This window comes from Rattus norvegicus, chromosome 10 (genome assembly GCF_021556685.1).
Source record: "Rattus norvegicus strain SHRSP/BbbUtx chromosome 10, alternate assembly SHRSP_T2T, whole genome shotgun sequence".
Taxonomy (NCBI): Eukaryota; Metazoa; Chordata; class Mammalia; order Rodentia; family Muridae; genus Rattus; species Rattus norvegicus.
In genome coordinates, this window is record NC_141543.1 from 61759043 (window position 1) to 61903221 (window position 144179).

The following is a 144179-nucleotide window of genomic DNA, read 5'->3' on the forward strand; positions in this document are numbered from 1 at the left end:
AGATGCAGATATGTGCACCCAACCAATGGACAGAAGCTGCTGACCCCGTGGTTAAGTTAGGGAAAAGCTGAAGGAAGATGAGGAGGAGGGCGACCCCAGGGGAGTGAGTGCCTTTGTAAAAGGTGGTGTGCCAATGAGGGCAAGCTTTGGGGTTTCAGAAGCCCAGCCAACCCCAGTGCCCTTGTCTCTATTTCTGCTTTGAGCTTGTGGATCAGGATGTGAGCTCTCAGCACCATGCTTGCCTGTCTGCTGCCATGCTCCTAGCCATGATGATCATGGACTCCAACCGTGAGCCCCAAACTATAGCCTTTGGATTCCATATGGTCCTTTTTGTCAGTTTACCTCATTTCCCCGATGACTAGAGTCCTCTTCAGAAAGGCCTCCCCTGTGCTGCTCCATGAAGTGTTCCCCACTTCCCCTCAGGCGCTTTCAGGGTTTAGGTCTGTGTTTTCTTTGGTGAATCTGGAGCTGCCTGCTCTGTAGGGTGAGAGGTCAGTCGTCCACATGTGGGGTTTGTGCAGCACCACTTGGTAACAAGGTTTCTCTTGGTGATTGAATACTTTTCTAGCCAATGTCTTTTTACTTGTCATTCTACTTCAGATCGAACCTCTTAGTTTATCCTGTAAAACATTTTCAGCCAAAAACATTCTTAACCAATAAAATGTTTTAAGCTAGCTATATTTGATAAGTTTTTCAAGAAAACACTGAAGTAATTTAAATTTTGTTAGTATAGTGGAAAAACACTGCCACGAATGGCGATTAATTTATTATAAAACATTATGATTTGATTTACAGTCTTAGTCTGTTTTGAGATTTGGTTCCCTGAGTACACATTCTCCATGCACTTTGCAGAATGACTTCTAACTTCTTTTGGGCTGTTTAGACTTGAGACCAAAGCAGAATCAATAAATAATTTTAAAGATCCTGAGTTTAAATAATCTGATAATGTGTTTTAGGTAACTCTTAATAATGTACATTTTTATATTTACCCTGTATCTGCATGTAGTGTGTAGTATCATTTGCAAGTGCTCAAACATTTGTTGATCAACTGTTGTGTGACTTTTCTGGGGAGACGTAAAATTAGCATCTGCCCCTAAATTCTGATCTTTCCACAGAACAAAGAATGACTCATTAAGCTCATGTAAAAGAATAGAAATGAATTTGTTAGAGATCACTCGTGGAACAATGGAAAACCACAGACATTTGCAGGAACCCCTTTCTTGAACTGGATCCACCTGCTCTCGCACCAAACTCTTCATCCTGTGCCTCTGTGTGTCCCAGAATTGATGTAAACCTCGGTTCATAGCGCCACCTCGTGTGAGAACAGCAGAAGTGACTCCAGGCTCACTGTGTTAGTTAATGTTTTTATGTACAATCCTTTTGCTCACCAGGGGTTCTGTTGGTTTGACCACTGCCCATCTTGAGAAGCTTAGTTTGTTTCGCTGCAGTCTGGCATGTGGGGCAGCTGAATGCAGGCTGCAAGAGGGAGCTGAGGAGGATTCATAGGTCTGGTCTTTTTCACCAGTTTATACATTGCCCAAAGCAATCATGAGGGTCACACCTTGAAGGAAGCACTGCTCACTGGTTAAAGACTAGACTTCCGGGGTGATCATGTTAGCTAACGCCACCACGAATCCCCTGCAACTCCTACCACTTGACCTTATGGACAAGTGTATAGGATCGAGAACTGACACAATGATGAAGAGGGATAAAGACATTGTTTGGCTGGATGGTGTTGGCACATGGCTTTATTCCCAGCACTCAGGTAGCCGAGGCAAATGGATCTCTTCACTGAGAGTTCAAGTGCACCCTGGTGTACAGAGTGCATTTCAGGACAGCAAGGACTGCACAGCAAAACATTGTCTCAAAAAGGCTGGAAAAAAGAAAAAGAAAACAGGAAAAAGAAAAAAAATAAATTAATGGCAGTTTTCTAGACTTTGCTGTCAGTCCGATTTTGGAAGAAGTTACAGCTTTTTACACAGAAATTACAACAGAGTCAGGATACAAAATTAGATCAGATTTTTTCTTTTATTGGATATTTTTTAAATTTACATTTTAAATGTTACCCGTTTCTCCTTCATCACCCCTCCCCCTGCATCTATGAGCATGTTCCCTCACCCACACACCCACTCCCTCCCACCTTTCCACTCTGACATTCCCCTACACTGGGCCCCCACATGGGAGATCCATTCCATATACAGACACCAAATTGCCCAGACAATATTGCTGACAGGACACTGATAGAACTGTCTCCTGAGAGGCTCTGTCAGAGCATGACAAATACAGAGGTGAACGCTCTCAGCAAACCACTGAACTGAGAATGGTATTCCCCATTGGAGGAGTTTAAAGAAAGGATTGAAGGAATTGAAGGGGTTTGCAACCCCATAAGAACAATACCAACCAACCAGAGCTCCCAGGGACTAAACCACTAACCGAGGAGACAGACCCACGGCTCCAGCTGCATATGTAGCAGAGGTTGGCCTTGTTGGGAACCAATGGGAGGAGTAGCCCTTGGTCCTGACAAGACTGGACCCCCCAGTGTAGGGGGATGTCAGGGAAGGGAGGTAGGAAGAGGTGGGTGGATGGGTGGGGGAGCACCCTCATAGAATAAGGAGGAGGGGGGGATTGAATAGGGGGTTTAGGGGCAGGAAATCAGGAAAGGTGATAACATTTGAAATGTAAATAAAAATATCCAATAAAAATGTTAAAAAAGAAAATATATACCCATCTTAATGCTAATCACGATTATTTTAGAATAAGATGTTTAAAATGCTATTTTTAAGTTAAAAATTATTTATTCACTTTACATGCTGGTTGCATTTCCCCTTCCTCCTCTCCTCCTAGTCCTCTCCTTACAAATCCCTCCCCCACCTCCTCCAGTTCTCTTCAGAGAAGAAGTCTCCCTTGAATACCACCCAACCCTGTGATATCCACTCTCAATAGGCCTAAAACCATCCTTATCACCGAGGCCCAACCATGCAGACCAGTCAGGGGGAAGGGATCCAAAGGCAGGCAACAGTGTCAGAGACATCGTGGACCCACATGAAGCCCAAGCTGCACACCTGCTACAAATACAAAGGGGACCTAGGTCCAGTCACTACATGGTCTTTGGTTGGTAGGTCTGCCTCTGTGATTCCCCATGGTCCCTGGTTAGTTCAGTCTTCAGGTCTTCTTGTGGTGTCCTTGACCCCTCCATCTTGCTTGATTCTATCCCTCACTGTTCTGCAAGTCTCCCAAGCACCACATGAGGTTGTCTGTGGGTCTCTGTATCTCTTTCCATCCACTGCTGGATGAAGTCTCTCAGGAAACGGGATGTTAGGCTCCTCTCTGCGAGTGTAGCAAAGTACCAGTAACAGTGTCAGCGCCTGGCTCTCTTACATGGGATGTGTCTCAAGTTGGGCCAGTCACTGGTTGCACATTCCTTATTCTCTGCTCCACATTAATCCCTCAATTAAAAATAAATCTACATAGACTAAAATTAAGGATGTTATTGCTTTTTAAAAAAGCAAAACCCACGAGGTGCCAAGAGTCAAAGGGTTTGGTTTTTAATTTTCTAATGTGTTTCCTGGAAGACACCAAATGTTTAAACATTCTAGGATCGTAAGGAAGGACCAGCCTGGAAAATACAGCTACTTACACCCCAGACCACTCCACCCCGCTCCAGCCAAGAAGCAGGACCATTCTGCTTTCTGTTGTGACTATTGGCCTCAGGTCACATAAACACATTATATGGATATCTAAGCTATAACTGGTAACTTGACACAAAGCAGTCTTTATCAATGGGTATTTACAGTTAAAAAACCAACAATAACTACAACAAACACAAAGAGAAAAACACACAGACACGCAAACCTTTCCCCCAGCAGACTGCCACATAAGCACACAGTTGCCATTTTACATCGCTTAAACATAAGTCCCTCTCTGTAGGAGATTTAAAAACCAACCCTTAATCAGCCTAAATTTCCATTTCAAGATATTTGTTGTTATAATGGGTTTAATTATCATCAACAGGAAATGTAAATATGTCAATACACATCTTTCATTATAAAATGTGTATCTTTTTAAAATTATTCATTTATGCTTGATAAATGTGTACTTTAACGTCTCCATTTCTAAACACTCATTGTCCCTTTGGATTTCTTAAAGGACCTGACTCTTTCTGCAGTTTCAGGGGTCTCTTGGTGGCACCACATTGTATGTTTGTATTAAAGGGACACCAGCTGTGCAGGCTGCACATCATATCCTTAGACAAAGATCCCAGAGAAGGAATGATTACGTTTCTTGGAAGAAAACTTAATACTGAGCTATTCTGTTCACTAATGCCGATTTCCCTGCAAATGTGCCATTGTCTGAAGCAACCAGTCCTGACCGCTGTCCAGGTGACTTGTCCTCTGGAGGAGCTAAGTTGAGAACTGTCTCAGTGCACTTCTGCTGTTGGCCACAGAAAGTCTGTTCTCTCAGGGCTTGTGTCTCAGCCCATCCTAACCCAGTCAGTATGGAGGCATGGGTCAATCAGAGCACTTGGTGACCTTACAATGCATAAGGGGACAGAGAAAGGGATGGGGACTCATTTTAACACATCAATAATTCAAGAAATCTAACACATTTCCTCTTTATAAGATTTAAGATGCTCTCTGTATAAAATGTATATTAAGTATTGATATTTTAGCATTTTTACTTATTTACAAATAACTATGTAATATCTGCCATATACATTTAAGAACCTTGATTGACAGCTCATATCTGTCACACACATTTAAGAATCTTGGCTTTACTTGCCATTGGCTTATTTGTTTAGTTTAAGTTATTTCCAAATTCCAGATGAAGTCAATATCACAGAAAGGAAGCTCAAAACTTTAAAAAAAATCCCATAAAACCTGGAGGATTCTGGGTAAGTCTCCTGGGCTGAGGCTGCCTGCCTGTGACCTAGGAAGGGCTGGAGTTAGAATGAGGGAAATATTGTTCTCCAAAAGAGAAAGAGATGCAAAGTGCAGAGATCCCAACAGCAGAGAGAGCACACATGCATAGTCAAGAGGAAAATATGGGAGACACTGAGAAACCGGCTAACTGTTCTGTCCATGAGTCTGGCAGGAAGGGATGCAGAAACATGACCCAGAGGGAAAGCCTTGTAGCCTGGAGAAAGAGACTGGCAGGGCTGTGCTCCTGGTAAGCACACAGGCTTCCAAGCCTCAAGTCTGACATGAGTTTTGGTGAGATAATTCCATTGGGAGATGGGAAGAGGACACCCATTTTGTCATTCTCTTATAAATATTAAAAATGCTGTGTGTTTGATTGAATGTGCATCTGTGTATTGGTGACTATCAAGTACAGAATAAGATGCTGGATCTGGGGCTTTGGTGTTACACAGTTGTGAGCCGCCTGAAGTAGGTGCTGGGAGTTGGACTCTGATCATTTCAAGAGCAGCTCTTACCACTGAGCCTCTGTTCAGTCATCTGTTCAACACTCGCACATCAGTTTCTTAAGCCATGACTCTCACCTCCATATGGGATGACGTAACCAAATGTGAGGCTTGCAAGTTCATTACTAGAACAGAAGGCTTGTGCATATGTAACTGCCCAAGATTAGTTCACAATGTGCACTGAATCTGAAGTGTTTCTGGTGGTGACCACATGTTGCATCATGTGACTTCCCTACATCTCTGTTTGACCAGACAGCATGCATTTTAAAAGCCTCCTCCTCTCCTATTCATGAGACATGCACTTTCCAGGGAGAGCCATCATCTCTTTGTTTTCATTCTCAGGATCCCCATCCTGTGTGTATCGTGGTGGGTCAAGTTGGCTTAATGCTGGCCAGTCTGGCCATTAGTGCAGGCTCAACAAGGTCCTGATAGAAATACCGGTGCTACTGGGTGTTTTCTGAGATGCTCAACTCCCATGACCATCTGTCTAGGGAAGCCAAGGGGGAGCATCTGGATCCCCAAGAGGTGTCCTGGAAACAGTGTCATCAGAAAAGAAGCTCACATGGCCACTAGCTGCTGATGGAGAAACTAAGGACCAAAGGAAGTTCAGGCAGAGCCAGGACTCTAAGGAGATTGCTCACCCCTCAGACAGGATGTCAGTATCTCAAAGAGACTCCACCCGACATCTCAAGCAGATCCATGACCAGGTGAGGATGGGTCTCCTTCAGAGCGTTGTAGAATTGGTCTTTGCCGGCTCGACTCCAGGCCCGGCTGAGGCTTAACAGCTTCCTCATCTTGTCTTGGTTTGTGGTTTCAGCCCTCACTGCCTCATAGGAATCTTCACTCAGCACCAGACTATGCAGCTTGTCCAAGAGAGGGTCCACTGATGTCACTCGGGCCACCAGCTGCTCCCGATGCTGGTCCATGAAGTGTAGCAGGGCAGGAGCATCTAAGGGTAAAGATGAGAAAGTCACTGAGCAAAAAATAAAATGCTCCTTCGGTGTCACTGACTGGCCACCCACTTCTTCCTCTTTTTCTGAAACTGCTCCTTTCTTCTGCACCCCTGCCTCTCTACTTCCTCTGGAAGGCCAGTAGAAAAATAGCATTACCATCTTGAGGCCAGGTATCATCAGTATGACACTCTGCATAATCAAGAGGAGAGTTTTTTGGTGGGGTATCAGTTTCGGAGTGTGTAAAGTCATTGTCAGTGTGGGAAGCAGCAAGGGGCATGAGAGAAACTCTACCCTAGGTATGGGCCTCTCCCACATTCTGGTGAGGTCTGCAAACTGTGGCTCTCTCCTTGCAGTCTTTCCTTTTAAGAATCACAAGATGTAGCAGCAGAATACTATTGGCTTCTCTAGACTCTTAGAGTTTTTACTAACCTTTTGTGGCTGGAGCAATCCTGGGCAGTGCAGGTCTGAGGTCTCCTGGAAGAAAGGAGAGATGAACCATCTGTAATGATGTCCACACCAACACCCAGTGCATTCTGTGAAACTCCTACCTGTGCCTGAGATTTTGAGAATGAACTACAGACATTCTGATTTACTCTGAAGGTGAACATCTCCTCAGTTATCGAGGGTGTCTTGGGCCTAGTCTATCATCATAGAGAGAATAGACCTGAGAATGAACAACAGACACTTCTCTCACATGATCTCAGACTCAATTTTATCCTCAACTGAATTCCTTTTGGGCAGCAATCAAGTCCCTTGCTAATCATTTTGGTTAAAAATAAAGATATTTTTGTCCTTGTTTGATTTTGTACACTCACAGATGACAAACTTGTGTTCTGGATTTGATGGTAGAATTAAGATGAGACAAGACAGAGCACATGGGAATAGCAAATGAATTTCATCCATGAGTGAAGAAGATTAGTGAATTGCAGCTTATGAATAAGCCTCAGGTGATTGACAGTTCCTATATTCACTGTGCTCTAACAGTTTAGGGAGGTCAGTTCAGGGACACCGTTTTTAGTATTGGGAAGCCCTGATCCAATTTGTATGAAAGAAAGATGATACGGGAAATAATCCATGCTAGATGGATCATCTTGTGTATCCTGAGCTGTAGATAAACTGGACTATCTAATGACAACAGTGACAGAGTGACCATAAATAAAGGCCTTGTTGTGATTTGCATGGGATCAGTTCTTGTTTGGTCTTTCTTTCTTTCTTTCTTTCTTTCTTTCTTTCTTTCTTTCTTTCTTTCTTTCTTTCTTTCTTTCTTTCCTTTATTTGTGAGTTCTCTCACACTTCCTTGGCACTGTACAACAAAATTTATATGCTACAATGGAGGCATTTGCACAACCATGCACATTGAAGTTCTGTTCCCAATAGCTAGGAAATGTAATTGCCTAGATGTCCATCAACAGAGGACTAGATAATGGATGTGTGGTACATTCATAGCATGGGGTTTGACTGAGGCACGAAGAAAATGACATTATAGAGGTAAGTGTAAAAAGTAGGAGAGACATCGAACAAGACAATCCAGGTCCAGAAGGAAACAGCACATCTCCCGCGTGAAGCTTCTAAACCCCCCGAAACCAGAAACTAGAAGTGGGACTTGGCCTTCGGGACTGAAGAAAGGACAGTAGTAGATTGGTATAACATAGGTAGACTAGGAACCTGTTATTTACTAATTATAAAAACTAAAACACAATACAAGGCTTGAAATGGAGATCCTAGAAGTAATGAGTTTTAAAACAAAACCCACTTCCAAGTGTGGGACCCCTCCTTTAGAGTTTGTGGGCAGGGAAGTCCTGGGGATCACTACAGGCTCATGTCATTCTGACTAGTTCCCCAGAAGAACTAGTAGATAGGGCAATAGTGTTGATTACACAGCACCTCTTAGACATGTGGTATAGAGAATTCAAGCTGAAGGTGAATTGGAAGCTTTCCTCCTGTTGCTAAGCCCTCAGGCTGCTGAGGAAGAAAAGGCATCAACAACAGTCTGATCCAGCTGTGCTCTCTATGATCATGAACTGACCTGCTAAGGTGGTCCCTCTGCTGCACGGTGGCACAAACACGATGGGAGCAGCCACTAGCTCCATAATTCACACTCCATAAGATAGAGTACATCCCTAGCAATAAAATTCTTGTAAAACGAATAAACCAACCCAGGTCTACAGAAATCTTAGACCTTTAAGAGAAGCTACTGCTGCTGCTTGGCTAATGGACACAGGATTACTGCCCTTTTACCTATCTGTGTCTACACCACAGACAAAGGCTACTTTTAACAGTCATGAGGAAAGTCTCTCTTTAGTGTGAATGGAGGCGACTGCAGATACTTATTGCTATATACGATGCTGAAAATAAAGTATGAATTGGGTGAATACTCATCTCTGTAACTAATACATTTATAACATCCCATTAACACTTAAGGAACACTGTAGAAGAGGAATTTGAAAGAATACAGCCACATACTCTATGGAGAAGGCTTGTGAGTGCTGTCTTATAATCAGGGTATTTCCATGGCCATCATGAGCTCATAGCACCCACAGCTCCTGTCTCTGGACCCTCACTAGCTGGGTCTACACATCAGTCAGCTATCCATGGGAAACCAGCTCGCAGGGACAGTGGATTTACTGCTAAAGTCCTGGCAAAGAAATTATGGGAGGTACATATTCCATCTGCATACATGCTGGTGGCATCACTATGTTCCTCAGGATAGTACAAAACCCTGGGTCACACAGATGGTCCAAGTTTACTGTGAGAGATGAAGAAAAATCATTTGAATGTGGTAAAGAGATTTATAGAAAAGAAGCAGAGCTGGCAGGAGTAGGAGGGAGAGAAGAGAGGACTTTTCTTTCTTTTACTTTTTTAAGGTTGAGTAACTAGAATAAAATAATTTATTAATGTAAATTATGTACGGATTTACACACCAAGTATCTCATTTTGACAAAATTCCTTCATTTTAAAGCTGAGCTGTTATGTGATCTGAAGGCAGATCTTTGTGCTCCTCAATCTATCACTTCCAGGGCAGTGGGAGCCGAAAGAGAACACGGGATTGAGAAAACGGGGCTTAGGGTATGTGGTGCTTTGCATACGATGTGTTCCCTGAACAACGATCATGTGTTGAAGAACTGGTCCTGCAGCAGTATTCACAGGTGGCTGGTCCTGAGGGCTGTGGGTGTATGAATGGAGCCATACACCAGTGCTCTCACCATGGAGTGAGTACTGAGAGTGGAAAGGGAATCACATAAGGGTGTGCAGCTGGAGGAGGACAGTCACTGGGCATGTCCTGGAGAGAACACACTGCGTGGACTTTCTCTCCTCCTCACTTCCAATTCCTTTTCTTCTCCCCACTCCTACTTTCTCTCTGTCTCTTTACCTTCTCCCCCTCTCTCCTTGGTGAAAGCAAGAAGAGATAGACCTTCTCTCTTACCTGGAAGCTCCCACTTCTATCATATCCTATTTCATATCAGGCTCAAAGAGTCAGAACCACCTGACCATGGATCAACACTTGGTTCTAAGACCTTGAATCAAAAAAATCTTTTTTTTCTTTACAAATTGTGTTTTTCTCATATATTTGTCCCAAACGGGAAGAGCTGACTGTTACAGCATCCTTCACTGTGTAAACTGTGCTCACCCCACCTCTCATGGATCTTGCAAAACCACATAATTGATCTTGCTTTCTCGTGGCATCAAGAAATAACAAAAGTATACCTCTCCCTAGTCATTGCCTTTGTTTAAGCTTCAGGGTCTCTGGATTTACACTAATTTTACCTGGTTTCAGCAAGGCCTCCCATATGAGTTGCGTGTGCTTCTTGTCTTTGATTTGCAGCTTAATCTCTGAACCCATGTGTCCAACATAGATCTCAGAGAAGAGCTGGAATTCCTTGCTGCTCCTGTAGCATAGCTCCAGTTCCTAGAGAGAGAGGGGGGGGGATAGATATCTATCTATATCTATCTATCTATCTATCTATCTATCTATCTATCTATCTATCTATCTATCTATCTATCTATCGAGAGAGGAGTGGGGAGGGAGGGAGAGAGAGATCCTCTGTGAGAATTCCATACTCATTCTGTGAAGGAGGGATATCCCCAGTCACAAACTTTCTTGATCTTGCTCACCACATTATATACTGCCTCTTTTTTGCACTGAGGTGATCCACAGCCTGTGAACATACACCTTTACTCAGAAGGCTGAGGACCCAGCATGCAGAGGCAGGGACTGATACTGAAATCTCATTCTCTATTATTTCTTGATTATGTCAATAAAGATAGCAGAAGCTAATTGTTGGGTGGAGATAAAGAGGTGGGATTTTCTGGGTCCAAGGCGGAAAAGGAGGGAGAGCGATAGAGAAAGGATATTTTGGCCAGGCTTTGGAGAGAAGAGCACAAGCCATGTAAGGTCTGGGGGCTACTAGAACTGGTGGTGGCCTTCATCACTGGCAGACTCCTAATTTAGGTTAGCTGATGAGTTTAGAGCAATAGATTGTCTATTAGAATCTAATTAAAGCCCAGCAGTTGTGTTATATGGCTGGTTTTTAAATATTAAGGCTGTCTGGTGTTTTCCATCTGCACTCAGGTGGGCAGGAGACAGAGCACAGCCACAGGGCGGTCGTTAGAGGTTTGGTGGAGTTAGCTGTGAGGAGTTGGAGGAGCAATCACAGCTCCCAGGGCTCAGATTACCAGCTTGCCATGGGCAGAGCCATGTCAGGAGTAGGATCAGTGGCAGAGTATTCTCGGAGCTAAGCTGAGAACACAGCCCGAGAAGGTTATAACGTGGCTTTTTAAAACTACAGGCCACACTAGCATACTGTTTCTTTTCTCATTGTTCTGACAAACCTGACAGGAGGAAACTTAAGGAAGGAATTATGTTGTTAGTTAGTTTCATGTTGGGAAATGCATGGAGTTTAGGGTTCAATTATTTGTGGCGGGAACTTGTTATATTCCCAGGACATCAGGAGTTGGTATGTCTGAGTTAGGGAGAGGGGCATGGGCATAAGCCTCATGGCCTGCCACTAATGACCTTTGTCTGACACCCAGGCCTCACATTTTTGCTTCTACAAATTTCCCGAATATTACCACTGTCTGGGGACCCAGTGTTTAAGCATTTATACCTGTAGGAGACACTTCAGATTCAAACCCTCACAGCCAGGGATGAGTTAGCACTCATTCTGAAAGTCCTGCTCACACATTCTCAGCCTGGGCTTCTCTCCATGTTTAACGGGACTCTTCTCTTTGCCAGATTGAATCTAATTCCTCACTTCCCCAGGCCTACTCTGCAATCCTCTGTGGTCCCTTAACAACAACTTTGATGTTTAGGTGATAAGTCTTGATTGTTGAGATTCCAATTGCTTCCTCCCTCTCTTAGTTGGCTGCTAAGCCTTCAAATCTGCCCCACATATTTCCCAAGCCTGGCATCAGACCCCGACAAGTATCAAACTCTGGATGCTCACCTTCGGGGTGATTTCCAGCTTCTCAGAACCAGACACGATGTAGCGGGAGCCGATGTACAGGCTATCTACTGGGGGTGGCTTGTGTATTCTCACGAACTGAAACTTCATTTCTTCCTCATCAATGGCCTAGGGAACATTACACACAGTGATTTATCTAGATCTCTGGGCCACAGCATCTGGTCTAAATGAGGCAAGGTGGTTGATTAGTACATTTGTGTGGGATAGGGTGGTGACACCTCCTGGGCACCCTTTTAACTTGTGTTCTCCCACATGGGTGGTTGCATTATTGGCCCCTGTCCTGTTCATTTGAGAATGAGGTCTCTGCCAGGGAAGAGGGAGTTCACTACATGTTGGTAGTGGAGCATTCTAATACTCTGTTTGGGGTAAGAGGCTATAAAATCCTATGTAGAGATTGGCAAAAAGGCACTGATGCAGTTGTAAGGGACTCTGGTGTGAGTGGTCTAGAAGAAGGCCGACTCATACACTCCAGGGTTTCCCCCACAGAACACATTCACTTTCCCAGTTAAGAATCTCTTCAAGGGACTCAACAGCTGCATCTCGGGTTTTCTGTTAACACAACCTGGTCCCACCTTTGGGGTTCTGAGTTACCTTCTGAATGGTGCAGTCATTGGGGATGAGGTAGAGGTGAAGGGTGACCTCTTCAAGACTGAGGTGATAGTAGATCAGTGTGATGGAAGTGATGGGGATGAAGCGCCGGGCAGCAGGGATTATTCTCAGCACAACTCCTAATGGCGAGAAGCTTGGGTTTTTCAGTACTGCATAGCGATGCTTCACCCTAACTGGCGTTTCTAGAACCGCCCCATGTTCTTGAAAGTGGGCCACCTTGAAGTCAAATGTGCTTGCCTTTGGGTCTGTGAAAGAACAAATTCAAAGATGTAGATTTAGTGTTTCTATCGAGTGAAAATGGGACCCCTCCTATAGGCCTCCATGTCAGCACTTCTGTAGAACTGCTTTCCTGTTTTCTTTCAGGCTTTTCTGAGAACAGGTGCTCTGATCTCAGGTGTGTAGCTGCTCCTGGAGACTGTCTTCCAGCTCTAGGTGAGAGCAGGAATCAGAAAGGTCCTGCCCCTGATTGCTCCTAGGTCCTTGTACCCAGGGGGCACAGTTGGCACTATGCGATTCCCTCTGGGGTCTGTAATGTGGGCAGAGGGTAGTCTCTTCCGACTTCTCAAGACTGTCCACACTTCTGAGTGTCCAGCTCTCTCCCCCATGGGATTTGGGTGCAGGGAGCTGCTTGGCTGGTCCAGTTCAGTCCTGGGCGCAGGCCAGAACCGAAGGTACCAGCGGTGTCCAGAGGCACTGTGCAGTTTCCCCTTGGACCAGAGATGTGGGCAGAGGTGTGCAGAAGTGGAGTCTGTCCTGCAGTCTCATGATGTCTGCACTTCTGGGTGTTCACTCTCTTCCCCCAGGTTTCATCTTTTGAAGAGCCAAGTCCATTTAGAGGCAGAAAGCCTTAATTGACGATATCCCCTGTTCTGCAAATGCAAATGCTCAAGGAAGTGTTTCCCCATGGTCAGTACATCCTACAGACATTGTCTGGGGCAGGTTACTTGTCAAGCTGTCACCCGAACTTACCGGTGTCACACCTACGTTTTTTTGGGGGGTAAGCAGGCAAGATTCCAGATTGAGCAGGTCATTGAGTCAAGATGCACAGCTTCAGATAACAGCTAAGGCCAGGTTTGAGTCAAAGACCCTGCAGTGAAGTCTTGACAGATCATTCTATGAACCTTTGAAAGGGAAGCCTAAGAGTAAATGGAAATCCTAGGATGTGGAGAGTCAGAATCACAATTGTTTTCTGATGAAGAAAGTTGTAGGTAGGCGTAGAGAGATGGCCTAAGAAAGAGGCCATGTGTATTTCATGTGCAGAACTGGATGGGTGGAGATATCCAAGTTCATTGGAGTCCTGTCAATGCCACCATGATCTCCATCGCTAGGTGCTAAAGTGTAGAAGTTGGTGCTTATGCTGAAAGAATTGGTCTGTGGTTTGACCATTCCTTACTGTGCTCTGATTCGTCCACGTTGGGTGTCAGTGCTTATTCTTCGTCACTGGATATTGGAAGTGTGTAACTTGTATCTTATATTATAGGAGCTCATGGATAAGACATTGCTTCAAGTCTGTCGAGAGATGGATTTAAACTATGGGAATTATCAAGGTCTAATGGGACCTTTGAAACCAGATTGCACTTTTCATGGTGAGATTAAACTGAAACTTTAGAGATAAAAAGTGGAAAGTTGGGGATTTAACATGATGTGCTTGTGTGTCAAGTTGACAACGGATAGAACCATGATGTTGAATGTTACATGTGAACTTGATGTGATTGCTACACAGCTCTCTTTGCCTGTCTTTTCTCCTGAGTTTGCGCCCAACTTGCATCATGACAAAGAGTATTGCATTGAATGTTGTTTAGCAGAGAAAAATATCTTCTTTTTTATGTAAAATATATTTATATTTTTATTGAATATTTCATGTACTTACATTTCAAATGTATCTCCTTTCCCATCTCCCACGCCCCTCCCTCTCCCCCTTCTTCTATGAGAATGCTCCCATTCCCAACCACCCACTCCATCCTCAATGCTCCGTCATTACCCTATATTGGAGAAACAAGCCTTCACAGGACCAAGGGCATTTACTCACATTGTTGCTGGACAATGTCATCCTCTGCCACGTATGTGGCTAGAGTTGTCGTTCCCTCCACGTGTACTCATTGTTTGGTGGTTTAATCCCTGGGTGCTAGGTGGAATTTGGTTGGTTGATAGTTTCCTTTGGTGTTGCAAACTCCTTCCACTCCTTCAGTCTTTGCTCTAACTCCTCCATTTGGGTCCCTGTGTTCAGTCCGATGGTTAGCTGCAACCATCTTCATCTGTGTCAGTAGGAAACTGGCAGAGCCCCTCAGGAGACACCCATATCTGGCTCCTGTCAGCAAGCACTTCTCGGCATCAGCAATAGTGACTGGGTTTGTAGCTGCATAAGGGATGGATCCCCAGGTGGGGCAGTCTCTGGATGACCTTTTCTTCAAGTGCTGCTCCACTCTTTGTTCCTGTATTTCCTCCCATGAGTACTTTGTTCTCCCTTCTAAAAAGGAATGAAGAAAGCAAATTTTGGTCTTCCTTCGTCTTGGGATTCATATGATCTGTGAATTTTTTCTTAGGTATTCCAAACTTTTGGGCTAATATCCACTATTCAGTGAGTGCATACCATTTCTGTTCTTTTTTGACTGGGTTATCTCACCCAGGGTAATATTTTATAATTCAATCCATTTGCCTAAAAATTTCATGTAGTCATTGTTTTTAATAGCTGAGTAGTACTTCATTTTGTAAATGTAGTACATTTTTTGTATCCATTCCTCTGTTGAGAGACATCTGGGTTCTTTCCAGCTTCTGGCTATTATAAACAAGGGTGCTGTGAACATAGTGGAGCATGTGTCCTTGTTACATCTTGCAGCATCTTTTGGGTATATTCCCAGGAGTGCTAGAGCTGGGTCCTCAGGTAGTACTATGTCCAATTTTCTGAGGAATCTCCAGACTGTTTTCCAGAGTGATCGTAGCAGCTTGCTATCCTACCAACAATGGAGGAGTGTTCTTTTCCCATATCCTCGCCAGCATCTACTGTCACCTGAGTTTTTGATCTTAGGCATTCTGACTGGTGTGAGGTGGAATCTCAGTGTTGTTTTGATTTGAATTTCCCTGATGATTAAGGATGTTGAACATTTCTTTAGCTTCTTAGCCATGTGGTATTCCTCAGTTGAGATTTCTTTGTTTAGCTCTCTACCCCATTTTTAATAGGATTATTTGAAACTCTGGAGTCTAACTTCTTGAGTTCTTTGTGTATATAAGATAGTATCCCTCTATCTGATGTAGGGTTGGTAAAGACCCTTTCCCAATCTGTTGGTTGCTGTTTTGTCCTATGGACAGTGTCCTTTGCCTTATAGAAACTTTACTATTTTATGAGGTCTAATTTGATGATTCTTGATCTTAGAACATAAGCCATTGGTGTTCTGTTCAGGAAAATTTCCCCAATGCCCATGTGTTTAAGGTTCTTCCCCACTTTTTCTTCTTCTTTTTTTTTAGGGTATCTGACACCTTTTATTTTAGTTTTGGCCAAAAAAAAAAATCACACAGTGGTACACATACCACAGAGAAGCACATATTTTAAAACAAACCAATAAAAAAACAGCATCAAAATCACTGGTTTTAGACATGGCTTGTAGCCATGCTTCCCACTATTTTCCTTTCATTCTTTTTTTTAATCTTTATAAAATTGAGTATTTCTTATTTACATTTCTTTTTTTTTTTTTTGCACTTCTTTGCTTCATCCATCTTGTCTAATTGGGTGGCTGTATATGTATGGGCCACATGTGGGGCAGGCTCTGAATGGTAGTTCCTTCAGTCTCTGTTTTAATCTTTGCCTCTCTCTTCCCTGCCAAGGGTATTCTTGTTCCCCTTTTAGAGAAGGAGTGAAGCATTCACATTTTGATCATCCGTCTTGAGTTTCATTTGTTCTAGGCATCTAGGGTAATTCAAGCATTTGGGCTAATAGCCACTTATCAGTGAGTGCATACCATGTATGTCTTTCTGTGATTGGGTTAGCTCACTCAGGATGATATTTTCCAGTTCCAACCATTTGCCCACGAATTTCATAAAGCCGTTGTTTTTGATAGCTGAGTAATATTCCATTGTGTAGATGTACCACATTTTCTGTATCCATTCCTCTGTTGAAGGGCATCTGGGTTCTTTCCAGCTTCTGGCTATTATAAATAAGGCTGCGATGAACATACTGGAGCACGTGTCTTTTTTATATGTTGGGGCATCATTTGGGTATATGCCCAAGAGAGGTATAGCTGGATCCTCAGGCAGTTCAATGTCCAATTTTCTGAGGAACCTCCAGACTGATTTCCAGAATGGTTGTACCAGTCTGCAATCCCACCAACAATGGAGGAGTGTTCCTCTTTCTCCGCATCCTCGCCAGCATCTGCTGTCACCTGAGTTTTTGATCTTAGCCATTCTCACTGGTGTGAGGTGAAATCTCAGGGTTGTTTTGATTTGCATTTCCCTTATGACTAAAGATGTTGAACATTTCTTTAGGTGTTTCTCAGCCATTCGGCATTCCTCAGCTGTGAATTCTTTGTTTAGCTCTGAACCCCATTTTTTAATAGGGTTATTTGTCTCCCTGTGGTCTAACTTCTTGAGTTCTTTGTATATTTTGGATATCAGGCCTCTATCTGTTGTAGGATTGGTAAAGATCTTTTCCCAATGTGTTGGTTGCCGATTTGTCCTAACCACAGTGTCCTTTGCCTTACAGAAGCTTTGCAGTTTTATGAGATCCCATTTGTCGATTTTTGATCTTAGAGCATAAGCCATTGGTGTTTTGTTCAGGAAATTTTTTCCAGTGCCCATGTGTTCCAGATGCTTCCCTAGTTTTTCTTCTATTAGTTTGAGTGTATGTGGTTTGATGTGGAGGTCCTTGATCCACTTGGACTTAAGCTTTGTACAGGGTGATAAGCATGGATCAATGCATTCTTCTACATGTTGACCTCCAGTTGAACCAGCACCATTTGCTGAAAATGCTATCTTTTTTCCATTGGATGGTTTTGGCTCCTTTGTCAAAAATCAAGTGACCATAGGTATGTGGGTTCATTTCTGGGTCTTCAATTCTATTCCATTGGTCTATCTGTCTGTCTCTGTACCAATACCATGCAGTTTTTTTCACTATTGCTCTGTAATACTGCTTGAGTTCAGGGATAGTGATTCCCCCTGAAGTCCTTTTATTGTTGAGGATAATTTTAGCTATCCTGGGTTTTTTGTTATTCCAGATGAATTTGCAAATTGTTCTGTCTAACTCTTTGAAGAATTGGATTGGTATTTTGATGGGGATTGCATTGAATCTGTAGATCGCTTTTGGTAAAATGGCCATTTTTACTATTTTAATCCTGCCAATCCATGAGCATGGGAGATCTTTCCATCTTCTGAGGTCTTCTTCAATTTCTTTCTTCAGTGTCTTGAAGTTTTTATTGTACAGATCTTTTACTTGCTTGGTTAAAGTCACACCGAGGTACTTTATATTATTTGGGTCTATTATGAAGGGTGTCGTTTCCCTAATTTCTTTCTCGGCTTGTTTCTCTTTTGTGTAGAGGAAGGCTACTGATTTATTTGAGTTAATTTTATACCCAGCCACTTTGCTGAAGTTGTTTATCAGCTTTAGTAGTTCTCTGGTGGAACTTTTGGGATCACTTAAATATACTATCATATCATCTGCAAATAGTGATATTTTGACTTCTTCTTTTCCGATCTGTATCCCCTTGACCTCCTTTTGTTGTCTGATTGCTCTGGCTAGAACTTCAAGAACTATATTGAATAAGTAGGGAGAGAGTGGGCAGCCTTGTCTAGTCCCTGATTTTAGTGGGATTGCTTCAACTTTCTCTCCATTTAGTTTAATGTTAGCAACTGGTTTGCTGTATATGGCTTTTACTATGTTTAGGTATGGGCCTTGAATTCCTATTCTTTCCAGGACTTTTATCATGAAGGGGTGTTGAATTTTGTCAAATGCTTTCTCAGCATCTAATGAAATGATCATGTGGTTTTGTTCTTTCAGTTTGTTTATATAATGGATCACGTTGATGGTTTTCCATATATTAAACCATCCCTGCATGCCTGGGATGAAGCCTACTTGATCATGGTGGATGATTGTTTTGATGTGCTCTTGGATTCGGTTTGCCAGAATTTTATTGAGTATTTTTGCGTCGATATTCATAAGGGAAATTGGTCTGAAGTTCTCTTTGTTTGTTGGGTCTTTGTGTGGTTTAGGTATAAGAGTAATTGTGGCTTCATAGAAGGAATTCGGTAGTGCTCCATCTGTTTCAATTTTGTGGAATAGTTTGGATAATATTGGTATGAGGTCTTCTATGAAGGTTTGATAGAATTCTGCACTAAACCCGTCTGGACCTGGGCTCTTTTTGGTTGGGAGACCTTTAATGACTGCTTCTATTTCCTTAGGAGTTGTGGGGTTGTTTAACTGGTTTATCTGTTCCTGATTTAACTTCGGTACCTGGTATTTGTCTAGGAAATTGTCCATTTCCTGTAGATTTTCAAGTTTTGTTGAATATAGGCTTTTATAGTAAGATCTGATGATTTTTGGAATTTCCTCTGAATCTGTAGTTATGTCTCCCTTTTCATTTCTGATTTTGTTAATTTGGACACACTCTCTGGGTCCTCTCGTTAGTCTGGCTAAGGGTTTATCTATCTTTTTGATTTTCTTAAAGAACCAACTTTTGGTTCTGTTGATTCTTTGTATGGTCCTTTTTGTTTCTACTTGGTTGATTTCAGCTCTGAGTTTGATTATTTCCTGCCTTCTACTCCTCCTGGCTGTATTTGCTTCTTTTTGCTCTAGAGCTTTTAGGTGTGCTGACAAGCTGCTGACATATCTCTCCTGTTTCTTTCTGCAGGCACACAGCGCTATGAGTTTTCCTCTTAGCACAGCTTTCATTGTGTCCCATAAGTTTGAGTATGTTGTACCTTCATTTTCATTAAATTCTAAAAAGTTTTTAATTTCTTTCTTTATTTCTTCCTTGACTAGGTTATCATTGAGTAGAGCATTGTTCAATTTCCACGTATATGTGGGCATTCTTCCTTATTGTTTTTGAAGACCAGTTTTAGGCCGTGGTGGTCTGATAACACGCATGGGATTATTTCTATCTTTCTGTACCTGTTGAGGCCCGTTTTTTGACCAACTATATGGTCAATTTTGGAGAAAGTACCATGAGGAGCTGAGAAGAAGGTATATCCTTTTGCTTTAGGATAGAATGTTCTATAAATATCTGTTAAGTCCATTTGGCTCATGACTTCTCTTAGTCTGTCTACGTCTCTGTTTAATTTCTGTTTCCATGATCTGTCCATTGATGAGAGTGGGGTGTTGAAATCTCCCACTATTATTGTGTGAGGTGCAATGTGTGTTTTGAGCTTTAGTAAGGTGTCTTTTACGTATGTAGGTGCCCTTGTATTTGGGGCATAGATACTTAGGATTGAGAGTTCATCTTGGTGGATTTTTCCTTTGATGAATATGAAGTGTCCTTCCTTATCTTTTTTGATGACTTTTAATTGAAAATTGATTTTATTTGATATTAGAATGGCTACTCCAGCTTGCTTCTTCTGACCATTTGCTTGGAAAGTTGTTTTCCAGCCTTTCACTCAGAGGTACTGTCTGTCTTTTTCTCTGAGGTGTGTTTCCTGTAGGCAGCAGAATGCAGGGTCCTTGTTGTGCATCCAGTTTGTTAATCTGTGTCTTTTCATTGGGGAGTTGAGGCCATTGATGTTGAGAGATATTAAGGAATAGTGATTATTGCTTCCCGTTATATTCATATTTGGATGTGAGGTTATGTTTGTGTGCTTTTCTTCTCTTTGTTTTGTTGCCAAGACGATTAGTTTCTTGCTTCTTCTAGGGTATAGCTTGCCTCCTTATGTTGGGCTTTACCCTTTATTATCCTTTGTAGTGCTGGATTTGTAGAAAGATATTGTGTAAATTTGGTTTTGTCATGGAATATCTTGGTTTCTCCATCTATGTTGATTGAGAGTTTTGCAGGATACAGTAACCTGGGCTGGCATTTGTGTTCTCTTAGGGTCTGTATGACATCTGTCCAGGATCTTCTGGCCTTCATAGTTTCTGGCAAAAAGTGTCTTATGATTCTGATAGGTCTGCCTTTATATGTTACTTGACCTTTTTCCCTTACTGCTTTTAATATTCTTTCTTTATTTTATGCGTTTGGTGTTTTGACTATTATGTGACGGGAGGTGTTTCTTTTCTGGTCCAATCTATTTGGAGTTCTGTAGGCTTCTTGTATGCCTATGGGTATCTCTTTTTTTAGGTTAGGGAAGTTTTCTTCTATGATTTTGTTGAAGATATTTACTGGTCCTTTGAGCTGGGAGTCTTCACTCTCTTCTATACCTATTATCCTTAGGTTTGATCTTCTCATTGAGTCCTGGATTTCCTGTATGTTTTGGACCAGTAGCTTTTTCTGCTTTACATTATCTTTGACAGTTGAGTCAATGATTTCTATGGAATCTTCTGCTCCCGAGATTCTCTCTTCCATCTCTTGTATTCTGTTGGTGAAGCTTGTATCTACAGCTCCTTGTCTCTTCTTTTGGTTTTCTATATCCAGGGTTGTTTCCATGTGTTCTTTCTTGATTGCTTCTATTTCCATTTTTAATTCCTTCAACTCTTTGATTGTGTTTTTCTGGAATTCTTTCAGGGATTTTTGTGTCTCCTCTCTATGGGTTTCTACTTGTTTATTTATGTTTTCCTGGAATTCTTTCAGGCATTTTTGCGATTCCTCTCTGTAGGCTTCTACTTGTTCTCTAAGGGAGTTCCCCACGTCTTTCTTGAAGTCCTCCAGCATCATGATCAAATATGATTTTGAAACTAGATCTTGCTTTTCTGGTGTGTTTGGATATTCCATGTTTATTTTGGTGGGAGAATTGGGCTCCGATGATGCCATGTACTCTTGGTTTCTGTTGCTTGGGTTCCTGCGCTTGCCTCTCGCCATCAGATTATCTCTAGTGTTACTTTGTTCTGCTATTTCTGACCGTGGCTAGACTGTCCTATAAGCCTGTGTGTCAGGAGTGCTGTAGACCTGTTTTCCTGTTTTCTTTCAGACAGTTATGGGGACAGAGTGTTCTGCTTTCGGGCGTGTAGTTTTCCCTCTCTACAGGTCTTCAGCTGTTCCTGTGGGCCTGTGTCTTGAGTTCACCAGGCAGGTCACTTGCAGCAGAAAAGTTGGTCTTGCCTGTGGTCCTGAGGCTCAAGTTTGCTCGCGGGGTGCTGCCCAGGAGCTCTCTGCAGCGGCAGCAACCAGGAAGATATGCGCTGCCCTTTCCGGGAGCTTCCGTGCACTAGGGTTCCAGATGGCGCCTGGTGTTTTCCTCTGGCGTCCAAGATGTGTGTGCAGAGTGCAATCTCTTCTGGTTTCCCAGGCGTGTCTGCCTCTCTGTAGGTTTAGCTCTCCCTCCCACGGGATTTGGGCGCAGAGAACTGTTTATCCTGTCTGTTTCCTTCAGGTTTCGGCGGTGTCTCAGGCGTAGGGTTCCTGCCGCTCCTGGGCCCTCCCCCACGGGAACCCAGAGGCCTTATACAGTTGCCTCTTGGGCCAGGGATGTGGGCAGGGGTGGGCAGTGTTGGTGGTCTCCTCCACTCTGCAGCCTCAGGAGTGCCCACCTGACCAGGCGGTGAGGTCTCTCTCCCACGGGGTTTGGGAGCAGAGAGCTGCTGCGGGCCGGGATCCGCGGGTGTGGGACTTCCGGTAAACACAGGAAGTGCCCGGTCCTAGAGGAATTTTGCCTCTGTGTGTCCTGAGTTCACCAGGCAGGTTTCTTGCAGGGGAAAAGTTGGTCCTACCTGTGGTTCCAAGGCTCAAGTTTGCTCATGGGGCACTGCCCAAGTCCTCTCCGCGGCGGCAGCAACCGGGAAGATCTGCGCCGCTCTTTCTGGGAGCCTCCGTGCACCAGGGTTCCAGATGGCGTTTGGTGTCTTCCTCTGGCGTCTGGATGTGCGCAGAGTGCAGTCTCTTCTGGTTTCCCAGGCGTGTCTGCCTCTCTGAAGGTTCAGCTCTCCCTCCCACGGGATTTGGGTGCAGAGAACTGTCCATCCGGTCTGTTTCCTTCAGGCTCCGGTGGTGTCTCAGGCGTAGGGGTCCTGCCGCTCCTGGGCCCTCCCCCACGGGAACCCAGAGGCCCTATACAGTTGCCTCTTGGGCCAGGGATGTGGGCAGGGGTGGGCAGTGTTGGTGGTCTCCTCCACTCTGCAGCCTCAGGAGTGCCCACCTGACCAGGCGGTGAGGTCTCTCTCCCACGGGGTTTTCCACTTTTTCTTCTATTAGTTTGAGTGTAACTAGTTTTATGTAATGGTTCATGATCCACTTTTACTTGAGCTTTATACAGGGTGATAAGAATGGGTCAATTTGTATTCTTCTATATGCCATCATTTGTTGAAAATGTTGTCTTTTTTCCCACTGGATAGTTCAAGCACTCTGCAGTACAGCTTGAAGTCAGGGATGATGATTCCCCCAGAAGTTCTTTTATTGTTCAGAATAGTTTTTGCTATCCTGTTTTTTGTTTTTTTGTTTTTTTTTTTTTGTTATTCCAAATGAATTTGCAAGTTGCTTTTTCTAACTCTATAAAGAACTGAGTTGAAATTTGGGTAGAGAGTACTTTGATTCTGTAGATTGCTTTTGGCAAAATGGCCATTTTTACTATATTAATCCTGCCAATCCATGAGCATGGGAGGTCTTTCCATCTTCTGAGATATTCCTCAATTTCCTTCTTTAGAGACTTGAAGTTCTGGTCATACAGATCTTTCATTGCTTGGTTAGAATCACACCAAGGTATTTTATATTATTTGTGACTATTGTGAAGGGTGTCATTTCCCTAATTTCTTTTTCAGCCTGTTTATCTTTTGAATAGAGGAAGGCAACTTGTTTGTTTCAGTTAATTATATATCCAGCCACTTTGCTGAAATTGTTTATCAGGTCTATGAGTTCTCTGGTGGAATTTTTGGAGTCACTTAAGTACACTATCATATCATCTGCAAATAGTGATTTTTTGACTTCTTCCTTTCCAGTTTGGATCCCTTTGACCTCTTTATGTGGTCTAGATGCTCTGGCTAGGATTTTAAGTACTATATCGAATAGGTAGGGAGAGGATGGGCAGCCTTATCTAGTCCCTGATTTTAGCGGGATTTCTTCAAGTTTCTTTTGATTTAGTTTGATATTGGCTACTGCTTTGCTGTATGCTTTTACTATGTTTAGGTATGGCCCTTTAATTCCTGATCTTTCCAAGATGTTTATCATGAAGGGGTGTTGAATTTTTCAAATGCTTTCTCAGCATCTAATTAAATGATCATGTGGTTTATTTTCCTGATTTTGTCTATATAGTGGATTACATTAATGGATTTCCATATAGTGAATCTTTGTATTCCTGGGATGAAGCCTACTTGAACATGCTTGAATGATTGTTTTGATGTGTCCTTGGTTTGCACGAATTTTATTGAGTATTTTTGTCTTGATATTCATGAGGGAAATTTGTCTGAAGTTCTCTTTCTTGTAGTGTCTTTGTATGGTTTAGTTATAAGCGTAATTGTGGCTTCAAAGAACGAATTGGGTAGTGTTCCTTCTATTTCTATTTTGTGGAATAGTTTGAAGAGTATGGGTATGAGGTCTTCTTTGAATGTGTGATAGAATTCTGCACTAAACCCATCTGATCCTGGGCTCTTTTTGTTGTAAGACTTTTAATGACTGCTTCTATTTCTTTAGGGTTATGGGACTGCATGGTTAATCTGATCCTGATTTTACTTTGGTACCTGGTATCTGTGTAGGAAATTGTCCATTTTTTCCAGATTTTCCAGTTTTGTTGAGTAGAGAGTTTGGTAGTCGGATCTGATAATTTTTTTTTAATTTCCTCAGTTTCTGTTGTTATGTTTCCCTTTTCATTTCTGATTTTGTTGATTTAGATACTGTCTCTGACCTCTGGTTTGCCTGGCTAAAGGTTTATCTATCTTTTTGATAGGTAGACCAGCTCCTGGTTTTGTTGATTCTTTGTATCGTTCTTTTTGTTTCCACTTGGGAGATTTCAGCTCTGAGTTTTATTATTTCCTGCCATCTAGTCCTCTTGGGTGAATTTGCTTCTTTTTGTTCTAGAGCTTTAAGGTGTGCTGCCAAGCTGTTAGTGTATGCTCTCTATATTTTCTTTTTGGAGACACTCAGAGCTATGAGTTTTCCTTGTAGCACTGCTTTCATTGTGTCTCATAATTTTTGATATGTTGTACCTGCTTTTTCATTGAATTCTAAAATGTCTTTCATTTCTTTCTTTATTTCTTTCTTGACCAAAGTAGAGTGATGCTCAGCTTCTATGAGTATGTGGGTTTTCTGATGTTTTTGTTGTTATTGAAGATCAGCCTTAGTCTACAGTGAGTTGATAGAGTGCATGGGAATATTTAAATCTCCTTGTATCTATGACACCTGTTTTGTGACCAATATATGGTTAGTTTTTGAGAAGATACCATGAGGTGGTGAGAAGAAGGTATATTCTTTTGTTTTAGGATGAAATGTTTTATAGATGTCTGTTAAATGCATTTGGTTCATAATTTCTGTTAGTTTCAATGTGTCTCCATGTATTTTCTGTTTCTATGATCTGTCCATTGATGGGAGTGGTATGTTGAATTCTCCTACTATTATTGTGTGTGGTGTAACATATCCTTTGAACTTTAGTAAAGTCTCTTTTATGAATGCGTGTACCCTTGCATTTGGAGAATAGATGTTCAAAATTGAGAGTTCATCTTGGTAGATTTTTCCTTTGATGAATATAAAGTGTCATTCCTCATCTTTTTTTGATAACTTTTGGTTGAAAGTCAATTTTATTTGATATTAGAATGGCCACTCCAACGTGTATCTTGGGACCATTTGCTTGAAAAAAGTTTTTCCCAGAATTTTATTCTTAAGTAGTATCTGTCTTTGTCACTGAAGTGCATTTTCTGTATACAACAAAATACTAGGTCCTATTTATGGATCCAGTCTGTTAGTATAGGTCTTTTTATTGGGAGAATTCAGTCCATTGATGTTAAGATATATTAAGGTTGATTGTTGCCTGTTATTTTTGTTGTTAGAGGTGGAATTATGTCTGTGTGTCTCTCTTCTTTTGGATTTGTTGGAAGATTACTTTCTTGCATTTTCTAGGGTCTAGTTTCCTTCCTTGTATTGAAGTTTTCCATCTATTATCCTTTGTAGGGCTGGATTTGTGGAAAGATATTGTGTATATTTGGTTTTGTCATGAAATATCTTGCCTTCTCCATATATGTTAATTTAGAGTTTCACAAGATATAGTAGCCTGGGCTGGCATTTGTGTTCTCTTAGGGTCTGTTGACATCTGTCCAGAATCTTCTGGCTTTCATAGTCTCTGGTGAGAAGCCTGGTGTAGTTCTTATAGGTCTGCCTTTATATGTTCCTTGACCTTTTACCCTACTGCTTTTAATATTCTTTCTTTTGTGCATTTGGTGTTTTGACCATTATGTAGTGGGAGAATGTCTTTTCTGATCCAACCTATTTGGAGTTCTGTAGGCTTCTTCTATGTTCATGGGAATCTCTTTCTTTAGGATAGGAAAGTTTTCTTCTATAATTTTGTTGAAGATATTTACTGGCCCCTTAAGTTGGAAGTCTTCACTTTTTTCTATATCTATTATCCTTAGGTTTGATCTTCTCATTGTGTCCTGGATTTCATGGATTTTTTTTGGGTTAGGAATTTTTTGCATCTTACATTATCTTTGATGGTTGTGTCGATGTTTTTCTATGGTATCTTCTGCCCCTGAAATTCTCTTCTATCTCTTGTATTCTATTGGTGGTGCTTGTGCTTATGACTCTTGATCTCTTTCCTAAGTTTTCTATCTCCAGGGTTGTCTTCCTTTGTCATTTCTTTATTTTTTCTATTTACATTTTTACATCCTGAATGGTTTTGTTCTATTCCTTCTCCTGTTTCTTGTGTTTTCCTGTAATTCTTTAAAGGATTTTTGTTTCCTCTTTAAGGGTCTCTACTTGTTTACCTGTGTTTTCCTGAATTTCTTTAAGAGAGTTACTTATGTCCTTCAGAAACTCCTCTATCTTCATCATAAGATGTGATTTTAAATCCAAGTCTTGCTTTTCTGGTGTGTTAGGATATCCAGTATTTGCTGTGGTTTGAGACCCGTGTTCTGGTGATGTCAAGTAGTTTTGGTTTTTGTTGCTTAGGTTCCTGTGCTTGCCTCTCCCCAGGTGGTATCTCTGATGTTAGTTGGTCTTCTTTTCTCTGACTGGAGCTTGTCTCTGCTTTGGGCCTGTGAGCCTTGGTGTGAGAATGCTCCTGGGAGACCACCTCTCTGTTGGCAGGGTTTGGTTCTAAGATCTGTCAGACAGCCCTTCCTCTGGGTACAGATGGAGACTGGAAGGGTCCTGTCCTAGGCCACTGTGTGGCTCTCACTCCACTGTGCTTACATGGTGTCTCTCCTTGGACTGTCAATGGGGAGAAAGTAGCGTCTCTCCTGTGATCTTTGGAGGGGGAATGGTACTGGTAGATCAGCTATCTGCAAGCAGGTTTTGTGTCTGAGAGCTGTGGAATAATCCTGGCTCTGGGCACAGATGGTGACTTGAAGGGCCAGCCCCAGGCTGCCCTGCAGCTCCTGATCCTTGTGCATTCTTGGTGGGTGTCTCCTTGTACACTCAATGGGGAGATAGTGGAGTTTCATCTGTGGGCTGAGTGCTTAGGAGGGAGAGTGCTCCTGGCAGACCAGTTCTCTGTGGGCAGGTTTCATGTCCAAGGGCTGTAAAACAGTCCTGGCTCTGATCACAGATGGGGACCAGAAGCGAAAAATATTTTCTTTCAGGTGTTTGATTTGGAATGGGTAATCTCCAAGAAATGAGATAATGAAATTGCTCCTGCATGATGTGGTACATCTTGGAATTTACATCAACAACATGTTAGCCAATAATTTCAGAGGAATTTGCACAACACAAAAATGTATCTTGTATGACAGTTTGGGGACTCGATAGCTAGTCTTTTCCCAAGGCAGACTCAGACCTCGCACCAGATCCTCAAATTCCCCCTTATTTGTGCTCTGCCAATTTAGACATGTATCCCAGAAGGTGGTGTACCATTACAGCTTCCCTACTTGCTAGCATATACACTAGGCATGCTTGCAGGGAATATGGGGTGCCATTCTTTCATTGTTTAGAGCAGAAATTTCCTGAGGCTTGTACATTGACAGTGCTGGTATCACAGGCTCCAGTAATGGCTTTCTTTATGAGATTGTTCACTGGGACCCTTATTTATAAAACCATCTTCTGAAAGGATCTTTGAAAATCACTTAGGTGGGGGCATTTTATGAGCCCCCTACAATATTAGGACAAACTTTTCCTTATTATCTATGAACCTATAGTAAGACCTGTCAAGCCCATCCATTATTACCACCCTCCTCCTTAATCTTCCCTTGGTTACCTTGGATGGACACAAAATGGGGGAGGTACACAGCAGTCACAGCTCCTTGCTCAGCCTTGATGTCAAACAGAGGTCCAGCTACCATGTAGCTGTGTTGTAAGGGAGTCTTGTCCAGGAATTGACTCCAGGCACAGAATTCGATCTGTATTGTCACTGCCCTTGTCACCACAAAGTGTAGTCCTGTGCTGGGACAGTGGTAGACACCAGCCATGGGCAATTGCACTCTGGAAGAGGGAGAGGCAGACACCAGTTCAAATCAGTATTACTCATTTGTTGTGTGCAGACACAATGCAGAACCCAGGACACAGCAGACTTCAGGCACCTGGCTCTGAGTTTTGTTTCTCTGCTGTTTATGTTGATCCCTGATTAGCCATTTAACCTTCCAACTCTGTTTCCTCATCTGTACATTGGGTTAATGACAACACCATCTTAGAGAGCTGTGAGTACTGAGTGATCTAATGCAAACCTACATGAAACAGATGTCGGGAGCTGTTAGCTCTTCCTGTGATGGTGATGAGAGTGATGAAATAGGTGTGTGTGTGTGTGTGTGTGTGTGTGTGTGTGTGTGTGTGTTGTGATTTAGAGAATAAAACTGGTATCTTGTACACACTAGACTAAGACAAATAATGAGGCACATCATTGGTTTTTAGTATTTATATTCTTAAAGAGTATTTTTCTCAATGAAAGTCTAACTGCTGATATGACTGATAAATTCTTGTCCTTGACACTCTGCTTTACCAAGATCTTCATTGATTTTCCAAGGCTCCCTGTATTGTGACAGGTGGGTGGACACGTGGAAATTGTAAGTGACAGTTTCTCCAGCTGAGGCAGTAACTATTACAGTGTTGGTGGAGGGTGACAGGTTGTGGAAGAAGGCATGGTTGTGTATATAGTCAGTTGTTATGCATGAGACTAGAATCCATGGAGGACAGGGCTGTTGTACATATTGTCATGTTCTTGGCCTCAAGGGGTTCATGGTTCACACTGGTTGTTAGTGAAGTAGGAGAGTGAAGTTAGTGTAGCAGAGAGTACAGAGATGTAAAGTGAATCTAAGGACAGGTGAACCTGAATGTAATGAGGGGAGGGTTGCTACATACACCAGGAATAAAATAATCCCCAAATAGGCCACATTTCAGGTAATGAGCAAAGCTGAACACACACTGTTTAGGTGAAATGAAGAGCTCAGGTCAGCACAGTTGATGTGATAAGAGTGTGCTGGTTGGGAAAGATGAAGTCCTATCTTAAACATGGGAAATGTATAATGAAATTATTGTGGGTGAAATCATATGGTGTCTTGGACTTACAATACTCTGACAGTGTTGACCAAGAAAGATTGAGAGTAGCCAAAACAGATGTGCAAAATGGTTGATGGATCTGAGTAGTTGGTGCTCTTCTGTTTTGTAAATGCCTGAAAAAATGTTCAGAAAAAGGCCTCTATTTTTATAACAGACTAAACTTCTTATTCCAGTCCTGGCTTAGCCTTCTGCACTGGCAAGAAAAGAGAAGATAAGCAGATGCTATCTGTGGGGATCCCTTATGGAAAATGGACTGGGGAAAGCAAGCCATTGCCAGGTAGAGCTCACTCACCGGTACAGGTTCCTCTCTCTGTCAACCACCTCAGTAGACACAGGTCCTGAAGGGCCCCAGAAGTCATCTTCAGTTCCCAGAGTTTCCATGAGTGTCTCTCCTGGAGAGGTAGAGCAAGATGGATGGAATCTCCTTAGTAGTACAAGTTATAAGTACCACTCATGTAGAATAGGCCAGGCAGTGGTCACTTTGTGTTGTCCATGCACGTATTTTCTATCTCCCTGTTTCTGATGTGTGTGTGTGTGTGTGTGTGTGTGTGTGTGTGTGTGTGTTGAGAAAACAACATAATACCATATATGGATGAGCAAGGATAGGTAGGTGAGTCCTAGGTGGTGGCAGATCAGAAGGAGAAAGGGAGACCTAGTACAGCACCTGATACAAGACAAGACAAGATATAAGCCTGATACAAGCTGCTGCCCCCAAGTCTGGAAGAGAAAGAAGCAGTATTCTTTCTTGGTTCTAGGTGTGGAAGGTCTTGCAAGGAGTGGCACTCTTTTTTATGGCTTGTACTGTCCCATGTCAGAGAAGGAAGCATCGATATGATAAACACTTTCAATACATTTATTGCTGATAATTTATTCTCTCTGTGACATGCAACCCATGAAATCTTACTAACATCACTATCTCAAGAAGTTCCAGCTAATGAAACCCTGGTTGACATACTCTCGTGGATGATTGTAATTTCATAATGCCCCGTGCCTAAGTGAAGAGCTATAAGCAGTTAATATCTGGTAGTCTTCCCCAGTCAAGTGCTCCCTAGTAGGTTATCCAACATGTCCAACAGAAAATGGGCTCATCACATTGTATTTATATATACATATGTATACATACGTGTAAGTACACATATTATACAGTACACATAACATCAGTAATATTAAAGAAGAGGTTGGAATTTGAGAGTTTGTGCATAGAACAAAGGAGGATTTGAAGTGACTAGATGAAGTGGCAAAAATGATGGTCAGTATAGTATTTGTGTATGAAGTCTGTAAGAATTCAGAAAAAGAAAAAGAAATGTGATGTCCTCCTACAGATGCTCTTGCAATCTATACTCACATGCTCTGGGTCTGATCCCTTCACTTACTTGACTGTTGTCTCTGCTGTTTGAATGAGTCCATGATATCTTCTCCATCCATGTTCTCAGTGGGGACCATCATGTGTGGCATCCTATACATCCTTAGATATAAGGGAAAGCTAGGGATGTGCACATGCTATCTCCACTTAAAACCCAACGCATCTGAATTTGAACTCTGTCCCATGCTTTTTGCTCTGAGACAACTGTATGAAGGCCCTCATCCTCCTGGGCATTCATGGTTCCAGAACCAGGATAATCTCAACCCCATTCTTTGCTTTATATGAATGTGTCCCCCAGTGTTCACACATTAGAATGTTAATCCCCAATGCAATGACACAGGGCTCATAGGATGAAGGGTCAGGCAAAGAGATCATGAGGGCTCTGCCTTCATGGAGGGGTCAATGCCATCATCACAGAGGTAGATTCCTGTGCCCTGACTGGATTGCCACAAAAACCAGTTTAGCTTCTTGCTCTCATAATATTTCTCTGATGGAAGTGCTTTAATATAATTATATTTTTTTTAAAAAGCCATACAACCACCCTTCATACAGAACCCGTTCTTATTCAATCATTGTGATGCCCTGCTTTTTTCAGGCTCTCTGTATCTTTCCTACTTCAGGACCCTTTCCTCAGTTCTCAGCTTCAAATCAGCCACATAACGCCAGATTGATCTGAGGGAATCCTTTCTCCCTCCATCTTGCTTACCATGTGCTGGAGATTCGTAGCTTTGGATTCTTTGCCTCCAAGTCTCTGAGCTCCATAATCACCTGGTCACTGAGAGAGGCCTGGTCCAACCTGTAAGAACAAGAGAGAACTGTTTTATTCTGGGACCTTCCACAGAATCTTGAGAAGTCAGAGTCGAGGATTCTGGACTCTGTTGTCTGTGGAGGGAGCCAGTGAGGAGGCTCATTCAGTTTCATCCTTGTTTAAGAATCAGAACAAAGGGTTGGGGATTTAGCTCAGTGGTAGAGCGCTTGCCTAGCAAGTGCAAGGCCCTGGGTTCGGTCCCCAGCTCCGAAAAAAAGAAAAAAAAAGAATCAGAACAAAGGAGATAATGGAGAGCAGCAGCAGGTTGAGAGGAAGGAGATGTGTCCATAACGCAGTCTTGGTGGGACTTGGTCAATGTTCAGGGAGATCTGAATACAAGAGAGGACCTTTGGAACATTCCAGGGCTGAAGTGAGTGACTGGACCTTTATACCTACTCTCAACAGGTTAGTCTTTGGAAATATATTATCCCAAGGTGGGGATCATGGCCATACATAAGGGGATTATTGTGGCAAAGGGCACATCTGTAGCTATCAGCATTCCTAAAGGCTGATAGTCATGTCCATATCCCCAGAGTGATTCTGGGCTTCTCTTCAAGGTGAGCAAATAGTGCTGGGATGCAAGGTTTCATGGAATTCTCCTTGAAGGAAAGATCCTTGGTTTCAGGTTCCAGGATTGTTGGTGTTAGAGTAGTGCCTGCCTTCTCTTCTATGCATGGATACATCACTCCTACTCTACTGCTGTGAGGCAGGAGGAGAAAGGCTCCTCCTCCTCTGAGAGGCTGCGCAATGACACCATCCTGCTTCATGAGGTGCCCTCTAGGTGATGGAGCCCTTGAGAGCAGAGAAGGTGTTGGCTAAGATTTCACATGTAACTGAATTGTTACAGACGTGCAGTGGAGGCCAGTCCTGGTGAAGTTCTTCAGTGTTCGAGGAACAGTCATGACTGAAAATGTGTCAAGCATCTGGGTCTGTTTCAGCTACCAAGGGGAGGGATGAAATTGGACTTCACTACCGAACTGTTCATTTAGGTTTGAGAGTTTCAATAAAAGGCCAGACAGAGGGAAGTCCAGGGCATGGGCTTGCCTGACTTCTCCTATTGGTTGGAAGAACTAGCAGGCTCTGTGTACAGGGGTTCAGAGCTTCTGTGGTTCTCTGAGCTCATGAAGCACCAGTAACTTCTGGGAAGGGTTCTTCTGGAATCTGCCTGTGGACTTGTGCTGGGAATGTGGAGGTAAAGGAGAGGGAGCAGTTCAGAGACAGCATGAAGGACTGTGTGGAGAAGGACACATATCTTCAGGGCTATAGTTTGGAGGTTTTCTTAGTTTTCATGGAACTCTAGGTCAGGAGAAATAGTATAGCTCCAGGTACAGAACACTATTTCAGGCTTCTGTATTCAACTCTCTATGGTTCCAGCCCCTATCTGTTTCAGAGCCTTCCCTACTCTACCTTTGCCTGGGCTGCTGGCCTCATGTTGGCTGAACCAAGGCTATTTCTCCTTCATTCCTCAGAGAGCTCTCTTGGGCCTTTCAGTAAAACCATGCCTCTCACAGAATTATATGCTCATGATATTGTTGAACAAAGAACATTCAGCAGTTTGTCAATACAGAGTCACAGGCTGAGTGTGATCAATATCTGTCTCTTTCCATATAATTCAGAAGACTGGGCCACATGTATTTTTGTTTGTTTTCCTAGGGTTTGCACCAATGCTTGACACACAGAGAACCTAATATGAATGCATGTATACATGAATTAATGAATGAACAAATAATGGAAGCACTGTTCTGGAAGAAGACAAGTCTGAGAGTCCCTTACTATATATATAGCCATGCTAATGCATGTGATTTCACCATGCCCAGCTACTTACCTAGTATTATCTTTGCTTTTACAAGTGTATAGTGTATGCCATTTCATATGTACAATGTAATATCCATTACATGTTCATGAGATGGGTATCACATTCCATTTAATCCATGAGGACATTGAGGTTTTGTGAACACAGTGACTTGACCAACACAGGGTGTAAGCGGTACAGCTGGACAGGAGTCAGGCTGACTATGAATTATCTATCCCTTTTCTTTTGTGTGTTTTGTCATCTACATCCCTCCCCCTCCTTATTTCCAGAAAGGAAATGTGGGGATTGCTTACCGCAGGATGCTGAGGTTGCAGGCAGGACTCCTGAGTCCCTTACACAGCAGCCTCACACCATTGTCACCCAGGTCATTCATCTGCAGGTCTAGCTCAGTCAGCCTGGAGTGGGCACTGAGCACTTCAGCCAGGAGTGAACAGCATCTGGATGTGAGGCCACATTCAACAAGCCTGCATGGGAGATGCTCACTGTCAGCTTCTCTAGATGTCTTTGTTTTGAAATTTTTATCTCAGGTCTACTATTGTGAAACTTGGCATGGTGAGCTGCCTGTGCTTAGCTCTCCATGTGCTTTTACTATTCTAGGGAGATAATTCCAAGCTCTCCACAGCTGAGCTGCAGGAGTGATGGATATATGTCAGGATCAATGCTCTGCTGCCATCAGTCATGGCAGAATTCCATAGGCCTAGGACAGTTCACCGCTATATTTCAAGAGCCATGTGACATAAAATTCACCATATGTAGAATAGGGCACAATCTCTTTCATTAAGTGAAATTTTAATCAAGATAAAGCCCATAGAAACAAAGTAGACATCTGATTACTAGTGTAGAGGACAGGAGGAAATGGGAAGATGCCGTTCCTCGGACCTGGATCTTTCTTCCGTTAAGCTTCCCTTTGCCTCTGTATTCTTCACTTCTGCTTTACCCAAGTCCTTAGGAAGTATGCTCCACTGAAACTCTCATGAGTCCATTATTTAATGGGATTTCTTGATGAATGCAGTTTTTCATGATCACCACAAACAGAAAATCCATTTGTTTACTTTAACTAGTATGGCGTGTGTTATAGGTATGGTAATGGTAGCTCAGTGAATATTTGATAAATATCAAGCCTCACCGTAGACATCCTTTGCCTTTAGTCTCCTCCCATCTAACCCTGCTTCTGGGGAGAACTCAGGCCAGACTTACCACAAGCTCTTTAGTTGGCAGTCAGGCTGTTTCAGGGCCTTACAGAGACTGCATACTGCAGAGTAGCTCAGTGGATTTCCACTTAGGTCCAGCTCCTCCAGGTTTCTGGTGAATTTAAGATTGGAGAATAAAATCTTCCAACTGGCATCAGTGATTGGGGTCCACCTGTGCCTGAGGGGAGAGAGAAGTGTTTGACTTGTGTGTGTATGGCCAGTGCACTGCCCTACATAGCAGATGGGGTTTCTATCTGCCTGAGTCCCAGGCACCAGTATGTCATCCCCAGAATTCATTAGCCTTCTACATGTACTTTCGATCCAAGTTGTGGATCCTCTCCTCTGGGTGGTTTCTCACCTCTGTCTTTAGAATAGCGTGCTGTGTGCTCATGTTGTGCATCTGTTTCTGACTCAGTCTATGTGTCCTAAGGGTGTGAACTAATGGCTCACATATTTTCTTTGTAATTTACAGTACTCGGCTCATGGCCTGACACAAAGTGGGACCTTGGAAATTCAGACCGGCTTCTTCTCTTTGATGTGAATGTACCTGCTTTCCTTTGGAAATGATTTCTTGAGTCTCCTGATGGAAGGCTGAAAAATGTATAGGAAGAGAGCTGAGGATTGGCAATTGTGAATGTCTCCATGATGGTATGGTAAACATGATCACACACTATACTACAGTAGTGTTGGTTCCCATGGTCCTTGTATCCTTCCAAGTATAGAGGACCACAGGGAGAGGAGAAAGAAGGGAGAGTGAAAACACACACACACACACACACACACACACACACACACAGAGAGAGAGAGAGAGAGAGAGAGAGAGAGAGAGAGAGAGAGAGAGAGAGATCTGCCCACCCAGTATGGGGTAGTAAGCATTCCTTTATTCCAAGAGAATGTTGAGTCCTAGGCTAGACTAAGCTACAGACACCAAAATGCTTGGAGCAGCACTATGCATGGTGTGTATAATACTGGAACAACAACACTACAAACAAATTAACAAACTCAAAAAATAATAAAAAAATAAAAAGCAAAAAACACAACTGCCAAAACATAGATTTAAATCAGTAAACTTTGAATGGAAAAAAAAGTATATATTTTTTAAAATTTACAACACCAAATAAATATTAGGGAACCCAAGTACTAAACTTTAAAGAATGATTCATTAAAAAAGAATTTATGTACTTTTACTTCATGTGTATGATAGGATGCCTACTTGTCTGTGCCCCACATGGATGTAGGAGCTGGCAGATGCTAGAAGATGTGCATGGTATCTTCTGGGATTATGGTTAAGGTAGTGTGAGGCATTTAATGTGGGTGCTTGGAATGGATCCACATCTTCTCAAAGACCCAGAAATAATTTTCAAAAAAATCATAGGAAAACAATTTCTAGTCTAAAGAAAGAAATTCTTGTAAGCATAAAGGAAGCTATGGAACACTAAATAGATTAGAGCCCAAAACAAAATCCTCTTGCCACATAATAAGCAAAGCACTAAATATACACAAAAAGTAAGAATATCAAAATGGCAAGGGAATGGGTCAAATAACAGATGAAGGAAGACCTATTAGAATTAATCAGACTTCTCAACCCAGACTGTCAATGCCAGAAGGGCCCAGGCAGATATCTTGCAGATTCTAAAGACCATTATGCTAGGTCAGATTGCTATACCCAGCCAAACTTGCAATCACCATAGATGGAGAAAACAAGATGTTCCACTATAAAACTGAATTGAAAGTCTATCTATTCACAAACGCAGCCCTACAGAAGATCATGGAAAACTCCAACACAAGGTTAACTACATCCAGGGAAACAGAGTAATCAAGTAATTTCCCATCAGCAAAACCAAAAGAAGGAACACACACACACACACACACACACACACACACACACACACACACTACCATCACCAACATCAAAAGAAAAATAAATTAAACATCATTGATCTTTAATATCTCTCCATATCAATGGACTCAATTTCCCAATAAAAAACATAGAACTATGAGAATAGATTTAGAAACAGGATCCATAATTATGTTGCATGCAAGAAATACACTTCAAAATCAAAGGAAGGGTACTCAGATTCCGTTGGGGAGAGAGCTGGATTCTCAGAAGTGTGGACAGTCCTGAGAGCACAGGGGAGACCACCACTTCTGCTCACGTTCCTGGCCCAAGGGGAACTCACTTAGAGCCCTCTGGACACAGGAACCTAGGAGCAGTAAGGGAGCAGATCCTTCCAGTCTCTGCCTGCTCCCAGATGTGAAAGGCAGTCACCAGGAGCTCTGACACATCTGAGAGCAGAGTTGAGACCAACTCTTCTGCTCTGAGCAACCTGTCTGGAGCCCTAAGGACACAAAACCCAGGAGTAGTTCATAAAAGAAACTTTACTAAAGCTAAAAGCACACATTGCACCTCACACAATAATAGTGGGAGATTTCAATACCCCACTCTCATCAATGGGCAGATCATGAAAACAAAAACTAAAAAGAGACATAGAGAAACTAATAGAAGTTATAAACCAAGTGGATTTAATAGATATTTATAAAATGTTTCATCCTAAAACAAAAGAGTATACCTACTTATCAGCACCTCATGGTACCTTCTCCAAAATTAACCATACAATCATCCACAAAACAGGCCTCAACAAATAGAAGATGATTGAAATAATCCCATGCATTCTATCAGATCACCCCAGACTATGGCTGGTATTCAAAAATATCAAAAACAATAGAAAGCTCACATACACATGGAAGTTGAACAATGCTCTACTCAATGACAACTTGGTCAAGGAACAAAATAAAGAAATTAAAGACTTTTTAGAATTTAATGAAAATGAAGGCACAACATACCCAAACTTATGGGGCACAATGAAAACAGTGCTAAGAGAAAAATTTATAGATTTGAGTGCCTCCAAAAACAAACTGGAGAGAGCAGATATTAGCAGCTTGACAGCACACCTAGAAGCTCAGAACAAAAAGAGGCAAATACACCCACGAGGAGTAGACAGCAGGAAATAATCAAACTCAGGGCTGAAATCAACCAAGTAGAAACAAAAAGAACTATAGAAAGAAACAAGAAAACCAGGAGCTGGTTCTTTGAGAAAATCAACAAGATAGATAAACCCGTAGCCAGACTAGCCAGAGGGTACAGAGAGAGTATCCAAATTAACAAAATCAGAAATGAAAAGGGAGGCATAACAACAGGAAATTAAAAAAATCATCAGATCCTACTACAAAAGTCTCTATTCAACAAAACTGGAAAATCTGGAGGAAATGGACAATTTTCTAGACAGATACCAGGTACCAAAGTTAAATCAGGAACAAATAAACCATCTAAACAACCTTATGACTCCTAAAGAAATAGAAGCAGTTATTAAAAGTCTCCCAACCAAAAAGAGCCCAGGACCAGATGGGTTTGGTGCAGAATTCTTTCAGACCTTCATAGAAGACCTCAGACCAATACTGTCCATATAGAAGAAAAAGTGGGGAAGAGCCTTGAACACATGGGCAGTGGAGAAATTTTCCTGCACAGAAAACCAATGGTTTATGCTCTAAGATGAACAATTGACAAATGGGACCTCATAAAACTGCAAAGCTTCTGTAAGGCAAAGGACAATGTCAGTCATTAGGATAAAATGGCAATCAAAATATTGGGAAAAGATCTTTACCAATCCTACATTGGACAGAGGACTAATATCTGACATATACACAGAACACAAGAAGTTAGACTCAAGAGAGTCTACTAACCCTATGAAACAAAGAATTCTCATCTGAGGAATATCGAATGCCTGAGAAGTCTCTAAAGAAATATTCAGTATCCTTAATCATCAGGGAAATGCATATCAAAACAACCCTGAGATTCCACCCCACACCAGTCAGAATGGCTAAGATCAAAAATTCAGGTGACAACAGATGCTGGTGAGGATGTGGAGAAAGAGGAACACTCCTCCATTGTTGGTGGGATTGCAAGCTGGTACAACCACTCTGGAAATCAGTCTGGAGGTTCCTCAGAAAATTGGTCACAGTACTACCTGAGGACATAGCTCTACCATTCCTGGCATATACCCAAAATATGCTCCAACATATAACAAGGACACATGCTCCACTATGTTCATAATAGCCTTATTTATAATATCCAGAAGCTGGAAAGAACCCAGATGCCCTTCAACAAGGGAATGGATACAGAAAATGTGGTACATCTAAGCAATGGAGTACTACTCAGCTATCAAAAACAATGACTTCATGAAATTCATATCAAATGAATGGGACTAGAAAATATCATCCTGTGTGAGATAACCCAATCACAAAAGAACACACATAGTTTGCACTCACTGATAAGTGGATATTAGTCCAAACTCTTCAATTACCCAAGATATAATCCACAGACCACAATAAATTCAAGAAGAAGGATGACCAAAGTGTGGATGCTTCAGTTCTTCTTAAAAGGGGAAACAAAAATATTCATAGGAGGAAATATAGAGGCAAAGTTTGGAGCAGCAACTGAAGGAATGGCCATTCAGGGCCTGCCCTACCTGGGGATCCAGACCATATATATACAGCCACCAAACCCAGACAATATTGCTGATGCCAAGAAGTGCATGCTGACAGGAGTCTGATATAGCTATATCCTGAGAGTATTTGCCAGAGCATGACAAATACAGAGGCAAATGCCAGCAGCAAACCATTGAATTGAGAATGGGGTCCCCATTGGAGGAGTTAGAGAAAGGTTTGAAGGAGGTGAAGGGGCTTGCAACCCCATAAGAATAACAACATCAACCAACCAGAGCTCTCAGGGCCTAAACCTCTACCCAAAGAGCACACATGGCTAGAACCATGGCTCCAGCTGCATATGTAGCAGAGGAAGACTTTGTTGGGCACCAATGGACTGAGAAGCTCTTGGTCTTGCCAAGGCTGGACCCCCCTCCAGTGTAGGGGAATGCCAGGGTGGGGAGGCAGGAAGGGGTAGGTGGTTGGTGAGGGGGAACACCCTCATAGAAAAAGGGGGTGGATGGAGGTAATAGGGGAGTAATGGACGGGAAAACAGGAAAGGGGATAACATGTGAAATGTAAACAAAAAATCCAATAAAAAAGGTAGATTACGGACATTATCTTAGAAGTAAGGGCTGGAACAAGTTTTACAAACAAATTAACACAGGAAGCAAGCTGTAGTAGCCATTTTAATATCTGATAAAACAGACTTCCAAACAAAATTAATAAAAAAAAGGACACTTCATACTCATCAAAGTGAAAATCCAGCAAGATGACATGTCAATTAGAATTAAATATTCCTCAAATCCAAGGGCACGTACATTTGTAAAACAAACATTACTAAAGCTTAAATCACATGTTATACTGCACAAATTAATTCACCAGTGGACAAGTTATTCAAACAGAAACTAAACAGAGAAACAATAAAACTAAGAGACGTTATGATTCAAGTGGACCTAACACATATATCCAAAACATTTCCCCTTACCCAACTAACTAACAGGCAGAGAGACTATCCAAATTAACAAAAGCAGAAATAAATTGAGGAACTTAACCACAGACATTGAGAAAATTCAAAGAATCATTAAGTCTTACTTCAAAAACCTGTATTCCACAAACTTCTAAGTCTAAACTAAACGTGCTATTTCCTTGATAGATACCACTTACCAAGACTAAATCAAGATAGGTAAACAATCTGATTAAACTCATCACATTAAAGGAAATAGAAGTAGTCATGAAAATTCTCAGAACAACAACAACAACAACAACAACAACAACAACAACAACAAGAACAACAAGAACAAGAACAAGAACAACAACAACAACAAGAAGAACAAGAACAACAACAACAACAACAACTGGAAGTAAAGGAAGAAAAGAAAGAACAACCCAAACAGAAAACCCAGGATCAGGTAGATTTTAGTGCTGAATTCTACCAGATTTTCAAGCGCTAATATTTATAATCATCAAATAATTCCACAAAACAGAAACAGAAGAAACACTTCCAAACTGATATTGTAATGAATCTACAGGTTCTCTTATACCTAAGTTACATAAATATTCTCCAAGGATCTTCAGTCCAAGCTCTTTTATGAACATTGATGGAAAAAATACTCAATAAAAATAAAATATTTGTAAACCAGATCCAAAAATACGTCAAAAACATCTTCCACCATGATCAAGTAGGCTTCATCCCAGTCATGAAGGGATGGTTCAACATATAATCACCCATCAATATAATCCACCACAGAAATAAATTCAAAGAAAAAAATGTGTTCATTTCATTGGACGCTGAACCTTTGACAAAATCCAACACCCTTCTTGGGGAAACTCTTGGTAAGATCATGAATATAAGACCCATACCTAAACTCAATAAAGGCAGTATACACCCTGATAGCCAATGTCAAATTAAATGGAGTGAAACTTAAAGCAATTCCACTAAAATCAGGGACAAGACAAGGCAGTCCATTTTCTCCATATCTAATTAACGTAGAACTTGAAGTTTTAGCTACATTGATAAAACAACTAAAGGGGACCAAAGAGATACTAATTGGAAGGGAAGAAGTCAAAGTATTACTATTCTCAGATAATATGGTCATAACCTCTACCAGAGAACTCTCACACACCTTCAGAAAACTGTCTGGATACAAAATTAAGTAAAACAAAACAAAACAAACAAATTGAAACAAAACAACAAACCAAAAAATGCAAAAAGCAAAATGAAACAAAACACACAAAAACCCCCTCACAAACCCCCCCAAAACAAAAATGGAATAAACCAAAAAGTACCAGTAGCCCTCCTGTAAAAGCAACAGCAACAACAACATCATCATCATCACCACCATCATCATCATCATCATCATCAACAACAACAACAAATGGGGTAATTAAGAAATTAGGGAACAATATTCTTCATGATAGCCATAAATATTTGGAATAACTCTAACCAAGAAAATTAAGACCTGGATGACAAGAACTTTACCTTTTTGAAGAATGAAATTGAAGAAGATCTCAGAAGATGCAAAGATTTCCCCTCCTTATGGATCAGTAGGATTAACACAGTAAAAATGGCCATCCTACCAAAAGCAATCTTCAGATTAAATGCAATTCCCCATTAAAATACTAATAAAATTCTTTATAGACCTTGAAAAAACAATACCCAACTTCATATGGAAAAACAAAAACACAGGATAGCTAAAAGAATCCTCCACAAATAATAGAACTTCTATGATATCTTCATTCCCAAGCTGTACTAGACAGCAATAGTAATAAAAGCCACATGGTACTGGTATGAAAACAGAAAGGTTGATCAATGGAATGGAATCAAAGACCAGAAGGAAACCCACACATCTAGTGACTATTGACAAAGAAGCCAAAATTATACAATGGATAAAAAAGCATCTTCAACAAATGTTGCTGGTCTAACTGGATATCTTCATGTAGATGAATCCAAATACATTCATATCTCCACAAATATATCAAGTCCAAGTGGTCCAAAAACTTAATCAGACAGACTGAATCTGAAGAAAAGTGGGGAGTAGATTTGTATGTATCAAACAGGAGACAATTCCCAGAAGAGAACACCAACAGTTCAGGCATTAAGATCAACAATTAATGTATGGAACCTCATGAAAATGAAAAGCTTCTTGTAAGGCAAAGAACACTGTCAAAAAGACAAATTTAAGCTTACAGAATGGGAAAGATTTTCACCAACTCCACATCTGACAGAGGGCAGATATTCAAAATCTATAAAGACTCAAGAAACTAGACAGCCACAAAGCAAATAACACATGGAGGGGAAATGCCATGAGAGAGCCCACCCCAACACTACTAACGGTGTTCTTCTGTACTTGCAGACAGTTGCCTTGCATAACTGTAAATTCACAGGCTTCACCTAGTAGCTGGTGTAAACAGATGCTGAGACCTACAGACAAACACTAGGTGCATCTTGGGAAATCTTATGGAAGAAGGGCGTGAGGGATTAAAGGAACAGGAAAGATCAAGCACAGCACAAGAAAACGTACAAAATCAACTAACCTGGACCAATATGGGTTCATAGAGACTGAACTTGCAACCAGAGAACATATATCTGATGGCTCTAGACCCCCTACCCATATATAACATGTGCAGCTTGGCCTTCATGTGGGATCCCTAACATCAGGAGTTGGAGTTGCCTTTGACTCTGCTGTCTGCCTTTGAATCCCTTTCCCATAACTGGTCTGCTTTGTCTGGTTTCAACAGGAAAAGATGCACCTGTAGCTTGAAATGCCAAGTTGGGTTGATGACCATGGGAGGCATCCCCTTCTCTGAACAGGGGGGAATGATGGGGTAGGTGAGGTAAAAGGAGGAACCTGGGGGAAGTTGCAGTTAAGATGTAAATGAATCAATTAAGAATAAAATGGGGGTGCAGATCTAAACAGGAAATTCTTGACAGAGAAATCGCTAATGGCTATGTAGGACTTACAGAAGTAGTCACCATCCTTAGTCACCAGGGAAATATACATCAAAACGACTCTGAGATTCCATCATACCAGTTAGAATGGCTAAGATCAAAAATTTAAGGAACAACTCATGCTGGTGAGGATGTGGAGAAAAGGGAACAGTCCTCCATTGCTGGTGGGGGTGCAAACTTGTACAACCATTTTGAAAATCAATTTGGCAGTTTCTCAGAAAAGTGGGAATAGATCTGTCTCTATCTACAGCACTCCTGGACATACACCCAATGAAGCACCACCATACCGTAAGGATACTTGCTCAACTGTGTTCATAGCAGTTATTTTTGTAATAGTCAAAAATTGGAAACAACTTAGATGTCCCTAAATCAGATAAAAGAACAGATAAAGAATATGTGGAACATTCATACAATGGACTATATTATTCAACTATTAAAAATATTGACATCATGAAATGTGCAGGCCAATGGATGGAAGTAGAAAAAGATCATCCTGAGTGCGGTAATCCAGACCCAGAAAGACAAACATGAATTTTGTACTCACAAGCAGATATTAGTCACAAACTACAGGGTAACCATGCTACAATCCACAGTCCCTAAGAAGCTAAGTAACAAGGAGGGCCCAAGGAGGGATGCTTGAATCTCACTGAGAAGTTGAAATAGATTAGACATCAAAAAGGTGGTTGGAGGCATGGGAATGTTTGGGGAAGATGGTAGGGATAGAGATTGGAGGGATGATGGAGGGAGAGAGTACTGGGAGAGAAAATTGGATTTGGGGGTGGGGTCATCTATGGGATGAGCTAGAAGCCTAGGACAATGGAAACTCTAGGATTCTAGGAGTGTGACCTCAGATAAGACTGCTAGCAATGGGAGACATAGAGCCTGAACCGACCATGTCCTATAACCAGGCAAGACTTCAGTGGAGGGATTGAGACACAAACAGTCAAAAATCAGGGTGGACTGGGACTTTGGGCCTTGCCTCTGCTTTCTGAGTTTTGGATGACAGGTGTGGATAGCCAAGCTCAACTTCTTCACTTCTTAATGCTGTCCTCTTTGAGAAATAAAACTCTATTTGATAGCAAACTTTGTTGTTTTGATCACTGTATCATCGTTTTTCTGCAAGCATGTTTTTATGATACCTTCCTAATTATATAATGTAGTCATTGACCTTCCTGCACGTGTGTAACATGGTTTGCTCACACGTGCTCTTTGCCCTACCTTCCCCTTCTCTTACCACATCCTGCTCTCTCACAGTCACTTCGCTACTTTCAAGCCATTTGAATGATGGAATTTCAGGCTTCTGCCAGCAAGTTCAGCTCAGATTATTAGGAGAGAACATTTCAATATGTTAAAACAGAAGACTTATCTAAAAACATTACTACCTCTGAGATCTCTCCATGTAAATAAACTCTCTCCCCTGATACTTGATATGTGCTCAATTATGGCACGAGTCACTATCTATGTAATTCCAGTAGTTGGCTGTCTTCCCTCTCATTTTTTTGGTCCTTGGACAACAATTGCATTTCTCCTCTTGTGATTGGTAGGTATCATTGCATAAAATAATACTTAATGAATATTTATGGGGCAAATCATCTAGAGGGAGGAGGAGACAGATACTGATACCAAAAAGCCACTAAGGCACATGGGTAGCAAAACTGGAAAGAACTCTACTTTGCTGCTGGTATTGGCAGCAAGTTAGGAAGCCTTCCAGGTGAGTGCCAGGGCCAGGCTTTCTTCATTGACATATACAGGTATCATCTGGCAATAAAAACCACAGGGACTCTCATAAATATGCATTCTTATGTTATGGGGCAAGATCTCGGGGTCAAGGTGACCTTCATGGGAAGAGCAGATGGTACTTGCAGGAATGAGATGTTTTTCAGAAGAAAGCATACGAATAGGGAAATCAGTAACTGTGGCTATTGGAACCATGTGAATGGTGAAGGTGATTTGAATCAGAGAACCTGGGTGTTCCTCACCAAGGCACAAGGAGAGACAAGTTCATAGCACCATTTCACAATCAAGCACACCAAAGCCAATAGATAAATACTCAGAACACGTGGGCTCATGGGATCCTCAGGGAATATGGAGAGAGGACTGTGTCTGAATACTCACAGAACCATCCTTGGGGCTGTCAACTCATATCCTTGCTGTCTTTCCATATTCACCTGAAGGCTCCTCACATGATAGCAGAACTGAATACAGAAAGTGACCACCATGAGCTCCATGTCTGTCTGTATCACCAAGTGCTTCACATTTGTCTGGATCACTGAGTGTGCCCTATCATTTGTGTCAGGCACTATTATTCCTTGAAGATCATGCATCACGTGTGATAGGAGCTGCGTTTCCTGATTTTCATACAGACAGCGTAGAAAACCCAGAGAATGCGGTTGATGGGATTGGAATTTTGCAAGGATGTGCCATAGTAATTCCAACTTTGTCTTCCTAAGAAGGTTGCAGGAAAAGAACTTTTCCATTTCTTTCAATCCCTCTTCACTCAAAAGACCAAATAGAAAGCGCACAGTGGGTGCCTCAAACAGGTTTTGTCTTCCATACCGTTCTACCAGTGTTTCCACAGTTCTGTCGTTTCCCATATCCCCATGTCTTTCCTCACTATCCTCCAAGATGTAGGACATCGCTGCAAAGAACTCCTGGAGACACAAGTGGGCAAAGCTGTAGCTCAGAGAGCTGGGCTGCCTTTGAAGGACACCGATCTCCAGGAAAGTGTTAATGGCATTCCTTGCTAACCCTTGCTTACAGAGGTCACTTTTACTGAACAGGGTCCTTCTTTGGCAGATCCCCTCAGCAGCCAGTGAACAGAGGGTCCTAAGCTGGGTGCTCAGGTGCTGACCTGGAATTGTCAGGGAAAGGTATTTCAGGCAGAGGGCTGTGGTGGTCTGTGAGGTCAGTGAGAGTACTTCACCCTGCTGCATCTGCTTTTCCAGGCAAGCGCAGACCAACCAGCACACCCAGGGGACCTCACACAGGGTCTGAAGCACTGGGTTAGATTGAAGCTTCATATGAGCGGTCATTGCAACTCTTTGCTTTGCAAAATATCTGTAGAAATAGTTCTCCCGTTCAACCTCAGTGAATCCTAGGACTTGAACTTGATTTGGCTGCCCCAGAGAAGGAATGATTTTTTGTAGAGCTGTGGTCCGAGCTGTGAGCATTAAGGAAGCCTCAGGAAGGATGGATTTCCCCAGCAAACTCCCCAGGAGTGTGTGCACAGGTTGTGCTTGACTCCAGTGCACACACAGCTCAGGATTCTGGTCCTCCAAGACCCATGCTGGCTCATCTATGCCATCCAGGATGAAGAGCAGCCTCTTAGGGCGAGACAGGATCTGTCTGATGGGAGCTGTGGGCACTTCCTGGCCTTGTGCTATGAGCTCAGCCAGACTCAGCTGCTTGCACTGGGCCAGCTCTCTGCAGCTGAAGAAGAAGACATGCTGGAAGCGATCCCTGTAGAGCTGGCCCTCCTTCCAGGCTCTCCTCACCTGCCTGGCCAGTGTTGACTTCCCAATCCCAGCAGCCCCCTCTACTATGACTAATTGAGGTCTTTTCTCAGTATCTGAATTTGGGTCAAATAAGTCTTGGATCTCAATCATATGTCCTCCTTCTTCTGGTACACATGAATGCCAGCTTTTCCTGACCAATTTCTCTGAATCTCTTGGGCAAAATTTTCGGAAGAGTAGTAGGTTTGTAAAATTTCGGAACACATTCTCCCTTTTCAATGGCTGAGTGGAGTGAATATTCTCCCCTTTTTGATTCATATGCATTTCTGAAAGGGTTTTAAATAAAAGAGAGTATGTTTGAGCAGAAGTGTATACATTAGCATTTTTTGTTCATTCAATTCTTTCTTCCTATCTTTTTTTTATCATTTAACATCTGCATGCATTTAAGATTCTGTCTACACTGTACAGCATATAGACTGTGGGTATTGGTATATTCTGAACAGTGTAGTGCAGAAAATCTGACTTTAGAGAATATTCTATTTCAAGTGGTCATGTGACTAATAATAATGATGTCTATCATTCATTCATGCTTCAGACATTTATTGGTTTCTCTTAACCTGTGCCAGACCTGCTTTTGAGGCTGAGAGTAAAGGCTGTGAATTCACAGAAATAATCATGCCTTTATTCAGTGCATGAGATGATTCAGTAATTTGGTGGCTGTGGTCTCTCTCTGTAGGAGGTTGTAGAGTAGTGGGGAGATTACAGACAGTGGATAAGGTGTCTACTCCTTACAGATCCTATTGGATTCACCATTACATTCCTGACAACATTATCCTGAAGTCTTGAGAGCCTAGGGATGCCTTAGAGTTCATGCCTCAGGACATAGATGAGATCAACTGTCCCCAGGTCTGGCTGTATTTTGTACTGTATTCCAGATATCTTTGGTAAAAACAAGCCTTGTTTTTGGCTACTGTTTTGATGTATTTTGTCTCCTCTGAAACTCAGCTTGAAATTCATTCGCCAATGTAGGAGTAAGCGATAGTCAGGAGTAAGGGTGTAGTGTGGGTGTTCGGAATCATGGGTTCAGGACCTGTAATAATTAATTGACCAATACTTTTCTGTTAAGAATAGGCAAGCTTTTGTGGGAAGGGGTACCCTTTCTTTCTGACAGGCAACTCTTTGCCTTTATATGCCCTTTTAGAGGCTAAGTAGCCAACGTTTTCAGTATTAGTCTTCCAACCTCCAGAACTATAATTAATATGCATGTTTGAAAACAATCACTGAGCATGGTGCTGTAGCTCTATGATTCATCACTTAGATGACAGAGGTAGGAGCATCAGGAGCTCAGGCCCAGTTTTCCATGTGGGAAATTTGAAACCATCGTAGGCTAAAATCAACTATCAATTTATCAATCAATCAGTTGGTCAAGCAGTAACTCAATCAACCAACCATAAAAAAGAATGAAAATGTTGCCCACCCACTTAAAAGGGGAAGAAAATAATCACAGGAGGGAGAGGAAAGGAGGGACCTGGATGAGAGAGGAAAGGGTGAGGGGAAAAGGGAACAGGATCAGTTATGCAGGGATTGGGGGAACAGGAGTGAAGCCCAGAGGGCCAGGAGAGTGAAAGGAAATAAGCAGCCTGTGGGGTGGGAGTGGAAGGGCCCTCTAGAAAGTACCAGATGCCTGGAAGGTGAGGGACTCTCAGGACTCAATTTGAGTGACAGTAGCTAATATGCCAAACACGGGAGAGAGAGATCTTGAAGAGTCCACCTTGAGTAGATAGACAGGGCCTCAAGTGGTATGAATTGGTTACTAACCCACAGTCAACATTCCTCCCCTGTAATTTTTGTTAGCTCGAATATGTAACTTTTTCTCTAATATTTGGCACTAACTAATTAATGAATTAGTTACTGTACTAGAATCTCTCTGTTTTCTCAGGGTCTATGTATGTACAGCCATATATATATGTATAAGAATATATATATATTCTTTATGACCTATTCAAGAAATGTCACTTTTATTACTTTCTTGTCTAATATCATATCTGAAACTTGGTCAAATTATTGTTGAGACCTGCTTAAGGAGCCTGGTGGTAAATATGGACATGTTTCCCACCCTTTACAGTGTTGAAGCCCCCATCTGGGTGTGTTCCATATGGGGCCAGGAGCCAGTTTCTTGGCTTCTGTCTGTGGTGAAGAGAACCTGTTAAACCTTTTGGAGGGAGTGGATGTCATGCCCTGAATAACCTTTATTCTACATTATGCCATTGTGTGACTGGTCCCTCAGGAAAAGGGATGCCTCAACATGAGTCTACCAGAGCCATCCCCCTTTTCTTATATTTTATTCTATCTTTATAAAATAAAACTTTCATCTTAACAACTCAGAGACCATATTTATTTTGAAAGGGAGTGAACATTTCTCTTGGCAAGAAGGATAGCCATTTATTGAACAAAATGAATTACCAGGAGTCAATTGCCAGCTCTGTTGAGGGATACATATACCTACTTGGAGCCTCTCCTGTCAGGGACCCTGGATGCCAGTGTGCACTGTGTCTGCATTCAGCAGAAGTGGAGGGGAAGAGGGGGTAATCTGGTGTGAGCTGTAAAACTTGGAGCTGGTCCTGAGAAGAAAGGAAGTCACTAAGTGATTGCTGGGAATTGAACTCAGTACCTCTGGAAGAGCAGTCAGTGCTCTTAACCGCTGAGCCATCTCTTCAGCCCTAAAGCTGATACTGTCAACAAGGATGGAGATGGCTGCTGGACTAGAGTTGGATTTTGTTGTTTTTGTTGACGAAGAAGTATTAGCAAGGGGGAGGAGGGAAAACTTCTGAAACATTTTATCCTCTACTTCTGACACCCTAGGGAGATAAAAGGTCTTTCTCTGCGTGGCCATTTAACAACAAAAGAAGATCACTCCAAGTTGCATTAAGTGAGAAATAGTCTGTCCTATGTCCAAAAATAATGTCAGTCGAAGTCCAATGACACAAAGAGTCACAAGAAAGCCACAATCTGTTCCTGTCATGGAAGGAACAACTCAGAAAATCCATCCCTGCCATGGGCAGACCAATCCTCCCTTCAACAGGTGCAATACACATATTAATGTCCCTGTCACAGACAGAACAACTAAGACAATCTGCCCCTGTCATGGGTGAAATTCACACAGACTTACTCCTATCACAAGCATAATACAGACAGGCTTTCCCCTGTCATGGGCAAAATACACACAGACTCTGCCCCAGCCATGGGGAAAATATACACAGATCTGGTGATGTTGCCAGCTCATGCCAGAGCCAGAACCAGTGAGGTTAAAGTGTCCCACAAGCCCCTCCCTAGTTACTATGGTGACCTGACCAGTCCATGCTGGAACTGAAGTCTGGAAGGCTGGAGCATCTTCCAACCCTGTTAGTTACTAAGGTATCCAAGCCTTCCTGATACTTACAAGCATAAGATAATCCGAAAGCAAACCACAAACAGAAAAGCTAGAGGAGACACATACAGCCGTGGTACCTTCTTGAGCCCTTCCTCTGATCCATTGTCCTATTGTGGGTCTCCCCCCACCCACAAGAGGTGAGCTTCCTGGCCAATGCACCAAATGTGAGGTCCGAATTGAACCTCTTCCAGGACCTCTTGAATGAGACTCACTGAGGTAGTGATCGATGCAAGAGCAAGAGGAATTTTATTGTTTCAACATGTTGGGGCCATCCCACTTCAAGAGGGAGATGATTCCTGAGCAGACTCTAAAAGGGAGTTATATACCTTTGATAAGGGCAGAATTTGAACAATGGTAACTAGGCAGGGTACTATTAGTGGGGTAAAGGAACCTTCAAACTAACTCATGATCAGAAGACCATCCAGGACTTTCTAAGGGAGTCAGTTGGGGAGTCACAAGTGGCTCTGTCTGATAGTTGGCTTGCATTTGTTCCAGGAACTAAACTATCTCTACTCCTTGGAAGGGAGGGGGTCTTTGTGCTCAGAGGTTTGTGGTGGAATTTCCCCAGTGGCCTTAGATTGACCTCAATTCTGACTCAGCATCAAGTACAGGATAGAAGAAACCAAACCCAAACACAATTGAGGATGCCAAGAAGTGCTTGCTGACATGCTGACAGGAGCTTTATATAGCTGTCTCCTAAGAGGCTTTACCAGAGCCAGGGCAAGTTAGTTGCAGATGCTTACATCTAACAATTGGACTGAACATAGGGACCCAGTGGTGGAGTTAGGGGAAGGACTGAAGGAGCTGAAGGCATTTGCGACCCCATAGGAAAAAAACCAATACCAACCAATCAGACCTCCCAGAGTTCCCAGGGACTAAACCACCAACCAAAGAATATAAATGGAGGGACCCATGCCTCCAGTTGTATGTGTAACAGAGAATTGCCTTATCTGGCATCAATGGGAAAGGAGGCCCTTGACCCTGGGAAGGCTCAATGCCCCCACCTTGGGAGATGCTAGGGCAGTGAGGCAGGAGTGGGTGAGTGGAGGAACATCCTCATAGAAGCAGGGGTGAGGGGAATGGGATAGAGAGTTTTTAGAGGAGAAACTGGGAAAGTGGATAGCATTTGAAGTGTAAAGAAAGAAAATAACCCAAAAGAAAAAATAAAGTATAGGAATTAGACAATATAAATAAATAATATTTTATAAATTAATAAAAATACTCAGATGAACATTAGAAAACTTGGGGATACCAAGAAATGAAAAATCTTCTATTTATAGGTAATAGCAAATGGGGGAAGGGGACTCTCAGGTCAATACACAGACCAGATATTTAACAAGATGATAGAAATCAGGAAAGACCATCTCATATAGATACAAGAAGAAGAAAAGAGAAAGAAAGAAAGGAGAAAGAAAGAAAGAAAGAGAAAAAAGGACCAGAAAAGCAACTTCCAATTACAGTTATAATACTAAACATACAGAGCATAAAGTGGTTACTGAATGCCACAAGAGAAAAAAAAAAAACCAATCGCACACAAGTTACAGATGATGGCAGTCATCAGACTGATATGAAGCCAGAGAGAGAGGAAGACAGAGGAATTAATTGGCTTCATAGTATTTCTGGGTGTGGAGCCTGCACCATTTATTTTCTGTAACAAGGCAAGGTTTCCAGTTGTGGGACTTGGAAACCAACCCACTTACAAATCCTTTGCACACAAGCTGTCCTACAAGCAAGGTGTGCTTGAGGGAGTGGCCAATCAATGACTTTTCTAACAAGAGACCCTAGACACCAGAGGGAGCACATGCCTACAGGTCCTGGATGGCTAGGAACTTGAAGCTTGATGGCCCAGAGACTAGGGTAGAACCGAACATGACTGAAAAACAATGAACTATCAATGAAACTATTTCTAATGACATTCTTCTGTACTCAGAGATTGGTGCCTAGCTCCATCACCATCAGAGAGTCTTCCTCCTGAAGCCGATGGGAGAAGATGCAGAGACCCACAGGCAAACATAAGGGCAAAGATATTGTCCTTAATTCCAAGGACCTCCTGGGAGCAGTAGTTAGGCCCAACTGTGAGGCTTCAGGGGCAGGATATGTAGGGGGCTGTTCAGGGCTCTCCAGTTCTTGGACTCTTGCTGTGCACTCTTCTCATGTTTTTGTCACCTTTGATCATCTCCACTTGGGCAGTGAGATTAAACTTTCAGCCAGAGGTCAACTTGTCCCTTCTTGATTGCTAGTGATGGTATGGATTGTGGGTTCCAGTCCTCAGTCACCCCCTCTGATATTAGAAAATTGGGTAAGTCAGACTGGAAACTCATGGCCTTGTGGGTTGAGGCTGGAAAAGCTTGGTGAAGGAGTGCACAGGCTCTCCCAGTGAAAAAGGATGGGGAGGAAGTATCTAGTTACACAATTCCCATAGATTTAATGCCACACTTAGAACTCTTCCAACAATCCTGTGAGATCATGTGAGGGCTAGCATTGTCAATGTCAGGGGATCTAGAAGCACTCAGTACAAATATCCCTGGGAAGGTTTGTGAGGGATAGGTTAGGTTAACTGAGCTAGGTCCACCCCATTTGTAGGTGTCACCATTGCAAGTGCTGAAGTTCTGGACTGAATGAGAAGGAAAATTGATCTGAACAGCAGTATTCATCTGTTTCTGTCTCCCAACTAAATACTTGTGACCAGCTGTGTCAATCCTTGTTCCTCTGACCTTTGTACCTGAAGGATCATTCTTGATCTGTGAGCCTTTCCTGTAAAAAACAGCTTCCATCATAAAAACATGATAAACCACTAGTAGTCCTGGGTAATAACTTTAATAGAACTCACTGTGTAGCTCAGGCTGCCTGCGAACAGCGGTTATTCCAGTTCAAGGTGTGGTGGGAAGAATGGACTTTGAAGGAAAGATAAGGGTTGGGTATAGGCAGGACTTTCACATTTTAGCAGCAGATGGAGGAGGAGAAAGTCACTCCTTAGGCACTGATTGTTCTAGATCCCAGCCCCATGTCTGTCTCTATGTGCTGTGAGTTTGAACAAGTTAACCTCTCTCTAGACCTTGTGCATTGGAGAGAGATGGCTACTTTGATCCTCAAGACAAGAAGGAGGCAAGGGCATGGTCTTTGTAAGTGCAAACAAATTAAGAGAACTCATTAGAAACTGGCTGAAGCTGAGGCAGGAGCATACCCTCTTCTCTGGTCCATCTCAATAGACAAGACCTTCTTGGAGCTTCAGGACCTCCCTGACCCCCAGGATCTTCAGTGCCATCTCAGATTCTGAGCTGAGCTCTGGGTGCCAGCTGGGACAGGCTTACTGCTCTCCCACATGGTTTCCCCACCTGTCAAATGCAACTTCAGCACTGCAGAGCCCAGAGGATCATTTCTAGCCTGTGACTCGTAGTACTCCACTGTGGGGACTCAACTTGCCTGAGACCCCAACATTGACTTAGTTAGGACAGACAAAGAACACATGAAAGTTCATCTAAAGGACAAGCTCAGTGGAAAAAAACCAATGTCCTAGCTAAGCTTACAGAAGTGCTGATACAATTCTGGTGGTCAGCATTGCTTAATAACAGGCTTGCCAAATGAAGGCTTGTGACTTTTGCAGGGAGCTAGCTTCCTACAGACCTAGGGCTTGCGACCTTTGCAAGGAGCCAGCTTCTTACAAGACCTAGGCCAACATCCTGCAGATGTGAGTCAGCTACCTTATTGGCTAGTACATCAAGGTCTCTTGGCCCCCTGAAGATTTCCTCTTCCCACAGCCTTGCTATAGTATATAACCAGAGCTTGTAAGAATTAAAATTGTCGCCTTGATCAGACTCTTTTCTTGGAGTCCTTCTTCATGTCTCTTATCCCCCATTCTCTTCCAGGTACCATCTGGACCCTTGTTGACTGTCCTGCAGGATGGGACACTCCACCATGCTGCTCTGGCCTTGCATTTGAGTTACTTAACTTAGTTCCCCATAAAGGGGAAGGCTCACATGGGAAGAGCCACATCTATCTGCTCAAAGTCCCACCTACAGCTCTCAGGCTAGTTAACCTTTTCTTCTGCATCTAGACTTGTTAGATTTCAATGAATTTCTCTTTTATATCTGAAAATGTCTCCCAGACTCATGGTCTGAACTTGGTAGTTTTGACCAGTTGTGTAGGGTAGGAAACTGCATGCTGAGGGTGTTCCCTTCCCTACCCTTCCCTTCCCTTCCAGTTCCTTTCCTTCCTTCCTTTCTTCCTTCTTTCCTTCTTTCTTCCCCGCCTCTCCATTATCCCCCTCTCTGTTTTTGGGTCTGAGTAATGAGGAAGAATGCCCTATGGGAAGGAGACTGGTTGTGTGTTGTTCAGAAAGGGCAGGAGTAGGAGACAGGAAGAACTTCTGGGGCCCTTCATGCTTACCCTCATACTCTTCTCCATGGTCACATGGGGGACAGTGAGGCATTCACAGTTGCTGCTGTGGAATGGTCCTGCTCTGGGACCATGAAGGCCACACACCTCTCCTGGGTCTACTCTGCTCCTCTGTGTGAGTCTCTATTCCTTTCTGAGCCTCAGCTCCCTCATGAGTGGCTCTGAGCATCTGTCACACAGGCTTGCACACTATAATAACAGCAACAATAGCATGGGCTTGTACTTGGAATTATTGAGCATTTATTGAATATAAGACTGTTTAATATTTCACCTGGATCATCACTCAACTGCTACAGCCTAAGGAAATAGATGTTCATCTTCCTCTTTCCCAGATGGATACATTGAGGAGGACTGGAGCGCTAAAGACTGGACTTGTCATGTTGGTTTCCCAGAGACATTCTGCATGCCTGACTGTCTCCCCTGAAGCTTCAGGGTCTCTTTCCAAGGGGCTCTGAGCACCACTTGGGAAGCTGAGCATGTACTTCTGTAGAGCAGAGTGTTCTCTAGAATTCAGTTAGAGGCTTCTGAAAGCCTTCCTATTCCAGCCTCTCTTGGGCCTATGAACTGTTTTGAGAGGAGGCTGGCCTGCCCATGGAAACCTTGGCAGGAGGGCTTAGTGGTAATGAAGGTGCTACAGAGTGATCAATTTGGGTTTGCTGTACTTACCTAGACGGAATTTCCTCTGTGGTTTCTCCTGCAACATCTCTATTCGTTTCTTCAGGAACATCTCTAAATCTATCTCTGTTTGGAAGTTGGGGCACAAGTCCCCCGTGCCCTCTTCAACTGCATGCTGAGCACCCTCTGTGTTACTTTCCTCCTTGGACTGAGATTCTTCCATGGTGACAGCCCTCAGGTATTGATTCTTTAAGAAGTCTGTGCTCTTATTGCTTCAAGACTCTTTTCTGTTGTTGCAAACTGTAGTCCAATGGCTTCTTGTCTCTGCCAGACATTTCTGCTCTGGGAATGGGTGTTTGATCACGATGGATGGAGGAGACCTGGTAATGAAAGAAAGCAGAGCAACTTCTATGGGGTCAGATAAACCTTTGATCAGAACAATGTAAAGACACAAGTATTCCCTGGGGAGTGGGTTCTGTGTGTCCAGTGGGGCTTGAGCTTCATAGGGCAGAAGAAGGAACTCTGGGACAGGAGTGTTTAACTGTGGCCATGTTCTTTAATGTTTCACAGCTAAATGATGTCAGAAGGTGTTCTAGATACTGTGTTGGCTTTCCTGAATGCAGCTGTGCTTAACATTATACTGAGTTGAGGTTCTTAGCTTGTCCAAGGTTCTTCTTTTAGGTCATTAAGGTTATTTATCTCACCCTAAGGACAGATAAAGGAATGAGGGTTGTGTTCTCTTAATGACTGCTTCCTGTGGGAGGGGGATGAAGGAGGTGGAGCTTCATCCCAGGGCTCGGAGTTGAGGGGTTTGTATGTTGTGGGTCGACTTCATGTGCTGCAAAGAAAGAGGTTTTTAACTTGATCTACTCTGCTGGATCAGTCATATGATTGCTGCCATTTACTTCTGGAGAAACCTTTGCCAACAGGAATTAGACAGGAGGCTGTGAACTATACAGTGAGATGGAGGATAGGGGACCCGGTATGTCCCAAGCCAGAGTGGCCATTGTTCTGTGACTGAGTAATAGCAGTGAATGGGTCCAGGAGGACCTCATATATAACTTTTAAAGGACAAGGTAAAAATGATGTATGATGATAAGGAGAAATGAAGAAATCAATGGAAGGAGCCAAGACAGAGGGCTGTGGTTATCAATCCTAAGATAACTATATTGAGGTATCCTGGGTTTTCTTCACTAACTTTGTCTGACTTAGCTATCTAGGAAACTTGGCTGTCCTACACCACCCCTGTGAAGAGCATTTATGATGCTTAGTATATGTCTCATCCCTGGTCCTTCCTATGAATATCTCATTATTCAGAACACTTATTCCTGCAGATTCAAGGCAGACAGGAGGGTGCAGGCTAGTCTGTGACAGAAGCAGGCATATGAACCAGACAGGTGAATTCAGCAGTCTATCGCCCAACTGAGCTGGCTTGCAGACTCTCCAAGCAGAGGCCTGGGCCCTGGGCCCTGATTTTTAGGGGTAGGTTCCCATGTCTGTCACAATATTTCTTAGTAGAGTGAAACCAGCCCTTATCTTCCCACAACTAAGTGGTTTGGTAGAATCTGGGTCCCACTACTTACCCTACTCTTCCATGAGGCCCACTGGAGTGTGTGTCCTTGAATAAGGTTCCTCAGCCAGGAAACTGTTCTTCAAATGTGAAGGAGACTTTGGACCCTTATCAGGAAGGTGTCGGAGAGCCTGCGCAGATGTAAGTTGAGCATTATTCAGGTTATTTCCTGTTAACTCTCTGCAGTTGCCTGATCTGGAGGAGTCAGGCTGAGCGCTTCATCCCGGTTTACAGAAGCCCTGCCTGCCTGCCTGCAGCTCAATTCTCTCCTCTATTGATGTGGGACCCAAGGTTTGCCAATAGGTCATCAATAGCTCCTGGATCTTCCCAGATTTGTGCTCTGGATCTCTTTGCTTCTCCTCCTCCACTATAGCCTGTCTAGTCTCAGGCTGTATCTTAGGCCACAACACTGTGTATTTTTTTTTGACTCTTGAAGTCTCCTAAATATCACATTGAGGTTTTTTTTTTTGTCAGTTAATGTTTAATTTTAATAATACCTGTTTAAAGAGTCAACAACACATGAGGAAATGTCTTCTATGAATGTTTACATGGGTGAACACATGCTTTAAATATGCAGTGGAGGAGAGGTGCATTCAGTTAACAAAGTTTAAAAGAAAATCCCTTGTTATCAATTACACAAAGCATATAAGAATATTTCTCTGAATGCATAGATTAAGACTCGGAACTCCCCTAAGAGCAACCATGCAGTTTCATCCCACTGCCAGAGACACTGACCCCAGAGGACTGTGGCAAAGGACAGGACACTGGGTAGAGCCATGGGGGACATGACCTTTGGTCACTCTGAAGTGCTCGATTGCTCTTCTGTCACCCACCTCCCAGCCAAATCCCACTGCTTCTCAGAATCTCTAATAAACTAGGGTGGCTGAAGGAGTCAGAACCCCAGGAATTTAGACATGAATTAATACTGAGTTTATTTCTTCCAAGATAGAATCACAGTTAACTGAATTACTAAAGTTTTTCAAAGCGAATTAGAGGAAAAAAGGTTAGTACACTAAGTAAAGTAGTTTCTGTTTGGTTGAAACACAAGGGAGGTTTCTTCAGTAAAGCACTTGGGGGAAAGGGTGATGAGTAATGGCCACTCTGCTATGCAGACGCTCTACAGGGGAGTCACCAGCTGTGCCAGGGGCGGGTACCATGCAGTCACTCCACAGTGACCCTGGCTTTGAAGAACACTCAAGCTCATTTCGGCACTCAGGTGGCAGTGGGAGGCCATTACCTCAGCACAATGCTCTCTTCCAGTGCATCTGCATGTTTCCAGTCAACTGCAGTGTTCTAATAAAATTAATACCCAGGAAGTTAAGTTTCTTTGGAAACTATAGGCACTATGGGGGAAAAGCTTAAGACAGCAGGGATCCTGGTCAACCCTACTCCAGCCCTGCTCTCCTGCTTCTCTATGTGGGCCAGGTTCTTTGTAAAGTTAAGCAAACAGAGGCTTGTCAACCTTAATGATGCCAAGGAGGGGAAGACTCTTGAATGACTCTTGGAGAAGATTCATACCCCACACTCTAGAGTCGAATCAGGTCCTCACAACTGACTGTGGAGGTAACGGGGAATTCCTAAGATTGAACGATTTGTTTACAAAAGCAACAGACGTCAGAGTTATGTAAAAACCCTAATAATTTCCAAAATAACCTTTATCTTTGATACAAAAATAAAGATGCTAACTCCTTTAGTTCGGTTTCCCACAATAACCTTTAAAACAGCAACAAATCCAGGCTCAAAAGCTGCTCTTCGTTCCTGGGGGGTGAGAGTGATGGACGGACCAGCAGCTTGTGCTCTTCTTGGATGGCGCAATTAAACAGGGGTGACAGGAGCGGCCTCTGAGCAAGGTGGTGGCCCCTTTAGAAAGCATTAGAGAGCCCTCTAGTGACTGTGGAGGGGAGATGTGAAGATGACTGTGAGACAGCAGTAGTCATGAGTGGTCATAAAAGAAAACTGGGGGAGGGGAAGCTCTTTTGGTTAACAGCCTATTTACAATTAGGTAACTACATTTTTAAATACTTTAAACCTGAGTAACGTTTATAAATATGCTATATGAGACCTCCCAGCCGCAGGTCGCACCGGAATCCCTTTGTCCAGTACCTGTGCTTGCTTTCCCCAGTCTCCCTCCCTAGTCAGTTCAAAATTTCTTGAGTGTCATGAGCATGCAACATCAAGAGAAACGCGCCCGGCCTGTCAGGCGCACTGTCAACAGGAGTGGCTAGAAATAGGTCCACACTCTCGGTTTCTGCTTCGACAACTCTCTAGATTCCGCACGTAAAACACTGGCTCTCGTACCTTGGGCTGCTGCCTCTCAAGACGATTTTCCAGCTGCTCAAAGATTCAGCAGTAGGGTTATTGTGCTCCAAGAGGCTTGGAAGAGCAGCACCGCTGCTGGGGGTCGGGGTTCCCGCCTGCCCAGGCAGGATGTTAGTGATCACTGAGCAGTGGCACCGGGGGCCCTGGCAGGCATCCGAGGCTTTGGGATCAATGGCTTGTCCTTTGGCCCAGAGGTGACACCTACTGTCACAATACTCAGTGATAGAGTATTGCCCCTGCTGCATTGGTATGTCAGTTTTGAAGCTCTCCGGTTGAATCAAGGCCTCTCAGTCAGTGAGGATGCAGGGTTTCTAAACAGAAAATTATTCTCACTTATTGTGAGAACCAGTTCCAGCTCCTGGAAGTCCTGGAGTCGTGCAACATCTTTGTCCTTTCTTAACAGAGTATTGGGTAACTTTCTTATCTTTTCCACTTGGTCTGGATTAACACCCAGCTCACAGCAACTCACTCTGAGCAGTTCTTGGTAGGTGAGTTCTTGTCGATCCAGTTCAATGTCAATGAAGTCATTTTCACGAAGAGATGGGTTCTGAATCCTCACCTTGAGTACCACCTCTTGCATATTAAATGGAAATGCTCCGGTGAAGAAAAATGGCTGGAATGCTGGCGCTGGTCCTGTGTATGTCCCATTTTGAGGCTCCAGAGACACCGGTGGCTTGGATGGGACAGAGAACAGGTTCTGACTCACTGGTGGCTGACAGACAGGACCAGGTTTTGTGCTTTCTGGTGTTCTAAGTATGGCAGAGGGGGCAGAAATATCACCATTTTGGACCAATGCCAAAGAGGTGTGGTCCCTAGGAAAGGCTCCTAGCAGAAGGGTCACTGTGGGGGAAAGCAATGGAGACGAGCCATCTTCAGGGGGAGACACCAGAGGTGGGGAGGAGCTCCGATTCTGCAGCTGGGTGGAGTCTTCTGCTGCAGGGGTGTAGATAAAAGGGAAGGCTGGGATGGCCAGGTAGTTGGGAACAAAGGGCAGTTCTCACTCCTTCTTCAGCTGGGGAATCTCGTCATCATCATCAGCTTCTTCCACTCCCATAATCTTCCTGATTTCTCTCTTTGATGTTAATTGTACCGGCATTTCTCCTTTTGTTGTAAGAATCTCTCTGTCAGCTCCTGATTGTAACAGGTAGGATACCACCTGCCCATGGTTGCGTTTACATGCCCAGGGTAAACAGGTCCAGCCATTGACCTCATTTTGGGAGTTCACATCCACCCCGCTCCACCAGTTTCTCCACCTCCCGAATGTCCCCCAAGGCCGCTGCCTCCTGCAGCCTCTCCTGCTGTTCCTTCTGCAGTAGGAGGGCGCTCATTTTCCCCAGGGCCCCGGGCCCCCGGCCGCCCCGCCCTGAGCCTCCGCGGCCCGCTCCTGGCCATGGGGAGGGAGCGCCTGGCTCGCCTGCCCCACTCGAGTCTCCGCCCGCGCCCGCCCGGGGCCTCGCGCTCCCTCCCGCCCACCAGCAGATCCCCAGTTGCTGGCGGGCCCGCAGGCCCAGGCCTCCGCCCCCACCCCACATTGAGGTTTTGATTCTGATCAACACTTTATTCTTTATCTGTGTGTGTGTGGTGTGCGTGTGCGTGTGCGTGTGTGTGTGTGTGTGTGTGTGTGTGTGTGTGCATTTTTATATGCAAGTGGACTCACATGTGTGAGATCTTTTGATGATTATAGAAGTTAGGGTGTGAAGGGAATCTCTCTTTTCCCAAGCTGCTGTAATGCAGACAAGTTCAGGGCCATCTTGCATATTCAGGTCCAAATCACTTTCGCTGCAATATGACTGGCAGCTGTATCATGTTCCAAGACCAGGTACTGTCCCTTCTCCTAAGTGCTGTAGCAGGGCCAATTCTCCGGCTATTGTGAACCCAAGGCATGGTTTCCTGCCTGCTTCAGATGGTGCGAGGAGAGTTCCAGGGCAAAAAAGACTATCTCTTTCACCCATGACACTTTAGGGGAGACAGTGTCAGGGCCAACATTCCCATACTCATACTCTTTGGGCCTGTACAAACACAACACCCACAATGTTTGGGGCATGTTCCCTCTAGTACTCCAGCTGTTTAGGGGTATAGTCAGCCCTCCTGCTCTGCTGACCCCAGGTCTTGTTCTCCCATGATGCACAGGGGAAAGGTGGGGCCAGTGCTGCAGAGCACTCAGACATCAGTGCGTCCCTGGACAGCAGCCCAGGTCAGGGATTTCTGCCTGGCCTCTGGTGGTAATTGCTCCCTGTTGCTGAAGGACCATAGATCCTGAAGTAAACCCAGAGGCAGTACAGGACAATACCCCACCATGGTCCCTGGTGGCCACATTGGCTACTCACATTGAACTGTTCCTCAGTACCCTCGAGTCCTCAGTTCTGCCTCTCCTTATTGTGCCCATATCCTTCTGTTTCTCTTTCTCTTACATTTCTCCACCCCTTATCTGTTCCTCTTAGTGGCTCGAGGGATTTGGGTATCAGGAGTGTTCTCAGGGGTGGTCTCAGGAGTGTGATGGCCTGTCTATGCTTTATGGTTCTGGACAGGGATCATCTTCAGCATGGTCTGCTCGCCACACTCCTTGCTGGTCTGCAAAACGCAGACTGGTGATCATCTCATGCCAGCTACCTGTCCAGGCCCCATGACATCAGACTGGTGGTTGTCTAGGGCTTACTCTTGACCCTGCCTGGGCTAGCTCCCAACCCTTGGAGTCCACAGGAGTGTTGCTTGTCTTGGGCTTGCTTTGTTCAGGGACTGTTAGGCAGCTAATCATTCAGATGTCCATAGGTCAGAACACTGAGCCTAGACATAGGCTTTCTCTTCTCTGCCACCTACTGATGCACATATGACACAGCAGCCACAACAGCAACACCTTTGCAGGCAGGTGCTGTGGAAATCTTTTCCTGGGACATGATTGATACAGAATAGCAAGGTCCATTGTAGGTGGTGCCATTCCTGAGGGGTGGTCCCGGGTCATGTAAGAAAGCAGGCTAAGCAAGCCCTGGAGAGAAAGCCAGTAAGAAGTACTCCTCCATGGACTCTGCTGCAGTGTGTGGCCTTTTGTTTCCACTGTCTCCTCAGGAAAGACAATAAGGTGTACAGTGAAGTGAACGTATTCCTTCCCAAGTAGCCTGTGTGCAGTCCTGGTGTTTATCTTAGCAACAGAAAGCAAATGAAGACACCTCCTGTGTTGCAAGTGGTTTCCTTCAAAGATGAAAATTTCATCTCAAACATAATTGCTATACACTAGTGAGTGACCTGCTAAGCTATCTTGTAAGAGACCTGAGAGATTTGCTCTTTTGTTTTTTTTTCTATCCTTAATTTTACTTTATCAAAGTTTTTTTCTCACACAATATATTTTAATCTTTCAGACCAACACAACTCCCAGAATTAATAAAAACATCATCTTTCCCTTCACCCTTGGCAGTCTTTATGTAGTGTATTAGGAATAGCCATTCTGGCTGTTCTGAGACCCTGTGGTGGTTTGAGTATGAATGGTCCCCATAAGCTCATACATTTGAATGCTTGTCCCTAGTTGGTGCAGCTGTTTGGAAAGGATTAGGAGGAGTGTCCTTCTTGGAGGTGTACAACACTGGGGCAAGCTTTGAAAGTTGAAAAGTCCACACAGCTCCTAATGTCACTGTTCCTGTGTTGTGCTTCTGGTTCAGGATGTGAGGCCTCAGCTACAGTCTCAGCACCATGCCTGCCTGTCTGCTGCCAGGCTCGTAGCCATGATGGTCATGGGCTCCATCTATGAGCCCCGAATTGCAGTCTTTTAATTTCATATGGTCCCATTTGTCAGTTTGTCTCATTTCCCTGGTGACTAGAGTCCTCTTCAGAAAGGCCTCCTCTGTTCTGCTCCATGAGGTGTTTCCCCTTCCAATAGGTAGTTTTGGGATCAGGTCTATGTTATCGTCTTTGGTGAATTTGGAGCTGAGTGCTTGCAGAGGGAATGGTCCGTCTTCCACATGTCTGGTTTGTAATTGGTAGCAACTTTTCTCTGTACAATGTATACTTTTCTGGTCAGTGTTAACTGCTTGTCATTTTACTTTACAATGAACCCCATATTCTATCATCTAAAATGTTTTCTTTTTTAATATATTTTTCCTTTGATATTTTATGTGTTTACATTTCAAATATTATCCCCCTTTCCATCTCTCATGCCCCTCCCCCTCTTCCTGTTTCTGTGATGATGGTCCCACTCCCACCTACTCACTCACCCACCCACTACCACCTCAATACCCTGACATTCCCCTACATTTGGGAAACAAGACTTCATAGGATTGAGGGCTTTTCCTCATATCGAAGCTGGACAATGCCATCCTCTGCTACATATGCAGCTGGAGCCATGGGTCCCTCCATGTGTACTCATTGGTTGGTGGTTTAGTTCCTGGGAGCTCTGGTGGGGTCTGGTTGGTTGATATTGTTTTTCTTCCTATGGGGATGCAAACCCCTTCGGCTACTTCAGTCTTTTCTCTAACTACTCCATTTGGGTCCCCATGCTCAGTCCAGTGGTTAGCTGCAAGCATCCTCATCTGTATCAGTAGTGCTCTGGCAGAGCCTCTCAGGAGGCATCCATATGAAACTGTCAGCAAGCACTTACTTCTTGGCATCCGCAATAGTGACTGGGTTTGGTGGCTAAATATGGGATGGATCCCAAGTTGGGGTAGACTCTGGATGACCTTTTCTTCAGTCCCTGCTACACTCTTTGTTCCTATATTTCCTCCTCTGAGCATTTTATTCTCCCTTTCTAGAAGGACTGTAGTATCCACATTATGTTCTTCTTTCTTCTTGAGCTTCATGTGATCTGTGAATTTTTTCTTAGCTATCCCAAACTTTTGAACTAATATCTACATATCAGTGAGTATGTACTATGTGTGTTCCTTTGTGACTGGGTTAGCTCGCTCAGGATATGTTCTAGTTCCATCCATTTGACTGGGAATTTTATGAAATTACTGTTTTTAATAGCTGAGTAGTACTCCGTTATGTTAATGTACTATATTTTCTGTATCCATCCTTCTGTTGAAGGGCATCTGGGTTCTTTTCATCTTCTGGCTATTATAAATAAGGCTGCTATGAACACAGTGGAGCATGTGTCCTTGCTATATGTTGGAGCATATTTGGGATGGTATGCCCAGGAGTGGTAAAGCTGGGTCCTCAGGTAGTACTATGTCCAAATTTCTGAGGAACCACCAGAGTGATTTCCAGAGTGGTTGTACCTGCTTGCAATCCCACCAGCAATGGAGAAGTGTTCCTATTTCTCCATATCCTCCCCAGCATCTATTGTCACTTGAATTTTTGATCTTAGCTATTCTGACTGGTGTGAGGTGGAAAATCAGAGTTGTTTTGATTTGCATTTCCCTGATGACTAAGGATGTTTAGTAGACCTCAGTTGAGAATATTTTGTTTAGCTCTGTGCCCCATTTCTTAATAGGATTATTTGATTCTCTGGAGTCTAACTTCTTTATATATATATTCGATATTAGCCCTCTATCAGCTGTAGAATTGGTAAAGATATTTTCCCAATCTGTTGGTTGGAGTTTTGTCCTTTTGACAGTGTCTTTTGCCTTACAGAAGTTTTGCAGTTTTATGAGGTCTCATTTGTCCATTCTTGATCTTAGAGCATAAGCCATTGGTGTTCTGTTCAAGAAAATTTCCCCAGTGCTCACGTGTTTGAGGCTCTTCCCCACTTTCTCTTCTATTAGTTTCAGTGTATATGGTTTTATGTGACGGTCTTTGATATACTTGGACTTGAACTTTGTACAAGGCAATAAGAATGGATTGATTTGCATTCTTCTACATGCTTATCTCCTGTTGAACCAGCACAATTTGTTGAAAAGGCTGTCAATTTTCCATTGGATAATTTTAGCTCTTTTGTCAATGATCAAGTGACGATAGGTGTGTGTGTTCATTTGTGGTTCATCAATTCTATCCCATTGATCTACTTGCCTGTCTCTGTACCACACCATATGGCTTTTATCACTATTGCTCTATAAGAATGCTTGAGGTCAGGGATGGTGATTCCTTCAGATGTTCTTTTATTGTCGAGAATAGTTTTTGCTATCCTGGGTTTTTGTTATTCTAAATGAATTTGCAAATTGCTTTTTTTAATTCTATGAAGAATTGATTTGGAATTTTGATGGGGATTTCATTGAATCTGTAGACTGCTTTTGGCAAAAATGGCCATTTTTACTATATTAATTCTGCCAATCCATGAGCATGGGAGATCTTTCCATCTATTGAGATACTTTTCAATTTCTTTCTTCAAAGAATTAAAGTTCTTGTCATACCGATCATTCACTTGATTGGTTAGAGTCACACAAAGGTATTTTATATTATTTGTGACTATTAAAAAGGGTGTCATTTCCCTAATTTCTTCCTCAGCCTGTTTATCTTTTGTGTAGAGGAAGGCTACTGATTTGTTTGAGTTAATTTTACATCCAGCCACTTTGCTGAAGTTGTTTATCAGGCTTAGTAGTTCTCTGGTGGAATTTTGGGGTCACTTAAGTATACTATCATATCATCTGCAAATAGTAATATTTTGACTTCTTCCTTTCCAATTTGTATTCCTTTTTCTGCCATTCTCTGTCTGATTGCTCTGGCTAGAACTTTGAGTACTATATTGAATAGGTAGCGAGAGAGTGGGCAGCCTTGTCTAGTCCCTGATTTTAGTGGGATTGCTTCAAGTTTCTCCCCATTTAGTTTGAAATTGGCTACTGGTTTGCTGTATATTGATTTTACTATGTTTAGATGTGGACCTTGAATTCTTGATCTTTCTAAGACTTACCATGAAGGTGTGTTGAATTTTGTCAAATGCTTTCTCAGCATCTAATGAGATGATCTTGTGTTTTTCATTGAGTTTGTTTATATAGTTGATTACGTTGATGTATTTATGAATATTGAATCATCCCTGCATCCCTGGGATGAAGCCTACTTGATCATGATGAATGATAATTTTGGTGTGTTTTCTATCTCCAGGATTGTCTCCCTTTGTGATTTCTTTATTGTTTCTATTTCCAGTTTTAGATCCTAGATGGTTTTGGTCAATTCCTTCCCCTGTTTACCTGTGTTCTCCTCTATTTCTCTAAGGGCGTTATTTATGTTCTTCTTAAAGTCCTCTGTCATCATCATGAGATATGATTTTAAAATTATATCTTACTTTTCCAGTGTGTTGGGATATTCAGTATTTGCTGTGGTGGGAGAACTGGGTTCTGATGATGGCAAGTAGTCTTGGTTTCTGTTGCTTAGCTTACTGCACTTGCCTCTTGACATCTGGTTATCTCTGATTTGAGTTGGTCTTGCTGTCTCTGACTGGAGCTTATCCTTCCTGCGGTCCTGTGAACCTGCGGTCCTACGAGCCTGCGGTCCTGCGAGCCTGCGAGCCTGCGGTCCTGCGAGCCTGCGGTCCTGCGAGCCTGCGGTCCTGCGAGCCTGCGGTCCTGCGAGCCTGCGGTCCTGCGAGCCTGCGGTCCTGCGAGCCTGCGAGCCTGCGAGCCTGTGAGCTTGTGATCTTAAGAGAGCGCTCCTGTGAGACCAGCTCTCTTTGGGCAGGTTTTCGGGTTGGAGCGCTGTGGGACAGCCTTAGTTCTGGATGCAGATGGAGACCAGAAGGGTCCCGTTCTAGGCTTCCCTGTGTTTTCCATGTCCCCCAGTGCTCTCGATGGGTCTCTTCTTGGACAGTCAGTGGAGCAAAAGAGGGGTCCTACCTGTGGGCTTAGGAGTGAGAGTGCTCCTGGCAGACCAGCTCTCTGTGAGCAGGTTTTGAGTTCGAGGGCTATGGGGCAGCCCCAGCTCTGGGAGCAGATTGAAACTGGAAGGGTGTTGTCACAGTCTGCCCTGTGGGTCCATGTCACGTGCCTGGGTCTCCCATCTAAAACATTTTCACTGGTAACATTCTTTATCAAAAGAATGTTTTCTATTTGATACGTTATTCAAGAAAACACTAAAACAATTTAAATTGTGTAATTATGGGATTAAAACTGCTAGGAAAGGTGACTAATTTACTATAAAATATCATGGTTTGATTTATAATCTTTGTTTTGAGGTTTGGTTGCAGAATTCTGAAAGTCGCACACATGCTTCATGTACTGTGTAGAATAATTTCTAAATTCTCTTGGACTATTTAGACTTGAGACCAAAACAGAAACAATAAATAAAATTAAAGATCCCAAGTTTAAATAATCTGATAATTTTTTTCATCTTTATTAACTTGGGTATTTATTATTTACATTTCGATTATTATTCACTTTCCCGGTTTCCAGGTCAACATCCCCATAACCCCTACCCCTCCCCTTCTCTATGGGTGTTCCACTCCAATCCTACCCCATTACTGCCCTCTCCCCAACAATCATGTTCACAGGGGTTCAGTCTTAGCAGGACCCAGGGCTTCCCCTTCTACTGGTGCTCTTACTAGACTATTCATTGCTACCTATGAGGTCAGAGTCCAGGGTCAGTCCATGTATAGTCTTTAGGTAGTGGTTTAGTCCCTGGAAGCTCTGGTTGCTTGGCATTGTTGTTCATATGGGGTCTCGAGCCCCTTCAAGATCTTCCAGTCCTTTCTCTGATGCCTTCAACGAGGGTCCCGTTCTCAGTTCAGTGGTTTAATGATGGCATTCGCCTATGTATTTGCTGTATTCTGCCTGTGTCTCTCAGGAGAGATCTATATCCGGTTCCTGTTGGCCTGCACTTCTTTGCTTCATCCATCTTATCTAGTTTGGTGGCTGTATATGTATGGGCCACATGTGGGGCAGGCTCTGAATGGGTGTTCCTTCTGCCTCTGTTCTAAACTTTGCCTCCCTATTCCCTCCCAAGGGTATTCTTGTTCCCCTTTTAAAGAAGGAGTGAAGCATTCGCATTTTGGTCATCCTTCTTGAGTTTCATGTGTTCTGTGCATCTAGGGTAATTCAAGCATTTGGGCTAATATCCACTTATCAATGAGTGCATAGCATGTGTGTTTTTCTGTGATTGGGTTACCTCACTCAGGATGATATTTTCCAGTTCCCTCCATTTGCCTATGAGTTTCATAAAGTCATTGCTTTTGATAGCTGAGTAATATTCCATTGTGTAGATGTACCACATTTTCTGTATCCATTCCTCTGTTGAAGGGCATCTGGGTTCTTTCCAGCTTCTGGCTATTATAAATAAGGCTGCGATGAACATAGTGGAGCATGTGTCTTTGTTATATGTTGGGGCATCTTTTGGGTATATGCCCAAGAGAGGTATAGCTGGGTCCTCAGGTAGTTCAAAGTCCAATTTTCTGAGGAACCTCCAGACTGATTTCCAGAATGGTTGTACCAGTCTGCAATCCCACCAACAATGGAGGAGTGTTCCTCTTTCTCCACATCCTCGCCAGCATCTGCTGTCACCTGAGTTTTTGATCTTAGCCATTCTCACTGGTGTGAGGTGGAATCTCAGGGTGTTTTGATTTGCATTTCCCTGATGACTAAAGATGTTGAACATTTCTTTAGGTGTTTCTCAGCCATTCAGCATTCCTCAGCTGTGAATTCTTTGTTTAGCTCTGAACCCTATTTTCAATAGGGTTATTTGTCTCCCTGCAGTCTAACTTCTTGAGTTCTTTGTATATTTTGGATATAAGCCCTCTATCTGTTGTAGGATTGGTAAAGATCTTTCCCCAATCTGTTGGTTGACATTTTGTCCTAACAACAGTGTCCTTTGCCTTACAGAAGGTTTGCAGTTTTATGAGATCCCATTTGTCGATTCTTGATCTTAGAGCATAAGCCATTAGTGTTTTGTTCAGGAAATTTTCTCCAGTACCCATGTGTTCGAGATGCTTCCCCACTTTTTTTTCTATTAGTTTGAGTGTATCTGGTTTAATGTGGAGGTCCTTGATCCACTTGGACTTAAGCATTGTACAGGTTGATAAGCATGGATCGATCTGTATTCTTCTACATGCTGACCTCCAGTTGAACCAGCACCATTTGCTGAAAATGCTATCTTTTTTCCATTCATTGTTTGGCTCCTTTGTCAAAAATCAAGTGCCCATAGGTGTGTGGGTTCATTTCTGGGTCTTCAATTCTGTTCCATTGGTCTATCTGTCTGTCTCTGTACCAATACCATGCAGTTTTTATCACTATTGCTGTGTAATACTGCTTGAGTTCAGGGATAGTGATTCCCCCTGAAGTCCTTTTATTGTTGAGGATAGTTTTAGCTATCCTGGGTTTTTTGTTATTTCAGATCAACCCCATTTTTTTTAATAGGTTTATTTGTCTCCCTGCAGTTTAACTTCTTGAGTTCTTTTATATTTTGGATGTAAGCCCTCCATCAGTTGTAGGATTGGTAAAGATCTTTTCCCAATCTATTGGTTGTCGTTTTGTTCTAACCACAGTGTCCTTTGCCTTACAGAAGCTTTGCAGTAAAACAAGGTTTCCATTTAAGGGAAATACTTTGAAAGTATACACCTATTTTATGCCATCCATCATTATTTTAGAATGAGGTTTAAATTTTTGTTTTTAATTTTAAAAATATATTTATTCATTTTATTTCCAGATTGCATTTCCCCTTCTTCCTCTTCTCCTAGTCCCACACTTAAAAATCCTTCCCCTACCTCCTCCAGTTCTCCTCAGAGAAAGGTAAGTTTGCCATGAATACCACCTCACCCTGCAACATATACTGGCAATAGGCCTAAGGCCGTCCCTTTTACTGAGGCCCAATCATGCAGTTCAGGTAGAGGAAAGGGATCTAAAAGCTGGGAACAGAGTTGTTGCAGTAAAGATTAGAAAGTAATATTTTCTATCAGTTCCCTTGAATCCACTCATCTGGCTGCTACTCTACCGCAGGGTCAGCAAGCTGCCCTCTCCTGCTCTCCCGGCTGTCTCCCTTTTAGCTGCTTTCTCTGCATGTTCCACAAGGCAGTAGTAACCACACCTGGCACACACACATCTCATTATGCAGGCCCTTGTGCATTCTAACTCCGCACAGGCAAAAGAACCAGATCCACACGCTTCAACTGCCTCTCAGCTATTTCTTTCACACACTGTCCTCCTTAGCCCGGTAGAATCCAAGTCCCAGAAATTTGTAATTTAGCAATTAGATATATATGTAAACTTCTCAATCTATAATTCATCCACACAATAAATTCACTGCCAATTGATAGAGATATAAACAGCCCACCTAGATGAGATAAAAATCGATCTAGTTCACCTAAATCTGAACCATCCTCTGTAGTCTATTTCTCTTTGTTGTTGTTGTTGATTACTAAGTGTTTTTATTTTATTTTTTCCTTTTTTATTTTTTCTCCATCTTTATTAAATTGGGTATTTCTTATTTACATTTCAATTGTTATTACCTTTCCCGGTTTCCAGGCAAACATCCTCCTAATCCCTCCGCCTCCCCTTCTTTATGGGTGTTCCCCTCCCTATCCTCCCCCCATTACCGCCCTCCCCGCAACAATCACGTTCACTGGGGGTTCAGTCTTGGCAGGACCAAGGGCTACCCCTTCCACTGGTTCCCTTACTGGGCTATGCATTGCTACTTATGCAGTTGGAGCCTAGGGTCAGTCCATGTATAGTCTTTGGGTAGTGGCTTAGTCCCTGGAAGCTCTGGTTGGTTGGCATTGTTGTTCATATGGAGTCTCAAGCCCCTTCAAGCTCTTTCAGTCCTTCCTCTGATTCCTTCAACAGGGGTCCCGTTCTCAATTCAGTGGTTTGCTGCTGGCATTCGTCTATGTAGTTGCCATATTCTGGCTGTGTCTCTCAGGAGAGATCTATATCCGGTTCCTATCAGCCTGCACTTTGCTTCATCCATCTTATCTAGTGTGGTTGGCTGTATATGTATGGGCCACATGTGGGGCAGGCTCTGAATGGGCGTTCCTTCTGCCTCTGTTCTAAACTTTGCCTCCCTATTCCCTTCCAAGGGTTTTCGTGTTCCCCTTTTAAAGAAGGAGTGAAGCTTTCGCATTTTGGTCATCCTTCTTGAGTTTCATGTGTTCTGTGCATCTAGGGTAATTCAAGCATTTGGGTTAATATCTACTTATCAATGAGTGCATACCATGTGTGTTTTTCTGTGATTGGGTTACCTCACTCAGGATGATATTTTCCAGTTCCATCCATTTGCATATGAATTCGATAAAGTCATTGTTTTTGATAGCAGATTAGTGCTCCATTGTGTAGATGTACCACATTTTCTGTATCCATTCTTCTGTTGAAGGGCATCTGGGTTCTTTCCAGCTTCTAGCTATTATAAATAAGGCTGCTATGAACATAGTGGAGCATGTGTCTTTGTTATATGTTGGGGCATCTTTTGGGTATATACAAAAAGTAATAGTATATTAACTATATACAAGTAATTGTATTGTGGTCTTTAAAATTTGTGTTGAAATCTTGATGAGAATTGGACCAAATCAGCCAGTTAGCTTCCCTTCCCAGATATCCTTCCTGCAAAGGCATTTAATCTCTGATCTACCCAAAGTAAGTTGTATATACAATCTTCATCATGAATGATGATGGAATTTTTTTTCTTTTTTTTCTTTTTTTTTTTTTTCCGGAGCTGGGGACCGAACCCAGGGCCTTGCGATTGCTAGGCAAGTGCTCTACCACTGAGCTAAATCCCCAACCCCATGAATGATGATGGATAAGCGAGAACTGTCTCTCTCACCAAGAACTCATGGAGGGAAGCCTGCATTACCGAACCAATGCCCAAGTCTCCTGCAGAAGGCTCTCTCACACTCTGGACACTTACCCCTGAGCTAAGCCAGATCTCCCTCTCCCCTGCCCACAGGCCTTCATTCTGACTCTTCATGGTTCCCAGTGGCTTCTGGGTATCTGCGAGTTTGGGAACCACAGCCTTGGCTTCAGCCTACTAAAGTTTCCTATCTTAGGCTTCTGCCTTGTCTGAGCAGAGTATTATATTGAGCCTGACATCCTATGGCAGAGAGGGTGGAATATAGTCTAGCAACCCTGCATTTCACTGACCAGAGAAATCATTCACATACCCCAGTGGTGAGGCAAAAAAACGTGAAACTACAGGCCCTGATGTCAAAAGCACAGGCAAGCCAGTCCCAAGGGTGTGAGCATGGGAGAGCTGGCCCCGAAATCTGTCTGCCATGCAGTGACATGGCAGAAGGAGAGATGTACTCCCTCCTCTCGATTCTTGCTACCTTTGGCAGGCAGGAGGGATGGCCTCAAGGTTATCAGAGTGGGAGAGTTGGCCCTGCCTCTTGTGTGCTTGATAGTGGTGTGTAAAAGGGAGTAATGCCCTCCTGCCTTCCATAGTTGCTTATCCTTGATAGCAGGCAGGAGATCTGGACACAGAGTCATTAGAAGAGGACAACTGTCTATGGCCCTCACCACTCAGGAGAGTGGGACTTGCACCTCACCTATGTGGCAGGGTAGAGCTGGCCCTGGTTGAGGGAAGGGATTCTGGTAGGCCAGTCCCAAAAGCCTTAGTTTGGGAGATCCAGTGAGCTGAACAATTCAGATACCTCTCAGGCCCAGACCCCTACCCCAACATCTACCCCATTGATGAACTGCTGGAGTACATGAAGGAGCTGGTCCTACATATCCAAAACTACAAGATCTCCATGACACAGGACAAAAACAGAATATCAGAGAGGGGACCCAGTGAGGTTCCAGTATTGATAAATAGGCTGAAGCCAGAGGCCTCTTACCAGACCAATGAGTCATTGCAGTGAGTATTTGTAAGCAAAGTTTGGTCAAAAAGGTATAATGTGGGACACACTGTGACACACTACAGCTTCCACAGGGTGTTTCTTTTCTCTGTTGAAGAGAAGGCTGCAAGGGTGGAGGGTAGGTATGATAGGATGGGGAGATGAGTGGAATTGGGGTGCATGATATGAAATTTCCAAAGAATCAATAAAAAGTTTAAAAAATACTCTTCCAAAGGTCTCATGGATGCCAAAGTCTGGTAATTCAAGGGCAGAGTGGAGGAACTAGAGAAAACTGAGCCTATATTGTTTTGAGTTTAAATTTGAGTCATACCAACTGTTGTGTATCTTGAATAGCCATATAAATTTTCTTGATTTTTTTATATCAGCTGATTCATTAATGATTTTGGCCCATCTCTGAATTATCTGGTCTTGTCCTATTCTTACCTGGTTTCAACAAGGCCTCCCATACTTGACTCCCATTCATCTTCTGGTTCAATTGAAGCCACCTATCTGAATCCACTTGGCCAATGTGGATCTCAGAAAAGAGCTGTGATTCTCCATGTCTCCAATAACACAACTCCAGTTCCTGGAGAAAGAGTTAGTATGTAAGAAACTACTGAAGGATTAGTATTTGCAGGGCATGGTAGTGCATGCCTTTAATCTCATTCTGGAGGAAAGGCAGCTGTGAGTTTGAGGCCATCCTGGTCACATAATGAATTCTAGGATATCTGGAGCTACATAGTGAGACCTAATAAATTAGTCAGTCTGTCAATCAATCAATCAATCAATCAATCAAATAAAACCAACAAAACAAACATAAAAAGGAAGAATCAGAAATAATAACAGCAGCTACTGATCAAATGAGGTCTTCCCAGGCATGTTCTTGGCCTTGTTCAATCCTGTAGGGACAGGTTATCCGCAATACTAAATTCAACTACCACTACCAAGCTTCTTCTTTTTTTTTATTAACTTGAGTAATTCTTATATACATTTCGAGTGTTATTCCCTTTCCCGGTATCCGGGCAAACATCCCCCTCCCCCCTCCCCTTCCTAATGGGTGTTCCCTGCCCAACCCTCCCCCCATTGCCGCCTCCCCCCAACAGTCTAGTTCACTGGGGGTTCAGTCTTAGCAGGACCCAGGGCTTCCCCTTCCACTGGTGCTCTTACTAGGATATTCATTGCTACCTATGAGGTCAGAGTCCAGGGTCAGTCCATGTATAGTCTTTAGGTAGTGGCTTAGTCCCTGGAAGCTCTGGTTGCTTGGCATTGTTGTACATATGGGGTCTCGAGCCCCTTCAAGCTCTTCCAGTTCTTTCTCTGATTCCTTCAACGGGGGTCCTATTCTCAGTTCAGTGGTTTGCTGCTGGCATTCGCCTCTGTATTTGCTGTATTCTGGCTGTGTCTCTCAGGAGCGATCTACATCCGGCTCCTGTCGGTCTGCACTTCTTTGCTTCATCCATCTTGTCTAATTGGGTGGCTGTATATGTATGGGCCACATGTGGGGCAGGCTCTGAATGGGTGTTCCTTCAGTCTCTGTTTTAATCTTTGCCTCTCTCTTCCCTGCCAAGGGTATTCTTGTTCCCCTTTTAAAGAAGGAGTGAAGCATTCACATTTTGATCATCCGTCTTGAGTTTCATTTGTTCTAGGCATCTAGGGTAATTCAAGCATTTGGGCTAATAGCCACTTATCAATGAGTGCATACCACGTATGTCTTTCTGTGATTGGGTTAGCTCACTCAGGATGATATTTTCCAGTTCCAACCATTTGCCTACGAATTTCATAAAGTCGTTTTTGATAGCTGAGTAATATTCCATTGTGTAGATGTACCACATTTTCTGTATCCATTCCTCTGTTGAAGGGCATCTGGGTTCTTTCCAGCTTCTGGCTATTATAAATAAGGCTACAATGAACATAGTGGAGCACGTGTCTTTGTTATATGTTGGGGCATCTTTTGGGTATATGCCCAAGAGAGGTATAGCTGGATCCTCAGGCAGTTCTATGTCCAATTTTCTGAGGATCCTCCAGACTGATTTCCAGAATGGTTGTACCAGTATGCAATCCCACCAACAATGGAGGAGTGTTCCTCTTTCTCCACATCCTCGCCAGCATCTGCTGTCCCCTGAGTTTTTGATCTTAGCCATTCTCACTGATGTGAGGTGTGTTTTGATTTGCATTTCTCTTATGACTAAAGATGTTGAACATTTCTTTAGGTGTTTCTCAGCCATTCGGCATTCCTCAGCTGTGAATTCTTTGTTTAGCTCTGAACCCCATTTTTTAATAGGGTTATTTGTTTCCCTGCGGTCTAACTTCTTGAGTTCTTTGTATATTTTGGATATAAGGCCTCTATCTGTTGTAGGATTGGTAAAGATCTTTTCCCAATCTGTTGGTTGCCATTTTGTCCTAACCACAGTGTCCTTTGCCTTACAGAAGCTTTGCAGTTTTATGAGATCCCATTTGTCGATTCTTGATCGGAGCATAAGCCATTGGTGTTTTGTTTAGGAAATTTTTTCCAGTGCCCATGTGTTCCAGATGCTTCCCTAGTTTTTCTTCTATTAGTTTGAGTGTGTCTGGTTTGATGTAGAGGTCCTTGATCCACTTGGACTTAAGCTTTGTACAGGGTGATAAGCATGGATCGATCTGCATTCTTCTACATGTTGACCTCCAGTTGAACCAGGACCATTTGCTGAAAATGTTATCTTTTTCCATTTGATGGTTTTGGCTCCTTTGTCAAAAATCAAGTGACCATAGGTGTGTGGGTTCATTTCTGGGTCTTCAATTCTATTCCATTGGTCTATCTGTCTGTCTCTGTACCAATACCATGCAGTTTTTATCACTATTGCTCTGTAATACTGCTTGAGTTCAGGGATAGTGATTCCCCCTGAAGTCCTTTTATTGTTGAGGATAGCTTTAGCTATCCTGGGTTTTTTGTTATTCCAGATGAATTTGCAAATTGTTCTGTCTAACTCTTTGAAGAATTGGATTGGTATTTTGATGGGGATTGCATTGAATCTGTAGATTGCTTTTGGTAAAATGGCCATTTTTACTATATTAATCCTGCCAATCCATGAGCATGGGAGATCTTTCCATCTTCTGAGGTCTTCTTCAATTTCCTTCTTCAGTGTCTTGTAGTTCTTATTGTACAGATCTTTTACTTGCTTGGTTAAAGTCACACCGAGGTACTTTATATTATTTGGGTCTATTATGAAGGGTGTCGTTTCCCTAATTTCTTTCTCGGCTTGTTTCTCTTTTGTGTAGAGGAAGGCTACTGATTTATTTGAGTTAATTTTATACCCAGCCACTTTGCTGAAGTTGTTTATCAGCTTTAGTAGTTCTCTGGTGGAACTTTTGGGATCACTTGTCTAGTCCCTGATTTTAGTGGGATTGCTTCGAGTTTCTCTCCATTTAGTTTAATGTTAGCAACTGGTTTGCTGTATATGGCTTTTACTATGTTCAGGTATGGGCCTTGAATTCCTATTCTTTCCAGGACTTTTATCATGAAGGGGTGTTGAATTTTGTCAAATGCTTTCTCAGCGTCTAATGAAATGATCATGTGGTTTTGTTCTTTCAGTTTGTTTATATAATGGATCACGTTGATGGTTTTCCATATATTAAACCATCCCTGCATGCCTGGGATGAAGCCTACTTGATCATGGTGGATGATTGTTTTGATGTGCTCTTGGATTCGGTTTGCCAGAATTTTGTTGCGTATTTTTGCGTCGATATTCATAAGGGAAATTGGTCTGAAGTTCTCTTTCTTTGTTGTGTCTTTGTGTGGTTTAGGTATAAGAGTAATTGTGGCTTCGTAGAAGGTATTTGGTAGTGATCCATCTGTTTCAATTTTGTGGAATAGTTTGGATAATATTGGTATGAGGTCTTCTATGAAGGTTTGATAGAATTCTGCACTAAACCCGTCTGGACCTGGGCTCTTTTTGGTTGGGAGACCTTTAATGACTGCTTCTATTTCCTTAGGAGTTATGGGGTTGTTTAACTGGTTTATCTGTTTCTGATTTAACTTCGATACCTGGTATCTGTCTAGGAAATTGTCCATTTCCTGAAGATTTTCAAGTTTTGTTGAATATAGGTTTTTATAGTAAGATCTGATGATTTTTTGAATTTCCTCTGAATCTGTAGTTATGTCTCCCTTTTCATTTCTGATTTTGTTAATTTGGACGCACTCTCTGTGTCCTCTCGTTAGTCTGGCTAAGGGTTTATCTATCTTGTTGATTTTCTCAAAGAACCAACTTTTGATTCTGTTGATTCTTTCTATGGTCCTTTTTGTTTCTACTTGGTTGATTTCAACTCTGAGTTTGATTATTTCCTGCTTTCTACTCCTCCTGGGTGTATTTGCTTCTTTTTGTTCTAGAGCTTTTAGGTGTGTTGTCAAGCTGCTGACATATGCTCTTTCCTGTTTCTTTCTGCAGGCACTCAGCGCTATGAGTTTTCCTCTTAGCACAGCTTTCATTGTGTCCCATAAGTTTGGGTATGTTGTACCTTCATTTTCATTAAATTCTAAAAAGTTTTTAATTTCTTTCTTTATTTCTTCCTTGACCAGGTTATCATTGAGTAGAGCATTGTTCAATTTCCAAGTATATGTGGGCATTCTTCCTTGATTGTTATTGAAGACCAGTTTTAGGCCGTGGTGGTCTGATAGCATGCATGGGATTATTTCTATCTTTCTGTACCTGTTGAGGCCCGTTTTTTGACCAATTATATGGTCAATTTTGGAGAAAGTACCATGAGGAGCTGAGAAGAAGGTATATCCTTTTGCTTTAGGATAGAATGTTCTATAAATATCCGTTAAGTCCATTTGGCTCATGACTTCTCTTAGTATGTCGACATCTCTGTTTAATTTCTGTTTCCATGATCTGTCCATTGATGAGAGTGGGGTGTTGAAATCTCCCACTATTATTGTGTGAGGTGCAATGTGTGTTTTGAGCTTTAGTAAGGTTTCTTTTACATATGTAGGTGCCCTTGTATTTGGGGCATAGATATTTAGGATTGAGAGTTCATCTTGGTGGATTTTTCCTTTGATGAATATGAAGTGTCCTTCCTTATCTTTTTTGATGACTTTTAGTTGAAAATTGATTTTATTTGATATTAGAATGGCTACTCCAGCTTGCTTCTTCTGACCATTTGCTTGGAAAGTTGTTTTCCAGCCTTTCACTCTGAGGTAATGTCTGTCTTTGTCTCTGAGGTGTGTTTCGTGTAGGCAGCAGAATGCAGGGTCCTCGTTGCGTATCCAGTTTGTTAATCTATGTCTTTTTATTGGGGAGTTGAGGCCATTGATGTTGAGAGATATTAAGGAATAGTGATTATTGCTTCCCGTTATATTCATATTTGGATGTGAGGTTATGTTTATGTGCTTTCATTCTCGTTGTTTTGTTGCCAAGACGATTAGTTTCTTGCTTCTTCTAGGGTATAGCTTGCCTCCTTATGTTGGGCTTTACCATTTATTATCCTTTGTAGTGCTGGATTTGTAGAAAGATATTGTGTAAATTTGGTTTTGTCATGGAATACCTTGGTTTCTCCATCTATGTTAATTGAGAGTTTTGCAGGATACAGTAACCTGGGCTGGCATTTGTGTTCTCTTAGGGTCTGTATGACATCAGTCCAGGATCTTCTGGCCTTCATAGTTTCTGGCAAGAAGTCTGGTGTGATTCTGATAGGTCTGCCTTTATATGTTACCTGACCTTTTTCCCTTACTGCTTTTAATATTCCTTCTTTATTTTGTGCGTTTGGTGTTTTGACTATTATGTGACGGGAGGTGTTTCTTTTCTGGTCCAATCTATTTGGAGTTCTGTAGGCTTCTTGTATGTCTATGGGTATCTCTTTTTTTAGGTTAGGGAAGTTTTCTTCTATGATTTTGTTGAAGATATTTACTGGTCCTTTGAGCTGGGAGTCTTCACTCTCTTCTATACCCATTATCCTTAGGTTTGATCTTCTCATTGAGTCCTGGATTTCCTGTATGTTTTGGACCAGTAGCTTTTTCCGCTTTACATTATCTTTGACAGTTGAGTCAATGATTTCTATGGAATCTTCTGCTCCTGAGATTCTCTCTTCCATCTCTTGTATTCTGTTGGTGAAGCTTGCATCTACAGCTCCTTGTCTCTTCTTTTGGTTTTCTATATCCAGGGTTGTTTCCATGTGTTCTTTCTTGATTGCTTCTATTTCCATTTTTAATTCCTTCAACTGTTTGATTGTGTTTTCCTGGAATTCTTGCAGGGATTTTTGTGACTCCTCTCTATGGGCTTCTACTTGTTTATTTATGATTTCCTGATATTCTTTCAGGGATTTTTGTGTCTCCTCTCTATGGGCTTCTACTTGTTTATTCATGTTTTCCTGGAATTCTTTCAGGCATTTTTGCGATTCCTCTCTGTAGGCTTCTACTTGTTTATTAATGTTTTCCTGTGTTTCTCTAAGGGAGTTCTTCACGTCTTTCTTGAAGTCCTCCAGCATCATGATCAAATATGATTTTGAAACTAGATCTTGCTTTTCTGGTGTGTTTGGACATTCCATGTTTGTTTTGGTGGGAGAATTGGGCTCCGATGATGCCATGTAGTCTTGGTTTCTGTTGCTTGGGTTCCTGCGCTTGCCTCTCGCCATCAGATTATCTCTAGTGTTACTTTGTTCTGCTATTTCTGACAGTGGCTAGACTGTCCTATAAGCCTGTGTGTCAGGAGTGCTGTAGACCTGTTTTACTGTTTTCTTTCAGCCAGTTATGGGGACAGAGTGTTCTGCTTTCATGCGTGTAGTTTTTCCTCTGTACAGGTCTTCAGCTGTTCCTGTGGGCCTGTGTCTTGAGTTCACCAGGCAGGTCACTTGCAGCATACAAGTTGGTCTTACCTGTGGTCCCGAGGCTCAAGTTCGCTCGTGGGGTGCTGCCCATGGGCTCTCTGCGGCGGCAGCAACCAGGAAGATATGCGCCGCCCCTTCCGGGAGCTTCAGTGCACCAGGGTTCCAGATGGCCTTTGGTGTTTTCCTCTGGCGTCCGAGATGTGTGTGCAGAGAGCAGTCTCTTCTGGTTTCCCAGGCTTGTCGGCCTCTCTGAAGGTTTAGCCCTTCCTCCCACGGGATTTGGGTGCAGAGAACTGTTTATCCGGTCTGTTTCCTTCAGGTTCCGGCGGTGTCTCAGGCAGGGGTCCTGCCGCTCCTGGGCCCTCCCCCACAGGAGCCCAGAGGCCTTATACAGTTTCCTCTTGGGCCAGGGATGTGGGCAGGGGTGGGCAGTGTTGGTGGTCTCTTCTGCTCTGCAGCCTCAGGAGTGCCCACCTGACCAGGCGGTGAGGTCTCTTTCCCACGGGGTCTGGGAGCAGAGAGCTGCTGCGGGCCGGGATCCGTGGGTGTGGGACTTACGGTAAACACAGGACGTGCCCGGTCCTAGAGGAATTCTGCCTCTGTGTGTCCCGATTTCACCAGGCAGCTTTCTTGCAGCAGACAAGTTGGTCTTACCTGTGGTCCCAAGGCTCAAGTTTGCTCGCGGGGTGCTGCCCACGGGCTCTCTGCGGCGGCAGCAACCAGGAAGACCTGTGCCGCCCCTTCTGGGAGCTTCAGTGCACCAGGGTTCCAGATGGCCTTTGGTGTTTTCCTCTGGCGTCCGAGATGTGTGTGCAGAGAGCAGTCTCTTCTGGTTTCCCAGGCTTGTCTCCACTACCAAGCTTCATATTCCAACGCATCCTAAAAGTAGCGCTTATACATTATAAAATAGATCTTTCTAATTTTGTTATGGACTGGATGCTTCTTCCTTTTCCTTTTCCTCCCCCATCTTAAATGCAAAGCATGTTTAACTAAATGGATCCTAAACTGTTCAGGCAGAGTCAAGGCAGGCCAGGGTCTGTTGGAAGATTTCCTGGTCTGCTGAGGCATGGGACGATGAGAAGTTCGCTTGAGGTTCGAGGCAAGGGACTGAGTATTCTGTTGACCTTGGTGCAAGAAATAGGGGTTTTGGGATGGGAACAAATGTCTTATATGTATATTGCAGCAAATTTGTTTCTGTTTGCTTGTGACTTTGCTTCCCATGATACGGTAGTATGAAAAGGCTGTGAGAAATACACTCACTGCTGGTGTGGTAATGACATGCAGGCCTCCCATTATCTCTTGCATTTTTCTATCTTTCCTATAGTCATCCCAATTTCCTCCTCGGAGGACTGTTTTGCTTCATACTTCCAGACTTGGTACTAGATTTGGTACACAAATCTCGGCACCATTCTTAACCCTTCTCATATTTTCCAATTCACCAACAGCCAATTAATTCAGGAAATTCTTCCTCTGTCTTTAAAATATATTTGAAGACCTATTAAAATACGGATGCTCATTTTTGGTCTTGGTGATTGTGTTTCAGATCCATCTGACAAATCTACTGAACTATCTCTACTGAAATGGAGTGGCACTGGGTTCATATTTGTTGAAAAACAGATCATATCCTTCTTATTCATTCTTAACAACTATTATTGCAGAAAACTATCAAACTACTCATTTTTAGTTCCTATTCTCCAACGGAGATGGTTAGCCTCAACTGTTAACTTGACATAGCTTGGAAAGAGTTGAAATGATTGTTTATATTCGGTTGGCCTGTGGGCTCCTCTGTGGAGGATTGCTTTAATTGAATTAATTGATGTAGGATGATCTAGCCTACTGTGGGAAGTACCATTACTCGACAGGAGTCCTGACTTGTGTATTCAAGAGCAGAGAAATCAAGCTGAATATAAACAAAAAAGCAAGTGAGCATGTATGCTTTACGTTCCTGTCACTGTGACTTCACTGAGGGACCTGAAGTTGTAAGCTGGAATAAACCCTCCTGCTCCAAGGTAGACTTTTATAAAATACCTGTAAGTTATTTTGTAACAACAGAAATGAAATGAAAATACTAGCTCAAACCATAATTTATTTCTACCTTCTTTCTTCTTCCTGGTCTAACATAAAAGAGAATCATCAAAATTCTTTAAGGTATTGTTGCCTTAAAAAATGGAGCTTCTGCACAAGATGTTAGAGTATATGAATTACCGGATAATTCAACATTACTTTCCATTCTTATTTTTTTTCACTGCAATATCTGTTACTTTCATTCATTCTCTCCTTTTAATTTTTTGTATAATATATTTTGATTGTATTCTTTTCCCTCTCCCGACTTCTCTCAGATCTTTCATACCTTCCTATAACTTCAAGTATCTATCTATCTATCTATCTATCTATCTATCTATCTATCTATCTATCATCTATCTAACATCTTTCTCAAAAGTAAAAGATAAAATGAAATAAAACAAAAAGCATGAAAAAGGTATGGAGTCTACATTGTGTTCGTCAGCTACTCGTGGGCCCATTTCCTTTTCTCATGCCCATCTTATCTATTCTGCTTTGATATCCTATAAAACACCAATAGGTTCTTCTCCATTTTCATTCTGTTGTTTTTCATTCCCTACATTTCCCCTTTGATGCTCAACAAGATACAAAACATTCTTGTATACATTCCCTATTGCAAAGTTACTGATTTGAAGTGAACTGACTGTTAGATCTACCATGCTCCATCTACCTTGTAGATTAACGCATTCTCACAGGGAGAAAATTTTCACTATGATTAATACTTTATGGTTTTGTTTTTAGAAAAAGCCCCACTATGTAGCCAAGGATTAACTTCAAGTTGTCCTTTAGTCCACTGTAGAAGTGAACTTGAGATCCATGTGTACCAGGCTTCTGGGTGTTGGGACTATAGGAGTGTATCAAAATGCCTAGTCCATCTACTCTGTTGTTATAATTTGACTTGCTGAAAATGAGGCAGCTTATGCCTAGGGATAGGGAAAAACAAACTACAAGGCTTTTAAAAACAGACTATGATATATTCATAATATTTTCATCAACTGGATTTCACACAGAACCCTGGTTTTGATTTCTTTAACAAAAAATAGTCCTTTTACCTTGGCATTTGTTGATAGTGCTGTTGTTTGACATACCCTATTCCAAGTTCAAATGCTATTGCACAGCCATTGTCACAGTAGAAAGCTCAGATTCCGCCCACTCTCACCTAACCTGAGTTCACTACAGACTTTCTCTTAGTTGACGCTTTTATTACCATCAGCAGCAAGATGGGAAAATATGAAAATGTGGACACTATGGATTAATGTCTGTCTAACTTTATCTGCATTTGATCAAATCAAGGGAGGCAGTGTTAAAGATAAAGAATCCCTGGGGTTCAGTATTGTCTCTGAGACTCACAGAAAGACCTTACTATTAGAAACTGTCATGAGGTTAGCGGATCATCTGTATGTTTCCCTATTGGACATATGTAGACATCTACCTCAGACATGTCACCACAAAGTCTTCAAAATGCCAAGCATCACTTATACCACAAAACATGTGACCATTATGACTTCAGCAATTAAAATTTTTTCTTACTTAAGTTTCATCTTCCTAGAGATAATGTTTATTGCAGTTCTCAGCAATAGAGTTGGTCTTGACTTCTGAGTTTATTAAATCTATAGTAACTCTCTTTTCTTAAAATTTGCCTTGTTACCCATCATGAATCAAATCATCTGGCACATTTTTTCTAAGATAAGATGCCCCATATTCCCCTATGGTGTATATTTTGCTATAGTTATTTAAAATCTCAGTGGTTCATCTCCAGGTGTGTTCCTCATTTTTCAACTGGATGGCACTAATATCCAATCACATCTCAGAGCTCCAAGTAGGCATCTCTACCTCTTTGACCCTACCTCTTTGTTTCAAACCCCACACATTTTCTCCTCCATCTCTACCTTTCTGGCCCACAGGAAAGTCCTGAAACTGGCCCACAGGTTTTCCCATATCTAGTATCTAACCCAGGTGAGGGGTAGACACCTGGCTACTTACTTTGGGGGTTATTTCCAGCTTCTCTGAACAAGACACAGTATAGCGTGTCTGGGGATCCAATGGGGGGAGTAGCTTGTGCATTCTTACAAACTGGGATGTCTCTTCATCATCTATGGCTTAAGAAACACATAGAATGGAGATTTAGAAAAATTTCTTCTCTAAGGTATGCTAAGAGCAGGCAAAAATGAAGCAGAAAATAGGGCCACTGATTCACATGAGAGTTCTGTTTACAATAGCCTCATCCTCCCTTTAGGGAAATCTGGCTTATTTTCTATTATCTGTCAGTCAACCCTGGACCAGACTTTGATTATCAATATCACCTTCCAAATGGTGCCGTCATTGGGGATCGGGTAGAGATGGACGGTGACTTCCTTAGCATGCTGAGAACAGTAGAGCAATATAGTGGGGGTGATTGGGATGAAATGCTGAGCAGTTGGGATCATTCTCAGTAGGACTCCCATAAAAGAGAAGCTGGGATTTTCCAGCACTATGTAATGTTGTTCCACTCTGGCTGGCTTTTCCAGAGCCATCTTTTTGTCTTTAAAGAGAGCCACTTCAAATAAAGAAGTGTCCATATACCTCCCACCCCATCAATGAATACATTAGAGACCACAGTGCTGTGGTCTGAATGACTGATCCCTCAAATGTTTCAATCTAGCCAGGTAGAAGAAAATACTAAGAACCTACGTAAGGTGGCACATGGAATCCAACCCACAGGAGCAGAGCTCATGTGGACTGTCATCTCTCTTGATTTTATGGCTCATGTCTCTCCTCAGCCCTTTGCTCTCTATCTCTTCATAGTGATAACTGCCCCCGTCTCTTCAACTTTTTTTTTCAAGAAAGAACCGAGCTGACAAACATTTAGTAAACCAGGTGCTCCTGACAGAATTCCCTAGGGTCTCATATCATCATCTGCCAGTTTGAGACTCTGCTATGGACCAGCATTCCAAACCCTTCCCTTTCTAGCATCCCTACTCAACAGAAAGCAGCTTAAGAGGACTACCATTGCCCCTTATCATAATAAAAGGCTGAAATATTAGATTCCCAAAGAAGGCCCCCAAATGGCACTACTAAGGCAAGGATTCAACCCCCATCTGAGCTGGGTTTTACTAGGTTGACCCAGACCCAGGCTAGGTTTTGCTAGGAAACAGAAACCAGAAGTGTTTCACAGAAGCCTTAATGGCTGGCTGAATGCTCTTGATGTTCAGATCTTAAACTCTTCTGTCCACAATTGTCAGCATCTTCTCTGTCTGACAAGAATCTCTATGCTAACAATCTAGTACCCATGCTGCCCCCACTGCAGTCATATACCCCTATAAAACCTGCTAATTGGTGATCCACCTTCCAGCCCCTACCTCTACCTGTAATGAGGATCTGTCTGTCTCCTGGGAGGCCTGCTGTCACCTCAGACAACCAGGTAAGATCCATGACCCATATCCCCTGACATCTAGGCCCCAGGGCAAACCCAGTAGCCCAGAGGTATGCCATATCCTTTCTGTGCTCCATTTTCCAGGCCACACCTCTACCTGAAATTGGGGATCTGCACTCCACTCCCTGGCTTATAGCCCTACCTGTCTCCTGGGAGGCTTACTGCCACCAGGGATAACCAGGTGAGATACTCATGTCTCAATCTCTGACCTGACTGGCAAACAGTAAGCCCAGCAACCTTGATGTCTGCCCCATCCTTTCTATGCTCCTTCTTTGGTCCACACATCTACCAGTAATATTGGATCTGACCTCCACTCCCTGGGCCACAACTCTGCCTGCCACCCAGGGCAACCAGTCTCAGAGGCCTGCTACTATCAGGGACTATCAGGGCAGATAACAACAGAGGCAAACAGACGGCTAAAGGCAAGTGCAAGAACACAATCAGCAAAAGCCAGTGCAAAATGGCACTATTAGAACCCAGGACTTCTACAGCTGCAAGTCCTGGATATGCTAACATACTATAAGAGCAGGACTATGACATTAAATCTAATATTATCAAGATGATAGAGGCCTTTAAAGAGGAAATGAATAAATTTCTTAAAAATACAATAAAATACAAACAGGTGAATGAAATGAATAAAACCGTTCAAGACCTGGAAATGGAAATAGACGCAATACAGGAAACACAAACGGAGGCAACCCTGGAGATGGAAAACCTTGGGAAGAGAACTGCCAGCATCACCAACAACATACAAGAGATGGAAGACAGAATCTCAGGCATAGAAGATACAACAGAAGATATTGATGCATCAGTAAAAAATGACAAATCTAAAATGTTTCTAACACAAAACATCCAGGAAATTTGGGACACCACTGTGAAAAGGCCAAACCTAAGAATAATAAGAACAAATGAAGGAGAATATTTGCAGCTTAAATATTAAGAAAATATCTTCAACAAAATTAGAGAAAAAACTTCCCCAACCTAAAGAAAGAGAAGGTGATAAACATACAAGAAGCTTACAAAACATCAAATAGATTGGATCAGAAAAGAAAATCCTGCTGCCAAATAATAACCAAAACACTAATAGCACAGAACAAAGAAAGAATATTAAAAGCTGCAAGGCGAAAGCGCCAAGTAACATATAAAGACAGATTTATCAGAATATACCTGACTTCTCAACAGAGACTCTAAAAACAAAGAAGTCCTAGACAGATGTACAGAGAACTCCTACAGTTGATAAACACCTCAGCCAAGTGGCTATTTACAAAATTAACTTAAAAAAATCAGTAGTTCTCCTTTATACAAATGAAATGATGAGCAGGCTGAGAAAAAATAGAGGGGAAAACACCCTTCAAAATAGATGCAAATAATATAAAATACCTTGGTGTAACTCTAACCATGAAAGTGAAAGACCAACAAACCAGAGCTTCCAGGGACTAAACCACTACCAAAAGACTATACCAGGGCTCCAACTGCATATGTAGCAGAGAACAGCCTTATTTGGGCACCAGTGAAAGGGGAAGCCCTTGGTCCTGCCAAGGTTGGACCCCCAGTGCAGGGGAATATGGGGGGGCAGTAAGGAGGATGTATGAGGGGAATACCTTATGGGGGAGGAGGAGGAGAGAGGAGGGGGGTTTATGGACAGGAAACCGGCAAGGGGAATAACATTTGAAATGTAAGTAAAGAAATATATCGAATAAAATATTTTTAAAAAGCAAGCCCAGGGCCAGATATTAGCACAAAATTCTACTAGACTTTCAAAGAATAACTAATACCAGTACTCCTCAAAATAGTTCACAAAATAGAAAGAGAAAAGTCATTTCCAAACTCATTTATGAAGTTTCAGTCACCTTAATACCTAAGCCACACAAATGCTCAACAAACAAAGGAACTTCAGACTTATGAACATTGTCTGAATTTTCCTTATGAATATTGATACAAATATACTCAATAAGATACTCACTAACTGAATCCAAGAACACATTAAAATCATCATTTGCCATGATCAAGTAGGATTCCTGCCACAGATACAGGGCTGATATCTATTTAATATAGTACTTGAAGTTCTAGTTAGAGCAATAAGACAACAAAAGGAGATCAAGGGGATACAAATTGGACATGAAGAAATCAAAGAATCACTATTCACAGAGGATACTATAGTCTACATAAGCAGCTTCAAAAATTCTGCTAGAGAACTCCTACAGTTGATAAACACCTTCAGCCAAGTGGCTATTTACAAAATTAACTTAAAAAATCAGTAGTTCTCCTTTATACAGTAGTTCTCCTTTATGATGAACAGGCCGAGAAAAAATTAGAGGGTAAAAGACCCTTCAAAGTAGCTGCAAATAATATGAAATACCTTGGTGTAACTTTAACCACAAAAGTGAAAGACCTGTCAGACAAGAACTTCAAGTCTCTGCAAAAAGAAGTTGAGGAAGATGTCTGACGATGGAAAGCTCTCCTATGCTCGTGGATCCATAGGATTAACATAGTGAAAATGGCCACCTTACCAAAAGCAATCTACAGATTCATTGCAATTCCCATCAAGAAGTCCATACAATTTTCACAGACCTAGAGAGAGCAATTCTCAACTTCATATGGAAAAACAAAAAACCAGGATAGCTAAAATAATCCTGAAAAGTAGAAGAACATCTGGAGGTATCACCATCCCTCATCTCAAGCTTAACGACAAAACATTAGCAATAAAAACTGCATGGTATTGGTGTAGAAACAGGCAAATGGAAAGGAATTGAAGACCCAGAAATAAATCCACCCACCTTCAGACACTTTTTTTAAACAAAAAGCCAAAACCATACATTGGATAAAAGGAGGTATCTTCAACAAAGGGTACAATTCTAACTGGATGTGGGCACGCAGATGGATGAAAAAGAGATCTATAGTTATCACTCTGCACAAAACTCAAGTCCAAGTTGGTCAAAGACCTCAACATAAAACCAGGTACACTAAATCTAATAGAAGAAAAAGTGGGGAATAGGCTTGAATACACTGGCTTAGGAGACAATATCCTGAACAGAACACCAATGGCTCAGTCTCTAAGATCGACAATTGATGAATGGGACCCCATGAAACTGAAAAGCTTCTGTAAGTCAAAGGATACTGTCAGTAGGAAAATATGGCAGCCTACAGATTTGGAAAAATCTTTACTAACCCTACGTCTGATAGAGAGCAAATGTCCAAAATATATAAAGAACTCAAAAAATTAGAAACCAACAAGCCAAATAACCTAAATAAAATATGGAGTACAGTGCTAAACAGAATTTTCAACAGAGGAATCTTGAATGACTGAGAAGTACTTAAAGAAATGATAAATGTCCTCAGTTATCAGTGAAGCGCACAAATCAAAATAACTCTGAGATTACCCATGAGAATGGCTAAGATCAAAAATTCAGGTGACAGCACATGCTGTGGAGCAAGGATGTGGAGCAAGGAAAGCACTCCTTCGTTGCTGGTGGGAGTGCAAACTTGTACAACACCTCTGGAAATCAATCCGGAAGTTTCTCCGAAAATTAGAAATAGTTCTTCTTGAAGATTCAGCTATACTGGGCATATACCCAGAAGATGCTACAGCATACTATGAGGATACATGTTCCACTATGTTCATAGCAGCTTTATTTATAATAGAAAGAAACTAGAAACAACCCAGATGCCCTTCAACTGAAGAATGGATACAGAGAATGTAGTTCATTTAGACAATGGAATACTATTCAGCTATTAAAAATAAGGACATTGTGAATTTTACAGGCAATTGGATGGAGATAGAAAATACCATTCTGAGTGAAGGACATATGTTTTACAAAGATATGTTAGACAAGAGACACCTTAATTTCTACTTCTGTGACCTTCTCTGCCATGCTGAGGAAGCCATGAGCCTTCCCTCCACCCCTGCCACCCTATATGCCTTCTGTGGCTGCTCATAAACACCCTCTTCCTCCCTCCCTATCCTGTCTTTGGTTACCTTGGAGGTTCACAAAGTGGGGAAGGTACACAGCAGCCACAGATTCCTGCTCAGCTTTACTGTCAAACAGAGGTCCTGCCACCATCCGATCATGCTCCAGAATATTTCTGTCTCAGAACTTTCCCCAGGCACAAAATTCAATCTCAATTGTCTATGCCCTTTTCACCACAAACTGGAGACCTGTGTTGGTATGGTGGTAATATCCAGCTGCTGGGAAATGAATGCTTGGAAAAGAAAAAGAAAGAGAAGCAGGAAGTATAGCATACAAATTCAATGAGGTTCAGGGTCTGGACATGGTAAGAGAGGACACCATCAACTTTAGTAATAGGGCTTTGATTTTGAGTGTTGACTCTTCTGCCCAATATGCATGAGCAAGTCATTTAACTTTAACTTTCCTTATATAGAAAGGTAATGACAACACTCATCTCATAAGCTTGTGATAATCAGTGATATAATGAAATGTCACAGCTTAATAACTCCATGGGAGAAGTTAGATACTTCTGTGTTGAAGTATTATGTACTAAGTACTATATTAAACACTAGACATGTATTGTCATTTTAAAGGTCCCACTTACCATAAATTAATAAAATCTATATACTAACATTAGTTGTAGTTACTTGGAACCAAAAACAGTGCTTCATCAAGTCATAAGTGACCCCCAAAGCTCTCTTTATGGCGAATGCTAGGACCCCAGGATATTAGTTTGTATATGTAAATTATGAGTATATCTCCCAGCTGAGACAATCTCTATAACAATTTGTAGTAAATGATGGAGTGTCATGTAGAAAATTTCTATTATGTTAGATATTGGTTAGTTTTATAACTAGAAACACTTTGGAAGCAAGGCCACACATTTATAGTAAGTTTCCCAGCCATTAGTAGGGTATTTAGTACATAAGAGTTATTATAATAGCAGGAACATGTAAACCAGGAGTTTAAATTAAATTTTCAGGACAGGACAAATAAAATATAATGAGCAGGTGTCATTTGCATTGTTATTATAAGAATCACCAGTGAAACCACATTTTAGGTAACAGAAAAGTTGGAAACAGACTGCGTTTGTTTGTGTGAGTTGCAGGACTCATACTGGCTTTGCTAGACGTGGCAATGGTGCGATGGTGATGCAAGACAAGGCCATATCTTAATTTAGGGGACACATAGTGAAATGTTCAAGCATGAAAAACTGGTGTCTTGGACTTAAGATGCTGTAGCAGTAATGAAAAAGAAAGAATGAGAGTGGTTAAAATGAACTTGGTAAAATGGTGCTGAAGTTTGATGGGAAGTTCTTGTACATTCCAGTTCTGTAATTTTGAAAATTTTCATAATAAAACCACCTTTATTCATAATAAAAATCACATACCTAGTATCTCAGTCTTATTTGATAAGCATGAGAAGAGGAAACAGTGGGTGTTGGGTGGGTGTTACATTTTGGGAAGTGAAATGGGAAGGCTCTCACCAGTATAGCTTCCTTCATCTACAACCTCAGTAACCACAGGGCTTTTAAAGCTTTCTTCTGTCCACTGAGTTCCTTATGCATGTCTCTCAGAGATTCAGGAGATGAACAGAAAGGTTCTGCCTGAGGGAGTTGGAGGAGCCTTTCTTCTGGAAGCGGCAAGGCAGTGGTTAGTCTGTTTCCTAGGCTCTTCTCCCCAGCTGTCTATTGCTAGTCTGCACCTGAGCCTTTCTGGATATTGGTCTTCTTGAGCCATGGCAAAGGTGTGCCTGCAGTGTCCATTTCTGCTCCAGGAGCTTCCTGTCTGCTTTCTGAAGATAAACACTCAGATGTTCCTTGTCCCCATTTCTTTCTATTCGTTTCCTACTAGCCCAAATGTGTTACTTGTCCCAGCATTTCCACTATGGTTATATTGAGAGAGGAATCTATCTGGGAGTTGAAAATGTGTTTTTCAGATTTTAGCAGCCCAGAAGGAGGGATGAGACCTTGATGAAGATCTGGTTGTGTGCCATGAACATTGGAGAGAGGCAGAGCAAGTTTCTGAGGCTAAGAAAAAGGGATTTTCTTTTATATTTTAGGAGAAGGTAATTATGCATGGGATAGAACTATTCTAGGTGGAAAGTGTAGAGGGGGATGTAAGAGATGATGTGTTACAGCCAACCCTCGCTACGACCCATCAAAATGCTCCCAGACTATTCCCTTCAAATACCTTCTTGTGTTTTCTGCTACTGTAACAAGGTTTTGTTATCACACATCTGTCTAGCATTTGTGTCCTTAGAGGACACCATCACACTTCCTTCCTACATGTAAAAGTGTTCATTATTTCCAAAATGTTGGAGAAAATCAAAATCTACATAAAATTTCCACTTAAAATTCAACTCATCTGGGTTGGGGATTTAGCTCAGTGGTAGAGCGCTTGCCTAGGAAGCGCAAGTCCCTGGGTTCGATCCCCAGCTCCGAAAAAAAAAAAAAAGAACCAAAAAAAAAAATTCAACTCCTCTGAATTGGAACTCAGTTCTGTGACTCTTCTTCAGGCAGTCTCTCTCTCTCTCTCTCTCTCTCTCTCTCTCTCTCTCTCTCTCTCTCTCTCTGCGAATGGTCCTCCATACACATATACATTTAAGCCACAAGTGTGGCATCATACTCACTCCTCCAGGAACCATGGTTTAAAAGTGTTCTTTAATGATTATGAATTGCAAAGCTAAGCCCCAGTGCCCCAGTGTCCAGAGACAGGGAGAACAGGAGGCAATGAATTCATGAATAGATTCATTCCATCATTGCAGAAACGGATTCTTTGTAGTTGAGAATGGGAATCTTCCTGGAACTCAATTTTTAGGCCAGGCTGGCCTTGAACTCAAAGAGATTGACTTGCCTCTGCCTCCCAAGTACTATTATTACAGATGTGTACACTTCTACACCCAGCTAGAGTAGGATTCTTACAAAAAAATGTTTGACTCCATTTGTTCTCCCTTGCATGATTTTCACCCTTCTGCCATGGTATGACACAACATATAACCTTCCAACACAAGCCCTTGGACTTATCAGTCTCTAGAACTGTAAGAAATAAACTGTGGGGTTTGGGGATTTAGCTCTGTGGTAGAGCGCTTACCTAGGAAGCGCAAGGCCCTGGGTTCGGTCCCCAGCTCCGAAAAAAAGAACCAAAAAAAAAAAGAAAAAGAAAAAAAAAAGAAATAAACTGTGATCTTCATAAATTATGCAGAATGAAGTGAAAGCCCTCATCCTAGATGGTGATCACATGGATAACACCTCCTAACATTCTCCTTTTTAATTTTGGCTCTCTTCCTGTTTCGTGTCTCCTGGTCCCAGGGCTAGAAGTCTGTAGCCTGAGCTACTGCAATGTCTTCCAAGAGGTTCCTCTGTTTGTGTGCTGCTGTATTTCAGCCAACTTTCTACATAGTTGATGTTCTTAAAATATCAGTCCAACCTCTCCTTTCTGTGCTAAAGGTCTAGAATGTCTTTCTATTTACCTTCAGCTAGAGATAAATTATCATTCTTTAAATGATCAAAAGGACTTTGCTATAGCCCCTGTCCTCTTCTAGTCTTCCTGAATCAATCTCTCTGCTCACTCTCTAGTGGCCAGTGACTCTCATAGCACCTGGATAATTTGTTAACACAGATTCTATTGAAGAAAGCTAGCTCCAACTGAGTCTTCTGACTCAACAACTGTGGGGTGCGCCCAATTAGCTGCATTTGTAGGGAGCTGCTGGGCATTACTAATGTGGATTCACGAGAAGCACTGCTGCACATACTAGGGTTCCTAATCATCAAAGGAGATGAGCTTTCTCTTATGTCACAGACTTTACTTCTGTCTGTAATGAATATGCATATCTGTGTTCAATCAGGCTGGGTGTTGGGAGTTCAGAAGTACTTTACCATTCTGCTTATATTTCACTAGATCCAGGACTGGGAGGACTGGTGGTGTAAGGTGGGGAGATGAAATTGTCAAGATTGTTTGCTTTTGAAATTTTAATTTCAAAGAATCTTTTGTTATAATTACCTATCCCTGTGTGTGGTTCGAAATACTGTATTGGGAGCAAGAAGTTTCTTTCTTCTACAGATCTCTAGGGAAACAAGGAATGCTGAGCAAGCAGAATTTCTTTTCAATGAAAACTATGAAAAACCTGTTTTTCTGCTCAGAGGACTGCAAATTGGAGGTGATTAACAGTCTGGTGATCTGCATTATCTGTGGGCCAGGCTATATCATTTTTCCACAACCAGAACCAGAGGTGGCTAGTAGCTTAAAGGACCCTTACATTACCTGTATAGGCAAAGGCTACCTCCAAGCTCCCACAACCAGAACCAGAGGTGACCAATAGCCCAAATTACCACTAAACTATTTGTATGATGGAGTCAAGGGCAGACTCTTTCTTAGACCCTTAAGCTATCCAAATAGCCTATATCCAGAACCTACCTTCTTGGAAGACATAACATGTGTTCTGAGAAGCATTTCAATATAATTATGTTTCCAAGTGCACCACGGATTGGGTTATACTCCCCTCCCCCACCCTTGATTATACTGTGTTTAAATGTGCTGACAATAAACAAGCTGGCACCAGACTCCCAAGTTTGATACAGTGACAAAGCCAAGCTGAACTGAGTTCATTCTTACCTCTTCATATATTATTTTGCTACCTGTCACGACACCTGCAGGGACCCCTCAAGAATGGCCGCTGTAGGCTCATCGAATGCTTGGTCCTCAGTTGGTAAAACAGTTTGGGAAGAATTAGGAGGTGTGGCCTTCTTGGAGGAGGTGTGTCACTGTGTGTGTGTGTGTGTGTGTGTGTGTGTGTGTGTGTGCGCGCTTGTGTGTGTGCTCTTGTGTGTGTGCATGTGCTTGTGTGTGCATGTGCTTGTGTATGTGTGTGTATGTGTGTGTGCGCTTGTGTGTGTGCATGTGCTTGCATGTGTGTGTGTGTGTGTGTGTGTGTGTGAGAGAGAGAGAGAGAGAGAGAGAGAGAGAGAGAGAGAGAGAGAGAGAGAGAGAAAGAAAGGGGTTTTAGAAACTCTTTAAAAGTTTCTCTTAAGATACCAAACTTCATATTGACTATTATTAAGACATGTAGGCCAGTATCTTATTCAAGGTTACTCTTGCTATGACCAAACACCATGACCAAAACAACTTGGGGAGGAAAGGGTTTATTTGGCGTGCACTTCCACATCATAGTCCATCACTGAAGGAAGTCAGGACAGGAACTCAAACAGAGCAGGGACTTGGAGGTAGGAGCTGATGCAGTGGGCAGGGAGGCATGCTGCTTATTAGTTCGCCTCTCCCATGGCTTACTCAGCCTGCTTCCTTATAGAACCCAGGACCACCAGCCATGGGTAGACTCACCCACAATGGACTGGGTCCTTTCTCATCAATCAGCAATAAAGAAAATGGTCCACAGGTTTGCCTACAGCATAGTTTTATGGAAGCATTTTCTCAATTGTGGTCCTCTTCTGTCTCATACTCCTACTTGTGTCAGCTTGATGTAACACCAGCCAGCCAGGCATGATTATCTCTTAAGCAGCACACACCTATGTGTGGGTGCACATTATCCTTTCACCAAGTGCCTCTTTTGTATTGATCACCTATTTAAATCTACAATAAAATCTCTTCTTAGGGAATTCAACTGATTTATCTTCAAGCTGTTTTCTGAGATGCAGTCAAGAGTCTTGGTTTCATCTAACAAGTTTCTGGAAAGAACCCCTTAGGCTATTGCAGTCCACCATGATGCCAACTCCTACTCTGCAACTACAGATAGCAGGATGTTTGCTTTAAGATAGTCATGTGTAAGAACTCATTTATGGCTGGGTATGAACATAACTGTAATCCCAATCCATGTGAACCTGAGGCAGGAAGATTGCCAATTCAAGTCTAGCTTAGGCTACCTAGTGAGTTCTAGGCCTTTATTTGGAACATAGTGTGACTCCATCTCAAAATCCCAAGAGCTGAGGGTAAACATATCTTAGAGGTAGAGTGCCTGCTTAGCATGGTTAAGGTTCTGGGTTTGATTCTGAGATAGATCTATCTATCTATCATCTATCTATCTATCTATCTATCTATCTATCTATCTATCTATCTATCTATCATCTATCAATTACTTTTCTTATATATTTGGTTGTGAGCCTAGCCTTTAACAGCTGAGCCATCTCTCCAGCCCTATCAATTACTTTTCTACAACCTCTCTTCATTGCTTCCTTTTTGGTGGTGTTGACACAAATGACTTCCCTTGTCTCTAAGTGATGTTTTCCCTGAAACCTCTTTAATTAACCATCGCAAGCATTTGGTTTTAGTTGTCTTTCATTACTGGGAAGGACCTATACCAGTCATAAGTCCCTTATCAGAAGGGAAGTGATGAGAATATAGAAAAGGCACTAAAATCTTTAGGCCATATTACAGAAAGAGATTTATAAAGGTTTAGAAACAGTGACATTCTAGATAAATGCCTAAAGTTGACTTTAAGTTTACTCTCATCAGTTCTATAGGTTATAGCCAGCTTATTAAAATACTAAGTAACATTATTTTTTAGGAATGGCACTTACAAGAATTTTGACTGGAAACAGTTGAAAAAATTTACAAAAAAAGGAAAAACAAAGAACTAAGAGTTAAACAAATCTAGTATATATACTAGATTTGAATCAATAAACAAAATCATCTGTTCTTTAAGCATTGACCAAAAACATTCAATGAAACCCAGTTCATCTGTAATTTGCCTTTGGTTATGTCAGAAAGTTGTATTCAAGTGTACTTGTTATGCTTGAGACCTGCTGAGCCTGCACCCTCCCTCTCCCAGGCACATGTAGAGAGACATCATTTAGAACCATGAGAATCTGATCCACTGTGATCTCCTTTTTTGATCTCTCCTCCATGGATAATTACTAGCCAACTGTTTATTATGATACAGATACTTAAACTTCTTATTTCCTTATGGTTTGTGTATGTTATAATGATAAATCATTTGTGTGTGTTCACATAGTAGACTCTTAAAAAGGAGTACTTCTTAGAGTTCTTTTAATGCAAATCAAGGAAAATTATGACTTGAGCAGAAAGTATATAATTTTAAACTTGTACAGTATTTGTATCTAGTAACAAATTGCAAAAGCAAATAGTGCTATTTTGGAAGTCCCATGTATTGCCCCCTCTCCTTGTTCTTATAAATTAATTTTGTATCAAAGTTCTGTATCAGTGACCCCTAGGGGCATAACCAACCAAATACACATTTAGCAGTAAAATGAAATTTAATAGATTGGCTTACATGTTTGGAGGCTGGCTTTTGCAGGCTGACAAGTCAGCAAAATCAGTAGCTGCTCAATTTGAGGAGCTAGAAGCCACAGAACAGAGGGAAAGCTGATGCAGTTTGGTCTGAGCCTGAAGTCACGGAAGCTCTCTGAGAGTCACTGGTATGGGAGCACATTGAAGAGCTGAGGTAGCTGAACTCTGAGGTCCATGGGTAATGGCAATAGTAATTGCTCAAGGGCTAAGCTTGCAAGGGCTTGCCCAGTATAACCATGGTTCTAACTCTTATTCTGAGATAAGCTGACAGGTGTCCTCCTCTTTTGTCTGGGTCCCGACACAATTGGATGGTGCTGCCCACATTCCAAGTGTTTCTTTCCCAATCATATTGCTAGCTCACGTGCTAATGGTGTTTGGAACACCTCACAGACACAGCTAGAATGTGCCTTATGAATAATATCTTACTCATTGCTCTCTCCAGTCATGTAAAATTGAAATTTGTTGGATATGAAAGGAAGTCTGGATGGAGCACTGTTTTACTATAGATATTTACATGTATATATTTCAGATAAGTGGGGATTTGATAACAATTGGCAATTTGTGGTGGGGAAAGCTGAAATATGGTGGATATCCAGCAGCTCACAGTCCTTACATTTATTGACTTTAGGGTAGAGGATTGTGAACTCAAAACATGAACAATCTGTCTTATAGGTTAAGAGTTCTGTTTGCAATTAAGACAGTTAAAAAAATTGTTTGCTGTATCTCTGTTAGGTCCTAGTTAAAGGACAAGTCCCTGTTTGTTTAGCCCTTTCTAAATAAGGTTTCTATTTGTCTTTTTTTTCTATTTTAAAATTTATTTATTTATTTTTATTGGCTATTTTATGTATTTACATTTCAAATATTATCCCCTTTCCCAGTTCCTTCCTCTTCCCTCCCCCTCCCCCTGCTCCTATGAGGATGCTCCCCCTCCCAACCACTCACTCCCACTTCAACACCCTGACATTCCCCTACACTGGGGAAATGAGCCTTCATGGGACCAAGGGCTTCTCCTGTTGATGCCAAACAATGCCATCCTCTGCTACATATGCAGCTGAGCCTTGGGTCCCTCCATGTGAACTCTTTGGTTGGTGGTTTAGTCCCTGGGAGCTCTGGGAGCTCTGGGAGGGGGACTCTGGTTGGTTGATATTGTTGTTCTTCCTATGGGGTTGCAAACCCCTTCAGCTCCTTCAGTCCTCTCTCTAACTCCTTCCATTGGGGACCCCATGCTCTGTCCAATGGTTGGCTGTGAGCATCTGCCTCTGTATTTTTCAGGCTCTGGCAAAGCCTCTCAGGAGACATCTATATCAGGCTCCTGTCAGCAAGCCCTTCTTGGCATCAGCAATAGTGATTGGATGTGGTGGTTGCATATGGGATGGATCCCAGGGTAGAGCAGTCCCTGGATGACCTTGTTCCTGTTCATCTTTGTTACTGTATTTCCTCCCATGAGTATTTTGTTCTCCCTTCTACGAAGGTCTGAAGCATACACATTTTGTCTTCCTTCTTCTTGCGCTCACTATCTGGCTGCGGCATCAGTCACCCCATTGATCACCAAGGTTGATTCAGCTGATCTGGCTGGATAGATGGGTGTCCCCTTCCTCTCTCACAGCTCCCTGTGAGTCCCTCCCAAAGCTATGACCTTCCCCAAATAGAGGAGGATCAAGGGTATTGGACTAGCTGTGCTCCCCTGCTAGAACCTCTAAACAAGCTCTCAAGGTTTCTATTTGTAATGAAGAGTAAGTTCCTCTTTCTTAGATCTGGCTGTAAATTGCTTGAAACACCGTTCACATCATGTATATACTAGCCTTTGTTTCTTCCTTTCACATTCTTCCCATCCTTCTAACAACGTATAACAACATCTCACGTCTGTGAACACCTCATCTCTCCTTGAAGAGGCCAACAGGGGCTGCTCTCTCAAATCCTGACTTAGGGTAAAGCAGCCAGCTGTTCAGTCTTTGGTGCATCACAAAATGCAGCTTGCTTTAATTGGACAATTTTGGCTTTGTCTTTTCTCCTTGAAAATCTTAGGTTTAACATTCGGAGTCTGCAGTGAAATGGACAGCCTACCCAAATTCTGCTGAAGCTGGGATCTTTACTCTGGGACCCGCAGGAGGCTGGTAAGCCACCCCAGTGGGTGTGCACACCTTGGGATAGCTAACCTAGCTGACTCAAAGCTCCTAAGGAAGTGTTTTTTGCTCTGTAAACTTCTGAGGTGAACAGCTGCACTTGAAAACTACAAGCATTTTTCCTTTTTCCTTTTTTTTTTTTGAGGCTGTTTCTATTTGGTAAGTCATTTGGTTCTGCAGAATTTTAGTTTGAGGATGTAGAGGGTCTCATAAGGCCCACCAATACTCCATCCAGGGCAAAGGGAGACATCCCATGGCCCACTGGTTATTTTATTTCTGGTTATTTGGGAGTTCAGCAAGAGTCACCAGGTTTGGTTTGTTGTTATTTGCTTTCTGCTTTCTCCACCTCTCCTCTTCCTCCTCTTCCTCCTCCTCCTCCTCTCCTCCTCCTCCTCCTCCTCTCCTCCTCCTCCTCCTCCTCTTCCTTCTCCTCCTCCTCCTCCTCTTCTTACCCCATCCCCCTCTTCCTCCTTCTCTTCCCTACTCCTCCTCCTCCTCCTCCTCTTCTTCCTTCTCTTCTTACCCCATCCCCCTCTTCCTCCTCCTCCTCTTCCCTACTCCTCCTCCTCCTCCTCACCTTGGAGTCTTAAGGACACCTTGGAGAGATTAGAAACTCAGATGTCCAGAAAGGCCCAACACCTAAGTGCCTATCAGCAGGCTACACAACAAATCCAGGGCCATCCCAGGACACTGGGGGACAAACCTAAAATTTGGAGAAGCCCCAGGTGGAGGGATTAGGGCCATAGTGAGAGACCAAATCTTTTAAGTTCAGACTCAGGTAAACTAACAGGCCGGTACGTAGCATTAGTTTCCAAGTTATACCACTCTCCACCCCTGCTTGTTGCTTTCTCCTGAGCCTAGCTCCAGTTCTAGGCTAATCTAACAAATCCAGAGTTTCCAGGTTAATTTCCAACAAGCCCGCCCCCTGCCTGATGACCATCAATGCAAAGGGAAGCAAATGTCAAGTATATAGGTTGATTTCTAGCACCAGCCAATATGCTGAAGCCTATAGTAGCTTTCTGATTAGATGCTTGGCAGGCTAGAAACACTCACCCCCACTTGTTGCTGTCTATAAAGCCTTACCTTGAGAGATGTTTGGGACTCCTCTCTACCAAAACCATCCCTATGTTGGTGGTGGGCTGAGAGGCCAGAGCTAGTTTGAATAAAGGTCCTGTGGGATTTGCATTGGCTCTGCTCCTGTCTGTTTTTTGGAGGGTTCACTAACACTACAGTAGTATAGTCAGCCCTCTGGGCAGTATGGGCCTGAGCATAAGATGTACTCCAAGTGGAGTTGGAAGAGTCACAGGAGTCAGGGGTTGCTTCTCCTTCCACCTGGGCTGGCTGGACAGCAATAGGAGCAGGAATATAAGCAGGCAGGTGACCATGTATTCCTCGGGAACAGAAAGGTAAGCAAGGCAGGGAGCTGAGGCTGACCTTCCTTTAATAGAAGAAGTGTGAGGAACAGCAAGGTCTGGGCAGCCCCAGGCTTCAGAAACTAAACCTTCACCCTGTAAATGATGGAGAAATGAAAAGTGCCCCCTCAGGGCATAGGTGGAACATTCATTCCTGTAAGAGATGGTTAGTTTTGAGGGACAACCAATTGGAGTCTTTTATGACTCAGCAAAAGTCCTTAAAATGGTTAAAGACCTAGGCCAGTGGGGTGCTTTGTACCTGTCCCATCCTAAGAATCAAAGAAAAATTTATGCAAGAGGACAAAAAGCACAAATAGAATATACACAGACACAGAAGGGCATTCCCAGGAAAATAAAAACTGCCTTCCTCCTGCATGCGGGAGACCTATAGACCCATGGCCAATTCAGAATCCAGATAAGAACTAGTAAGTTCTCCAGCTTCTGGTAGGGGATCAGGAGGGTCCTCAATTGCCCCTGTCCAGGAGACAAAATACATGTCCACTTTGTCCCTCTCAGTCACCAGATTAAACCTGAAACAGAAACACAGATTAAACCTGAAACAAAACCACTGAGATGGAAAAGTCAAAAGATAACCAGGCACCCAGACTAACTGATTAGAGAAACACTCCACTATTTGGGTCAGGGAGTCTCCAGCAAATTCTGGGACAAGCCCTCCAATGTAAGGGTCCATGATTCCCCAAGAAAAAATTATATCCCAGACTCAAATAGTGTGTAAACGCAGAGTGTTTATTCTGCAGCATGTTGGAGTCTCCCATTTCCAGAATAGAAAGACAACAAAGTGAGCTCACAGGCTCAATTTGAATTAAAGCACATTGGAATTCTAGGGTAGATGAGTTTTATTTAACTCTATCTCTAGGCATTCTGGAACCATTATGGGGCATGAAGGTTGGAACCTGCATTTTTTTTCTATTAGTAATTAATTTGTCTGGGCTGGTCTGGACTTGCCCAGTTCTTAGGCCTAGTCTTCTTGACTACCAATTTCAAGTCTGTCATAGAGTCAGCCTAGCCTTCTCAGTCTGTCTTTGTGTGTTATGACAAGGGGTGACTAAATTAGATGAGCAACCTGAGAAACAAGACTGATAGGCTGAACAGCCTTCTGACCTGTATTCTAAACAACTTTAAGAAGAAAGATTTGGGTTATCTCATCACAGAGATGTCTATGAATGTTTTGTGAGCTTGAGTGGCCAAAGTTTGGGGGTCATCTGGATCCCTCAGGGCACACTTTTGACCCTAGACAATAGTAAATATCATCTATAGGAATCCTGGCCATCTGGATCAAATTGTGAATATTTTACCCTGGGCTGAGGCCACTTCTGTCCCAGCTCCCTGGGTGAAGGAAAATGGGTGGCCGAGCTCTCTTAGTTGGTAGAAGGAACCTTCAAGAGGTGGCAGCCCAGACACATGAACACCCCCTCAAAACATGCTTTACGGAAAAATCTTCCTTGCTGGCACAGAAGTCTATTCTAAAAGCTGTCCTGCAGAATTATTCAGAGGAATTCCTCCTCCCAACTTATAACTACCTCTAAGACAGCTTCAGTAGGCTGTTTCTCCGAACAACCCCCTAATCAACTTCCTTCACTCCCTGATGCTTGTATCTCCCCTTAACACCTCATCTTCTCATGTCTGGCAATGGGCCCAAGCTGTGCTCCTCTGGTTCTACATACCCTGCCAGGTCTCACCTTATGCCTTATACCTTCCAGTTTCCTCTCCTCCTGCTACCAATCTCCTCTCAACCCTTCACAGCTCCCCTGTCTCAGGTCAGGGAATCCCATACCCTTAGACCACAATGCTCCTGTCCCCACCCCCAACCACATCTGCAAATTCCATCATCCCTCCTGGATTCTTCAAGCTCCAGACCTGGAAAGAAAACCTTTTTTGTTCTTGCTCCCTTGTGGAAATATCCAGATGAAAACTACCTTTATAATTCTTTCTCTACCACAGACCTCTCCAGCTAGAAAAACTAGAACAATCCCTGCTCCTATCTGCACCAGCTCTGATTTTCTGATTTCTCTGGCAGATTCTATTTTTTCAATCATCTCCCTACTTGGGATGACATCCAACAGATTCTCTTTGCTCTGAGAGAATGGATTCTCAGGAAAACAGCTGAGGCCATCACTGGGATAACCTCACAGCCTGATGAATCAAAGAGTGAGAAGATTGGTTGAGTCTTGCCATGATGAAGGACCCACCAGAATTACAACACTGAGGAAGGCAGGGAATCAGTCAGTAATTACTACCAGGCTTTGACAGAATGGATGAAAAGGGCAGCAAGAAGGCCCACAAACCTGTCTAATGTCCAGACGGATTGTCTTTAATTTTCCTAGAGTGCCTCCAGAAAGTGTATCACCTATATACTCCAATAGATCTGGAGGACATAGCACATCTGAAGATGATTAATTTGACCTTTGTCTCCCAGTTGGACCCTTATGAAGGAAAATTTAAAAGTTAGATGAATTTGCAGGGAAGAGTAGGTCAGAACTGTTAGAAACAGCTCAAAAGGCATTTGACAGATGTGTCAATAAGGAAGATCAAATGGCCAGAAAGATGGGGCAAGCCACAGCCACTGTTATCAGAAAGAAAAAGTCACTACTAAGAGATCAGTGTGTTTACTGTAAAGGAATGGGGGACTTGAAGAACAAACATCCTCAATGAAAACAAATAAACCCCCTGATAAGCATCAGAAGAATGCACGACCACCATGAAAGCAAGTAGCTCCATCCCCAAAACCCAAACTGGTCCTGGCTTTGGAAGACTAGTAAGTCCTTTGAGTTAGATCCCCAGGAGCCTTGGTAACTGGTAATGTTGGGGCCAACCTATAGACTTCCTGGTTGACACTGGAGCCACTTTCTCAGTAGTGTAGGAGCCCCAACAGTCAAAAATGAGGATACAAGGGACAATGGAGAATATGAAACAATATAAATGTACCACTGATCAGACTGTCAACTTGGGTCAAGGAATGGTCACCTATTTCTTTATAATCATCCCAAAGTTCCCCTTCCCATTACTGGGGCAGGATCTTCTGAGCAAATTTGAGGGCATAATTTCATTTTGGGGGGCACACTCCTAGATTACAAGTAAAAGGGCCTGCAAAAGTAGTAACTAAAATTTGCCTGCTAAATAGAATATCTGCTCTTCCAAAATCCCTCTCACTGCCCCACCCTCATAAGGGAAATGAAAAATGTTATTAATACAAGAGGTTCTCAGAGTGTGGATAGAGGACAATACCCATGATTTTGCTAAACCTGTATGACCTGTCACAGTACAGATTATATCTGGGACTATTCTCATTCTAGTCAAGTAGTACCCTATCAGCTCAGAAGCCAGGGAATGGATCAAGGTGCCTACCAGCACCTCCCAAAAGCAGTATGCTCACTCCCTGCCAGTCAACCTTAAATACCCCTCTTGTTGCCCATCCCAAAACCTGTAACCCAAGACTATAGACCATTACAAGTCTTATGAGAAGTAAACAAATGGCTGAAGACCATTTACCCAATAGTTCCAAACCCATGTACTCTGCTCAATTTATTACTGAGTTATTAGGGTTTATTGTGTATCGGATCTAAAGTATGCATTCCTCTCCATCTCTCTATAAAAGTTAAGTCAACCCTTATTTTTGTGTTTGAATGGACTGACCCTGACTTAAAAATATTAAGACAAGTGATCTGGACCAGACTGACTCAAGGACTCAAGAACTCTGTTATCTTTGATAAAGTACTCAACCAGGACTAAGCCTCTTCTGTAGTAAATGCTAAGGCAACTCTTATAAAGGACAACGTTTAATCGGAGGTGGTTTACAGGTTCAGAGGTTCAGTCCATTACTATCAGTCCAAGTAGGCATGGTGTAGGAAGAGGTAAGAGTTCTACATCTCATTCCAAAGGCAAACAGGAGAAGACTGACTTCGAGACAGCTAGGATGAGGATATTAAAGCCCACACCCACAGGGACATATTCACTTCAACAAGGTTATACCTCCTAATAGTGCCTCTCCCTGGACCAAGCATATTCAAAACATCACACTCACTTCAGAAGGAAAGACAATTGAAAATAAGCATAAAAAGCTGGGGTCTATTTGACTGCCAGCCAACCTGGCCATAATGCACTGGCCTGGAAACTGGTAAGATCAAAGCTCCCAGACTCATACTGATAACTATGCAGACCAGGCTGCTAAGGATGTTGTACTTCAAAACCCTGTTCAAAAACCAATCTAGCGCTATCTGCTGTCACTGAACCCCAGCTCAGCCTCAATGAAGATATCAGTCATGGTCTGACATGGGGACCAGGTAAAACAACAATGGATGGTGGATCCTGCCAGAATTTGCATACTGAAGCTGTTGGGCCAGAACTGGATAAATGCCTGTAACCTAAAAAGATTTAAAAACTCATTTCATCTCATATCTGGTTGCTTGGGCACTGGGGAATACTTTAAAACATTTCAGGCTATTGTCTAACCTGTGTTCAAGTAAATGCAACAAAGCATATGCTCCCTCCAGGACAACGGAGTCAAGGTACTGTACCTGGTGAATTTGTAGAAACAGATTTCACTGAAGTCAGCTGGGACCATATGGATACAAATATCTGCTGATCTTTGCCAATGCTGTCTTGGGCTTTTCCATTCAGATGGAAATGGTTGAGGTAGTAGACAAGAAATTTGTAATGGAAATTATTCCCAGATTTAGCCTACTTCTATCTTTGGGGTACAACAATAGCCCAGCCTTCATGGCCAATTACTCTCTAAGTCTCTTAAGATAGACTGGAAACTCTAATATATATATATATATATATATATATATATATCATCCTCAGAGTTCAGGGAAGGTTAAGGGGATGAATAGGACTTTAGAGTAGAGCTTTAAAATAGGACTTTAAGTGCGTTCTTGGAAATGGTGGTAACTGGGTTGATCTCTTGTCTTATGCTTTTCTCAAGTTTGTTACATACCCTATCAAGAATAGTTTACTGTACATGAAATAGTCTCTAAAAGGCTACTCCCTGCATCCCATGATTCTTTGGGTGCATGCTGGACTATTATCAGATTGCTCCCTCCAATCTGAGTCCTTAAAATCATTTAAATTAACTTTGAATAAGATTATCCTCCAGGGTCCTGCTAAGACTGAACCCCCAGTGAACTAGACTGTGGGGGGGAGGGCGGCAATGGGGGGAGGGTTGGGAGGGGAACACCCATAAGGAAGGGGAGGGGGGAGGGGGATGTTTGCCCGGAAACCGGGAAAGGGAATAACACTCGAAATGTATATAAGAAATACTCAAGTTAATAAAAAAAATAAATAAATAAAATGTAGGTGAGTTTCATAAAAAAAAAAAAAAGATTATCCTCCAGGTCAACTTCTTGGGTATTGCCCATCCCACTTACTTAAGTCCAGAGATTCTGTGTTGATCTGCCAATCCAAGTTGACAGATAGGCTTGAACATACGTGGAAAGGACTTGACATCAATATCTTTTTTTTTTTTTTTTGGTTCTTTTTTTCGGAGCTGGGGACCGAACCCAGGGCCTTGCGCTTCCTAGGTAAGCGCTCTACCACTGAGCTAAATCCCCAGCCCCTTGACATCAATATCTTAATTCTCTGAACACCCCCCACTGCTATGAAAGTATCCAGTAGTCTTGCTTGGATTCATTACTCTCACCTTAAGAAGGCACCAGAGGACTAAGAAGACCCAAAGGGGAAGAGGAGGAGGAGGGGGGGAGGAGGAGGGGGGAGGAGGGGGAAGAGGAGGTGGGAGGAGGGGGAAGAGGAGGTGGGAGGAGGGGGGAGGAGGGGGAGGAGGGGGGAGGAGGGGGAGGAGGGGGAAGAGGAGGTGGGAGGAGGGGGAGGAGGAGGGGGGAGGAGGGGGAGGAGGAGGGGGGGAGGAGGGGGAGGAGGAGGGAGGAGGAGGGGGAAGAGGAGGTGGGAGGAGGGGGAGGAGGAGGGGGGAGGGGGGAGAGGAAGACAAGACGATGACGACGATGACGACGACTATGATGGAACATGGCCCTTTAAAAGTTAAGACTTCTAAGGTTTAAAACTGCTCCTACTTTCTGTAATTGCCTCTGATTATCTACCATTGCTCTCTGGTAACAATGATGTTCAAGTTTGCCTTATGATTTGATTCTAACTGTAATTTAACTCAGAAAATAGAAGAAACATCTGTTATAGGAAATACCTTAATATCACCTACTGGGTCCATTGTTTGGCTGAAGAAAGGAAAGCATTATTTTTAACCAAATAGAAAAACAAATGGGATGGACTAACTTGATGGACTAGTCCCAACAAAATAATACAGGCTTCAACACAATCAAATATTCTCTAACCAATTCTGATTAGGGAAATTGCACATTTGTTAAGAAAAACCAATGGCAGCAGCCAGTAGGCTTGATAACCAATCTTTGGCTCCATCTAGTGTCAAACAGCAGACAAACACATTTGTGTGTGTGTGTGTGTGTGTGTGTGTGTGTGTGTGTGTGTGTGTGTGTGTGTCAAAAGGGATCCTTCAAGAAAAATCTATATGGAGTAGGAGTTACATATAAACATTATATCGACTTTAACCGGGGATTCAATGGAGCATATACCTGTGAACATTTCGAAGGCTACAGCTGATATTCCTGTAAATAACTCATTTCCATCATTGTTTATGTTTTGATTGTACCGATCTTCCTCCCCACTGCAACGCCACTTTCAGTTATGCACTCCCCAAGGAAAAGTGATTACTGGTGGGATAAACCACTTTCTGTGAGAATAACATTTATTCTGCCACAGCGTATGAATGAATATGTGGAATAGGACACATCACACCTATTGTATTGTATTTAGCAATCTGTTAATAAAATTAAGATCTCTCTCTCTCTCTCTCTCTCTCTCTCTCTCTCTCTCTCTCTCTCAACTGTGATAAGTCCCTACATTTTCTAGAACACACCTCAGTAGAAGTTGTAGCAAGCTTTCTATTACCCATTCCTGGGTTGGTTGTAGGGATGCAAAAGAGGTCTCTAAAAGAGCACCATGTGTAATAGCTAAGACTACTAACACTACAGGGAAGATGTTGGGAGAAATTTATAAAGAAATGGGAGAATTAAGAAAAAAGTCCAACAAAATAGGGCTACAATAGATTGGGTCCCCAAAGACAATTCCACTACTCTCCACTCCCCCATCCCTCCCCATCACCTGCCCTGCTGCTATGATCCTGCACCAGACTTGTGCTACCCAGGTACAGACCACAGTCAGATTGTAATAGGTAGGTTACCCTGCTGCCTGCGGAAATGCCCAGCTTCTTAGATTTAATTCTCAAAGACCCATTCAACTCCCCCCATATGACCCCACTACCTTCCCCACTGCCATGCCTCTGTCCCCAACTCTGGTGCTGCCTAGGTGCAGGCCATGCCATTAAGAACAGGTTGCAGGCTAAGCAAACCTGAAAAAGCAGATAGACAAACTCAGACAAAGACTGTCCGCTGTACCAGAGACCACACCAGCAGCCAGAACCAAAGACAGAGAGCTCAAAAGTGGAATTCATACACTCACTCAGTGCTCCCAATACCCACTCCCCTTCTCATTACTACATCCCATCCCCAACTCAGGCCAAGACCATAGGTGTGTACTAAGGACAAATTTGTATGCCAGTTTGATCACACGAACCTAGGCCTTTGGATGTGACCCCTTGCTAGAGTAGTCGTGTTGCTGGGTTAACATTCCTCTACATTTATTTTATTGACTTCAACCCTGTGTTTTATTATTTCCAGCCATTTACTCTTCTTGAGTGTGTTTGTATCTTTTTGTTCTAGAGCTTTCAGGTGTGCTGTTAAGTCACTAATATGAAACAGGGAAATTTCACTAATTTCTGTCTTACATTAAAAAAAATGGTGTGCTATCAAAGTAGACCTACATGCCAGAAGAAGACATCAGATTCCATTAAAGATGGTTGTGAGCCACTATGTGGTTGGTGGGAATTGAACTCAGAACCTCTGGAAGAGCAGACAGGGCACATAACTGCTGAGCCATCTCTCCAGCCCACCACACTAATTCCTTTATGAAGGTACTTAGTATTGTGAGCTTTCCTTTTAGCAATTCTTTCATTGTTTCCCATGAGCTTAAGTATGTTGTGCATTCAATTTAATTTCTTTATTTCTTCTTTGACCCATTTTATTTTCATTCACTACAGAGTTATTCAGTTTTCATGAGTTTGTAAGCCTGTTGTTGATTCTGTTGTTGCTGAAGTCCAGCTTTAATCTGTGGTGGTCTGAAAAACTACAGGTGGTTATGTCAAATTTCTCGTATATGTTGAGGTTTGTTTTGGAAAAGGTTTCATGTGGTTCTGAGAAAAGATCTATTCTTTTTTGTTTAAGTGAAATGTTCTGTAGATATGTTAAGTCCATTTGAGTCATAAAATCTGTTAGTTCCATTATTCTCTGTTTAGTTTCTGTCTGGATGACCTATCCATTAATATGTGAGGTTTAATGTACAATTTAATCTTTAGAAATGTTTCTTTTAAGAGTGTGGGTGCCGTTACATTTGAGGTATAGATATTCAGAATTGTGTTTTCTTTTGAAGAGTATGAAATGTCTTTCCCCATCCCTTTTTATTAATTTTGGTTTAGAGTCTATTGTATTAGATATTAGAATAGTCACTCCATCTTTCTTCTTGGGTCCGTTTGCTTGGAGAAGCTTTTGCCAGTCCTTTATCTAGAGATGATGTCTATCTTTGTTACTTAAATGTGTTTCTTGTATGCAGCAGAAAGACTGATTCTGTTTTCATATCCATTCTGTCAGCTTGCATCGTTTTACTAGAAATTACTGTTGAGATAATATTAAATTAGATTAATGAATTAATGTTGAAAGATACTAAAAACCAATGATTGCTAATTCTGTTATTTTGATATTGGTGGTTTTAGTGTGGTTATGTTTCTCTCTCTCTCCCTCCCTCCCTCCCTCCCTTGCCCTTCCTCCCTCCCCATCCCATTTGGTTTTGCTGGGTTGGAATTATTTATTTATTGTGTTTTGTTAGGTGCAATTAACCTCCTTTGGTTGGAGTTTTCCTTCTAATATCTTCTGTAGAGCTGGATTTATGGATAGATATTGTTTAAATAGGGATTTTGTAGCAGAATATCTTGTTCGTTCAATCTATAGTCATTGAAAGTTTTGCTGGGTATAGCAGTCTGGATTGGCATCTGTTGTCTCTTAGAGACTGCAAGGTAAAATTGGTTTGTAAAAGGAAGCAGCCATGTTTGAAATTGACATCGAATTGATGAGAAGACAAAGTAAAGAACCAGAGAAAGATTTGACAGAGTGAGTCGGAGATAGGATACAATAAATTGTTAAATGAACAGCACAGGAAAGAGAGGCTACCATAGAGCAGCACAGGGAGAGAAAAGTGGTGTGTTTTAACTTTAGCAGGAGAGTTTTACAAAGACAGGTGGCAGAAAGAACAAGCTAAATACAGGTGAAGACAGAACCACCCAGAAAATGAGAAAGAGTCAGAAGATTAAAACACTGTCAAAGTTAGAATTGCCAAGCAGGGAAATTCAGTAAGAAGCTGAGCGAAGCCGCGAATATGTCTTATTGGAGAGGGATTTGAACTGCTGAGATGAACGAGATAGCCAGAGTTCAGAAAGAACTGTAAGGGGTGAGCTTATTCAGCAGTAAGCCTGTGAGAAGGCATATATCTGGTGGATAAAAGTCACATTTACAAATTAGAAACAAAGCGAACAATAAAAAGAATAAATGAAACAAGGAGTTGGTTCTTTGAGAAAATCAATAAGACAGACAAACCCTTAGCTAAAAGGCAGAGAGAAAACATCCAAATTAACAAGATCAGAAATTAAAAGGGGAACATAATAACAGACACAGAGGACAAGGAATCATCAGGTCTTACTTCAAAAATCTGTGCTCCACAAAATTGGAAAATCTAAACAAATGGATGTATCTAAACAATGTATTGGTTTTCCATGATAGACACCACTTACCAAAGCTAAACCAAGATCATGTAAACGATCTAAATAGACCCATAAGCCCTAAGAAAATAGAAGCAGTCATTAAAAGACCCTCAACCAAAAACACCCACAAAGAATAAAACAGCAAACAACAACAACAACAACAAGACCTAAAAACCAATCAAACAAACAAACAAAACAAAACCAAGACAGTTTTAGTGCAGAGTTCTATCAGACGTTCAAAGAAGAGCTCATATCAAATACTCCTCTGAAGTGGAAGCTTCTGGTTTGTTTGGAAAGCCAGTTATGTCAAATGATGTCTTGCTGGGGCACACAGATGAAAGGATGGCTTGTTAAAGCAGACAAATGAAAGAATGTTTTTCTGAAGCAGCCCCAGGATGTTTTGATAAAGCAAACCTGTGATAGGACCCATGATGAAGGAGTATAAATATGACTCCACAGACAGTGGGAGGAGAACACTGAACAATGGTTTGGTTTGCTTGCCTTGCTACTCTTTGCTAAAGATACACATGTATTGGTTTGCCTTACAGAGCATTGTTGAACTCAACTTTGTGGTAACACTGCCATTGAGAGAAACTCACCCAAAGAACTGCTTGTGAGGTTCCTGTGGCAGCTTGCTACTTCTGCAGCCTTGTCTCAGCCAGTTGGTGAGCCTGGCGGTTTCTTCACCATTAAACTCTAGCTGCTGGTTTGTGCCTGGTGTCTGCCTGCCTAGAGGACTGGTCTGCAGCTGCTGAGTCGTATTTGGTGTTTGCTACAGGACTGAACTTCTACCAAAGAAGATCAAGCCCACCCAAAAGAACTATTGCTAAACAGGTCTGCTTCCCCTGTTTCCTAACTTTTTTTTTCTGTTCCACTACCTCTGATGGGTGGTGAGCAATAGGAGAGGTTGAACATTTATTAAAAGTATGTTGCAAAAATTTTATACCTACATTCCTCAAATTATTCCACAAAAATAGAAACAGAAGGAATACTGCCAAATTCATTTTATGAGGCAATAGTTATCCTGGTTTGATAGAAGAGAAAGTGTGGAATATTCTTGAATGCATTGGCATAGGAGACAACTTCCTGAACAGAACACTAATCACTCAGGCACCAAGATCAACAATTAACAAATGAGACCTCATGAAGTTGAAAGGTTCTATAAGGCAAAGGATATGACAAAAGGACAGGATGGGAAAAGATTTTCACGAACTCCATATCTGAAAGAGGGCTGATATCTAAATATATAAAGAACTCGAGAAAATAGACATCAACAAACCAAAATAACCCAATTAAAAATGTGGTAAAGATGTGAATAGAGAATTCACAACAGAGGAGTTTCTAAAGGTTGAAAAGCACTTAAGGAAAATGTCAACATCCTTAGTCATCAGGAAAATACAAATCAAAATGACTCTGTGATCTGTCTATACTCATCAGACTTGGTACGATAAAAAACTCAGGAGATAGCAAGGGGAATGCTGCTCTATTGCTGGTGGGAATACAAACGTGTACCTCCACTTTGGAAATAAATTTGGCTGTTTCTCAGAAAATTGGAAGTAGGTATACCTCAGGACTCAGCTTTACCAGTCCTGGGTATATAGCCCCCAAACTCCCCACCATACCTCAAGGACACTTGCTCAACTATGTTCATAGCAGCTTTCCTCATAACAGCCAGAACCTGGAAACGACCTAGATGTCCCTCAACCGAAGAATCGATAAAGAAAATGTGGTACATTTACACAATGGACTACTACTCAGTTATTAAAACCAAGGACAACATGAAATATGCAGGCAAATGAGTGGAACTAATAAAAAGATCATCACGAGTGAGGTAATCCCGACCTAGAAAGACAAACACAGTATGTATTCACTTGTAAGTAGATATTAGCTGGCACAAGTAAAGGATAAACTTGGTACAAACCCAACGAGCTGATTAACAAGAAAGGACCAACTGTCTCACTTGAGACTCATAGAGAAGGGGAAATAGATTAGACTAGACACTGGGGGTAGATGGAGGGAGGGGACTTTTTGCAGAAGGGGTTGGGGAAGGGAACAGGAGGGATGAGGTGGAGAGAATATGGAGGAAGAGAGTAGTGGGAGAGACAACTGGATTGGGGGGACATCTTTGGGATGAGCTAGAAACCTAGGACAGTGGAAACTCCCAGGAATCCATGAGGATGACTCTAGCTAAGACTCCTAACAATGGGGATTTGAAGCCTGAACAGGCCATCTCCTGTAACCAGGTAAGGCTTTCAAAGGAGGGTTTGGGACACCAACCCAGCCACAAAACCTTAGATCCACAATTTGTCCTGCCTATAAATGTGCAGATGCAAAAGATGAAGCAGAATTTGTGGGATGGGCCAACCAATGAGTAGTCCAGCTTGAGACCCATGCCATGAGAGGGAGCCCACCCCTGACACTATTAATGATATTCTGCTATACTTGCAGACCGGAACCTAGCATAACTATCATCTGAGAGGCTTCACCCAGCAAATGATGGGAACAGATGCAGATGCCCACAGCCAAACATTAAGCAGAGCTTGGGGAATCCTGAGAAAGAGAGGGAGGAAGGATTGAAGGAGCTAGAGGGGTCAAGGACAAACAAGAAAACTTACAGAATCATTAATCTGGGTCTGTAGTGGCTCATAGAGACCAAACCATCAACTAGAAAGCATGCATGGGACAGACCTAGGCCCTCTGCACACAGTTGTGTAGCTGGGTCTTCATGTGCGACTACTATTGTAAACTTAGTGATTAGGCTAAGTTGGCTGGCCAGTAAGCCCAAGGGATCCTCCTGTCTCCAGATCCCTCATGCTTTTTATTTGGTTACTAGGAATGGAGCTCAGCTCCTTGTGCGTGTCTGGCAAACATTTATTGGTCGATCTTGCAACCCCACTCTATTTCTTTATAACTTTTAAAGTCATTGTTTGTTTGCTTGGTTGATTGGTTGGTTGGATGGTTGACTGGCTCGTTGTTTGACAGGTTTGGTAGTTGGTTGACTAGTTGGCTGGTTGGTTGGTTGATTTGGAGGATGCCACAGGTGCCTGTGGCGGTCAGAGGACAACATTCAGGAGCTGTTTCTCACCTCCCTCCTTGCTGAGTCTCCATTTCCCATCTTGCCACAGGAGTGTTGGGATTACAAATGCATGCTGCGCTCTCCAGCTTTGAACTTGGATTTTAGAGATTGAATTCGGGTCATTAGCATGCACTACAAATGCTCTCACCTGCTGAGCCATTTCCCTGTGTGACCACGCAGTCTTTTAAATAAACTTGGAACATGATCCTTCTCACTGTGCTCAAAGAAAGCAGTGGTCTAACTCTCTAACCCTCCCTGCTGATGCTACACAGGGTTTGCTTAATCTTATGCTCAGTTTATCTCACACTAGTCCAAACTGTCCATCTGTCTCCAAATCATTGAAATCCCCATAGAGGTTCACCAGTCATGTGACATGATCTACCGCCACCCCACCTCCACTAGCTCGTTGGCAACACACTCTACCTCATTTTCCTCCCTGTGCCTTGATCCTCTTGGTCACCTTAATCCTTGAACACACCAAGAGACCATGCTCAGTTCAGAGACCAAGCCCTGGCTTTGTCATCCTTTGGGAATAACCTTGCCCAAGTAGTCAACGGCTTGCTAGGTACCTCCCTCTTATGAAGCAGTACTTCTAGAACCTCACCTCATTTTATTTTTTCTGCACGACTTGTTTTCTGTTAGCTCTACCTTAAAACTATCATGGAAGCTCTTGGAAGGTAAGACCTCGCCTGTTTGTCGGTTGTGTCATGTGTTCCCCCAGCCCATCCCCACCTCTGAGCCTGAGACAGTGCACACAGCATCAACGCAAAGATTGTTTCAGATGTGGAGTTTTCTTTCATTTACAGTTGGTTTTCATCCTTCTTAGCAGATATCTGATCTGGCCACTAGATGACACTCAAGTACTTTCTGCTTATTGAACTCTCATAAGTCTTAAAGCCCCTTAGGCCTTCTCTCCTCTGAGGCTAGAACTTTGAAAGTTACCCACTTCTGGTGCCTTGGATCTTTGCTCTCTCCCCAAAGAGCCTTTTAGAGGTACATTTAAAATTCTGACTTCTTGTTTCTTGCTTGTTTCAACCAGAAATTAATGGATAATCCAGTTCTAGGAAACAGGATGCTTGCTTTCCCTATTCAAATTATAATGACTTGAATTATAATCACCAGCCTTTTCATATGTCCCTTCCTGTCAGTTATTTCTAAGAATGTTTATAAATTGTCCAATGGAGAATCTGGAGTCAGTTCTAAGTCTTCCTGCTGGCTATTTGGACTGCCTCTCTTGTTGGACACTATGCCCATCTTTATTTTTCCAAGATTTCTGAAGCTGTTGTCATTTCTAAGCCACCAGTTGTAACACTGCTGTTACACTGCACTGCTGTTCCCTTCCTGAGTACTCCTTAAATGTTGTCTCCAGATATCCAGGGCATAGCTTAGCACCCCTGAAATGTTTCCAGGAGCATAGCTGGGACCAGAATATGAGCTATGATGGAACAGGACTCTCTGGAAGGATTAGGCAAAAAGGACAGGAAGTCAGTCATAGTGACTGCTGTTCCCTGTGTTCTCAGCTGCCCCTGCTCTTGGAGGCGGTCTCTGGAACTGGGATATCCATAGCTGTCACTGTTGGGATCATTCCTCAGGGCTAGGGTTCTCTAGCCACCTCCACCGCTCGGAGACATCATCTTTCTGGCCTCAACCCTTCAGAGAGTGAACAAGTTCTTCCTATGTCTGTATACTTCCTAATATAAAACCCAAATCAACATTCTTGCAGGGTGGGTCATGTGGGAAACCATTCCTATGTGTGGTTATCAATAGAAATTCAATAAGACAATTCTAATAATTTGACACTTCATTTCCTGACACTGGTGTATTTCAGGCCTAGGTGAAACAGTGAACTCACCGAACTATGTTAATTGGAAGGGTTTTGGTTTTGTTTGTTTGTTGGTTTGTTTGTTTGTTTTCAACAAATCTGACCTCCCTACCTCCTCCCCTATGCTTTCCTTTCTCTTTTTTCTAGGCTGTTCTCCAGAGTAAAGCAAAGGAGATATTGGGACTCAGGGTGACTTATCATGGTTTGCATTTAATCTCTGTGAATTTAGGCAGTGTCAGTCTAAATTAAAAACCAGAAATCTGTTCCCCACAGGATATTTATGTGGGAAGACCAGGGCATTACAGGAGGAAGGTGTGTGCCATAATAAACCATGGGGGAGTGAGGTAAGAAGAGCTTAGAGGAAGCCAGAGAAGGGTTATATCACATACTTTTGAAACAGTAACCATTGGCCACCATGATTAGTAACAGGGATTATGTCTGTAAAAACAGTTGCTGGGCAGCTGTCTTTTCAGAACTACTTTTAAAACGGTGTGTTGGTGACCTCTGTTAGAAGTTAGTATCCTAGTTTCTCTTGTTTGTTTGGGACTTGTGTGAGCCATTCCTAGACCTTAGCAGTTTAGACAGTTACCACTATGCAATATATCATGTCTTTCTGGTTTGCAAAGCTTTTGTTTGTTTTTTTGTTTGTTTTGTTGTTTCTTTGCTTTGTTTGTTTTTGTTTGTTTTCAGTTAGGGTTGACACAAGTAATTGTGTTTCATTTCTGAAAATGTGTTGAGGATGTTATCAGTTGGGACTGTGTTCCACAACTCTGTATTTTGATTAATTGTGGTTTTTCTATAATGGTCTTCATCTGCTGCAAAGAAGTGTCTTGATGAGGAATGAGGATTATACTTATAAGAGCAAATGTTTAAAATGTAGTTAGGGGGGTTGGGGATTTAGCTCAGTGGTAGAGCGTTTGCCTAGCAAGCGCAAGGCCCTGGGTGCAGTCCCCAGCTCCGAAAAAAAGAAAAGAAAAAAAAATGTAGTTAGGGATGATGCTGGTTTTGTAAAGTGGCAATTGTAGGTTCTCCTCCATGGTTTCATTAGCTATGGCTGTAGGCAGCTGTGGGTGTTCTAGGACTAAGAATAACTCCCTTGTTGAGTCAGTCTTTGTTACTGAATGTGTCTTAAGTTGGAGAGCTGTTGGTTATCACCAAGGTGTGTGTGCCACTACTGCATCCTTAGGGTTATCATGCTTTGCTGCTCATTGTTGATGGTCATAGGCATCACAGTTGGGTAGGATTTCTGGTTGCTTCCATCCTTTAGGAGCTCGCATGGCGTGGTATTTTTCTGGCACCATGAAAGCTAGTCTTTAGAGAGGAGGATGTCTGCTCAGCTGGTAACTTGTTGATGCCCATCTGGAGGCTGATGGTGCAGTGTTATGTCAGTGCCAGAATGTGGTTCTTGGGGTCCCAGAAATGTGCCCTGCTACCACAAGATGTCATACTAGGCTTGCTGGCACATTTGTTGATGCTCACTTGTAGCATGATGACAGACTAGCAGGTCTTCATAGTTGTGGCATTGATATTTTGATGCTATTTATTGTTGCAGATGATTCCAAATCTCCATGCTATACTGAATTCTTTTGTATCACTACCTGTGTCATGTCCCTACTCTTGAATATGTTAGTAGCCTTGAACGAGTCCATGGGACTATACCTTGGCCAGTCATGGACTTGATGAGATTGGAGAGGCTTTCCTGATCCTAGTTATGTATAGATCTTGGGGACTGAGCTGGCCTACAGCTTGTTTGTGATTGCACATAGGATACTCCCATCTTTTAGACCATTCTGGAAGACAGGACCAATGGAGAGAACTATGAATATAGCAATTTAGCAGTGGAACTCAGGTTTTTGTTTTTGTTTTTGTTTTTGTTTTTGTTTTTTTCTGGTGACTATATTCGGAAAGGAGCCAGTTCTTGGCCTTGCCTGAGAGCTCTAATGGTGTTTGTATCACAGCAACAGAAATACTAAGATATACACCCCTAATCTGTTTCCATTTCCTAGGTGTTGTAAATAGAACAGTAATAAGCATAGATGAGTAGGTATTTCTAGAACCGTAGTAGCATAGTTTCCTTTGGAATGCCCAAGAGTGATATAGCTGGATTATGGGGCAGATCTATCATGAGCTTTAAACAAACAAACAAACAAACAACACTCAACATTGATTTCCAAAGTGTGCACTCACACCAGTTGTGAATGAGTTTCGCCCTCTCCCTACATTCACTACTGGATATGTTATCATTTGTTCTTTTGATCTTGGCCATTCTGACTTGGGGAAGTAGTTATAGTTTCTCTGATAAAAGTAGTTTGCATTTCTCTGATGGTTAAAGATGATGAACATTTTAAAAAGGTGTTTCTCAGAAATTTATACTTCATCTTTTGAGGATTCAAAGTTGGGTTGTCTGTTTCCTTAATGTTCAGTTTTTTTGAATTCTTTTTATATTCTATGTGTTAATCTTTTGTCATATGTATAGCTGGTAAAGACTTCTTCCCATCCTGTAGACAGCCTTTTTCACTCAAGTGATGATTTCCTTGGCTGTTCAGAAGCCTTTTGATTTCATGAGTTTCCATTCATTAAGCATTAGTCTTAATGTCTGTACTACTAGTGTCCTGTTCTGAGTGTTCTCTCAGTGTCAGTGAATTCAAACATATCTCCTACTTTCTCTTTTATCAGATTCTGTGTATCAGGTCTTCTGGTGAGGTCCTTGATCCATTCAGAGTTGAGTTTTGTGCAGGGTGAGAGATAAGGATCTTGTTTCATTCTATATGTAGCCATTCAGTCTGGGCAGAGTTTAAATAGTTATTCTAGAATGGAGTGACAATGCCTCTATTAGACACCACATGCTAACCCCCCCCCCAAAAAAAACAAGTGTCAATAGCTTTTGGAGTTAGTAGCTAGTGATTTCCCTTAGTTGATCCCAGACTTTATAGGTTATTACCAATGCTTTTGGTTATACACCAGAACTTGACAGTAAGACTTATTGCTAAAGAGATTATATACTTCAGTCATAGAACATGGAGAAATCATACCGGTACTAACATGGAGATTTCATCCTACTGACTAGCTTTTGTTGTATTCAGAAATGCTACACACACTACCATAGGGGGAAGTGATCATCAACCTTAAATAGCTGTAAACTTTGACATGCTTACTGGTGCGATGGTGGTAGAAATGTCAATGGAATAATTAACTGCTTTCTGGTTAGTTTTAGGTCTCACTCGATGAGATGAAATTCATACAAGTCACTGTTATTGGAGCCAAAAGTCTGTGATTACAGTAGTTACAGGTCTTAGTGGAAGCCTTGCTACTATTGTTTTGCTATATTTATTAAACTGGTTTCTAATGATTTGTTATTATAGCCATAGATTTGTGTATCTATTATCCCTCATCAGAGGAGATTCCTTATGTAGTGTGCGGCAATTAAAGCAGAAATCTACCTCTGGTCAACGTACAGAAAATAAGACTGTAATGTTCAGCCCTAAATGAGATATTTATATTACAGCCCTTCCTCCCACAGTTCAGGGATCATTTCCAACGAGATGCTAAGAAGATTGTAAGAGTCAGAGGTGGTAGATGACTCAGGTAAATTGTTTTCTGGACACAGGAGGAAAGTTACACATATGGACTCACAAAGGTTGTGGTGCCAGGGTGTACAAGATAGACAAAATCCCAGCTTGGAGAGGAGAGGTGGACACAAATTCCCATTCCAGAACAGGGAACTAGTGATAATTTAGGGTTGCTGGGGGAAGGGGAGGGTCAGTTTTCTTTAAGTTTATGGGTTCTGGAAGGTTAGCCATACTCCAGTAGAAGGCCACACATCCAAAATATAGGAAGCACAAATTGGGCTTGGTGTGCTTTAAAAATAAAAAGAAGACACAAATTTGGGTGGGTAGGGAGGGAAGCATGGATCTGGGAGGTATTGGGAAGGAGGGAGAATATGATCAAAATATGCTGTATGTGTTTATGAAATTCTCAAATAATAAAAACAGTTTTGCTTGTTCTTTGAGAATTTTGTACAGTGTACTCTTCTTCTGGATAACCCCCATGTCTCCCTCCCAACTTCATGTTCTTATGTTCTACCAAGCCTAATTAGTATTGCTCATATATTAAGGAGTATTGTCCATTCCCTGGATTGCGGTCAACCTACTAGAGACCATGACCCTAACGAAAGTAGATTGTCCCTATTCTAGCAGCCATTAACTCTTAGTAGATCCTCAACAGGAGTGGGTCCTCATGAGCTCTCCCACCACAAAATATTGACTGCCTTGGTCTTGTTTAAATAACCACAGCCATTGTAAACTCGTTGGTACAATGGTCCTGCCATGTTCAGAAGACATAGTTTGCCTCACTCCTTCTTAGCTTCCAGCCTTTACAAACTCCTTCTGCCCCCTCTTCCCTGAGCCTTGGAATGATGGTCCATTTATGGTGTGCATGTGTATGTGTGTGTCCATTTGCTTTCTGAGAACTTTGAAGGTAAGCACTGATTCTTAGCAACGTACATGCAAAATTTCACTGCATTCACACGAGCTATAAACCGCTTTCTCTTATCTCCTTTCTGTTCATTCTTATTTTGCTTCATATATGTTGATGTGTGTTCTAAGTTAGTACAATTTTTTAATTTTTACCTTCCATCTTTGTATGTATGTAAATATTGCATTAGGTCTCTTTAGAGCAAGATGGGTAGTGAGTGTGTAGGATGAGTGAGTTGAGTTTCTGCTGCATGTATTTACTGACAAGAGTGCATGCCACAGCATGCACAGGAGTCAGTTTCTTTTCTTCCACCTTATGGATCCCAAGGTTGATTTAAGATCCTCAAGCTTAATGGCAAATCCTTTACCTGCTCTGAATTGAGATTTTTAAAGCAGTCTTGGAAGCAGGGGGTAGGGGGGATGACAGATGCCTAAACGTAGGCCTACATTTTTTTGCAACTTACTTTTAATAAGTGTTCAACCTCTTCTCTAGCTCCTCACCCGGCAGAGGTAGTGGAAGAGAAAAGTTATTAATTTATGAGGGGAGTGGACCTGTAGCAAACACCAAATACAACTCGGCAGCTGCAGACCAGTTCTCTAGGCAGGCAGGAACCACACACAAACTGGCAGCTACAGACCCTTCCTTTCAGCAGGCCAACACCAGAACAAACCAGCAGCTGCTGTCCAGTTCTGAAGGAACTGTTAGGCTTGCCAACAGCTTGAGGTGAGGCTGTGGAAGTGGCAAACTGCAGCAGGACCCTCACTAGCTGTTCTTGGGTGACCTTCTCTCAATGGCAACATTACCACAAGTTGAACTCAACAACACTATGTAAGTCAAACAAATACATGTGTGTCATTAGCAAAGAATAGTGAGGTGGAACAAACCAAACCAGTGCTCAGTACTCACCTTGCACTGTCTGTGAGGTCATATTTAAACTCCCTCATCAAGCGTCCTTTCCTGTGTCTGCTTTAGCAAGACATCTTTTCACCTGTGTGCCCCAACAAAACATCATTTGACATAACTAACTTTCCAAAGAAACTCGTAGTTTCCACTTTACCTAACACTTGTGGAGTTGGATCGGTTCCCTGCCCAGACCATTGGTAGAACCAGCTCACTTTAACTTTCCAATATTTCCCCAATACTGGGACATCCGCTCTGAAGAGATGGGCCCCTACAGAACCAGTCCTCACCTAGTGCTACCTCCCATGTGCTGAGCAGATATGCCTCTGGCATGATCAGTCAACATTTCTGCCTCCAGCTGGCTTATTCTGTCACTCCTTCAGTCACTTAGGAAGAATAGGAAGCAGGTGACAAGAACCTTGAACTTGCCCTGGTATCACACTAAGGATATCTAAGCCCATGAGGATACCCGTGTGTCCATTGCACTCAGTGGCCTGTCCCCATTCCCTCCATGAGGAGACTTTTGAGCTGGAAAACAAAGGGTTATGCATCCAGCACTGTAGATGTTCATCAAAGTAAAGAAGGGGCTTAAACTTCAGGAGGGACTAGGATTAACTCCAAGGTGGGACTTCTGCCCAGTAAGAGGTGCTAAGTGCATGGCTGAGTCATGGGAGGCAAGTGTGGAATTCCCAGAGAAGAGTCTTTCAGAGCAGGCCAAATTTTTAGGTGTCTGGGACTTAGTGTGAAGAATTAATGAGGCCCCTGGGAGAGTTCTGCTAAGCCTCCTTAGAAAAGGACAAATCCGTGGTGTCAATTGGTCATTAAGCTCCCTTACTCCAGGCTCTCTTTTACTTGACAAATTTTGGTTTGGGCCACCAGGTGGTGATAATTCAATAGAAATAAGTTCTGGAGTCATGAGCAAATGCATTACTAGCAGGCTGGAAGCCTCTGGGGCTGAGAGCCAGAGACCTCACAGGGAGAACAGAGACCCAGTCATGTGGACTGGTTGAGGGATGACTTGGAGGTTGAGATCTCTGTTTCTGTCTATGCCTCGGTCTAGAGAAAAACTCTGAATTACAGAGACTAAGGTGGGAGCAGACAGATTCACAGTGGCCTCACCAACCTCTCTGAGCTTAATGGGCACCACTGCTTGCATCCTTGGCTGCATTGGAGGACAGAGCCTTTCTACCCAGGGTCAATGAACAGCATTCCTCAGTGGCCTCTGTTTCAGTTCTGACCTGCAGATTCTTGCCTTGATTTCCTGTTCTGACTTCTCTCAATGATGAATTTGATCTTAGAGTGAAACAAATCCTCTCCCACCTTGGCTCTTGAGGGTCATGTTGTTTATCACAGCAATAGAAACCATAGCAAAGACATTGGTCCTTTGTTGCTTCTCACAATCTTAAGTTCTCATGGAGTTCAGCCTTAGAAGTCGGGGAGAGAATGTCTGAGTTGGGAACACAAGGTGGAGCTAGGAGACTGAATGCAAGATCGGAGACTGCATTTGGCAGAAAGGCTCTGTGGGAATGTAGGTGTCTGCTGATCAGCATGGGAACCAGTAGATGAAGGTATAAAATATCAGAGGCATGTGTGTATAAACTAAAGGGTAGAGACAGGGAGTGGCTTGGGGAAAATGGCTTACTTTCTGTCACTGGTATAACACAGGAAGTTCTCATGCCTGTACCTACAATGCACCTGCAGTAGAAAGAATTCCCTGAGCTAAGTAACATCAGAGACTTGGGTGTCAAGGGTGGATCTCTTCCTTTTTGCTCAAACCCTAATCACCCATTTCCAGGTTCCAGGCCCAGCACTGGTCTTCAGACCATGGAGGTGGTACACTGAGATCACAGAAAGCAAGCACAAGTTCACAAGTCGGGTGATCCATGTCCCTCTTTCATTCCTGTGAAGTGGGTGCTTCTCAAGCTCTTCTTCATGCTTCTGTTCCAAGAAAATTAAACTCTCCCACCAGACAGGCATCCAGGAAGATCTTTCTGGAACTGCCTAGAAACCCCTCCCATGACTACACACTGCTTTGTGAGTCTCAAGTTCCTCTATCATTAGTCCACATTTTGGACCTGGTCTGGATCCTTTTCTCATGTGCTCTCCTCCACCTCTGTTCCACAGTGTCCTCAGAGACATTGTGCTCTTTCATTCACTCGGTACATGCTACCATTCCCTCTCCTCAATCCCATTCTCCTGATACACCCATCTAAGATCCAGAACAAACGTTACCTCCTGTTGAAAGTACCTCCCATTTTCCCCAAAGCAATTCCATCTTTGTCCTCAAATAAATTATTCATTTCACAATGCAGAGGGCTGTGTGCCTATCTGCCCCCCCACCCCCGTCCCCTGTAGCACAGATCCACAAGAACAAGGATATCTTATTTCTCTCAATGGTCCCTTCCCCCTATTGCCCAGAATCTATTTTGGTGCACAATAAGTATCTGGACAATTGTAGAATTAATTGGATCTTCAGGATGTACAGAGGAGCCTTTCCTGTATGGATAGGCTCTTCAGTCTAGAAGGTCAGGGGCTGGGAGAGGCCACAAGCAAAAACCCTAACACACCAAGAACAGAGAAGGCATGGGAACTTCTGGCATCTGATTGTCCATTGATTGCCAGTCTGCTTGCCACCCTTGCTTTTAAGCCACCTGCTACACTACTCCAGGCTGCTACCCATAAGTTTCTGTCTGGTTTTGGCAGGAGATTAGAGAGGAATGTTAGAGAAAGGAGAAGCCAGGGCAGCTTCCCTTCTATCTTTGCTTTGGGTCAGGAGAGCATCTTCCAAGCATGTTGCTGTATATTCAAAGCTGCTCTAGGTTCCTCTGGACAGCCTCTCCTTCCTATGCTTTACTCTTACTCGAGACTGTCACTCAGGCTTATGCCCTGGCTTTTTGGTTTTGGTCATTCATCACTGTGTGTCCTGCGTCAGTGGGGCTGGGGGAGCCTGGCATCCTGATGATATTTATTTGGAGTTACATCCCTATCCCTGAATTAGTGCCTCAAGTTTTCTTAACTCAGTGTGGCACATCCCTTTACCAAATTCCCTGTGCTTGAATACTACAGTGCTTTTTTGTCTTGTTGACTGGTCCTTGTGCATTGCAGTCTTCTTTCTAAAATGCAGTTTTCTTTTGATGCATAACAACTGTGTATGTTATAGGGTATTCCAGTATTCTTGTTTGGACCAGCCAAGACTTGAGTACCAGGGCACCTGGATCAACATCTGTCCTGTTTTACTCACAGGGACCCATTCCTTGACTGCAGTGTCCATGCAAGGCAGCCATTACTGACCCTCTGCAAGACAATGCTGTTCCCTGCTGAGAAGTCTGAAGGTTTCCATTGAGTCATTTTGGTGCTGTGACTCCTTGCTTAAACTAATTCTTCCATGTCCTTTGGTTCATATGGAGGAGGATCTTGAATCCTAGAAAGGTAGGTGGGGACTCGGTGTAGGACCACACGTCACATAAGGCTGCTACTTGTAGAATGCTAATTACCTGCTATACCTTGGCGCTTGGAAGAAGAATATTTAAACATATTCAGAGTGTGGCAAACTTCAACAATTTGTTACGCTATGAGCTGGTGCCAATAGGAAATGAAAAGCCCTTCCTGAGAGACCTGGCTGAACTCAGCAATTGATCTTCGTGGGATTGTTAAGGGGAATGAATTGTCCTGTGGCCATCCCTGCTATGGGATGCAATAGCGCACCTCTAAGCATTTCAATGAGTCTGACTAGGTCTGGGTGCCCCAAGGTCAACCTGCTGATCGTTCCAGGTCCTTCACAGGATGGCAGTAGGACTAGGTACAAACTTCCCCCTGGAGTAGAGAAATGAAAATATTCAAAGCTTTAGTTTGATAAATAAATCTGACTTTCATTGGAGTAGAAAGGTAAGAAAGAGCTAAGAGCTAAGGGTGAGGAAAGGAAAAAGATCTAGGGTCAGAAAAAGGTCATTTCCACAAGGATCACTGATGAACTAAGGTTTAAGAGATGGGGCCTGAGCACACAGAGCAGTGACGCTCAGTCTGTAGGAAGAACACAGGTTCCCTGTGCCAACACGTCATAGACCAGGCGTGTGGGAAGGCGGGGAGGAAGACATGGCTCTTTGGGGCCTCTGGTGGTGGAGATTGATCACCGAGTAGAGGCCTATGGATCTATAAGCTGCTCTGAGGTGTGAGCACACTTGAGGGAGGAGCACCAGAGAAAGACAAGTTGCATGGGCGTGGCTTGTGCAGAGAGTCTTAAAGGATGGAACAGGGCTAAGAAAGTACAGGAGCAGGCGGTGGGGAGAAGGCAGCATGATCTGAAGAGAACCTTTCAAGGCCTGACATGAAAGGGGCAGAAGACTCTGTTTTGAATGCTGCTGTTAAGGTGATGGTGAGTCTAGAGGATAGAGAGCTAAGTGGTAGAAGACGGTGTCGTAAAAGGCATCATAGGGGACTGAGGGTCTAAAGCAGGGAGCTGATAGTGCAGAATGGTAGAAGTGCAATCAGTCAGATCTATGATTTAGAAAGATCTTCCTGGCTGAAACAGGGAAATATGATCAGATATAGGTATAGCTGAGGTCAGACAACTGTGAGGGGGTTATTGTGACATTTCCCTTGACAACTGCTTCCTGCCATCTCACACAATCAAGCTGTAACAATAAGATAGATAGAAGGGGGACACCCCATCCAACTCCAGGATCCCTGGGGCCTTCATGAAGTTCACTGTCATGGAGAGAGGGGCTTTGGGGAATTGCCCTGGAGACAGAGGTGCAGAGAAGTCAGTTGGCCAGGTTCCGAAATACGACTTCTAAGCTAACATGTGGGGTGCTCTATCTTCTGCAGTCCACTGGGGTCTGACCCCGTGTGACTTGGTGGGAGGAGAGTCTTGCAGGTGGAGGCAGAGATTTAATGGCTGCTGAGGAGTTGTGAGAGCGAGAGCGCACACATTTTTCGGGAATGTATGTGAAGGAGGCATCTCCATACAGCTAAATTCCTTTATTAACTTAATGAGTCTGGCTGCTTTCCTGGAAATGCAAGTGCTGTTTGGCACCGTTGCCACTGCTTCAGAAAGGGTGTCATTAAACTGAGGATCTGGAGGAACTCACAATAGCAATAAACGAAGCTCCTCGGAGACTGCGCAGCCTCACGGCAGACTTTGTAAAACCTTCAGAATGCAGAATGGTCTTGCTATGAGACCCAAACTTAGGACTGGAACTGGAGTTGTGAGGAATAACTCAGGTAATAATCGAGGCAATCCCATCCGTACAGGCAATGCTTGGTGCTGCTGAGGGCACTGGTATTAAAGTCACTTGAAAGTTGAAGGACAGACTTCATGTCAAACATGGTCTTCTCAGATTTCTCAGCCCTGATGTGACTTCAGTCTGGGTTCTTCTTTTAGTTGACATGCTAGGAATTGAACCCTGGGCCTTGTGGTTTTGGGAACGAGTTCTACAGAGAAACACACAACCTTAAGCCTGGTTTCTAAGCACAAGAACTCAGTGCCATGGCTTTAGTTTTTAGGTGTGTGTGTGTGTGTGTGTGTGTGTGTGTGTGTGTGTGTGTGTGTGTATTGTGTTGTGTATGTGCTTGTGTGTGTGTTGTGTTGTGTATGTTTTTAGGTGTGTGTGTATGCGTGTGTGTGTGATGCATGCGTGTATGGGCATGTGTGTGGACATGAGGGATGCTCACTTGTGAGTGTCTTTAGGCCAGGGCCTGTCTTGGTTTTGAAGCAGGGTTTCTCACTGGACTTGGAACTCATTGTTTTGGCTAGCTGAGCAAGAGCTTTTCAGGATCCCCCTGCTCCTGCCTCTCTCTCCAGCACTGGGATTGCAGGTGTATGCTGCTATCCTCAGCCTTTGTGTGTGTGTGTGTGTGGCGAAAGATAAGCATTTGACAAAACATTAGTATTGTACCTTGTATTTTATGTAATTGTATAAGTATGACAGAGTTCTGGAGAAAGTTTATAGGTTTTCAGAATATCTGTACCACATTTAATTGTATATTTACTCACTTTCCCAAAATATGGTGCCAATCATATTACTATTGATAAAAAAGAAACCCATTTATTCAACCTTACAAATATGGGATTATAATTGTTTGTGCTTAAGAAAACAGCCAACTAAATTTGTCTATTATCAAGATGTTCATGCAAAAAATAAGTTAGGTCCCTACTTTGCCCTAAAGATGTACACATGCAAAATCAAAGAGACAGGCATCCAAAGACAAAGATGGCAAAAGGACAAAAGTCCAGACAGCACAGTTTTAACTCAAATTCATGTAGGGGAGTCCAACTGAAGCACCAGCTGACCCCAATGATACCTATTTATTGTCCTCCCATTTAGAAATAAGAATACTCAGGCTCAGAGGGGTTCAGATGTTAAAATCCTGGAGATGGAGAAAGCTTGAGGCTGGAGGATCTCTTGGGTTTCTGGATTTATACTGTTATGGGTGCTCCTGTCTCCAGTTGAATTTGGTTTGAGAATTGGGCATAGACAACTTGCATTAATAAAGCCTTCGCTGATACTGTCAGCTAAAGGGCTTCCTCTGAATCTTGAGATGCCCGGTCCCCAGCAGCCACTGCTGCAGAAGGAACTGGACTGAGTGTCTGTAAAACCTCCTTCCTTCCCAGACACTCACTCTGGGTTGGACATCTCTGAGTCCTCACAGTAAGTCCCCTATGGTACAAAAGGGAGGCCTAGAGAGGTTCGGGTGCTTGCCAGGCTGCTCAGCTGCTAGGTAGTAGAGACAGGACTGTTTATCTTATGCCTTCCCCTACACATCTCTCTTGCCAGCGAGGAAGGTGTGTGTCAGGGGATCCCTGTGAAGTCAGGTCTGAGCTTAGCCCAGCTGAGAAGCATGTGTCCCCCCACCCCCACTCTTGGCTCCCATCCCAGGCAACAATTCCACATGGTTGGGTGCTTTGATAAAAGTTTTATTTTTCAATTACATGCTCACTGTAACAAATCCGAGAACACAAAAGCAGATAGGGTAGGCAGAGAAAGGGCTTCCTACCTCCAAGTCGGAGACCTGGCTCTCAGTTTCTACTAGATGCAGTATGGCTAGAGCAGAAGGCTCAGGGCCCAGCTTTTCCAGGCCCCGTTCTGTGTGGTTTACTGATGCCACAACCTGGTAACTGTTGCTTCACTTATGGGGGCTCAGTTTCCCCATCTGCAAATGGCATTTAAAATTACTTATCTCACCAGTTTGCTGCTTGGATTAAATATTTCGATATGTGTCTGGCAGGGAATAAGCATTTGATAAACCATTAGCTATTTTTATTATGTATGGTGTACAAACCTAAAATGAGTACGAACACTCTCCACACTGTGCCAGAGCCTCCTTTTTCTTTACAATATGTTGACATCTTCTTTCCAAGTCTGTGCACATGGCCCTTCTAAAGCAGCAGTGTAGGATTGTGTTGGTAGGATAGACCACAGGTTACTTATTCTAATGTAGATATTTAAATTATTTTCACATTTATTAATAACGATTTTAAATTTTAAATACACTTGGTCATAGTTTTCTCCCCTCCCAAGTCCTTTTTGATCCTCTCTCCCTCCCTATCCACCCAACTTTAAGTTCTTTTTTAAAAAAAATCCAATACACCACTAAAAACCATTACAAGTGGCTGGAGAGATGGCTCAGTAGTTGAGAGTACTGGTTCTTCCAGAGGACCTGGGTTGGATTCCCAGCACCCACACAGCACCTCATAACTATCTGTAACTCCATCTCTAAGTCCCAGGGGATCTGATGCCCTCTTTTGGCTCCAATGGCATCAGGCAGCCAAATGACATACACATAAAAACAAAATTAGATTAAAATTTTATATTATCAGATCACAAATAGCATCTTATGCTTTACATGATACTTTTAAGTAGTACATGGTTCTAAAGAAAGGTTAAAGAGTTTAGAATATATACAAAAAATTTTACTTTATAGTTACAAAATTTTACTAAAATATGGTGCTAATACTCTCTCTGATGATTCAAATAAGGAAAACCATTTCCTCATCCCTATTCAATATTGGGTTTGCTAATTTATAACTATTAGATTAAAGAAATGTCCAATTAAGTTTGTCCATAATTAAGAGATTCATATCAAAGTAAGTTAGGTCGCTATTTTACACCACAAATATGCACACACAAAATCAAAAATGCATTCAAAGCCGAAGATGGCAAAAGAAATACTGTCTGTCTGAATAATACAATTTTTTTAAACTCAAATGGGTGTGTGGGAGCCGTGCTGAATTTATGATACCTACAAAATTTCATCCCATTTTAGAGATGAGAAAACTGAGTGGTAGAGGGATTAAGTGGGTCACCTATATTCAGGCAGCTGGTACATGGCAGAAGTTAGAAGCAAAGTTCACACCACCAAGACATCAGACTCTGACTTGTGTGGTCAGGGATGCTCCATCTACATATTCGTCCATCTTCAGGTTGGATCTGAAGAAGTTAAGGCCTTGAAGCACATGGCAACTCTTCTAGCCTGAGATGCAGATATCTGAGTTGCTCATCTCTGCCACACTTTCTGCAAAACTTTAGGAAATTCTCCTCTCTGCAATCCAAAGGGGATATGTAGAGATAGGGACACACGCACGCTAGCAGAAATCATTCTTGTTCCTCTTTTTCCTGAGGATGGAGAGAGCAGGAGACAGGCCAATTCCTTCTCAGACTGCATTAGCATCCCTGTACGTTTATTTCAAATAACCCATAACTCCTTGCTCTCATTTCTGCATGTACCTATAAGTGTAGTAAATCCTGAGCACTTCTGCCTTTTTTTTTCTTGTAACAAAATAGAATCAGAGGCTATTGTGTTCAAAAGCTAAGTGTCCATAAATCAGAGCCCCTGGAATTAGAAGATGTATGTGGATCCATGAAGACGTATCTTTGAATTATTTATCAAGAAGGAATGCTACATGGAAATTCAGGTTCATTCAGCTTCGTGACAAAATGAATGGCTTCTTAATATGTCGTTGTAGTTGAGAGGGAACGTGATGTGACTCTAAGAGACCTCTCGTCACTCGATACTTCCCTACCCTTCCTCTCTCTTTATGCCACAAGCTGCAATCACATGCCGCTACTCATCGATCCCTAGGACATCTTCAAGGGCCAGCTAAGGCTACCTATAACACAAAAGGACAAAGCCAGGCAAGTAGAAGGGATTTGAGAGTGACATCGAATATTGATGTCAACTTCACTTGATGTAGAATCATCTATAAGGTAAACCTATGTGCGTGTTCGTGGGGGCAGGCTAGATCGGGCTAATTGAGATGAGGATACTTACCTTAAATACAGGCAGCAGCATCCAGTGAGCTGGTCTCATGAGTGAATATGTAGAAGGTGAAACCTGATCATCGATGCTCACGGTTCCCTGCTTCCTGACTGAAGGCGCAGTGTGGCCAGCTGCCTCAAACTCCCACCACAATGTCTCCCCACCAAGTAATGGCTGCATCCTTTAACTGTGAGCCAAATCAACTCTTCCCTTCTTAAATCATCTCTGCCGTGGCACTGAGGAAATAACAGATAGAGAATGGGGTTTTGGCTTTTGCAATAAATCTGACCATATGGTTCTTAGCTCCTGGGGACTGATTTGCTAGAGTTAGAAGCTTCAGGCTTAAAAAGTCTGAGATTGCTGTAAGCAGAGTTTGATGGAGCATTATGGTGGGAATTTGGAAGACCAGATGCTGAGAGAAGTCTGGGCAGTGGAAGTTCATGAGGTTTCAGAGTGGTACAAAGAAATGGGAGAGAGGTCATTAATACTATATTCTTCTCGGTCTCTCTGTTCTCTCTCTGTGTCTCTCTGACTCTGTCTCTCTGTGTATCTGTCTCTTTCTGTCTCTGTCTCCCTGTCTCTTTCTCTGTCTCTGCCCCCCTCTCAGTGTGTGTGTGTGTGTGTGTGTGTGTGTGTGTGTGAGTGTATGCACCCACATGCGTGGGGATGTGTGTACCTGTAAGCAGGAGGTCAGCTTTGTATGTTGTTCCCCAGGAACCATGCCACCATTTCCAGATTTCAGTTTCTAAAAGACCTTTCTAGGAATGAACCTCAGTTCCTAATACAAATGTAGCAGGCATTTTATCAAATGAGCCATCTCCCCAGCCCATTATTCATATCATGTTCTATCAAAGAATCTGGCTGCATTGTGCTTGTGGCCTGATAAATGAAGTGAGACTGACGAGAAATTATGAACTACTTTGTTTGGGAGAGGAAGTATCAAGACAGGTCAGCATTCAGGCTGTGGAATGGTTACTGTCCAATGCTCTCTACAATGAGAGAAACCAACAATGAAACAGAAAGACACAAAAATGTAAAAAGCAAAAACCAAGTTGAAGAATGTGAGTTTAGACTTAAAGGTAAAGCAGACCTACACACATTGTACATTCTTTTGCACTATGACAGGCTTATGAGATGTGGCTTTAAAGTTATGTTTAGGTGTCAAGTTGACAAGGGATAGACTTATAATGGCTAATATTAATTGCTCATGAAAGAGGGACTAGAATTACCTAGGAGACAAGTTCTTGGGTGTGCCTGTGAGGGACTTTCTATGAGTTGATTGACATGAAAAGATCCATCCTAGAAGTGGCAGCGCCATGCCATAGGCCAGGGTTCCAGACTTAGTTAAAAAGAAGGAAGCTGGGAATCAGAATTCTTCTCTCTCTGCTTCATTACTACGGGCTCGATGTGACCAGTTGCTTCCTGATTCTGCCCACAAAGCCTTCCTGCTATGACGACCTCTGCCTACAAACTGAGCCAAAGTAAATCCTTCTGTCCATAAGTTGCTTGGTCCAACATTTGCCATAGCAATGAGAGAAATGTAACTCCCACACGGACTGAGGGATTGATATTGCAGTGAGGGGACATCTGTCTGGCCAATGCAATGTGCCTGGCTTATAATACTTCGTTTCCAGCACAGGATATGACTATGCTTCTGTGGGTGGTTTGGATGAAGATACCAGAGGCAGATGCTTTACCGACGTTGAGGGTGATACAAACCTGGGAGTTACACTGATAACCGACATTCAGGATTTGTAAAAGGATTTCGGTAGGTTGCCTGGATTACCTAAAACGAACAAGATCCCATGGCATATGTATATATTTAGTGTTACTAACAGGCCTGCGTGAGTCAATGGCTTATCTGGCTGAAGTGACAGGAAGTAAAATGTCTTTGCATTTAAGAAGGAAGCTGATGTGACACTAAAGGGACCTCTCATTTGATACTTTCCCCTCAGTGAATGAGGTGTTGAGTGGGGCTCTGCATATGCTCTGCTTCCCATATGCCCAGCCTTACGAGCTCTTGAAAGTTTGTCTTACCAGGAGGATGGACTTTGGTTCATTGACTCCTCTGTGGTTGTATCATATCTTCTACTTAGCGGGCCCTATTGTAAATGCTGAGCTATGAACTCTGCATCTGCCTTCTGCTCAGAATACCGTTTGTTTAATATTAATTTCTCCTTTTGTCTAAGGTTCTTGAATTGAACTTGGGACGCTAGACAAGTGCTCTGCTACTGAGAAATATCACCAGAACCTTTAACTTATTGGTTTACAGGACTAAAGTCAGAAATCAGCAGCATTTAGGGCACGTTTTCTAGCAGGTTGGCTTGTTGTAGTGTAGCCCATGTTTGCTATGTAGCCAAGGATGGTCTCAAACTTCTGGTCCCCTTGCCTCCACTTCTCAAGTGCTAGTAATACAAGCATGCTACCATGTCTACTAATGTGATGCTAGGGATTGTGCTCAAGGCTTACGTGAGTTCCAGGCAGCAGAAGTACACACCACACGTTCATTGCTTTGAATTATAGCACTACTTGTACCATAATGATATTGTGCATTTTTAAGTATATGTTCTTATCAGATAGAAAGCTTGACAAAACGAGACTAGGTTTGATTGATCTCTGGCCCATCGGTGTACCCTGTATCCTTAACGCTCAACGTAGGCCCATGGAACTATGGGTAAGAAGTGCTGGCCTGTGACTTCTTAATTTCCAATGAAGCTCAATGGGCTGAGAATCGGAGATGGGACAAACAGCAAGGACCTTGACCATAGTGGGTGAGAATATTGTGAATGAGTTCAAGAGATTCCATGGTTTTGTACTTGGGACAGAGTATGGAAGGGGACAAATAAAACTGGAGCTGAGATATTGGCCTGAGAGAGCAAGTGTGTTTGATTTCCAAGTTCAGATCATCCTTTGAGCTTGGAGGTAGACTCAGGTCTTCTGACTCTAAAGCTAGTCCATTATGCCTATGTTGCAGTCATGTATGAGGCATGGAAGGTGGAGTTCAAGATTATGGTAAGGCTCTGGATCTGAGAGAAAGTGACATAGAGTGGAACATCAGTAAAGTTAAACTGTAAGCCAAAGTGCTAGAGAAGCGATATCTTAACTGTTGAATATGTCATTAGGAAACCTATTAGGAGATAGGAGTAGACACACATTAGAGCCATTCAACTGTAAGTGACAGAAATCAACCTCGAGCAGGATTAAGCCAAAGAGGCAATGCATTGTTTTCCAGTGTTCTAGAAAAGGCAGATTCGATGAGCTGAGCAGAGACAGTGCCACAGCTGGGTCTAACAACGATCAGAACTGAGATTTTAATGCCAAGAACTCCCTCTCTCCTTCCTTCTCTTCTTCCCTCCCTCTCTCTCCTCCAGTATTGCTTTCTCTATTCCTTGCCTCTTGGATATATTTGCTTCATTTGCTGTTTCTGTGATAACTGCTTTCTTTGTGTGCAGGCCATGTGGCCGTTGTGAGTCTTGTTTCCCACAGCTTTAAGCACTGAAGAGGTGGTTCCTTGGGTCACTATTTGGTTTAAAATCTCTGAGGAAGATGCTCAGAGGCATCAGGATTTTTACTCTTTGGTCACCACATGCTATAAGGCTGGGGAGAGAAGAGCACACAGAGCGGTGAAGAATGGACACTTAAGAGATTTATTCTCCATCTGAGGAGTCAAATCGAAGTTGAGAAACCACAGTTGGGATCGCCATGGGGGAGGATGGGAGACAGCTGACTCACACTTCTGGGAAGCCCAGGTGTGATGTGATGCCAGGGCCAGCTGAATCCTGTGGCTCTAGCATACCTTTGAAGGGTTCTCCCAACCCTGTCTCTGTCTTCAGGCAACTTTTTTTTATGAAACTGAGACCAGGCAGTTTGTAGCTATCTAAGTATGCAGAAAAACTGAAAGGAAGAAGAAACCTTCTAAAAGGTTTTCATAATTACCAAAAGGCTTTATTCACCAATTCTTCCAAAGAACCTCACTCTCCTTGGGTTGAAATGGGTCACATGTCCCTTTTCAAACAAATAGGTGGCCAGGAGACTCTACATGCTAGATAGGTTTAGTTCTGCCCACGAGTGAGCCTATGGCCAGGAGACTGGAATCGATGTTTTGGAACTAATTAGATTTCTAAATTGCCTGAGTGCTAGCCTCTGGGAGAAAACTTAACAGTCGGCTTATACTGTGTAACAAAACACCTAAAACTCAGGGGTCCAAATTATCATCTTTTCACTTAGAATTTTCTGGTTCAGCAGTCTAGTCTGCGTTCCACAATTGTTTCTTCTGTTTAACCTGCATCTATGGGCAGTAGGCAGGTTGGTGGGAGTTGAATGGTTCATAACAACCCATGCTGAGAGGCATCTCCTTATTCTTGGCATTCTCTAATAGGCTACCCTGGGCTCACTTATGAAACTAACTCAGGGTTTCAGGAGTTATAAGCAAGGACAGGTCCAGGACACAAACACTTTTCAAGAATCTTCCCATCCTCCTGTTACACATTTATCACTGCCTCCATGCCAGAGCAAGCCCAGCGTCAGGTGAGGGTAAGAACCCAAGGGGGCAAGAAACCCAAGAAAAAGTGAAAAGATAAGATCCATGAATGTTCCTCATCAAAGAGAGCTGATGTTAGGAGAGAGTATGAACAGGGTGGAAGAGGATGGTGGCACCATGCAGAAACTAATGGGGACAAAGGGCATGGAACATGTGGATGCAGCACACATTTGGAGGTGAGAGGGCCTAATTTTACAAGCCAAAGAGTAAGAAGGTAACAGGAGCTGTTCGAGAAAGAAGAATCAGCTTAGCATGTCAACAATGCCAGGCCCAGGACTAAACATACAATAGCCATTGTTTCATTTAATCCTTGGATTTGCAGGTGAGGAAACAGGCTGGAAGAAGTTCAGCAGCTTCCCAAGGGAGTTTGACTTTAAGCTCATTGTCTCTGACTTTCAGGCTGAAAGAACGTAATATTTGACTGAAGCCAGGTGGTGACCAAAAGAGAGAAGGAAAGTGATGGAGTAAGAATGTCAGTGTCGGCTGCCGCTGCAGAGAGCCCCTGGGCAGCACCCCACGAGCGAACCTAAGCCTCGGGACCACAGGTAAGACCAAATTTTCTGCTGCAAGAAAGCTGCCTGGTGAGCTTGGGACACACGGAAGCAGAATTTCTCTAGGACCGGGCACGTTCTGTGTTTACCGGAAGTCCCACACCCACGGATCCTGGCCCGCAGCAGCTCTCTACTCCCAGACCCGGTGAGAGAGAGACCCACCCGCCTGGTCAGATGGGCACTCCTGAGGCTGCAGAGCGGAAGAGACCACCAACACTGCTCACCCCTGCCCACATCCCTGGCCCAAGAGGAAACTGTATAAGGCCTCTGGGCTCCCGTGGGGGAGGGCCCAGGAGCAGCAGGACACTTGCCTGAGACACCGCCGGAACCTGAAAGAAACAGACCAGATAAACAGTTCTCTGCACCCAAATCCCGTGGGAGGGAGAGCTAAACCTTCAGAGAGGCAGACAAGCCTGGGAAACCAGAAGAGACTGCTCCCTGCACACACATCTCGGACGCCAGAGGAAAAAGCCAAAGACCATCTGGAACCCTGGTGCACTGAAGCTCCCGGAAGGGGCGGCACAGGTCTTCCTGGTTGCTGCCGCTGCAGAGAGCCCCTGGGCAGCACCCCACGAGCGAACCTGAGCCTCAGGACCACAGGTAAGACCAAATTTTCTGCTGCAAGAAAGCTGCCTGGTGAACTCAAGACATAGGCCCACAGGAACAGCTGAAGACCTGTAGAGAGGAAAAACTACACGCCCGAAAGCAGAACACTCTGTCCCCATAACTGACTGAAAGAGAGGAAAACAGGTCTACAGCACTCCTGACACACAGGCTTATAGGTCAGTCTAGCCACTGTCAGAAATAGCAGAACAAAGTAACACTAGAGATAATCTGATGGCGAGAGGCAAGCGCAGGAACCCAAGCAACAGAAACCAAGACTACATGCCATCATCGGAGCCCAATTCTCCCACCAAAACAAACATGGAATATCCAAACACACCAGAAAAGCAAGATCTAGTTTCAAAATCATATTTGATCATGATGCTGGAGGACTTCAAGAAAGACATGAACACACTTAGGGAAACACAGGAAAACATTAATAAACAAGTAGAAGCCTACAGAGAGGAATCGCAAAAATCCCTGAAAGAATTCCAGGAAAACACAATCAAACAGTTGAAGGAATTAAAAATGGAAATAGAAGCAATCAAGAAAGAACACATGGAAACAACCCTGGATATAGAAAACCAAAAGAAGAGACAAGGAGCTGTAGATACAAGCTTCACCAACAGAATACAAGAGATGGAAGAGAGAATCTCAGGAGCAGAAGATTCCATAGAAATCATTGACTCAACTGTCAAAGATAATGTAAAGCGGAAAAAGCTACTGGTCCAAAACATACAGGAAATCCAGGACTCAATGAGAAGATCAAACCTAAGGATAATGGGTATAGAAGAGAGTGAAGACTCCCAGCTCAAAGGACCAGTAAATATCTTCAACAAAATCATAGAAGAAAACTTCCCTAACCTAAAAAAAGAGATACCCATAGACATACAAGAAGCCTATAGAACTCCAAATAGATTGGACCAGAAAAGAAACACCTCCCGTCACATAATTGTCAAAACACCAAACGCACAAAATAAAGAAAGAATATTAAAAGCAGTAAGGGAAAAAGGTCAAGTAACATATAAAGGGAGACCTATCAGAATCACACCAGACTTCTCGCCAGAAACTATGAAGGCCAGAAGATCCTGGACTGATGTCATACAGACCCTAAGAGAACACAAATGCCAGCCCAGGTTACTGTATCCAGCAAAACTCTCAATTAACATTGATGGAGAAACCAAGATATTCCATGACAAAACCAAATTTACACAATATCTTTCTACAAATCCAGCACTACAAAGGATAATAAATGGTAAAGCCCAACATAAGGAGGCAAGCTATACCCTAGAAGAAGCAAGAAACTAATCGTCTTGGCAACAAAACAAAGAGAATGAAAGCACACAAACATAACCTCACATCCAAATATGAATATAAAGGGAAACAATAATCACTATTCCTTAATATCTCTCAATATCAATGGCCTCAACTCCCCAATAAAAAGACATAGATTAACAAACTGGATACGCAACGAGGACCCTGCATTCTGCTGCCTACAGGAAACACACCTCAGAGACAAAGACAGACACTACCTCAGAGTGAAAGGCTGGAAAACAACTTTCCAAGCAAATGGTCAGAAGAAGCAAGCTGGAGTAGCCATTCTAATATCAAACAAAAATCAATTTCCAACTAAAAGTCATCAAAAAAGATAAGGAAGGACACTTCATATTCATCAAAGGAAAAATCCACCAAGATGAACTCTCAATCCTAAATATCTATGCCCCAAATACAAGGGCACCTACATACGTAAAAGAAACCTTACTAAAGCTCAAAACACACATTGTACCTCACACAATAATAGTGGGAGATTTCAACACCCCACTCTCATCAATGGACAGATCATGGAAACAGAAATTAAACAGTGATGTCGACAGACTAAGAGAAGTCATGAGCCAAATGGACCTAACGGATATTTATAGAACATTCTATCCTAAAGCAAAAGGATATACCTTCTTCTCAGCTCCTCATGGTACTTTCTCCAAAATTGACCATATAATTGGTCAAAAAACGGGCCTCAACAGGTACAGAAAGATAGAAATAATCCCATGCGTGCTATCGGACCACCACGGCCTAAAACTGGTCTTCAATAACAATAAGGGAAGAATGCCCACATATATGTGGAAATTGAACAATGCTCTACTCAATGATAACCTGGTCAAGGAAGAAATAAAGAAAGAAATTAAAAACTTTTTAGAATTTAATGAAAATGAAGATACAACATACTCAAACTTATGGGACACAATGAAAGCTGTGCTAAGAGGAAAACTCATAGCGCTGAGTGCCTGCAGAAAGAAACAGGAAAGAGCATATGTCAGCAGCTTGACAGCACACCTAAAAGCTCTAGAACAAAAAGAAGCAAATACACCCAGGAGGAGTAGAAGGCAGGAAATAGTCAAACTCAGAGCTGAAATCAACCAAGTAGAAACAAAAAGGACCATAGAAAGAATCAACAGAACCAAAAGTTGGTTCTTTGAGAAAATCAACAAGATAGATAAACCCTTAGCCAGACTAATGAGAGGACACAGAGAGTGCCTCCAAATTAACAAAATCAGAAATGAAAAGGGAGACATAACTACAGATTCAGAGGAAATTCAAAAAATCATCAGATCTTACTATAAAAACCTATATTCAACAAAATTTGAAAATCTTCAGGAAATGGACAATTTCCTAGACAGATACCAGGTATCGAAGTTAAATCAGGAACAGATAAACCAGTTAAACAACCCCATAACTCCTAAGGAAATAGAAGCAGTCATTAAAGGTCTCCCAACCAAAAAGAGCCCAGGTCCAGACGGGTTTAGTGCAGAATTCTATCAAACCTTCATAGAAGACCTCATACCAATATTATCCAAACTATTCCACAAAATTGAAACAGATGGAGCCCTACCGAATTCCTTCTACGAAGCCACAATTACTCTTATACCTAAACCACACAAAGACCCAACAAAGAAAGAGAACTTCAGACCAATTTCCCTTATGAATATCGACGCAAAAATACTCAATAAAATTCTGGCAAACCGAATTCAAGAGCACATCAAAACAATCATCCACCATGATCAAGTAGGCTTCATCCCAGGCATGCAGGGATGGTTTAATATACGGAAAACCATCAACGTGATCCATTATATAAACAAACTGAAAGAACAGAACCACATGATCATTTCATTAGATGCTGAGAAAGCATTTGACAAAATTCAACACCCCTTCATGATAAAAGTCCTGGAAAGAATAGGAATTCAAGGCCCATACCTAAACATAGTAAAAGCCATATACAGCAAACCAGTTGCTAACATTAAACTAAATGGAGAGAAACTTGAAGCAATCCCACTAAAATCAGGGACTAGACAAGGCTGCCCACTCTCTCCCTACTTATTCAATATAGTTCTTGAAGTTCTAGCCAGAGCAATCAGACAACAAAAGGAGATCAAAGGGATACAGATCGGAAAAGAAGAGGTCAAAATATCACTATTTGCAGATGACATGATAGTATATTTAAGTCATCCCAAAAGTTCCACCAGAGAACTACTAAAGCTGATAAACAACTTCAACAAAGTGGCTGGGTATAAAATTAACTCAAATAAATCAGTTGCCTTCCTCTATACAAAAGAGAAACAAGCCGAGAAAGAAATTAGGGAAACGACACCCTTCATAATAGACCCAAATAATATAAAGTACCTCGGTGTGACTTTAACCAAGCAAGTAAAAGATCTGTACAATAAGAACTTCAAGACACTGAGGAAAGAAATTGAAGAAGACCTCAGAAGATGGAAAGATCTCCCATGCTCATGGATTGGCAGGATTAATATAGTAAAAATGGCCATTTTACCAAAAGCGATCTACAGATTCAATGCAATCCCCATCAAAATACCAATCCAATTCTTCAAAGAGTTAGACAGAACAATTTGCAAATTCATCTGGAATAACAAAAAACCCAGGATAGCTAAAGCTATCCTCAACAATAAAAGGACTTCAGGGGGAATCACTATCCCTGAACTCAAGCAGTATTACAGAGCAATAGTGATAAAAACTGCATGGTATTGGTACAGAGACAGACAGATAGACCAATGGAATAGAATTGAAGACCCAGAAATGAACCCACACACATATGGTCACTTGATTTTTGACAAAGGAGCCAAAACCATCCAATGGAAAAAAGATAGCATTTTCAGCAAATGGTGCTGGTTCAACTGGAGGGCAACATGTAGAAGAATGCAGATCGATCCATGCTTATCACCCTGTACAAAGCTTAAGTCCAAGTGGATCAAGGACCTCCACATCAAACCAGACACACTCAAACTAATAGAAGAAAAACTAGGGAAGCATCTGGAACACATGGGCACTGGAAAAATTTTCCTGAACAAAACACCAATGGCTTATGCTCTAAGATCAAGAATCGACAAATGGGATCTCATAAAACTGCAAAGCTTCTGTAAGGCAAAGGACACTGTGGTTAGGACAAAACGCAACCAACAGATTGGGAAAAGATCTTTACCAATCCTACAACAGATAGAGGCCTTATATCCAAAATATACAAAGAACTCAAGAAGTTAGACCACAGGGAAACAAATAACCCTATTAAAAAATGGGGTTCAGAGCTAAACAAAGAATTCACAGCTGAGGAATGCCGAATGGCTGAGAAACACCTAAAGACATGTTCAACATCTTTAGTCATAAGGGAAATGCAAATCAAAACAACCCTGAGATTTCACCTCACACCAGTGAGAATGGCTAAGATCAAAAACTCAGGTGACAGCAGATGCTGGCGAGGATGTGGAGAAAGAGGAACACTCCTCCATTGTTGGTGGGATTGCAGACTGGTAAAACCATTCTGGAAATCAGTCTGGAGGTTCCTCAGAAAATTGGACATTGAACTGCCTGAGGATCCAGCTATATCTCTCTTGGGCATATACCCAAAAGATGCCTCAACATATAAAAGAGACACGTGCTCCACTATGTTCATCGCAGCCTTATTTATAATAGCCAGAAACTGGAAAGAACCCAGATGCCCTTCAACAGAGGAATGGATACAGAAAATGTGGTACATCTACACAATGGAATATTACTCAGCTATCAAAAACAACGAGTTTATGAAATTCGTAGGCAAATGGTTGGAACTGGAAAATATCATCCTGAGTGAGCTAACCCAATCACAGAAAGACATACATGGTATGCACTCATTGATAAGTGGCTATTAGCCCAAATGCTTGAATTACCCTAGATCCCTAGAACAAACGAAACTCAAGACAGATGATCAAAATGTGAATGCTTCACTCCTTCTTTAAATGAGGAAAAAGAATACCCTTGGCAGGGAAGGGAGAGGCAAAGATTAAAACAGAGACTGAAGGAACACCCATTCAGAGCCTGCCCCACATGTGGCCCATACATATACAGCCACCCAATTAGACAAGATGGATGAAGCAAAGAAGTGCAGACCGACAGGAGCCGGATGTAGATCGCTCCTGAGAGACACAGCCAGAATACAGCAAATACAGAGGCGAATGCCAGCAGCAAACCACTGAACTGAGAATAGGTCCCCTATTGAAGGAATCAGAGAAAGAACTGGAAGAGCTTGAAGGGGCTCGAGACCCCAAAAGTACAACAATGCCAAGCAACCAGAGCTTCCAGGGACTAAGCCACTACCTAAAGACTATACATGGACTGACCCTGGACTCTGACCCCATAGGTAGCAATGAATATCCTAGTAAGAGCACCAGTGGAAGGGGAAGCCCTGGGTCCTGCTAAGACTGAACCCCCAGTGAACTAGTCTATGGGGGGAGGGCGGCAATGGGGGGAGGGTTGGGAGGGGAACACCCATGAGGAAGGGGAGGGGGGAGGGGGATGTTTGCCCAGAAACCGGGAAAGGGAATAACACTCAAAATGTATATAAGAAATACTCAAGTTAATAAAAAAAAAAAAAGAATGTCAGTGTCAGCTGGAGAGATGGCTCAGAGGTTAAGAGCACTGACTGCTCTTCCAGAGGTCCTGAGTTCAAATCCCAGCGACCACATGGTGGCTCACAACCATTTGTAATGTAACCTGATGCCCTCTTCTGGTGTTTCTGAAGACAGTGACAGTGTACCCATACACATTAAATAAATAAATAAATAAATAAATAAATAAATAAATAAATAAATAAATCTATATTTAAAAAAAAGAATGTCAGTGTCATTGCTGCTTTGGGCACAGTGGCTTGCTAGCATCAATTCTGGACTGTGAATTCTGGATGCATGGCCTATTCTGGCCTCTCTGTAGATCTCTCAGAGTAGCTAGACCCAGCCTGGGGTCAGGTCCTGGGGCTAGGTCCTTGGGCTTTGCACCTGCATCTCATCTAGTTTTTCTAACAGTGCCCATAGGTCGGTGCTGGTTTTATATTTTTATCTACATATGAAAAACTTCAGTTCAGAGAATTAAGATCCATGTCTAAATAATAATCAGAGTCCAGGAGTTCAGGAGTCAGGGCTTAAAGCTGAGACTCTTGGCTGAGTATTGCGCCAACAGGAAGGGGGATGAGAGGGGAAGAGGCTGGCTGTGGCCCTCATGAAGGTTTTGGAATGCTCCCATCATAAGCATGTGAGGGCTTAGAACCAAAGTTTAAACTAGGTATATTCTAATTCATCTTCAAAAGTACTTGGGGATAGATAGAATTATATTGCCCATTTTAAAGTTGAAGAAGCTGAGGATAACCAAGATAAGCTTATTTCACACACACACACACACACACACACACACACACACACACACACACACACACACACAAAGTAACAAGGATACAGGCAAACCTGATAAGGTCTGATCTCCAAGTCCACTGTTATCTACGGTGCAGCCAGCACCAATCTTATTAGCATTGGTGAGTTAGCATTGACAAGCGCCCAGTGCTTGTCACATGTGCTATCCATCACTGTCCTGTGAGGTCAATGAGGGACCCAGATGAAACAGGCCCTCAGTTCTGTGCAACATCAGTGTTTATGGGACACAGTGTGATCCCCACTGAGCTGACAACGGAGGGAGGATTACCAGTTGCTTCTCTCAGGGTTGACACTTTGAGATGCTCTAGTGAGAGATGAGGTGTCTTCCTTAAGACCTCACAGGAATATGAGTGTGGAGTTGAGGTGAGTATCTGTCATTAAGCATCATGGTGTGAGGAGGTGGCATGCTAGCCAGTGATAGCTAGCTGATGACACACATCCTCACCGTGTGTGTCAGATCTTCGTCCTTCATCATTTATTATTTCCCCTTTGATCTCCAGACCACAGGGAAATAGGCAAGAAGCAGGCACATGATGCCAAGACCTTTCATTGTTACACAGCAACAGCAAGTTAATACAGTCCTTGGTCTCTGAAGTGGGAGGCCCCATAATAAAACACGGGCAAAAGTGTGGCAGCAGTTTTTGAGATTGGCTGGTAGGTGGTGAAGAAAGTCTCACAGAAGCCTGGCAAAACAACACCTTATGCAATGGCAAAACATGTGGTAGATTGTCACTTGCAATGAGAAAAAAAAGTGCCTAAGGCATTTGTCAAGTTATTCGAAGGGATTCTGAGGCAGGATGGTGAAAGTGGGAGCTGGCTGCTACTAATTGCATTTGAAGGAGTTAGATTTCGGCAGGAACTGGCCTGTTTGCAAGCAGAATTTCAAGGGACTGTAGATGGCTGTGGAATTGCAGAGTGGACAAACAAAACATATTCTCTTCACACCAGAGCAATGGCCTCTATGCAGTCTTGGGAGTGAGACTCGGAATTTGCCTGTAAGATTTTGTTGGTTATTTTGCAGTGATGGCTGGCCGAGTGCCTCTCTGTTGGTCATCACACATGGTGCATCTCACTGAATCCTCGTAGTAGTCCCAGGATATAGCAGCCACCATTTCTCTTTCAGTGATGGAGTAACTAAAGCCAACATAGGTTTTGAAACACAACCACAGTCACACTGTCTGAGTGAAGAAGGTTCAAAATTGGGATATTGTTCATAGATTTGACTCCAAAGTGTGTACTTCATCCTAGAAAGCTTTCCAGCCTCCTATGCAAAAGCCCATCCTCTGTCCTCTACTGCCAAAGTATGAGAACAAGGTATGGCAGTAGACAGGCCCTCAAAGATGTCCACATCCTATACTTGCAAATGGCAAGGGGAAATTAAGTTTGCTGGACAGCTGGCCTTTATGCGGAGAAATCTATATGAGCTCCATGTAAACAAATGGCCTTATATAGAGAATGTGAGGAAAGTCATTTAGGGTCAGAATGACATAATTTCTTTGGGGTTGGCAATAGAGATGGAGGGAGGGGAGGAAGAAGAGGAAGGGGAGGAAGAAGAGGAAGGGGAGGAAGGGGAGGAAGGGGAGGAAGGGGAGGAAGGGGAGGAAGGGGAGGAAGGGGAGGAAGGGGAGGAAGGGGCACAGTCTGAGGAATTCGTACAGGTTTTAGAATCTGGAAAAGATAAGGGATCAGACTCTCCCCTAGAGAGCCACGTCCAGGTTTCAATTTCAGCCCACTAATGGAGTTCTTACTTCCAGAGTTTAATATTCATCTGCACACACACACACACACACACACACACACACACACACACACACACACACACACACACGTCTCTGGTGTGAGTACACACGTTTGTATTGATTTGTGTTTACAGATCTCTGCAGCCATGGGTATGCATGGAATACACAAGGCATTCCATGGCAACTCCATTTTTCTATACATGCATGTGTGTACCTAGAATTCACTCAGAGACTTCTGGGAAGAGGTCAGAGCTTGTCTGCTACCTCTCTGCCCTTTCTGATATGGGCTCTGGGCAGAGAGGTGGCACAGGAGTCCCTTGACAAGAACCATTCATTTGCTTTTTCTAGCCCAGGGCTGGAGTAAAATGAAGTTTGTTTTCTATTTCCACACCAGGAAAGGAGTGTATTGATTTCTGCTCACTTCCGATTGCTCACGCTACAGGCTTGTTTCTAAATTATTGACACTTGGATCATTCATTTGACTGCATAAACATACTTTACAGGTCACTTTAGTCCCTGGGAGACACAGTCCTGGGTGGACCCCAAGGAAGTCTGTGTTGTAGAGCAGTGTTCTTTGCTCAAAGAACATCCCCCTCAAGGGCAAGTTCAGCTGCGCAGGCTTCTGTTAATTATTCATTTGCTCACTGTGCTGGTTACCTTCTGTCAACTCAACACAAACTACAGCCACCCAAGGAAAGGGAACCTCACTCAAGAAACTGCTTCTATCAGATTGGCCTGTAGGCAAGTCTATGGGTCACTTTCTTGATTAATGATTGATGTGAAAAAGGTCCCAGCTCAGCATAGGCTGCGCTACCCATGAGCTTGTGGTCCTGGGTTGTGTAGGAAAACAGGCTGGACAATCCTAAAAAGCAAACCAGTAAGCTGCACTCCTCCATGACCTCTGCTTCAGTTCCTGCTTTGAGTCAGTGCTCTGATTTTTCTCAACGATCAACTATGTTGAGGTATATAGACAAACAAACAAACAAACAAACAGAAACCCCTCCTCCCTAAGTGGCTTTTGGCTATGATGTTTTATCACAGCAACATGAAGCCAACGAGGGTACTTACCCATTAATTTGTTCAAAACTAGTGCTGAGCGTTAGTGTCCACAGATTTAGTTACTGTGGCTGAAGGCACTGGCAGATCCTTTGCAGGACCAATTACCCTGAACCATGTCATACCAGCTTCTGTGGTAACCTCCCATCCTTCTCAGAAAGTGGTAAGGAAATTCAAGGCAGGGGAGAGAAGGATGAGGGAGAGGGAACAGGTGGCTAGGAAGAAGGAGAAGAGGAGAGGCAAAGCCCTAGTTGGCCAGTTGCCTTATCCCTGTGCTTCTGCCCTCATCAGGAAAGGGCCTATGGAATTATCTCAAAGCCAACTTAGGGCAGGCAACGCCAAGCCTGCA

At 42.7% G+C, this 144179-nt stretch overlaps 1 protein-coding gene, 1 non-coding gene and 1 pseudogene across 7 annotated transcripts; all 3 read right to left on the bottom strand.

Annotated features, from left to right (window-relative positions):
* Nucleotides 1–1137: 1137 nt before the first annotated feature.
* Nucleotides 1138–56314, bottom strand: Nlrp1b (NLR family, pyrin domain containing 1B). Of its 6 annotated transcripts, none has more exons than XM_087574980.1 (15): nt 56215–56314; nt 54683–55011; nt 44855–46517; nt 34313–34483; nt 33409–33579; nt 31201–31290; nt 30505–30587; nt 29424–29523; nt 27837–28060; nt 12426–12688; nt 11817–11942; nt 10138–10279; nt 6802–6846; nt 6061–6368; nt 1138–1873 (listed from the first exon to the last, which is right to left on the bottom strand). In XM_087574980.1, exons 2-14 carry the CDS (start codon nt 54852–54854, stop codon nt 6076–6078), a joined length of 3543 nt encoding a protein of 1180 aa, XP_087431106.1. In that variant the 5' UTR covers nt 54855–55011; nt 56215–56314; the 3' UTR covers nt 1138–1873; nt 6061–6075. The 6 variants fall into 6 exon arrangements, 4 of the variants coding, with proteins under 4 accessions (XP_087431106.1, XP_087431105.1, XP_087431107.1 ...); XM_087574979.1 differs by having other exon boundaries at nt 30505–30596; XR_015631782.1 differs by lacking the exon at nt 10138–10279.
* A 2282-nt stretch (nt 56315–58596) lies between these two features.
* Nucleotides 58597–59848, bottom strand: Ankrd40-ps2 (ankyrin repeat domain 40, pseudogene 2; annotated as a pseudogene).
* A 1407-nt stretch (nt 59849–61255) lies between these two features.
* On the bottom strand, nt 61256–61387 carry LOC120095447 (small nucleolar RNA SNORA17). Its single transcript, XR_015632511.1, has one exon. It is a non-coding gene; the product is annotated as a small nucleolar RNA SNORA17 (small nucleolar RNA).
* Between the last annotated feature and the right edge of the window lie 82792 nt (nt 61388–144179).

Excerpts from the sequence above, each read along its gene's own strand:
- Nlrp1b (XM_087574979.1), bottom strand. The coding sequence starts at position 54,854 with ATGGAAGAATCTCAGTCCAAGGAGGAAAGTAACACAGAGGGTGCTCAG. Across the intron at positions 46,518-54,682 it reads ACAGAGGAAATTCCGTCTAG|AAATGCATATGAATCAAAAA; the intron begins GTAAGTACAGCA and ends AAACCCTTTCAG. Across the intron at positions 6,369-6,801 it reads GATTGCTCCAGCCACAAAAG|ATGCTCCTGCCCTGCTACAC; the intron begins GTTAGTAAAAAC and ends CTTTACCCTTAG.